The following is a 144,179-nucleotide window of genomic DNA, read 5'->3' as shown; positions in this document are numbered from 1 at the left end:
AAACAAGATTTATTCATTCTTTTTTTCTTCTCCAAAGGCATTTTAATCTCAAACTTTAGAATTTTGACACTTCAACGTAGTATGTTACCCTGTTCAGTTTGTCCATTTCTTTGTGCATAGGATGTTAAGAGATTTCCAAAGGTTGGTACCGTCTACTTCCCAGTAACAGGTTTACCACAAAACCCTCAATTAGAAACTTGCCCCAAGAGTTTAACACATTTCTTGACCAGATTAATTCAACATGGACAATGTAGATCTACTGTATCTATTTTTGTTAATGGCGGGAGCAGCCCTTCCTCAAGGAAACAAACAGTTCCCGACAAAAGCAGGAAGACTATTCCAGGTGGTGTATGAGATGAAGTATAACTATCTAAGACTGAAGGCCATTAAAACTTAACTTGTGATCGTAGGTGGTCCCCGTTCAGTGCAGTACTCAACCCCCTGGCCATACTCTTTAGGCCTATGTCCCACTCCTGTAAGACAAGTAAGGATTTTGGCAGTGCAGTTTGATCCTTCAAACCACAGTTTACACATTTTTCACCTCCTTGTTCCCTTTGAAGATATCGAATAAGATTCTAACCTTCTTGCTTTAAAAGACACAATATTCTATTATTCAGGCTGTCATTGAATACCACGTCAATTATGGTAATGCTCTTTCTGGGACTCTTGTTACGACTGAAGCTTCCCCATATGCCATCTTTTAAAGTTGCATTGCTGCTGTTCAAAAGCATTCTGTTTTGGGCCATCCCAAAAAGGAACATTGCACAAAAATGGGTAGTGGGGCAGTGCCTAGTATCAGAGATTGGGCAGTTGACATGAACAGGGCCATGATAGCTGAAAAAGATGTCTTCAAACACAGGGAATGTCCCAAAAAAGTGGGATCGAAAGTGGGCAGCGTGGAACAAATATGGAGGAGATATAGGTCTGTCTTCAACAGTGGAGCTGCGACGTCTTGAGGCGAGACTGTATGGCGAAACTGCTACCAGAGGGGCATCACCGGACTAGGGGTCAAGATGTTATTATTGCACTGTAAATCAATTTACACTGATCGTATAACTAATGTATGCTGTGGTTGAAAAGCATTGCTGTGCTGTTTGTTACATTCACCAATAAAACAGCTTATTAAAAAAAAGCATTCTGTTTAAGAGACGTTGCTTCAAAGAATTACACAATCAAATGCTCTCTTGTTTGTCAACTTTTTACCTAGTATACTCTAGTCCATGCTTTACGATCTGCTTCAGTGCGCTTATTAGTGGTGCCCAAGATCAGAAAGATACACCTTATTGCCGGGCTTTCTCTTATATTTGAAATTCTTTACCATTTTACTTACGATAAGCTACAAGCTATTTGGCATTCAGAAAAGCACTCTTTAAAATATCGTTTTGAGATAGTATTGAAGATTTCTTTGACAGGTTATCCGTTTCAGTACGCCTACAGTGCACAAGTAACCACACGCTTTGTAAAATGTATAAATAAAAATAGTGTATGAAACCCCAGAAGCCTCCTATTGCACTTCTTGCTGCAAAAATACCACATTTTAATTGCTCTCCTTTCACAAATGATCAGAAATTGGTGAAATATAGCATTAAGATTGCACTATTGGAGATCTTTCACTGTGTGTCAGTGGTTCGTATTTTTACATTTCTTCAGTGGGTGGGCATTGAGCTTTGTGGGATATATCACATCACAAAATACAAATCTAGCTATGCACGTATTTTTAATTAGTATTTTATTGAGTTTGTCCTGCAAGGAACTACATACACTGACCCTGTTCAGGGCACAAACAGACTTGCACTGGGCGTGATTCAAATCTTCAGAGAAGTATACATTGATACAGACAGATCCAGGTGTACGCGCCGCCCATGAGCTTTGTTTTAATTATTTAATAATTGCCCCTTGGCTGATCGCTATTCATGTCATATTTTCAGTGATCTTGTTGCAGAAGAGTTACAAAGTAAAACTATTTGGGGAGATCACAAGCAATTGATAAGGTCCCTGACATTTGTAGTCAACCACAAATAAGCTTCTCACAACAGCAGATGGTGACAGTCAAGAATTTGTATCCTAATATGCAGAACAAGGCTCAAATGAGAATTTGCTACCTTCCATCGAGCGCCTTTATTAACAAAGGTGATAATTTTCAGCAGTCCTGCTTCAGAATGAGCCTGATAGCAACAAAGAGGCAAAAAACGGTAGTTTGCATACGCACTTCATATCAGAATAGATATGGGAGGCTGCCTTGCTGAAGTTTACCTTTTATCCAGGTTAGAATACAGCACCAGAGATTTACATCGCTTAACCTGGCTGATCTTTACCAAATTCCTGTATAGACACCTAAGCACTGTCCCAGTTTGGGTGGACATTCTGAAAAAACACGAACAACCTCGCAAAGATGTTTTTTTCTCTCTCTCTCCCACCTACTTTCTCAGATTCGACTGTACATTATACATCCATTTTTACTGTGATACATCACTGGCTTTCTGTTCTGTTGATCTTCTACTGTGCAAGGGCAACCTTAAACACAGGAGCGGCTCCTCCACAATGGCGAAGGCGCGTCGCCCCACTGGCTCAAAGTCAGCAGCTGAAAAAGAAAACAATATTTTATAATCGTTTTAGTTTTTCAGCTGCTGGCTGAGCCAGCGTGTATAGGGAGGGGCAAGGCAGGGCTCGGCAATGGGAGGGGAAGGGGAGGGACAAGTGGTGTGCCCATGTCTGTTTGGCCGGCTGTCTTAGGCGAGCCAAACAGTCATGCCCAGTTAGGTTTCTCCAACCCAGCTGTATTGTACAGCTGGGTTGGAGAAAAAGCACAGACTCCCTGTGCCTGAGCGAGCGTTAATCCAGCCCGCTCAGGCCAATCCCCACGCTGCTCTCATGCTAGTGGTAATAGCATGAGAGCAGCGCGGGGATTGCGCAGGGAGTCTCTGATGCTGCCCCGTTCTGCTGGGACAAGGAAGCAGCATAACACAAGGTGCGAGGTGGCCGGCAGCTTCAGGTAAGTCATTAAAAATATATATTATTACCCCCAGTGCTGCCCCCCACCACTTTTTGCTTATGTCAGCCGCTGCTTCTTAAACATCCTGATAATCGCATCTTTCATACATTTTTCTGTTCTCACGTTTCAAATAATTTATGGCGTCACAGTCAATAAAGGACAAATGTCCCAGAAGAGTAACATGCTTTCACTCTATCTGTCAATCTTTGCAGATTCAATCATGCTCAAAAGCACTCAGCCATTCAAACATGTCAGAATCAATTGTATTGTCCCCCACAAGCTCCTTGAGGCAGAGACACCTTAAAGATTTGGGGGGCCCTGGGCCAAAGGTATTTGGGGGCCCCTGTTCGGAGAATCTTTGAATTTATGATCCAATTTCCACTCTTTCTTACCCTTGTCTGCTAGGTCACTCACAGTGCAGAAGCACACTAATCCAAATTCTAAATGTGTTTACATCTAATATTCAGGGATAGTGATGTGTGTTTTCGATATTATAACACAGCAGCAGCTCACCAATATTACTGCACCTCGAGACACCCTCCCATTTCGTATATGTCAGGTTTGGTTCTGATGTAAAAACAAACGTTTTTTAGGGATGTGTCATGAAACATAAACACAACATTTCTCTGCAAAATGTCTGTAATTCATTGCCACACAACACCCACATTAAAAATAAATTAAAGGAAAACTGTATTTAAGACAATCTGTTTAAGAATCATTTAAGGTCATTAGGACAAGCCTCCCCTGCAGAACAGAGGTGGTTCTATCATGGGGCCCCTGAAAGGCTGGGGCCCTGGGCCAGGGCCCACTTTGCCCAAGGCCTAAAACTTCTCTGCCTTGAGGCGAGGGGGTAAGCATGAACTGAAGCTACAATAAGGTGGACCACACATCCTATGCTCTATCTTCTGTAGGGGTACATCACTGTTAAACCTATTTGTATTTCACAGTATGTCTCCTCCCTTTCCCACTTTTCATTTGGTCACACTATCCAAGAGCTTCCTGTTCAAACTTCCTCTGGGTCATCTGCAATTAGAACTTTGTTGCTCTAAAACTAAAGCCATTAGCAGCTGAGATTAGGTTGATAATGACCATAGGTAGGTTAGTGAAAATGGTGGTTATAAGAGGGGTTGACTGGGAGGAGCAGGAGAGCGGGTGGAATTAGGCATATTGTTGCTTTGACCTGCACAGAGTACAATGTGCTAAAGCATGTGCTCTTCTCCTAACCTTATGTATTGATAGGGACCTGCCTACACAGTTAACCTAGTATCTGCCTTCTTTCTACTGTAACTGTACTAGCCTTGAGTACAATTTGAAATCCAAATCCGCACTGCTTGACTAACGGGGAATGGACGATCCCATGTGGCTGTTCTGTTCAACAACCTGTCATTTTCCTGCACCAATATAGTTTTTTTTTGTAACAGAGTTTTGTTAAGTTTGCAGTTTTGGTGAGAATCGCATTACATTTCAACTATACACTCAAATATTACTTATCACATACTTCTGGTAACGGCAAAAGTAACATGACAAATAATAGGATTACAATGACTGTATCTTCAAGGTATCTGTTTACATATATAGGTCATAGAAATGAGCAAAACAGAGAAGGAAAAATAAAATCGGATATGCATTATATATGTACAATCAATATGCTGAATACAGTCCTAACCGAACTGTCTGTCATCCCATCATTAAACAAGAGACCTGTGTCGAAGGTAAAGCAACAACAATAAAGAACTGTGCTACTAAAACACGAAGTGCCTGTTCCAATCTTCTGTGTATTTTGAAATGTTCTAGCAATGGCGCCCATTCCAAGGACATTGGTTTCTTCCTCAACCCTCTGTATTCTTCGCAGTGCAACGCCTCCCTCTCAGCAGTGGCCCACTTTATAACTTCCTTACGCGTGGTGCCCTATGTGAGTTCCATCGCTGTGTGATAAGTCTCTTGGCCAGCATTAAGACGAGGCTCGTGAAGAGGCAAAGTACTTTTGCCGTCTTGGGAAGGGGATAAGAGACCTAGGAGACAGGCCTCAGGAGTATTCCAAGAGGATCGCTCAGAGAGATTTGTGAGGCCCTGTATAGCCTCCGTCCAAAATTCCACAAGGGAGGGGCAAGTCCAAAGCATATGCATAAAATACGCCTCCTGGCTACCACATCTAGGACATTCAGATGAGGAATTGGGGTACATATGCTGTTATCACCCGAGGTGTGAGGTAGGCCCTGTGCAGTGCAAACGACGAATATAGTTTTGTTTAACTTGAATTGTAATGTTAAATAAAATTGTATTTTTGGGGGTTTTGCTGTTTTTATTTTAAATATATAAAATGTAAATTATAATTCAGAAGTGTCTTTGAGAAGATGTAGCATGCTTAAACATTTGCTTGCCTTCAATCTCGAAGTTTGAACCAAAAACTTGTAATGGTTCACTTTCTGGTGCATGAAAAAAAGTGTCCAAATTCATGGATGTATTTGCAAAGATTTGGGCCACAAAATCATGTTTTGTACTCGTGTGACGATCCATGTCACGAGAATATGTGACGTCACACTGTGGTCAGAGGTGTACCCATTAAGCGAAGGATTTGTATAAGAACTGCATCGGTCTAAACAGCATGAGTCTGTAGATGGTTGCGGATGTGTATCCTGTCTGTGTATGTGGGCTGTATGATCCAGAGAGTTACTTTTTGTTGAGGACTGCTGCAGACGACAGCATCCAAATGCTTGGTAGCGGCCTATTTGTGCATGGTTTTGTATTTAAGGCCATATCGGAGCCCCTTCAAGTGCACTGACTCCAGTTAAACCGGTTATCTGCCCAATTGGAATCACAAGCTCAATAGCTTCACTGCACACCCAGTATTTTCCTCCCAGATATTGTCTGTGCACAGCAGATGAGAGCTCCAGAAGGTAAACTGGAGGACAATGAGGGATTTCCGGGAGCGTTGGAAGCAGAATTGCAGATTCAATAGATATATCTCATTTTTCAGGGGACCCTAAGGATCCGATTCATAATCCTCATTAATTCCACTCCCTTAAAGTTACCGGTACCCATAAAATAGTTTGAGGGCTGATCATACATTGCATGCTAGGATTCAAAATCTTGGCATGTGATGAAAATTACCCCCATATGTGGTCTTCAACTACAACACTGCTTGCTAACCCACTTGTGTCCTGGTCGCAGTCATCTGATCTTGACACTGAATTGCAGAAGTAAATCAGGCTGCTGTGTCTGTGTTTTTAAGCATCTGTTCTGCATGTTATGTCACTGGAAGGCCTAGATACCTACCACTTCCAAATATTATTTGCAACATTAAAATGGTTTTCCATAGGATAACCATTACTTGTTTGAATAACCAGAGACAGTAGATTTTGGAATATTTCTTCTTTGGTAATAACTGGCTTTGACTGCAGCCTTGGTGTGTGGGATTAAAGCAACTTGTTTTTTAATCAATCAAAATAACTTATTTTAGGATAGTTCTAGAAAATCAGGGTACACATTTGCACAATGTGATTTCAATAAATAACTATTAAGAAATAGAGCACTATATATATCATGTCTATCACTTCACAATTAAAAAGATTGCTTCTCCACCAGAATAAGTTTGCAAAACAATTTAATATAAAAGGGATTTATCATGTATTCACTGTTTCAAAGAATAGTTGATTCAGTGGTCAAGAGGCAACTAGCAAAGCTCCAACCCAGCCCACTCTGCAATACTTACTTTATACTAATCAGGAAAATATGATAACCTATCACAGCAAAGATGAGCCTCTAAAGGCCCCTAGGTTTCAAAATTCAATTACTATATGCTGCATAGTTAACAACAACAGCTGCTTTACAATGTGAAATTAGTCACTTTTGTTGCGATAGCATGCTAGAACTTCGTTCAATGTAGTTCTACCACCAAGGATCCGCAAACAAGCACACCATTCGATATTCACATTCTATGACCCGTTGACGCTGGACTTGCTAAAGGACAGAATCGGTTCTTTTAGTGCTGACAGAGGGCCATGTATTTGGTTTTGCCCTTGTGGTTTGTCAAGTCACTTTCGATGTTTTAAAAAAAAAACTCTGTTCCAAAGGTGTGAAAGGTCCATAAGGGTTTTAGTTGTAGCAAAGTTATCAGCAACACAGAGTGATGACACACTCACCGCCTAATGAGGGTGCACCAGAAAGGGTGTAAGATATTCAGCGCCGGGGACAGAATATGATCTTTGTCGACACCACTATGAATGTATATTAAAAACAGTTAAACCTGCATGCCTTACACTTACATACAAGACAATTATTACATGTACACATCACATTTAAAATCATACATTTCTATCACTTGATAATAAATGTTAATGCTAACTAAACCTGCAAGACAACTGCAATCATATCACTTCACTTAGATCAAATCACTAATTATAAGTACATTTCATAGAGTTGTATTGCATTAAATGAATGTAATAAAAATGTTCCAGGATGCTAAGTTGACAAAGCCAGCCTGACAAAAATATGTACTGATGAAATGGTGAGAAAAAAACAAAGCTCCCTCCACATCCAGGACCAAAAACTGGACAAAACAAAATAGCATGGATTGTCACCTGTTGTCAAAGTCAATGAGGTTGTAATCATTTTAACCATAGGGCTTTGGCAGAAAATAGAATAGGTGCCAAATAAAGGATCCAACTAGACAGACCGGATCAGAATGCTTGAAAGCTTAAAATCACACACAATGTGCTACACAGGAATAGAACAAAGCCCCAGAGTTCTTGCTTCTCCGTAGCATCCCTACGGTGTCCTTTTGGTGCCGGTTGACCCAAAGGATGCCTCCTACAATTCAGTAAGTACATTTTGCCAGGAAATCATTAAGAAAAGCGAGAGCCCAAGGGAGGTCCTGCAGCTAAATTTCCCCATGCATTTTCCATAGACTTCTTTAGGCGACGCTACCACAAAAAGTGCTGAATGGAATGACACCAAATTTGGCACAAAGCTAGAACTTGGTCCAGAAAGCAAGCGTTTTGTGATTTGATGTAAATTGGTTCCGTATTTTGTGAGATATTAAACTTACAAAAATATTGTACATCTGGACGGTTGAGTTTGAGAGTGTTCCCTGGAGGTGGACGGCATACACGTGTTCTCTACCTGTCCATTGCTGAAAGAGTTCTGGGACAATGTGGGTAAGACCTTGTCAGATGTATTGGGCAAAGAAGTGGAGGTAAGCCCCCCTTTAATCCGGTTTGGTATTGTGAAGCCGTCTGAGGGTATGGATGGCTTCCCGGGGCTGCAGAGTAAACTTGTGTTTTATTTGATTCTCTTAGCAAAAAGAGAAATATGTAGGAACTGGCGCCAGGCGGCTCCCCCAATATGGAAGAGCTGGTAGAATTCTGAGAGATACTTCAGAGATTTAGATCAAAAGGTTAACTGCCACAGGATAAGAAATGAGCTTGGGTTATTTTGGAAGCTAACAGATTGAATAGTAGGCCGTAGTTGGAATAATGTGTCCAATGATTACACCTCTTGGTCTGCTCAGGATGTATAGTGCGGGCTGGGTCTCGCAAGAACATCAGCTGAGATCAGACCCCAAGATATAAGCAATTGGGATGGTTAAGACCGAGAGGATGCTTATTCCTTGGAGGTTATATGAGGACTAAAAAAAACAAAAAAACAAGATGTTCCTATTGGACCGGGCAGGGGCATAGCAAGAGAGGGGGGGTGTTCAGTGCGTCTGCCGCGGGACGGCAAATGTAGGGACCAGCATGGGCGGCAAAGTGTCTAACTACGCCACTGGCCCAGGGGGCGTTTCTTCCCCTTGGGCCAATGCGTTCCCATAGGAGACATGCTCCCGCTGGAACGAGCACTCCGATTAGCTAGCTGCAACATGAAGAAAAATGTTGCAGGCAGCCATTACAGGACTCGGAGTCTTAGTTCCCTGTCCTGTGCTTAATGTTTGAAAAAAACATAAAGGCCCTTTTTAAGGGAGGTCTCAGAGGGAGCCAGCGTCCGAAATGATATATATTTTTTTTCAACAAAAACATGAGCCCATTGCTCTTGCGGATTCGTGGCTTTTAAAAACAAACACCCATCTGCGTTTTTATTACAATGAATTTGACCCCGGGGAGGGCCAGGGGTCTTTACTTATATAATTTTGTAGGGGGTGGGAAGCGTTAGGCGGGCCCCCTTCCCTGAAACATTGAGGATGCTACTTTAGGGGGATGTGGGGCAAGCAGCCCACCCTCCCGAGCCAAAAATGGGCCCCTGGGGACCCCATCCACTGGAGCCATAAACAATATGACGGGGAGGCGGGACGCGTGTCCGCCTCCCAGTGCTGATATCGGCCCCTCGCCAAGCACAAGGTGCTTGTTGGCTGCCAACCCACTGCCGCATACAGTCGAAGTTATCTGGGAAACTATAACTTGTGCCTTAAGGTAACTATAACACACACCCCGCCATGAACAGCTAAATAACCCACACTTTACATCACTCATAACATGCTCTAGAACATCAATGATAACATCACTGCAACATTTGAAAAGGCAGCAATGTTGACAAGACTATGCATGGTGGGGGACCGAGTTATAGTTATCTTCGGGCACAAGTTGTAGTTACTAGAGAAAACTTAAATTAGTGAATTTCAGTGGTTTAATATACATACACATACATACAAGTATAGATGCTGAAAAACATAGTTTAATGTACTATTTATTACCATTGTTCATTGCCGGCAGAGGCTATGACTCACATGATGCGATGTCTCAAGTGGGTCATACTACCCCACCTTCCGTAATGGTAATGAACAGCACTTTTCTCTCTGCAATTCCTACATATGTCTCATGTCATGCTCTTCTTTCATGTGCGTTAGTTAGAGCAACATATATTTAAGTAAATTCAGAGCATGAAGATCAAGGGTCTGAGTGATGATCAAGATCCATCTCACCTTTATTATGGGTTTATGATTTGACCTTTGCACTGTAGCAGAACATGTTTGAATCTGTATTTGTTACTGTACATGCTCCATGTTTGTTTGGGCTACATTTATTTTCACAAGGAGAGAATTAAAATAATTTCTGGAACTAAAGTACCAACAGGCCATTGAATGCTTATTGCAAGCTAAGCAGGCTCTCAGATGTCTTGCTTTGCCCACAGTGAACGGTGGTGAGTCCAGAAGACCATGGAAATTCAAATGGAAGGTGTGCCTGAGGCCCGCGTCCAATCCAGACCACTTTCGTCTTATTGTCATTTAAAGAGGAACATGATGATAACATTAAAACTCAAAGTAACTTTATGGCTCATTCTTTTCCTCCACCTTCCAAGGGGACTTTTCTAGAATTGACAAAGTTTAATTCTAGGCAAAACTTAATTTCTACGATGAGTGTAAATCCTGCAAAAACATTGTGTCATCAAGGAGGTAGTCAGCTTGTGGATAAGCTCTTTGGGAAACAGATTTATACTGGTGAGCGCATTTCTTTATGCTCTTTCCTATTCACCCCTGCTCACCCTCACTCACAGGTGACATTAGGCAGGATAAAGGGAGGTCTCTTAATCAGCAACATGGTATCTTGAGATATGCACCTTTCCTCCCTAGAACCTCGGGTAGTAAAATTTAAAAAAAAGGTCCAGTGAGGTGAGACGGGTGGGGATGAGATTTTTTCTTATGCCAATGATCCTGATGTTACGTCATAGACATTCAAGACATGATATGCTCCTGGCACTCCACAATTGCTTATCTTTGTCCCAGGCTTTCCTCTAAATGAAGAGCAATGAGAATGTCACTGGAATGCAAGTGAGTGTGAAGCCCTGGCCTTGCGGTTAGGAGAGGCAGAGGTGATTAGGAGAAGAGGAAGAGAGAGGGACAGAGCGAGAGGGATAGATAAGAGGGTCAGATAAGAGGGTCAGCAAGAGTAGCACCTGGCTAAAGTACCTGTTGTGCAAAATAAACCATTTAAAAAACAAATATCGATAGCCATTTCAATGGCTTAAATGCAGCACAAAGGGGTGAAAGCTGTCGAGCACCCTCCCCAGAGGGCCCCGGAGCCGTTTAGGCGACATCCGATTGAGGGAGCAGCGAGGAAGAGCTGACGAGGTTGGGCGGTGCGGCTCTCGTAGAGCGTCGCTGGTAGAGTGGCCTTGGTCAGCCTGATCGTGCATGCTACCCCGCAAGACGCCAGAGAGACAGTGGCCCAGTTCAGCTTCTGTGTGGTGAGTAAAGCGAGCTGTACACGGCGATGGCCCGCGTGGACTGAGCGGCTGGGCCCAGCCGAAGCCAGATGGCTGCGTCAACCAGGGGCCGTGATTTGCGCCGCCAAGTGCGAGGCCTGCTAATCGGCTGGCGCCTCGGCGAGGAGGAGCTGCAGAACACACATTGGGCGCGCGTCCGGGGAAGGCTTGAGGATCAAGTGCCCCACACCACAGGGCCGCGCTTGGCCTGAGGCCCCACAAAATGCCTAGACAGAGGCCTTTCAAATTGGGGGCTAAGAGCAGGAGGGAGCCCGGGCGCAGTAGCGGCATAACAGGAGAGAAGTGCCCCTTGGAATCATCTTGTGGGCTCCGAGTGCGCCAGGCAGGGCCTCCATGGTTCCAACGTTGTGCCCCACGGACTCCCCCAGCAGAGGAGATCAACTAGTGGACCAATGGCAGCCTTGCACTAGCTCCCAAGAGGGAGACCCTGAGTGGGCACCTGTAACGAGGGACACCACTGAAGTGCCAGGAGCTTTTGGGAGCAGGAGCGGAGAATTGGTCAGAAGAGCAAGGCCTAGGCCCTCACACCCTAGATGTGGACAGCCCCCATAGCACTAGAAAGGTCGAATTCGCCTGGGGGGGTGGGGGTGGGGCACTCATGTCGCGCTTGTGCTCCCGGCGAATACACCAGGACACATCAATATGAGGCTCCTGGACAAGTGGGCGCCTGGGTCAGCTGGGACTGACAACGCACCGGGCAGTGCTGAAACACCCTATGGACAGTAACAACTGTCCGCAACAAATCTGACTATGCCCTCCACCCGGATAAAGAAGGAAAGAACACTTAAAAGACATGCTTCCCGCCGCTTGGGCGGCAGCATAATGGAGAGCCCAGACACAGGAGAAGCAGCCCGAGTACAGTCGGATGGTACAAGAGAGGAACCAGTGACGCGTGCATTTCTGGAGTCACTTTTCACTGTGCTCCATGAAGATCTACAGACGGTCAAGTGCGACCTAATCCTGTAGATCAAAGACATCAGGAGAGATGTATACGCGATCGGAGAGAGGGTGGCCTCACTGGAGGACAGAGGAGACAATAGAGACACCAAATTGGCGGCCTTACAACAAGAGGTCATCCACCTCCAAGACCAGCACGTAGACTTACAGGCGCATTTTGTGGACCTTGAAAACCGCTCCCACAGACACTATGTTCAGATTAGGGGGATGAAAACTAACGCAGACGGAAGCAACATTTTCGGCTTTTCAAGAGACTTAACAACATTCTTGGCAACCCCCCTAACACTGAGCTCAGGCTAGACAGAGCACACAGAGTGGGCCCGCCGCGCTCTTACAAAGCCCCCTTGGCAGACATATTAGTCTGTGTGCTGGACTATCAAACAAAAGAAAAAATCCTTCGCAAAGCCAGGTCTATGCACCCTATCACTTTTAGGGATCGAACTCCGACATTGTACCTGGACCTTGCCATGTTGACTCTGCAATAACGAAGGGACTTCACTGCACACCTTCACCAGCAAGCCATTCCATACTCTTGGGGCCACCCGTTCTGGCTCCTCTTTTGCTGGGACGGCAAACTTCACCAGCTGAGATCGCTCACCGAGGCAAGTCGGCTCCTGGGAGTGGAACTCCCTGAAGAGAATGAAGACGGGGAAACCCACCCCCTTGGCCCTGTAGAGCAATTTCCACGATGGCGGCGTCAAGGCCGCAGGTGACACCCGACAAGAACTGGCCAGGCGGAGATCACGAAAGGGCACCAAGAGGCGCTGGTGTCCATCCCGGCCGCTCTGGCAAAGTTACAGGCTTCGTGAGCACACAATTTGGGCATACACCCTTATCACTACATATGGACGGGCGGCAGGAGGGGTGGGGTGTGGACCCAGCACTTGGCCACACTATGGACCCCGTAATTATTTCCTGCCAGACACAAATGGCTGATGGACTATTCCTGAAAGTATTATTGTTTATTTGTATACATGTATTGTCAGTTTATGGGGTTATTTTCGGGGTTCCTCATTCACCGTATCACTGCATTGTAAGGCTATACAATGGGATACACGTGTCCTCTATGAGAGCCGGCAACAAACAAATGGGACAGCCTACTCTCAGGACAACCATTATAGGCCCTGCACTCACCCTTCCTGATGCTCCCCTCTGACCTTAAGATCCTCACACTTAGGTGCCGATTACGATCCGGTAAAAAAAAATCCCGTACGACTCGTATCCGGTCTTTTTACCGTACGAATCGTACAAGTGCCTTACGAACTGGCAATCACGATTCGCATGGTAAAAAGTCCATACGAACCGCATCAGGAATGATTTCCCACACGTCCTCGGGTCGGAAAATGTGTCCGACACGTCCTCGGACGATTTACCATACAAATGTGAAAGGTGAAGTCCGACCGAGGAATCACGATCCATCCCGTGCGTCCGATGTGACAACCGTATGGAAAAAACACCGTCCGCACCGAACTCCCATAGCAACCATGGAGACATGTGCCCGCATACGCGCCCAACACTCCCCCCCGCCCCCGTACGTCCGAGACGTACCCCCCGTGTATGTACACCCCTGTACGTTTGAGTCGAACCCCCACCCCTGTACGTGTCGTACCACCGTCTATGTACACCCCAGTACGTTCGAGTCAAACCCCCACCCCAGTACGTGTCCGACCCCCATGTATGTACACCCCAGTACGTTCGAGTCGAACCCCCACCCCTGTACGTGTCTGACCCCCATGTATGTACACCCCAGTACGTTCGAGTCGAACCCCCACCCCTGTATGTGTCGTACCACCGTCTATGTACACCCCAGTACGTTCCAGTCGAACCCCCACCCCAGTACGTGTCCGACCCCCATGTATGTACACCCCAGTACGTTCGAGTCAAACCCCCACCCCTGTACGTGTCGTACCACCGTCTATGTACACCCCAGTACGTTCCAGTCGAACCCCCACCCCAGTACATGTCCGACCCCCATGTATGTACACCCCAGTACGTTCGAGTCGAACCCCCACCCCTGTACGTGTCCGACCCCCATGTATGTACACCCCAGTACGTTCGAGTCGAACCCCCACCCCTGTACGTGTCGTACCACCGTCTATGTACACCCCAGTACGTTCCAGTCGAACCGGCAATCACGATTCGCATGGTAAAAAGTCCATACGAACCGCATCAGGAATGATTTCCCACACGTCCTCGGGTCGGAAAATGTGTCCGACACGTCCTCGGACGATTTACCATACAAATGTGAAAGGTGAAGTCCGACCGAGGAATCACGATCCATCCCGTGCGTCCGATGTGACAACCGTATGGAAAAAAACACCGTCCGCACCGAACTCCCATAGCAACCATGGAGACATGTGCCCGCATACGCGCCCAACACTCCCCCCCGCCCCCGTACGTCCGAGACGTACCCCCCGTGTATGTACACCCCTGTACGTTTGAGTCGAACCCCCACCCCTGTACGTGTCGTACCACCGTCTATGTACACCCCAGTACGTTCGAGTCAAACCCCCACCCCAGTACGTGTCCGACCCCCATGTATGTACACCCCAGTACGTTCGAGTCGAACCCCCACCCCTGTACGTGTCTGACCCCCATGTATGTACACCCCAGTACGTTCGAGTCGAACCCCCACCCCTGTATGTGTCGTACCACCGTCTATGTACACCCCAGTACGTTCCAGTCGAACCCCCACCCCAGTACGTGTCCGACCCCCATGTATGTACACCCCAGTACGTTCGAGTCAAACCCCCACCCCTGTACGTGTCGTACCACCGTCTATGTACACCCCAGTACGTTCCAGTCGAACCCCCACCCCAGTACATGTCCGACCCCCATGTATGTACACCCCAGTACGTTCGAGTCGAACCCCCACCCCTGTACGTGTCCGACCCCCATGTATGTACACCCCAGTACGTTCGAGTCGAACCCCCACCCCTGTACGTGTCGTACCACCGTCTATGTACACCCCAGTACGTTCCAGTCGAACCCCCACCCCTGTACGTGTCGTACCACCGTCTATGTACACCCCAGTACGTTCGAGTCGAACCCCCACCCCTGTACGTGTCGTACCAACGTCCATGTACACCCCAGTACGTTCGAGTCGAACCCCCACCCCTGTACGTGTCGTACCACCGTCTATGTACACCCCAGTACGTTCGAGTCGAACCCCCACCCCTGTACGTGTCCGACCCCCATGTATGTACACCCCAGTATGTTCGAGTCGAACCCCCACCCCTGTACGTGTCGTACCAACGTCCATGTACACCCCAGTACGTTCCCGTCGCACCCCCAACACAACCTCCTAAGTACGGAGCGCACCCCAGGCCCCAACATCACAACCGCATGTACGAGTCGTACCAAGCCACACACAAGGACAGCACTGTACAACCAAATGGGCCATGTACACACCGTACACACGCTAAAAACGCACGTACACAACCAGGACAAAACCAAACAACACAAGAATACACTATTCGAATGGCACAAAGCCACTAAACATGGCCCACAAACACAAAAAAAACACATCCACTGACCTGCAACTGCCAAAAACAAACAGAGGCCCAAAACACCACCACTCCTTATAACACACCCACCCAAACTTCAAACACAGCCACACCCACCCATGGACCAATAAAAAGGGCCCACATACACAAACCATGAGCCTTTGCAACAGACTCACTGCTGCCAGACACCACAGAACCATACTACAAGCCTCACCACACCTTACACTTGCAAACCTCCACACAACCACCTCCACAAACACCCCCTCATCACATTCACACACACACACCTGCACAACCACACCCACACACCCACAACCATCCACACACACACCCCCCACCATCCACACCCACACCCCTCACCATGCCCACCAACAAGAATCCAAAGTTCAGTAACCGAGAGTTGGAGGTCCTTGTTGATGAAATCCTCAGAGTCGAGCCACAGCTCTTTGGAACATTGGTCAGACAGACCAGCATTGCAGCAAAAACAGCCATGTGGCAGACCATCGTCGATGCTGTGAATGCTGTTGCGGACACCAGAAGGACCAGGCAGGAATGCCAAGCCAGGTGGTACGATCTGCGGAGGAGGGTCCGAGCCAAGATGCTGGAGGAACACAACCAGGCCAACGCCACCGGAGGAGGGCCCTCCCGCAGACCCGTACACTACCAGCCCTGGGAGGAGAGGGTGATGGCCATACAGCCGGTGGAGGCAGTCGAAGGATTAGGAGGACTCCGAGACCCGGGTGAGTACACGAACAACGCACCTCACATGGGGGGGACCTCACCCACAACCAAAATCACTAACATGCACGCAACCACCCCAACCTATCGCATGACTCAACCACACTCCATGAACATGCACATGCCACTGGCGCCACCATGCCCCATGCACCCAGCTGGACAATGTCAAGTCACAGGCCACAGAAGACACCAACACATGACACGGTAACCCGGATGGCGGGAGGGTGGGCCCCAAAAATCACATAGTGCAACTCAGAAGCAGACAACAATGCCCTCTGCCCATATGGCCCAGGTCACAGCCAGACAAACAGTGTGTCCCCACACAGGAAAGACTTGCCAGCAAATGGCGGACGCCTTGCATCAACACATGGGGGTTTTGCACATGACAGCAGCTAATGAACAGGCAACACTGTGAAAGAGTGGCAGCACACACAACCACAGCAGCAGCGCACACACAGACACTACACCCAATGGGTGCCTGGAGATCACAAACAAACTCACAGCAACAAGCCAAGGGCCATTCAAAGGACTGGAAAAAGTGTGTGTCTAAGAAGCTGGGCTGAGGTGACAGAGGGTGACACACAGAGGGAGGGAGAGGGGGACAGAGAGGGAGGGAGAGGGGGACAGAGAGGGAGGGAGAGGGGGACAGAGAGGGAGGGAGACACAGGGACACGGACAGAGGGAGGAGGGAGGAGGCAGACACACGGAGGGAGGGAGAGGGGGACAGAGAGGGAGGGAGACACAGGGACACGGACAGAGAGAGGAGGCAGACACACGGAGGGAGGGAGAGGGGGACAGAGAGGGAGGGAGAGGGGGACAGAGAGGGAGGGAGAGGGGGACAGAGAGGGAGGGAGAGGGGGACAGAGAGGGAGGGAGACACAGGAACACGGAGAGAGGGAGGAGGCTGACACACAGAGGGAGGGAGAGGGGGACAGAGAGGGAGGGAGACACAGGGACACGGACAGAGGGAGAAGGCAGACACACGGAGGGAGGGAGAGGGGGACAGAGAGGGAGGGAGAGGGGGACAGAGAGGGAGGGAGAGGGGGACAGAGAGGGAGGGAGACACAGGAACATGGAGAGAGGGAGGAGGCTGACACACAGAGGGAGGGAGAGGGGGACAGAGAGGGAGGGAGACACAGGGACACGGACAGAGGGAGGAGGCTGACACACGGAGGGAGGGAGAGGGGGACAGAGAGGGAGGGAGACACAGGGACACGGACAGAGGGAGGAGGCTGACACACGGAGGGAGGGAGAGGGGGACAGAGAGGGAGGGAGACACAGGGACATGGACAGAGGGAGGAGGCTGACACACGGAGGGAGGGAGAGGGGGACAGAGAGGGAGGGAGACACAGGGACACGGACAGAGGGAGGAGGCTGACACACGGAGGGAGGGAGAGGGGGACAGAGAGGGAGGGAGACACAGGGACACGGACAGAGGGAGGAGGCTGACACACGGAGGGAGGGAGAGGGGGACAGAGAGGGAGGGAGACACAGGGACACGGACAGAGGGAGGAGGCTGACACACAGAGGGAGGGAGAGGGGGACAGAGAGGGAGGGAGACACAGGGAGAGCAAATCAGCCGTGTGGTGTGTGGGAATGTCTGCTCGTCAGCAGGTAGACTGCGTGCATGTAGCCAAGGGTGGCCAGTGCCAGAACCCCCCCTCTTCACCATGGCAAAACACAGGCCCATGTCACAACCTGTTCACGAGCACAACGACAGCTACCTGCATTATATAGGTGTGTGGATCCACTCCATGTGCACATGTACAGTGCTACACGGAAGGTGCCAATGCATGGCTCGCCACACCTGCCCACTCCACTGCTGACTGCAGTTCACACTTGACGCAGCAAGTAAGACTGTGCCACACATATTTAAAGGGGCCAAAGGGGTGTCCAAGGGACACACCCATGCACAAGTGCACTGTGAGTGGAATGCAAGACAGATCCTAATTCCAAGAGGAAAAGTGCCAACTTTGAAACTGATGAAACATGGATGTTGCATGGACCAAAATTAACATTGTCTCTCTCACACACAGGTCAACGTCGTGGTTCACCCCCCAACACTGGGGGGGAAGACTCACAGGACCCGGATCTGCGGGAGCCCGATCCCACCGGCAGCGACGACTCTCACCACTCTGTGGACGACCCCGACCGACCTGGCCCCTCTGGTGTCCAACCACCTGCAGCACCTGCGTCAGGTACAACTGGGCCAACCGCCACCCCCACTCCTGCCACATCCCAGAAGACACCCCGGATCCCTGCCCCACCACCACAATGCAGCCAGGCTGGCCAGGAGGGACACGGTGTCCCGGGCACCCAGGAGGAGGCAGGCGACAACGCCAATGCCACCCCTCAGGGGTCCCGGAGACCCGATGTACCCACAAGGGCAGGCCAGGTGCAAGTGGGCAGGGGTGGTGGGAGTGGAGGACGGCGGAGGCGCGAGCCTGACCAGTTGGCTGGGGAACCGGTATTTTCCCATGTCCGTAACATCATGGACACATACCGGCAGGACACCACGGGCATGGCCCAGGTTGTGTCCACCCTCAATGAGATCAAGGGGATCCTCGATGAGATGAAGACCCAGCAGGCCCAGCAACATGCCTGTCTACTGCAACACCAACGGAGGATGGAGGACAGACAGGCTGAGCAAGTGACGGTGTTCCAGGGGATTCACGATACACTCCGTCGGATGGCCGACAACATGGCCGACCCTCCCTGTGCCAGAAGGCGGAGAACATCACCACCCACAGGGAGGGATCAGGAGGAGGAGGAGGAAACATCCGATGGAGCATCCCAGACGTCGTCACGGCCTGCTTCTGAGGGTCCCCGCAGGAGGGCGGGTCGTCCACGGAAAAGACCGTGAGGGTCGGCGCAACATCACCATCTCCCAGGACACCTGGCCTGGCACCTGGCCCACTGGAGCAACAGCATCACAGCATCAAGAGACATTCTCTGCCACATGGCCCTGCTGGACACTGTCTGACCAATGTTAACAAAGACTGTGGCATGGACTCTGAGGATTTCAAATGGCAAGGACACCAACTCCCCTACTGAACTTTGGATTCCAAACTCCCGGAAAGCCCCTCACTTTATCCCCCCCCCCCCAAAATAAAAATTCACACCATGAAGAGAAGATGCCTGCTGGTTGTATTATTACCTTACATGTGTGTTGTAAAGTCGAAACATGCCTGAGCTCCCTTTTGACTCCAACCATCCACACCCTGGGGCCTGAGTCTGGCACAGGACACACGGGTCACAGTGTATTAGGCAAGACAGACATGGAGCACCATACACACCCGTGATGGGCCCAACCAGCTGAGGGGGTGGCCTCACAGCCGTGCTGACAGACACATTGAGTACAGCAACAGTCATGCGCAGAGGTCAGGGATCATGTCCAGGGTCCTGGGGGGCACCCAGGTATGTGTAGACAGGTGGCAGAACCATGTCCTGCAAGCTTGAGTCCGGTGGATGCAGAGAATGGGGGCCTGGCCAACGTTGGATGCATGGGGATGGCACATGTCACAATACCCACACAGTCATGGACATCATGCCCAATACACAGTCTCAGCCCACACACACAGCTTGCATCTAGCTACTCGACACATCGACACATAGCCACCATCAGGGAGAACTATGCCAGACATGCTGGATGCACCGTGGCAACACACCAGCATTGACGGAGAAGAGGCACCTTGGAGGCATAGGGACACCTTTATCAGTCATGTATTCGGGATTGCAGAGGCAACTTGAAGTACACATGAACACATCTTGTGGAGTAACATGTGGGTCCAACACTGGCACCCCCCTTCTGCAGCACAAATGCGTGTTAGCCATGGAACTGGCACACAATTGTCGGCTAACAGCTAAACACCCACAGCTGCTCACGGAGAGCCTGCCATACACCATTGATCAGCTGATGTGGAAGTCCCACAGCATGTCAACCCAATGCTAACTGCATGTGTCCGAGGGCAGTGTTACACACATTGATGCCCTCATCACAATCCACTATCCCATTACAGATGACTGTCAACAAGTCTGACCATCTATTCAGGTGTACCCAGCTGCATGTCATGTGCACCATGGTGATGCGACATGTCTGCAGAGGAACCAAACATCGACAGGGGCAGTGTGCATACATCGTGAACAACTGCCACACCCAATACACCCCTGATGCATCCCTTACCCTATGGAGACTTCCAAACGTGTCCGTGCCTGTAACGCTGAGTCAGCCCACGATGACGTGTCCATGAGGAATAGCAGTGCCACAACAATGCAAGCAGCAGACGGCATGCGCAAGTACCTGGGGTAGAGAGACACACAAGAAGTCAGCCACAAAAAGCACAGCCACTTGCATGTGCATTTACTCGACACATGTATGGATGACAACATGCTAGGTCACAATTATGACTGGGGAAATACAACCATCACTGCCACCATCACTCCAGTGACACACCCACACACACCTCAGACTCACGTGCCATACATGCAGGTGGAGACACACATCACAACACATGCCACACGGGGACCAATGCGTGCACACTCAGACACTGGTACTCACCACTAAGCAAAGAAGTCGCGTATGAGCCGAGTCCGGATGTCCTCTTGCGGCTCCACATCCTCCACATCACTAGCCCCATTGCCAAGCCCTTCGTCCTCCACGGGTGGATGGTCCTCGTCATGTTGATCCAGGATGAGTGGCACAGCTCTCTCAACTGCCATGTTGTGCAGCATGCAGCAGACCATGAAGATTTTGCAGACCTTCGCAGGGGCATATGGGAGCGCGCCGCCGGTCTTGTGGAGGCACCGAAATCGGCTCTTCAGCAGGCCAAACGTCCTCTCTATCACTCGCCTTGTCCGGCCATGGGCGGTGTTGTAGCGGAGCTGGGCCGGCGTGATGGGGTTGCGGAGAGGTGTGAGCAGCCATGGCATGTTGGGATAGCCAGCGTCCCCTACATGGGAAGCACATTGACATCGTTAGAAGTGGTGCAGCGGTCGTGCTGGTAGGCTATGCAAAATACAGGACAGACAGACTGTACCCACCAACAACACATGCTCTTTCGTTGCGCAGCTGCATCATCATTTCAGGCATCCTGCTACGCCTCATGATGTAGGCATCGTGTGCTGATCCTGGAAAACGAGCACAGACATGTGAAATCACCATGTTGGACTGACACACCACAAGGGCATTGATGGAGTGGTAGTGCTTCCGATTGCGGTACGCCACCTCCCGTGCGTGTGGTGGTACCAAAGCTACATGTGTCCCATCTATGGACCCAATGACATGGGGCATCCCTCCCAGGGCATAGAATCCACGCTTGACCGCAGTCAACTGTTCAGGGGTTGGAAACTTGATGAAGTCATCCAGGTGAATCAACATGGCCTCTAAGAAATCATGCAGCACACGGCAGAACATGCTCTGGGACATGCCACCAACATGAGCTATGGTATATTGAAAGGTACCCGTGGCAAGAAAATGTAGGAATGTAGGGCAGCCATTACCTTCAGCTGGGGTGTCAGTGCCGTAGGATACCTGTGCTGCGGTTGCAGGTGTGGTGCCAGTCTCGCCGTCAACTCCAGAATCAACGGTTGGGGGAAGCGGTAGAGCCGGATGCTGTCATTCTCCCGCATGTCAGCCAAGTCCGGAATTGCTCGGGCAAGAGGCGGCGCTCTGCAGTAATTTGGAAGTGACAAGATAGAGTGAGTGCACTACGACAACAATTCATATGTACTGAGCACATGTTAATCTGTCAATACACATATGCTACATAGGGAGTCAGGTATGTGCTACATGCCCAGGACACGTATGGATGCAAGGTGACACCCCTACCAAGACCCAGCTACACACGGAGATTGAGAACCTCCCCATGCCATGCCATGGGAATAGCTGTGTCCCAGTGCAAGTGAACAGCCAGACGCAAGACAGGAGTGACATACGCCCACACATCAGCAGAAGTAGGATGCCGATTGCAGAGACTGGTAGCGGAACACTAGAGCCACAGGTCACATGACATTACACTAGGACAGCCCACACACCTTGCCATGAAGGTGCACATGTCATGACTCTCCACACATTCATTGTGAGGATGCAGACATGTCCTTGTCGCAGTACTCCGTGTCCCATGCATACATGTGCACCTCACATCCGCTACCACATGTGGCATGGTGTGCGGAACAGTGTGCAATGTCAATCTACACACAGACACATGTTGGTTGCTGCAACGGCTGCAGCTTTTGAGGGTGCTCCAACATCAACCTGATGGGAAGCCCCCACACATACATGCCATTGTCACATTGTGCACCGTGGGTAGTGACAAGTCAAGTGTGGTAACCCCTGTACCGGGCATCAGGGGACACTTCCGTGTGTTGGTGTCCGTGCCATGCCAGTGACGCTCACCCCAAGTGTGCAGTACGACATGCACACATGTCAAAGGAGTCAAGGGCATGCCTGGCACACATTGCACCATCACACAGTACATCTGTACACATCTCATCATACATCTGGTGCTTTCTCAACTCAGGAGTAATGTTCCACATCACAGGCCGTCACACCTGTGCCCCACACATGTAGTAATGCACAGACGATGCCTTGATGTCAATTAATGGACAAGTATGTCCATTCATGGACAAGTATGTCCATCCATGGACAAGTATGTCCATCCATGGACAAGTATGTCCGCCCTATCCCTACCTGTGTGCCGCCTGTCACCACTGTGATGTGTGAAAACCGCTGTACTGCTGCGAAGAGGGCCTGTGTACGTTCCCATATCACTATGGGAGTGCTGCCGTATGTGTACCCATCGTGATGGCGAGCGTACAGGCATGTGTACGGCCCGTACCACTACGAGTACGCATACGCAAGAACACCCATAGTGGTAGGGCCGTACGCACGCCTGTACGCTCCCTATCACTATGGGTGGCCTCGCGTATGCGTACTCGTAGTGGTACGGGCCGTACACACGCCTGTACGCTCCCTATCACTATGGGTGGCCTCGCGTATGCGTACTCGTAGTGGTACGGGCCGTACACACGCCTGTACGCTCCCTATCACTATGGGTGGCCTCGCGTATGCGTACTCGTAGTGGTACGGGCCGTACACACGCCTGTACGCTCCCTATCACAACGTGTACGCATACGCGAGAACACCCATAGTGATAGGGAGCGTACAGGCGTGTGTACGGCCCATACCACTACGAGTACGCATACGCGAGGCCACCCATAGTGATAGGGAGCGTACAGGCGTGTGTACGGCCCGTACCACTACGAGTACGCATACGCGAGGCCACCCATAGTGATAGTGAACGTAGGCACGCGTGTACGGGCCGTTGCAATGCATTTGGGGTGCCCTAGGGCCCCGGAACGCACCGTACCTGTGTGTGAAGCTCCAAATTACATAGGGGACACATGAGGGACAAGTATTAAGGCCTACATGCATGCTGGTTGTCATGGAGACCAAGTTCAAAATTTGAATTTGTTCTGGAAGGTGCACAGCAGAAGTCAGTTGGAATTAATCTACTTTGTTGCAATGTGTTTGTGGGGCTGACATCATGCAGGAGAATTAAACCGATAGAGAACACACAGACTGCTAGGTTTGAAGGGATTGGAGGAAACATAGGATGCAAATGTGAGTGACCAATCACTCTGTACTCCTGTGCATGAGATGGGCCAGCAAGGCAGATATAAGGCAGCCAGGTACCATGAGGGAGCACTTGCCTGCACATCTTTGTATTCCACGACCCAGCTGCTGCTACTGATTCCCTGGAACCATGTCAAGGGCTGTGGAGAGGTCACAGCCATTCACCCTGGAGGAGAACATGGCTTGGGTGGATGTGATCCTCCCACGGTACCCCATGCTGTATGGGCGACCAGGTTATCAGGTGAGTTCAGTGTCCACTGGCACAGACTGTGTCCTTTTTTGTGACTGTGACTTCTGCCATTGTGTCCAGGTGTGACACACATGCTATGTACTGTAGGGGGGACCCAGGGGGGGGAATGCCTGATGTCTCCCAGCAGTGCCCTGAGACAGGAGGGGTGGGGACTATCACTCCCAGCAGTGGCCTGAGACAGGAGGGGTGGGTGCAGAGTCCTCCCAGCAGTGCCCTGAGACAGGAGGGGTGGGGGCCTATCACTCCCAGCAGTGCCCTGAGACAGGAGGGGTGGGGGCCTATCACTCCCAGCAGTGCCCTGAGACAGGAGGGGTGGGTGCAGAGTCCTCCCAGCAGTGCCCTGAGACAGGAGGGGTGGGGGCCTATCACTCCCAGCAGTGCCCTGAGACAGGAGGGGTGGGGGCCTATCACTCCCAGCAGTGCCCTGAGACAGGAGGGGTGGGTGCAGAGTCCTCCCAGCAGTGCCCTGAGACAGGAGGGGTGGGTGCAGAGTCCTCCCAGCAGTGCCCTGAGACAGGAGGGGTGGGGGCCTATCACTCCCAGCAGTGCCCTGAGACAGGAGGGGTGGGGGCCTATCACTCCCAGCAGTGCCCTGAGACAGGAGGGGTGGGTGCAGAGTCCTCCCAGCAGTGCCCTGAGACAGGAGGGGTGGGTGCAGAGTCCTCCCAGCAGTGCCCTGAGACAGGAGGGGTGGGGGCCTATCACTCCCAGCAGTGCCCTGAGACAGGAGGGATGGGGGCCTATCACTCCCAGCAGTGCCCTGAGACAGGAGGGGTGGGTGCAGAGTCCTCCCAGCAGTGCCCTGAGACAGGAGGGGTGGGGGCCTATCACTCCCAGCAGTGCCCTGAGACAGGAGGGGTGGGGGCCTATCACTCCCAGCAGTGCCCTGAGACAGGAGGGGTGGGTGCAGAGTCCTCCCAGCAGTGCCCTGAGACAGGAGGGGTGGGTGCAGAGTCCTCCCAGCAGTGCCCTGAGACAGGAGGGGTGGGTGCAGAGTCCTCCCAGCAGTGCCCTGAGACAGGAGGGGTGGGGGCCTATCACTCTCAGCAGTGCCCTGAGACAGGAGGGGTGGGTGCAGAGTCCTCCCAGCAGTGCCCTGAGACAGGAGGGGTGGGGGCCTATCACTCCCAGCAGTGCCCTGAGACAGGAGGGGTGGGGGCCTATCGCTCCCAGCAGTGCCCTGAGACAGGAGGGGTGGGTGCAGAGTCCTCCCAGCAGTGCCCTGAGACAGGAGGGGTGGGGGCCTATCACTCCCAGCAGTGCCCTGAGACAGGAGGGGTGGGGGCCTATCACTCCCAGCAGTGCCCTGAGACAGGAGGGGTGGGTGCAGAGTCCTCCCAGCAGTGCCCTGAGACAGGAGGGGTGGGTGCAGAGTCCTCCCAGCAGTGCCCTGAGACAGGAGGGGTGGGTGCAGAGTCCTCCCAGTAGTGCCCTGAGACAGGAGGGGTGGGGGCCTATCACTCCCAGCAGTGCCCTGAGACAGGAGGGGTGGGGGCCTATCACTCCCAGCAGTGCCCTGAGACAGGAGGGGTGGGTGCAGAATCCTCCCAGCAGTGCCCTGAGACAGGAGGGGTGGGTGCAGAGTCCTCCCAGCAGTGCCCTGAGACAGGAGGGGTGGGGGCCTATCACTCCCAGCAGTGCCCTGAGACAGGAGGGGTGGGTGTGATGCACACTGTGAGCCTGGATCATTGATTGTGTAGTTGCCCTCATTCCACCTGTGTCCTTTCAATGGCACGTACTGTTTTTGGCCTTCCCCCACAGGATCATGTCCCTATGACAAAGGTGCAATGCGTTGGATGCATACTATGCCTTGTTGTAAACAGCAAATGTGTTCTAATCTGTGTCCCCGTGACTTGTGCAAGGTGTATTGATGTAGTGTCACTTGTTCATACTCACAGGTAGACGCCTCTGCCAAGGAGCAGATATGGCTGGACGCCGTCAGCGCCGTGAGGAGTGCGGATGGTAGGAGGCGGCACCTGTCCCAGGTGAGGAAACGCTGGCAGGATATCCGGTGCTGGACGCGGAGGATCGCACGGCTCCTGCTGGGGGACTCACCTGAGAGCCACAAGAACCGCGGGCGCCGCCGTCTCTCCCACATCCAGAAACGTGTGCTGGCGGTGGTCTTTCCTGACTTGGACAGGCGTCTACAGGCCATGCAGCAGCCGGAAGGGGGTAGGTACATGTGTGTGTTTGTTGTGTTTCACCAGCATTTGTAAGTGCACTGTTCCATGGATACACTTCCAGGGTTTATGGTGCTGTGCAGATCCTGTTACCCACAGTGTTGCAGGCCTCTCCTGCCTCCCTTCCCCACCTTGCAATGTGTTCCCTGGTCTCTGTGTAGTCACTCCATCACAAAGTTATGTAGCCTGACACCTTCTCCAAGTGTACAATGCCTGCAGCATCATGTGTGGGGGTGGTGTGTAACAGGTTTAGTGACCTTGCCTGTGCCCTGTCCAGTTCTGGACTTGTGGGTTCCATGTCAGTTGGCACTAATGCTGATTTCAGACATGGGAGTTAATCTCTTGAGTGCGAGGCCTTCCAGCAGGCATGTCCCATGTGGTGGCCTGTGACATGATGTGCATGAGTGTGCGTTACGCATAGTGCAGGGATGTTAGCGTGTGTTGCAGTCATTCCCATTCAGGAGCATGGAGTTGTGTGGCCACTACTGTCCCCAGGGGTATCTTTTCCTAGGTATCATGTGTGTAATCCGAGAATGTCGACAATCTCTGTGTCTACAGCATAGGTTGTGCTCTGTGCCATTGTCCCCTGGCACCATGTTTCTTGACGTGAGATGTATTACAAGTGTCCACTGTCCAGCCTGACCTGATTGTCCAAGTACATACTCACGGTGGCCATTGCCTGTGTGTCTTGTAGCAATCATCTGATGATGCCCATTTGTGCATGATTCTTTGGACAGGCGCACCTTGGGTATTTGGTGTGCAATCTTGAATTATTGCATCCCATGTGTATTTCACCCAGACTAAGAGAAGTAAGTGCTTCCTGTGTCTCCACAGATTTGTCTCATGTAGGGGGTGGGTGGGGCGGCCATGGCCTACATGTCAAAACCTGTCATCTCCTTGCTCGGACTGGCCAGTGTGTGATGTTTGTCTGGACATACACTCAAGGTGCAGTGTGCCAGTCAGGGTGGGCATGTTCTCAGTATTACCTATGCTGCATGTGCCTCTAGTTCCTGGATTTGGTCCCTGCTCATCCCAATTTCCTGCCAGTCAGAATAGCATGTCATCTCATTTGCTATTGTGTCATGCTCTCCATACTTTTTCCATGGCATGGTGGGTCACACAACTGTGTCTTGCAGGGCCTACGTATGTACCTTGTTTCGTAGTTGTAACTCATCCTTTGTTTCAGGCTATGCACTGTAACCTACGTAGATTGTACTCATGTGACATATGTATACAGGTGTATGATTACTTTCTGTCTCTTCACCCTGCCCACAGCATCGTCGGGGGACACGGAGGGAGACATGGACACAGACGGCGCGGAGGGACCGAGCACCAGTGCCAGCGGTGACATCGGGGCTGGCACTTCGAGTGGGACAGATGCGGAGGAGAGTGAACCCGGGGACCTGTCGACTGGCACAACAGAGTATGAAGCTGACGGGTCCGAGGATGATCTCTCCGAGTGGGCGGTGGCTGCACCACTATCTGACAGCAGCCCTACATCTGGCACCGCCCCCTCCATTGGCATCAGCCGCCTCCCACGCGCTCGTGTCCCTTCCCAACGTGCCCGGTCACCACATGTCTCCTTCCTGCCAGGCACCGCACCCCCTGCCCCTGTCTCCACTGCTGCCGCCAATGCTGAGTCTGTGGACATCCAGCGGCAGTTGCAGATTGGTCAGACTGCGATCCTTAATGTCCTCCATGGCCACAGCCAGGTCCTCAACAACATGGAGGCATACTTGGAGGGCATTCATTCATCGCAGGCTGACCAACGCAACTTGCTGAGGTCCATAGACTCCACACTGACTGCAGCAGTGGGTCTCCTGCAGCGCTACGTCCCACCCCCTACCCCTGCTCCTTCCACAATTCCCACTCCCATGCCTGTCCCACATACACCCAGACGTAAGCATGCACCCACCACAACAGACACAGGCACCACACCAGCAGGGAAGGTCCGCCGCACACCTCCTGACACGCACACACAGGGTGCAGTAGGCACACCCAGTGGGTCGGGGGGCAAACGTGTGACACGCAGCCAGAGTGGGAGTCCGCATTCCACACAATCCACTCCCTCCAAATCCCCTCCCCTCAGCTCTCCTGGCCACATCTCCCCCAAAGACTCCTTCATGGCCGCTCTGTCCCTGAGCCCCACAGTGACACCACCCCGCAAGCGGTCAAGGAGGTCCCCGGTCAGGGTGGTTGAGTCCCCCCCCCTGTCCACACCCTCCCCCAGTGGCGCTGCGACCCATCCCTCTGACCCCCCCCCCTCCTTGGGCCTGTGGTTCCTTCGGGTGCAGGGGAGTCCCTGGAGGACCTTGCCGAGGTGTGCAGCGCGCTCCTAGAATCCACCTTTGGCCCTGCCCCACCCCCTGTGGTGGAGTCCTCCATCCCTGCACCCACGACGCCTACCCTTCACCCTCCTGTCCCTGCGGTGCCTGTTTCTTCCCCCCCACATGATGCCCTGACCCCTGTGGAAGACAACGGATTGTAACTGTGCAGGCAAGCTAGGGTACACGCATCCCACTGTGTCCCCCATCCAGCTGGGACTCCTGGACTGCCCTGTGGCCTTTGTTAATCTTGGACTTACGTCATACTAGTTTTTTGCTCATGCTGAATAAAGCTATTTATTTTTTGGCCTTGGAACACTCCTGCATTGCTGGCATTGCTGTTGGTGGGGCTGCTACATGGTTGTGGGTGTTGGTCATGTGTTGGGTGTGTGGGTAATGTAGTGGTGTGCTGCTCATAGGGGGGACCCTGGGATCTGTGTGCCATCACACGGTGTTAGCTACCTTTCTCCATTCATGTAAGCAGTTGCTGCATGTTGCAATTGTCCCAAGGTGTATTCATTCCTCTGTGTACCCTGACTTCTTCCCTGCAGGGTGTCCCCTGACTTTAGCACAGAGCTGTGTGTCCATTAGCTGGGTGTGTGACGTAGTCCTTCACCTTTGCACATGCATGCTGAGAGATGTCTCCACCTGCATCATTCGTGGCATCCTTGGTAGTCATTGTACTTGTGTATGTGGCCTATTGACATGACTTCATGTGTACATGTTTTCTTTTCTGCGCTATGCATGCGTATACTCCCAGCCTCGCACACATGTGGTACATGTACTGCAGGGTCTTTGTGCACCTGACTGACATTTGTGGGCATGGTATCTGTGACTACTCCACCCTTTGCGTTCCATGGGCACTGCTGGGAGTGATAGGCCACCACCCCTCCTGTCTCAGGGCACTGCTGGGAGGACTCTGCACCCACCCCTCCTGTCTCAGGGCACTGCTGGGAGGACTCTGCACCCAACCCTCCTGTCTCAGGGCACTGCTGGGAGGACTCTGCACACTCCCCTCCTGTCTGTGGGCACTGCTGGGAGTGATAGGCACCCACCCCTCCTGTCTCAGGGCACTGCTGGGAGGACTCTGCACACACCCCTCCTGCGTCTGGGCACTGCTGGGAGTGATAGGCACCCACCCCTCCTGTCTCAGGGCACTGCTGGGAGGACTCTGCACCCACCCCTCCTGTCTCAGGGCACTGCTGGGAGGACTCTGCACACACCCCTCCTGCGTCTGGGCACTGCTGGGAGGACTCTGCACCCACCCCTCCTGTCTCAGGGCACTGCTGGGAGGACTCTGCACACTCCCCTCCTGTCTCAGGGCACTGCTGGGAGTGATAGGCCCCCACCCCTCCTGTCTCAGGGCACTGCTGGGAGGACTCTGCACCCACCCCTCCTGTCTCAGGGCACTGCTGGGAGTGATAGGCCCCCACCCCTCCTGTCTCAGGGCACTGCTGGGAGGACTCTGCACACACCCCTCCTGTGTCTGGGCACTGCTGGGAGTGATAGGCACCCACCCCTCCTGTCTCAGGGCGCTGCTGGGAGGACTCTGCACCCACCCCTCCTGTCTCAGGGCACTGCTGGGAGTGATAGGCCCCCACCCCTCCTGTCTCAGGGCACTGCTGGGAGTGATAGGCCCCCACCCCTCCTGTCTCAGGGCACTGCTGGGAGGACTCTGCACACTCCCCTCCTGTCTCTGGGCACTGCTGGGAGTGATAGGCACCCACCCCTCCTGTCTCAGGGCACTGCTGGGAGGACTCTGCACACACCCCTCCTGCGTCTGGGCACTGCTGGGAGGACTCTGCACCCACCCCTCCTGTCTCAGGGCACTGCTGGGAGGCCTCTGCACACACCCCTCCTGTGTCTGGGCACTGCTGGGAGTGATAGGCACCCACCCCTCCTGTCTCAGGGCACTGCTGGGAGGACTCTGCACACACCCCTCCTGTCTCAGGGCACTGCTGGGAGGACTCTGCACACTCCCCTCCTGTCTCAGGGCACTGCTGGGAGTGATAGGCCCCCACCCCTCCTGTCTCAGGGCACTGCTGGGAGTGATAGGCCCCCACCCCTCCTGTCTCAGGGCACTGCTGGGAGGACTCTGCACACACCCCTCCTGCGTGTGGGCACTGCTGGGAGGACTCTGCACACACCCCTCCTGCGTGTGGGCACTGCTGGGAGGACTCTGCACCCACCTCTCCAATTTCACAATATGTATGCTCATGACATACACGGATGTGGGTACGCTCCATGCATTCGAGGTGGGGGTACGTGTCATACTTACACTGTTGGGGTGGGGGTACGCTCCATACGTACGCGGGTGTGGGTACGGGTCGTACTTACACTGTTGGGGTGGGGGTACGCTGCATACGTACACGGGTGGGGGTACGGGTCGTACTTACACTGTTGGGGTGGGGGTACGCTCCATATGTACGCGGGTGTGGGTACGTGTCGTACTTACACTGTTGGGGTGGGGGTACGCTCCATACGTACGTGGGTGTGGGTGTGGGTACGGGTCGTACTTACACTGTTGGGGTGGGGGTACGCTCCATACCTACGCGGGTGTGGGTACGGTTCGTACTTACACTGTTGGGGTGGGGGTACGCTCCATACGTACGCGGGTGTGGGTACGGGTCGTACTTACACTGTTGGGGTGGGGGTATGCTGCATACGTACGCGGGTGGGGGTACGGGTCGTACTTACACTGTTGGGGTGGGGGTACGCTCCATACGTACGTGGGTGTGGGTACGGGTCGTACTTACTCTGTTGGGGTGGGGGTATGCTCCATATGTACACGGGTGTGGGTACGGGTCGTACTTACACTGTTGGGGTGGGGGTACGCTCCATACGTACGCGGGTGTGGGTACGGGTCGTACTTACACTGTTGGGGTGGGGGTACGCTCCATGCATACGGGGTGGGGGTAGGGTCCGTACATATCCGTCCCCACGCTATGTGATGCTTGTGCGGGCCGTACCCAGGCCTTTGCCACGTGGGTACGATCCGTCCCGCCATTGTTGGGGTGACGTGGGTGTGGGCGTGGTACGACTCGTACCCACGCTCTTTAGGCGTGGGTACGGGACGTACCTGTCTGGTTGTGTTGCCGGTTCGCGTCGTGACGGACTTCCGTTGTGGCGGTCGCTGGCTTGGCTGGACACGCCCCCACCCCCTCGTAGTGACCAGGGCATGGGAGTCAGGTATGTCCTGGGCATGTGTGCTGTGTGACTTTGGTGGGGGGTTTGTGGCCTGCCCTGGTCCTGCCACCCCCACCCCACCCCACTTTCCCCCCTCCCTTAGTTGTTCTGACCTTCTGCGGCGTCTGCGTCCGAACCTGTAGAGGAGGCCGGGATGACACGTAGGTTCGGGTCCATGTCTGTCCGTCGCGTACGGGTCCTCCTTGTTCGCGTCGTCCTGTCTGTCCGTCGCGTACTGGTCCTCCTTGATCGCGTCGTCCTGTCTGTCCGTCGCGTACTGGTACTCCTTGTTCGCGTCGTCCTGTCACGTACTGGTCCTCCTTGTTCGCGTCGTCCTGTCTGTCCGTCGCGTACTGGTGGTCCTTGTTCGCGTCGTCCTGATTTCCCGGCAGTTTTTGGCAGCCGGAAAATATTCACCGTGCGGGATGACGTCGGTGCGAATCGTAATTCCTGGTTCGTGAATGGCAGGCTGCGAGCGTCCCGACGTCAGGTCGGCGCTTTCCCGGATCGCATTTGTAGGTTTATTTTGTTCGGTCGGGCTTTTTTACGATTCGTACGGAAATGGTGTTCCCGTGCGAATCGTAATTCCATGTTTGTAAATTTTGACGACCGGGTACGCGTCGGACGGAGAATATGCTCCGTCCGACGGTTCGTACCCGGTTTTTGCCGGATCGTAATCGGCACCATTATGTGAGGGGTCTCAACAATCCAATAAAATGCATGGCGATATTATCTTACCTAGAAAGCACCAAGGCAGACAAATGTCTCCTACAGGAGACGCACCCCCCTTACCCGCGACTGCTATAGGCTTAATTCCTGTATGTTCCCCACACAGCTATTTTCATCTGGCCCTACCAAAGCTGCAGGGGTCGCTATCCTGGTGTCCCGGACCTTCCAAGGAAGGGTGGTTCAGAAAGAGGTCGCAATTAGAGGGAGGTTGTTGACTTACCAGTTTACAAGTGGGGGCCAAACATTGATAATTGTGTCGATTTATGCACCAAATGAGGGACAAGAGAAATATTTTCATGAGGCACTGACAGAGGCTACAGCCACGGACGAACGTAAAATACTTCTAGGGTGGGATCTCAATCTAGTACTCTACAATACCCTTGATAAATCAGCTCAGCGGTTTGGACAGACAGGAACCCTGTCGCTAGATAGGTTAAACAGGATGTGGGAGCTGAGCCAGATAGACCTCTGGAGATCCCAACACCCCCAACTCAGAGAATACTCCTTTTTTTCAAACGCTCACAAAACATACACCAGACTGGACTACTCGATAGCCTCTAGGGCTATCCATGACCTTACCACGGAGGTGGAAATACTTGTGGCGTCTCTGTCGGACTACACTCCGGTAATTGCCACATTGGTGCTTCCCCTATGCACCACCCCGCTAGGCAATGGCTCCTCAGGGACACACTTTTACAGCGCTCAGACACAGTCATACAACTCCAGCTAGCTATTGACGACTACCTCCTCCACAACGATACCCCAGATACACACAAGGCAACAAAATGGGAGGTAATTGATGGGGGGGCTAATCACGATATCGCCCACAAATAATGCTTCCTGCAGAAAGAAAAGAGAGGGCCTATCCCAGAAGATACGAAAGCTAGAGCAGATGCATCAGAGGACGGGGGCACCTAGATTTTGGCACCAATTTGGCATGGTCCGAGCACAACTGGCAGCCACTGACCAAGACCGGGCAGAATACGCTGCCTTACGGCTGCGCCACTCCTTCTATGTCAGAGGGGACAGATGCAGGCGCCTGCTGGCACATAAGCTATGCAAGAGTAGACAGATAAAAGGGGTTCTAGAGGTACGAGACTCGACAGGGAAGCTGGTGTAAGACTACGCTGCAATAGTAGGGGTCTTCCAGGAATTTTACACTCCTCTCTACTCAGGCCAGACGCTAGATAGCGCTGAAGGTGACCGTTACTTAACAAAGGCACAACTAACTGCACTAACATCAGGTCAAGCAGAGCACCTAGAGAAAGATATTCAGGTGGAGGAGGTTATTGCAGCATTTTCACGACTCAAATTGGCCAAATCTCCCAGGCCAGACGGCTACACAGAAGCATTCTACAAAACATTGTGCCTGGTATTAGCCCCTCTATTAGCCTGGCTTTTTAACACATTTTCAACTCCGGGCGCAATCCCGACCTCAAAGTTAGAAGTCGCAATTATAGTTGTCCCTAAACCTGGGAAAGACAAAACCAGCTGTGGCTCGTTCTGTCCCATCTCCCTCTTAAATATAGATTTGAATTTATACACAGGGATACTGGCTCACAGACTCAGCACATACATGCCCGGCTTGATCGAGCCCAACCAAGCGAGTTTCATACCCCAATAACAGACTAGTGATAATACTAAACGGGTCCTGCAGATCATTGAGAAGGCCACAAGGAACCCAGGAGAGTATATGCTCCTGACCATAGACGCTGAAAAGGCTTTTGACAGGGTCCATTGGCCATATCTCAAACAGGTGCTGACACTTTTTGGCCTGGGAGAGAAAGGGAGAGAATATGAGGACACACATTTTGAACTGCTATTGCTCCCCCACAGCGACTGTTAGACTCAATGGGCACACATCGACCCCCTTCCCCATAAGTAGAGGTACAAGACAGGGGTGTCCTCTTTCGCTCCTGCTTTTTGCAATGTACATGGAGCCAATAGCTCAAAGAGTGAGATCAAACCCGTACATCATGTCATGATTCTGCCAATCACGTGTCTTTTAGTATTTTCTATAGCTTTTACCAGTGCTTGTTTATTGGTTGTGCCAGTGCTTATTGTTTGCACTGTCGCTTGTTTGTACCAATGCTTGTTTTGCCAGTGCTTATTCTTTACACTGTCACTTGTTTGTACCAATGCTTGTTACAGACTGTTGCAGACTTCAATCTCATATTCTGCTGCCCAAGGTCTGTTGGCCCTTCTCAGCTCCAGTACTTTACCTGAGAGTTGTCATCTGGAAACTTCTTGAGAAACCCTTTAAATAGGAGCCACACCCTGTTCTCTTTGCTGGTTATTGAGAACTCGGAGTGTGAGCAGCAGCAGATCTCCGATTTTAGTGAGAAGATCTATGACGACTTAATGCAGGTTCTAGATCCTTCCCTTGACCACCATCACGTAGGACCGTTCCATTTTGTTTAGAGGAGCAACATTCTGATATTTGCATAATGACTCGAGCTCTCTTTGTCAAAGCGATTTATTGTGCATTTGTTTAATAGACTTTGGCACATCGCGCTGCAGCGCTTCTTTGGGCATTTGCATATTGAACATGGCACATCACGCTGGAGCGCTTCTTGGGCATTTGCTTATTGACTTTGGCACAACGCACTGAGGCGCTTTCTTGAACACTTGTATATTGAACAAGACACATTGCACTGAAGCGCTTTCTTGGGCATGTGCACAGATAATATTCACATTACAAGTTGAAACGAACCTTGCATTTGAAACCTGTTGTGCATTATAAAAATGCTTGTTGGAATTAGCGCTGTGATTCTTAACAGTGTTACATGTAAATCATAATTTAAGAAAGAGACAGTGTAACAGAAGCTAATAGACTCTCTTATATGAAAGTGTGACTTGCTCTGGAGCATAGTGTTTATGCAAGCACTCGATTAATCATAGTGTCTATATTGTTATATTTTGTTTTGAGGATTATAGGAACAGCAATTCCATTCCTTGTGAAGAAGGTATTAGAGTGACCACTGTTTCATAAGTAACCTGCTTTTCTTTACAGGTATGTTATTGTTACTTAACCATGCTAGTTTAGTTCAAGAGTTCACACGGTATATCAGGAAAGCCAAATAAGGACGTCTCGTTCCAGGTCTCTCTCCCTGCAGTACCCTTCCCAAATTCCTTCTAGCCACTTTGATCCTCAGTGCAATTAAGCTTGAGTCGAAGCTGCTGGAAGGTGGGCTTCTTGAGGGTACTGCTCCTGAGGAACCCAACGATATTTACCAGTTCTGACACATCACTGGAGTTCCATTCGGAGGAGACATTCACACTTTCAGCCTCTACGCTGATGACATACCGGTGACATTGTCCAACCCAGTTACTGCGTTGGGAGCTTTCTTTACGGAGCTGGACTCCTTTGCGAGGGCCTCAGGATTTAAGGTGAATATAGAGAAATCTGTTGCACTTAATCTCTCCCTCCTGCCCCAGGTAATGGAAGGTCTGCGGGCTCAACACACCATACAGTGGTCGAGTAGCACGGTTCCCTATTTGGGAATCCAATTGGCACCCACATTACAGGCTTCTGTTACGATTAATTATCGCACACTACATAACCAGATTCGTTCAGACATGCAAAGGTGAAAACACTATCCTATCTCATGGCTAGGGAGAAGAGCCGCAATTAAAATGACGCTTCTCCCCAAAATTCTGTACCCGTTTTAAACACTTCCCTTCTGGCCCCACCAGATGCAATCGGAGGTTCTGCACTTTATCTATTAAGGCTGCAGAATTTGTGTGCTAACATCACTTGTTGTGTTCAGTTGACTAATTGTTTATATAGCACATGTGGATTACTGATGGTTTCTTTGCCAATAGAACATCTTTGTATGGGTACTTTATAAGGTACTGTATTTCATTAGAGGTGCATTCCCTACCCCTTTTTTAATCACAACAACGTTAGTTGTTTGTGTGCACTCACTTTTTTGACTGGGGCACAATTTTTTAACTTAATTCAAACCAATTGTACATATATGATGCAAATGATTTGTATATATAGATTTGCAGTCTTGAGAAGGCTGCGGTGCTTGTGTCTATGATTGGAATAAAACAATATGACCTGATACATTATCTTCTGTGGATCATTTATTGGAAACTGCCACCAGAACTTCTTTTTTCTTCTTCGCTGAATTACTGATCGGGGATAAAAGGGACAGTGTTTTGGTGTGCTTTGGTGCATATGTTGAACAAGGCTGCAAACCGCGCATGTAAAAAACTATTGGCTTCCTGCCGTCCGGCGAGGGAGGAATAGGGATGGCTGATCTTCAGCTTTACTACTACGCAGCACAACTGAGGAACCTTGTGGAATGAGCTGTACCGAATCTGAGAAGCACTGGTTGTTTCAAGATTGGGTGGTGGCAGGCACGTCTCTCTAAAAGATTCTCTTTCTTAAAAATCTACATAGGCCCTCAAATCTGTATATGTACCACATAAATACAATACCCGCAGCATGGGACCAGACCAGCATCAAACACAACCTGACAACCTTTCCTTCCCCCCTTACCCCAGAATTCGGACCAGGGGTGGGTGAGACTACATTTACTCAATGGCGCTACTCGGAGTGTCGTGCCCTAGGACACCTCTTTGATGTAGAAGGTGTGCTTTCTTTTCTGCAGGTCAAATCAGACTACGCGATACCCGAGTCGGAGAAGTAACCTTATCTGCAACTCCGACACTGGGCATTACAACCACAAAACAGGTCCCACGTACAGACACACCTTACACAATACGAAAAGTGGCTCATAACCAGGACCTCGGACAAGATGCTAATCACTGATCTCTGCGGGATGTTAAACTCATGACATAAACACTCATATAATACGAGCCGCCCCCGCTGGGAGAAGGACTTAGGGAGGGAATTGAGCAATAAGGAATGGGAGCGAGTATATCACAGAGCAAGACACAAAGTGAGTAACATGGGGCTGACCGAAACTCTGACGAAAGTGGCAACCTACTGGTACTACACCCCAACGCGAATACACAAGGTTGATCCCAAACAAAGCGCAGACTGCTGGCGTGGCTGTGGGGAGCAGGGCACACTGGTACATATCCTGTGGGAATGCAAGCACCTACAACAGTACTGGTCTCAGATACTGGATGAGATCGACACAAACTTGGGTACTCAGTGGCACAGATTCCCAGCTTACATGCTCTTGGGGGTACCAAACTCATTAATGTATCCCCTAAAGTGTAGAAGAGGGCGCCAGATTGGGTTAGCTCTGGGAACAGCCATTCAAAACATCCTTACTCACTGGTGGACCCCCCCCAGATTCCCATTCACAACGGGTTGGCTCCAACGCTTATGGCACATATTAGGGATGGAGAAAATAACACTCACACTATCTGGAAAGGGTTCGGCCTTTGGGAAATTGTGGCAGCCTTTTTTGTCACTATTCACATCTAAATTTCATGAACTTACCTGCCCTAAATACTTAAGCTTATTACGCTTGCCAGAGACTGGAGCTTCTACCGCTCCGGATAAGGACTAACAGACACCATCACAACTTTAAGCCTACGAGAGACACAATACTATATGGTGAATTGAGGGAGGGGGGAGGTTGGAGAGGGGGGGGGGGGGAAGGGGAATGTGCCTTTTTGACTTTGGTTCAGATGCTACATATGCAGGGCTAAATGTAGTCCGTGGTAATGCAAAGTCTTTATTTGGCATTGTTTGATTGTTTTCAAAATTACAATTAAAAAGATTTAAACCTAATAAACAAATATCACTATGGGCCTAATTACGATGTCGGTCGGAGGACACCATAGCGCAAACGGGACCGCCCAACAAGCAGTCGGCGGTCCGGCTGCCATCATTACAATGCAACCGTTTTCACGGCAGCCGTAAAGTGCATGTTTTCTATTGCGGCTTGTGCTGTGGTAAACAGCATAAGCCACAATAGAAAAAATACACTTTCAAAACACTTTCCGCCTACCTTTTCCTGGTGTGTGGACCACCATGAAAGGGCAGGCAGAAACAAACATCGTAATCCTGACCACGGAGCCAAGACTGGCTCCATTGTCAGTTTGGGATTACTATTCCGAAGCCGCCGCGACAGATTCGGCTCTGTGAGCCCGTCAGAAGCGGAGCGGAATTCCCCCACGGGTTTTCCTACGACCGCTGTATCATAATACGGCAATCCGACGGAAACCTATGATGCCGGGCGGAAAACCTCCGACGAGCTATTGGATGGCTTTCTGCCGGACATCATAACTGGCCCCTACGTGACTACATTCATATGCATTTTTTAAAGACAATAATACAATTGTGCAGGCAGAATTTCCAGGAAATATCCACTAAAATAATTGTGAAAACCTTTACATCCTTTTGGGGGTTGGCTGTCGCCTCCAATTAGTGACGGATTTGTCACCTTAATTACATGTACATAATTTTAGAAAATGGCACAAAGCCATTCCTCCACTTTTGCAATAAAGTAGCATGGACGTTTCAATGTTCCAGGGAGCCTTTCTGTTCTTGGTAAAATGTTGCCAGGTAGAATGTTTCCGCAGACTCTTTTCTGCTGGCTTGAGGTTTCAGTGTCCTCACACTACTGAAGCACTGAACAAGTTTATTTCTGAGGATACTGCTTTCACTGCCATCCCACAACTTGCAGAGTAATGTCCCACCAGGACGCAGGATGCTTTGTGCGAGATCTACAAGGGTCATGCACATCCCAACAATCTTTCGATGGTCTAGGTCTCGAATCCCAGAAGCATTTGGTGCCATATCACTCAAGATGACATCTGCCATTCCCCCTGGAAGAATGTCTTTAATTTTGTCTTGGATGGCTGGATCGGTGATGTCAGCATTTGACAGAAAGAATGCTCCATCCAGTGGGGTAATACGTTGAAGATCCACACCAACTACAAAGCCAACACTAGCATTAGAGTCTGCAAGAAACAACATGAATGTATTTATTGATCAGGTACAAAAGAAAACTGGATTGAATTAAATGACTTTGGGTCAGGGTTGAGACAAAGGTTTACACATACAAAATTTATTTTATGAGCATCTACAGCCAAAACAGCCTTCTGCAACTTCTAAGAAGTGAATGGAACATCATAGGCACAAAGCGATGAACCAATATCACTTCAGGCATCCTTGAAAGCCACTATATCCACAAACTATGTATATACTGAAATTCAGAGCTGTATTGCAACATCGCCTTAAAATCTATATGGCCCTAACCATGACAAGTAAAAATAACTCTACACTAAGCATAAGCCTACGCTAACCCTAAATGTTTCACTATCTCGAAGTCTTTGCCTAATACCAACCCTCAACATAGCACTAGCGCTAACCCTTGTTACAAATGAAAAAGAAAACCCTGAGGATCTAGCAAAATACTTTAAAAAATAAATATATTTGCATGGATGGAAAAAGGTTAAAACATTTTTAACATGCATAGCAACTTTTTGATAAAATGTAAAATATACATTTTTTAAACATGTAAAGACAATTTTAATGTTATATAAATGACAGGCTGACAAATAACCATGTCGATGTGGTGGTGTTCAATGTACAGGCAGGGCTCGGTGCAGTGCCTTCTATTGAAGTATAAATAAAGTAACATATCTGATAAAGTTAAAGTACACCTTCAAGCAGTTCATAATAAACATCACAATGATTTTCTGCACTCTGTGCGCTACACTGACCCACTATAATGAGAATCAGGAGTCACCTGATGCTTATCCTCACTCTACATTGCTTGTTAAATGCAAATACTTACCCAATCCATCTGAGTTTACCCTCTGGATGGCCACCTGACTCCATGCCCCAGGGGCAGCTCCACAGTCCACGACAATGTGTCCTGGGTACAAAATCTGATGCTTCTTGTCTATTTCCAGAAGTTTAAAGGCACTACGGCAGCGATAGTTCTGTGCCTGTGCGGCTTTCACAAATGGGTCCTTTAGTTGTCTAGTTACCCAACGATGCTCCGCTCCCGTCTTTGCTTTTCCACATATTGCTGTTGTGTACAACATTCGCCAGTGGTTTAGTGCCTTCGCCATAACTGCTTGAAGAAAAGAAAACAATTACACTGATAATGAGACATTATAGACATCTGAATGAAAGTAGGACAAGGAAACAGTATTATGGCACAGGAACATTTGTATTATATGTTTTGGTGCTTGCACTAACTGCAGTGGTATAAAACCCCATATTTTACAGGAAACCGTGAAATTATTTCCCATATTTCAGTGTCATCATAAAGACAGCCCCCAAACAGCTCTGCAGTTTTTTGTGGCACTAGGTTTATGCAGTATAGATGAATAAATTATGGCACAATTTTATTGAAATTATGTGGTACATTTTATGACTTGAATAATTTCATCTGTTCAAGCTAGAAACAACTTTTTGTGAAATATGCAAATGATGCAATAAATTATGTGGCAAATGCAGTAAAGTCCTAATTAGGCGGGTAAGCAGCCACAAACTTCACATAAATCCAATGACCTTCACCAATAAGCATTGTTTTACCAACAATTTATTCATGAAAGGTAAATAAAACCTAAATAGCTCATTCTAATCAGTACACATGGTTAGCTGTACTTGAAAGAAAACTGCTTTTTTCAAGACAACTATTGAGAACATATGATAAAAAAAATATTTAATATGTTATACGATCCAGTATTGCCGTCTTTGGCCTCTGGTTTATATCACCAGAACCCCTCGATGACAACACGAGGGGATATTACATTGTTATCCATTATGTATCCTATATAATTGAAAGTGGAACTAATCAAGTTATAAGCGCCATGCGCTATAATGACCAATGCCGTATGAGTAAATACATGAATATGCAGCTAAGTCTAACAAATGTGCAAGAATTCTTGTGATATTTTTGTAAAGACAGTGGATGCTAAATTAATATGAAATCCCCTTTTTCTGACCTGTAACATTTGTGAGGTGGATCTTAATTTACATGAGGTGTTAGCCAGGATGAGCCTTGAATGTTTAAACAGCTGCATAAGGAGTGCCCCCATTTATGCACTACAATAAGAACACTACTAGATGCATTTGCTAAATACCCCAATGACAACTTTTAGTTCACTTATAACTTTAGACCCTCGTGCACCTTTGTGAGGTGCCACAGAGCCAACAATATTCATCTTTGTGATGGGTCCTGCCCCCTTTCGACATTGCCTATTTGAGCATGCATGCACAGGTATCTTTAGTTTGCGCTGAAATACCAAATGCTCAAGGAAATTTTTTAACCTGGGCAGTGACTGATGTTTTCTAACTACAATTAGAATTGAAACAATAATCAATTCATTTGAAGAATCTCTTAAGAAATATGTTTATGTGTTGGTTGTGGAACACGGTCTACAATCCCTACTTTATTTTCTTTTACATATGTATGCATTTTTTTTCAACATAGCAATGTGCAATAAATTGCGGGTGAGTCCACGTAGCTACTTATAACTCAGTAAGTTAGCCAGTTTTCTAGCATTTGCACATGCTTTTATTTTTAAGTTGTTCTAAATGTTTTTGCATTACAACCTGGCAATCATTTACCTTTCTGTGCTAGTCTAGCTTTCTTAATGTGGGTGTCATGGTATGGGGAGGACATACACTTACTCAATCTGCATTTTCAGGAAAGGTTTTATTCTATTCAATTCAATTCCATAGGCATGTCTATAGTGCAATTGGCATTTGTGCACTCAAACCAAAATCGAAAGAAACAGTTTAAAAGAGACAGGTTTTTAGCTTTCCTTAATGCCTGGTGACGCAGTGTTCTACGTTACAGTAAGGCTGTGCCACAAGGAGGACTCCTGGTATAAGAAATGCATTGGTCCATAATGTTTATGCCTATAAGGACCCGTAAGAACATATCCCTTGATCAGATCACAGTTATTGGGAAGGAATTTGCATACATTTCAGGCATGCCTGAGATTTTGCAAACAACGATTCAACAACCACAAAAGTTCCAATACTGACTGACTATTTGTACACACATTTTTCTTAATGAACACTCTATTTAATAATCACGATTATCATATATTATTTTTTGTTTTACTCATATCACTTTAAAATTCATCATACAAAGAAGCTTATTGCAAAGAAATCATACATAAAAAGTACATAAAACTCACCCAACATACGAGCACAAAAACTGTTACAAAGAATAATGAACAAAAATACAATTTAGTTTTAACAATACAAGTGAAAGCTTACAGTTCTGAATTATAATTGCCCAAACAGGAGGACTCTAAAGTTAACGTCAATTTTATTTACTTTTCTACTCCAAAATTAATGGGCCGAGCAATCTAACAATGCACTGCTCTAGTAACCAGGGGTTTGTGTATCAATCTAATTCATTGCTATTTCCCCGATTGCAATGCCACATTTATCTGCTTGTAGGTTGCACTGTTGTCAACGCATTTCGAACCCGTGGCTTTATTTATCGGTTCTCTTCAGGACTCAGTACTGATAAACACCAAACACAAAAAAACAAAAAGACACAATATCTCTGTCACTACTTGCAATTAATCCAGGTGGTCATAGATAATATATCTCCCAACATATGTTTACAACCAATTGTTTATCTTGGATTTATCAGTTTATCATGTGACCAGAAAAACCACCTTCACTTCTCCAATAACAAAATTTGGAAAGAGCAGACATGGGCTCCGATTGGTATGAGAACGCTTTATACCAGTAAATAATTCAATAGCTGATACTCTATGAATTATTGCTCACATAATTCACGAGGACCAGCCTACATACAACGACTTTCAAGACCCTCTATGCAACGATGACTTCAAACAAATGCTGTAACGGAAAATCAGTCATGTATAAGCCATTCCCGCATCGGTATGCATACACAGATTTCCAAATGATCCATAATACTACGGGCAAATTAGCAATATAATTGATAATTCGAAATTCACCACATAATTGGCTATTATTTCAAAGATGCATATCCAACACCAGTGGACAACGACATTTTTTACTAATCGAACCGTGTTAGTGTTCCCCACTGTTTATATCTAGAGATCTCAAGCGCGGACACACCCTCTGCGTGCAAGTCTCCCATTGACAGTCCTAGGCTTCAAACTTCCGTGTATCACAAATTTGGAGCTTTGGCTGGAGCCGGGTGTTGCTCAGTCACCCTCTCATGCTTCTGCTCAATGTCGGTCACACGCTTTTGTATTCACTCCACCTAACAGCATTCACATATAATTCCAACTTCTAGGAGAATTACAGGCACTATGGGAGATGTAGTTCAAAACTGAACCCGACAACTGAATGAAAAATCCAATGAAAATACTTTTATTTTTCACACCTCGACCCGTAAAGTTGTTTATAGTCCAAGGCATTATATGTACAGGAAACAAATGCTGAACTTTAGTCATTTCATTAAGGTCATGAGAGGCAGTTTTGAAATACAAAATACAGTGGCTTCTTTTTGGCTGAGTTTTAAGTCAACATCTTCTTCCCGAGGTTCAGATTTGATGACCATTAATACTGTCCAGCTCAAATCTGCTTCAGAATGTTTTTTATCAATCCAGTGTTGAACCAGTGGTGCAGCCACTACTTTTCTACACATTCTAGACTTGTGCTGTGTGATCCTTTGGCGGATTTCTTGATTCGTTTTGCCAATATACACTAATTCGCATGGACACATCATCACAAAGACCACATTTTTGGTTTTACAATTTGTAAATGTTATATGCGACCATTTCATATCTTTTTGTTGAAACACTGAATCTGCAATACTTTTGTTGCAACATGCACACGTACCACACTTGAAAATGTCCTTCCAGTGGACTCATGTTCCAAAATTGGCGCGAATTATTTTTAATTGGTAACGGTGGTGTGTAGGCTCGGACAAGTTGGCTACCAATAGTTCATTCTTTCTTTAGGGTAAACAGTGGTTTCATGAAGGATTCATCCAGTTTCTAAATCAGATGCCAATTTTGTCTGATAATCCTTTTAAATTGGTTTGTCTTAGGGCAAAATGTTGAAACATAAACCAGGCGGTCTGTCCTAGGTTTTTCTCTTTTTTCCAATAAGGTCTCTGTTAGGGTCCACCAAGCTCATTTCATTGAAATCCTTAACAATTTCTTAGGGTATCCTTGTTACGTTTATTCTTCAATGTACTGGAGTGAACAAACTATTGGCTTTTTTCAGAACAATTGTGCCTCACTCTAAGGAATTGCCCTAGGGCAAATTGTCACGAAGACACCGTGGGTGATGAATAATATAATGTAGAGCATTATTCGATCTGTAGGTTTTGAAAATAAAGTCATTGTCAATCGTCCATTGGTCTCCATAACCACAACATCCAAAAACATAATGGTGGATTTATTGCTCGTGATAGTGAACTTGATGTCAGCAGACCTATGATTTGGCCATATGAAAAATTGATTCAGGCTCTTGTCTTGGCCATTACACACATAGAAAATGTTATAGATTAATCTTAACTACCTCACGGAAAACAGATTCTTGTGTGTCACAGGCAGTACTATGAACTTAACCCTGGCCCTAAACAACAGCCATTTTAAGTCTTGGAAAATTATTGGTACCTGCATGATCTTGGAACATTAGTCATAATACATACCACTTGATTCTGTTTCAGGAATTCAGACGAGCCAGCCTATAGCAAGTTACTAGTCAAGTTTAACCATTCAAGAGCTCTAGCTTTGACTTCTAAATTGTTATGTACTTAAAAAGCTATATGTGATACAATGTTGTGCACATAGCAGAGTTGACTTGACAGCCAGGGTCAGACAGAAGCCAAATTAAACCTTAGAGTAGATGTGAATAGCAAGATTTAGAACAAGAACGCAATTCCCAATAAACTGCAAAATCACTTGAGTGTCATCAAAATGGGTCGGAAAAAGTGTGCCCAAATAACGCCTTAGCCCATATGTAATGGTGGCACATAGGTGTTAAACAATGGTGACAAAAGATATGTGCCTTCGAGGATCCCACATGCCAAAGCTCCCAAAAGAAACACAGCTAAGGCACTGTCAAGAATTCCAATGCCTTATCAGATATCTTTACTATTTTAAGCAGCTTATCTGACAGCACCTTATGAATGAAACAATGTCTTACTGGAGCCCTACTTAGTACTGGACCATTTTTTTAAATGTTGTTATTGTTTAAAACACTTTGAGGACTGTGTATCTCATTATTATTTTTAACACATGGAGCCCCTCATGGAGACTAATAAAGGTGGCTAAACTGGAATCCACTTCAAAGATCAAGCTAGCAGACCTGCAGGTCTGGTCGGTACTGATCTATGATGTGCCAATTGGCTATAATGGCTAGAGGGCAATTACCACCTCCTTGTAAAAGACCTTTAAGGGTGGACGTCTCTGCTCTGCAAATGTCCTGCTAGACTAGAACAGAAAATACGAGAATTGAATAACAGCTGGGGGCTCATTTCCTGGGATGCATTGACCTTGTTTTTAATATGTGTTCTTCGAACGAGCCAATTGACCAACAAGGCGATCTAGACCTATTCTGCCCAGTTCAGTAGATTGGCGATTCCAAAGGTTCCTGTCCGCAGGTACCGCTAGCAGTATGTCGCCAGAGCATGCCTCTCATTCTGTCGTTAGGCCCTTTCTCTGACAGAAATCATGCTGCTAATGACTAATAATGATGGCGACTTCTCCTGGGTTTGTAGATGGCAAAGCCTTCATTGATATGGGAGAGCTGCTCAGCAGTTAGTGATGGCAGCCTTTGGGGCTTTTTTCCAACTAAAACATATGAGCAACAATTCATGATATGCTTTTGGGATCTGCAAAAGTGAAACGTGACAACAGACTGCGTTGAGTTTTTGTACTTGCGAGTGTAGTATCAATAAAAGAGCAATTTTACTTCACAAGTGTGTTACTTGAATTGTTGATTCAAAACTGGGGACAGTGTGGAAGGCGGTGTTTCACTGTGTCGAATGCTGCACAGTGGCTTGGGTGTGTGGTGCAGTGTTCCGAGGGTGACGGTGGAGCGCACCCCAAGTTGTAGTGCGCTGTGCACAGAGTGGTGGAGCACTGTTCTGTGAGTGGTAGTACTCTCTGCTCTAACAACTTTATATTTCTCTCCCTCTTGTATTCTGGTACTACTGCCTATGAGGCAGAAGTTTAGCTGGAAGACCACGTTGCTCAACAGAGCACATGGTAAGATGGCATAATTGTGTGGCAACTGTTCCTATAGTCGACTGTCAAATTTTGCTTTGTGTACATATGTCTGCTAGTTTTTTAATTGTTAAAAAAAATCCAGTTACAAATGAATGTTAAGTCAATACTGCTATGTATACAAACAAAAGAACATAAACCTACTTTGACTTGTAAGTGTGCGGGCCATCTATTTACATACTTTTATATTATTCCTTGACCTACTAAGATGTGTCCATAAAACTGCATTCTGTCCTGAATTTTGACAGTCAATAACCGGAATTTGCCTCCATGTCAGCAGTTCAGCCTATTCCTTGGTGATACAGAGTCACCTGGTAACCTTAACGTGATGGCAACTCATTGGCTGCTTCTAGCTCAAGGCCATAAGCCTGCTACCGAGTCAGAAAATATACTTATGACATTATAGGACACAGACTGCAGCAAAGGTGTTAAAAGAGTTTCCACTGAGCTGTTTTTTTTTACTAGTATGGCCAGCATTTTCATGTCCAGATAGGCAATAAATATAGCAAAATCCGATAATGCCGGTATTTTTCCCTTTCTGTACATACGTAAAAAAGTGAATAGAATAAGAATCAATTTAAAAAGTGTTATTGGGCTGTCCAAATGATTCCTGAATGATAACTGAAATAAACAATGACATAAATGCCATTTGATGAATGAATACAAGGGATTTTACATAACGTCTAATTTAAATATCATGTCAACGCCCTTACAGAATCTTAAAACATGAAGACATGGTAAGTATTTTCTCATCAGAAAGAGGTCCATCCTACTCTTTAAGGTGACCCTCAACCAGACATTCCACATGTTAACCCTTCACCGCACCAACTTCTGCTGACACATTCGCCTCCTGCCCACTCACAGACTGAAGCTGTATTGCAATTGTGCCCCGAGCAGCTCTACATATGACAAGGATCCAACACCAAAATAATTTAAATGCAGCTGAAAAGCTTCTACGGTGAGTGTGTGGAGGGGGAGGGGGGCTCTATCTGGTCCCTTCCCATAGTTTACCCCTCAATGTTGAATCTCAATTGTACGGATTGGGAACTGCACTCATGTAAAGCTGTTCTTCCACTTACTCTCGATGTGAGTTGGTGCCTCTGGTGTACTCCTGGTGTTATTGTATGGTGCCTGTTCTAGTCCAAAGCGCTCGGATGGCTCCGAACATCAGAGCACTGTGTGAAATCACAAAAAGAAATAATTTTCCCCGCGTCATAACCACTTCCCTTGACACAGCCTTGCACCTCAAAGGCTAATGTACAGTTACTTAAAGAACCTCCTGCCCTAAACTGACAGATTCCCCGTGGCACTGCCTGTAGTCAGCTCTGACACCATCCCCGACACTGACCTGGCGCATGCCCAGGTACTCTCCAGGCGGTTCGCCGGTTGCTGTGGGGTTATCCACTCTTATATTTTCTCGTCTGCTGTCTTATTTCACCCGTAGTTGGAGTCTTCTCTGCCCTCACAAGTCAGTGCGATTAGCACCCCTCCAAAGCAGGCAGCTTGCCAAGGTCTCCAAGCGCCTAGGAAGTGGCAGGCACAGCCTGGAGGGCCGGCCCACCTGCGGCTGGACTAACATCTTCCGGAGCAGCAGCGTGAAAGGTTTTTCCCGGGAAACGTGGGTTATTCTTTTTCACCAATTGCGAGACTGAGAAAAACTGCAGCCGCAAAGCAACGACTGTCTCTCCGCATGAATCTTGAATTCCGGTTTTCTCTCGTTGGTTCAATTTAATTGAAGTTAGTTAAAGTTCAAAGCAAAGGTAATCGAATTTTAAATTTCTTCTGGCAGAGATAAGGTGCACATTCGGGAACCTACCTCTTGACTGTGGGATTACGGCGGGAGGTGGGACCGTGTATTTAGGCATTTCAGGCTTGCGAGCTTGGCGTATTAAGAAACTCTTATGAGCTGAGCGTATCCTGTAAGATTGAAGGGCATGATATATATTGTGTTTTAGTTAGTGGTTGAAACTGAATTCTAGGTGTAGGTACTCACTGTCCCAGAGTAGCTGTGTGCAAGGGAGTAGCCAGAAAGTTAAAATACCCCCATTTTGCGCTAATGCGCCGATGGCAGCAAGCAAGTGAGCCCCTCCCGCTCTGGAAGAGCCCCATTTTGCACTAATCTTCTGATGGCAGCAAGCAAGTGAGCCCCTCCCGCTCTGGAAGAGCCCCTTGTTTCTTCCATCCAAGCAATCTATCCATTTAGCCTTTCACTATTACATCAATCCCCTGATATCCACTATTTAACCTTTACATTCTGTCATCCGTTCATTCCTTCATCCATCATTCAATCTTTCCCTATTCCATCCACTCCACCATCCATCCACCCATTCTTCACACATCCATCCACTCTGCCCTCCACCCATCCACTCTGCCCGCCACCTATCCATCTGTTCACTCTGCTATCCTTTCTCTTATCCATCCACTCTGGCATCCGTTCACTTATCATTTCCACCATTCATTCTTTAACTCTACCATCCTTTCACCTGTCTTTTTACAATCCATTTTCTCTGCCACCCTTTCATCAATCCATCCACCTTTCCATTCACTCACCCATTCATTCATCACCCCTTTATTCTAGCATCAATTCACTCGTCCTTTCACTGTAATTCAATCACTGTCATTCATCCACCCACTCATCCATCTACCCACTCACCCATCCTTCCTTCATTCAATATTCCTTCCTGTAGGAGAGTAGGATCTGCTTCACATGGGTACCCCCACTTTTTGCTGGTGTTTCACTGTTTTTCGACCTTAGTCTGGCTGTGGCCCTGCTAATCAGGACCACAGCCTAGCTGATTCCTCTCTAAAATGGTTTCCATGTACATTAGGTACATATCTAATTGGATTCTGGAGTGCCTTATAAGCCCCTAGTATATGGTATACTATGTACCTAGGGCATAGGTACCTCAGAGGCCTACCAGGGGCTGAAGCATGTATTATGCCACCGCTGGGAAGCACTCCAAAATGGCACCACAGGTCTGCTACTGCAGCCTGGGTAAGGGTGTGCTTGCACTCCTCACCGTGGTATAGGCTACCCATATCCACCTATATATACAGACACATATAAACCTATAAGCCACTCCTATGGCAGGCCTTGACAATCCTGAAGGCAGAGTGCTTGGTTTTGTGTGAGAGGGTGCCCAAGCAAGAGCTGAGCCCCTCTGCAGCGTTCGGAAATCCTTCCTTATGGCTGTTCTGTGATACAGCCATACCATATACTCTTAAGTGCATTATAACCTCGCAGTAAATGCTAACTTTGGAATGGCTGCATCAAAACATGTCGTGTTTGGTGTCAAACGCTTTGGAATACTAGCCCCCGCCAGGTCTGGCGGCGGGGGTGGCATTCCACCCTTCTGGAAGAGAGACATGTTCGCACTGGTCTGGCCCGGTGGGACTTTCCTGGGCCCTGGCATCGCAGGGTGGATGCCTCTGCCATGGACGCGGGTCTGGCCTCCTGCTGCTGGCCGGGGCTCCGGCGGGGGAGGCCTGGACAGTGGGTTTCCTGTCGAGGGGAGGTGTGGCCACCTCCCCAGACGGGCAGATGTGTGTTGGGGCTGGGCGGGAGCACTCTCTGGTGCTTTGGGGTCCTGCACTGGTGGCACACTTGGTGTCCCTGTGCGTGGTCCGGTTCGGACCGGTTGCAGGGGCTGCCTGCCCCTGCTCTGGCGTGAGGCTGGATGGGGGAGGTGGGTGTGGCCGCCCCTCTTTCCGGGCCCTCCCAAGGGTGGGTCCCTGGAGTGTGTCCAACCCCCAGACTTGGTGTGGGCATGGGAACCCAGTCGTTGAGATTTTGGATTACCCTGACCGAAACTCTGCAACATATATCCTGGACCTTCGACGTTCTATCCTGTCTAGAAGACCGAAGAACTTTCCCTTGGGGTCAAGGAGTGACTCCCCAGCTTGGCAGGCACCAAAGAAGCAACTGACCGGTCTGCAACGCTGAAGCTCCCGCCGGACGCCAAAGTCTTTGCATCACCAGAGGTGGATTTCCAGACTTCCCCAAGGCTACCCTGAGTCCACAGCAAAGCTGAGGCCCGTGGGTGACGTGGAACCGTGACCCCTGGACACCGTGAACTTTTGCAGCAACACTATCTTCCTGGACCTCCTCGAAGTTGTGCTTTGGGCTCCGAGTAGCCCTAGCCTTGAGCACCTCCTGCACCGAAGATTGCTGGCCTCCACTCCACGAGTGACCCGTGGGCGAGTTTCAAGTGCGACCGCTCGAGGCTCCTTCGCGATCACTAGCCCGTTGGCTAGCAGGTCCCCATGAAGGCAACTCCTCTTCTGCTTGGGCTTTCCTGGTTGCTCCAGACGTGCCCTGACTTACCCTCACTGGGTGAGTCCCTCATACCTTGCTGGTCTGCACCGCAGTCCTTTCTCTGAATTCCAGTGACTTGCCTTTGCCAAGGCTTGTTGGGTCCATTCTGGTCGCCAACACCGCAACAATCAACAGACTTCGTGGGACAGCTCGAATCTGGCTCCTGGACTTCGTCGACGCCTCCTGGACCTCGTGGCTGAAGAGTCAAGACACCCATCAACTCACCTGAGGCACCGACCTTCTGTGGGCATTGGTCCATCCTGCCCTCGGTCACTGGCTAGTGACCCAGACTCTGTCCCCTCTGCTTTCAGGTTCCTTCCATCCTAGATCCAGGCTTGGATCTCTTCGGACAATTCTCCTCTTCACGGCAGTAGCAGTTGTTTGCAGGCTTCCATTGCAATCGACGATGCGACCCGACACCAAAAGACACCTATGCACCCAGCTTCCCTGGGTGAGGTAACTCGAGTACTCCGGTGCTCCCGTGAACTTCTTCAGTCCAAAAGGCTTTGGTCCTGACTCGATTCCAAGTGTCCCTAATCTTTAAATTTCCAACCACGACATTGCCCATAGAAGCTAACGGGAACCCACGGTTGTGTTTACACACTGCATACAGTCCCCGTGGGTCCCCTGTGTCACTACTTTGGGTGGTTCCTTGGGGTCCCAGCGATTCTACAGGCTCTAGGCATTGTGTCTACCTCAGTTGTGGTTCTTGTACCACTTTTTTGGTATATGGTTTGGTACGCTCCTAGGGCCCAAACGTGTATTTGTGCTATTACTGATAATTGCTAACTTGTAAACAAATTACTTCGAACTCCAGTCTCATAAAGAGACTAGAGGGGTGTGTTTTAAGTTAAATACATATATTGGTGTGGTTGTCCTTTCATTTGATCATTCAAGAGATTATAGACTGGTAAAACAAGCTGCTTTACATTCCTTCAAGACTTAGCCTGAAGGCTGCTCTCCATAGCTATCCCTAGGATAGCTTTCAATAAAGGTTGTCTTTAACCTATCACCATAAGGGGTTGTTTGGACTGATACAAGGTGCCCACTAGAACTAGTGGACAGCATAGATCAGGCCACTTTCTCACACTTCCATCCTTCTCTTTTCTATTTTCCCGTCTTTTGTTCTACCTTGCTATTCTATTGATGCTTAATTCTTTTTTTAATTAATTATGACCTTTTGTCTGCTGAGTAGCAGACAGAAGAAGCCCAAAAAGAACCCCACCCCTGCTGTTGCTGCTAAAGTGGGGGTTTCACAACGTCCCTGGCTGTGTGCTATTGAGAAGTGCAGGTACAATCTCATTAATAGTATTGGACGCCCACTGAGAAGTGCAGGTACTTTCCCTTTTCAAATGAAAGTAGCAGAGGTACTCAGTTTACCTGTGAGTATCTGCCCATTTAAAGCACTGGTTATATTCCTACCTCTCAGCCTTTCACAGCATCTTGGAGGGTGTGAGCTAATATCCATGCCCCTTGGCCCAGATGACATCACAGAATCTTTGACAACAACCCCCCTACCACCATTGCATTAAAGAAAGTGATATGCATTTGATGCTGTAACATCCCAGAATGACATCCCTTGCTCCTACAACACAATTCTATAATATAATGTGTTAAGCTAGTATTCAGCAGGAAATACATTTAAAGTAGATCCTTTAAAACACGTTGACCAATGCCCTCTTAAATCATCCCCTGGTGTATAAAGTCCCTTGACCGTATAGGTCCACAAATGCCATGCCTAGTTTGACCCCTTCCTGCTTGCACCTACTCTCCACCTCCGAACTTCCTGTGAAACAAACCTGAGTATATTTCTAAATCAAATGGATCAAATCCCCCATCAATCTGTTATATTATCCGCCTCACTGGTTGATGGACACCCTGATCGGTCGCCTACGTGCCGCGGTGGTGTCGGTGCTGTATTTATTTTTAAGCTGAAACATCTGGACGAGCAGTTATCTCCCTTTCCTTCCTTCTTTCACTTCATTTTCAATCTTTTCTCACATTTTTCTTCTTTCAGTTGCCAGTTTGTCCAATTTCCTCCCATTTCTCAACATTTTTTGTTCTTACTTTCCTTTCAGAGGCATGTGTATGTTTTAAAAGCCACAGGATCTCCCCAAGGTGCGCAATTTCCTTAAATTGCATTTCTGCTCCTCCTACATCTGTTTGGGATTCTGTATAATTAATACTTCCTGCTTGTTGTAAGCCCTCTTCCCACGGTGGGGAAATGAGCTAAATTTTCTTTACTCTTTCTGTTTATTAAAGAATCCTCCTTCAATAACTAATTAGCCAGTGTCCCCCTACTGAAGTAACCAATTAGCCCCCATTTCACATGCACTGCTCCCACTCCCCATCTTGGTGTTGTCCAGATTCAGGACTCTTACTATTCACCCTTCACTCCATCCCTCATAGAGGTCTGTTTGCTGTTGTCTTCTCATTTGCACAAGATAAGTGTGTGTGTGTGTGTGTGTGTGTGTATATATATATATATATATATATATATGTATCACCTACTGGCGGTTGCCAGCAGCTAGTTATAGTTGCGACCTCATAGCCAATAGGTCTCGCTTTTGGGACCTTGTTTGTATTTAGTTATGCATCAACTGTTGCAAGGCTAAACACTTATAAGGTCCCAAAGGCGAGACCTATTGGCTATGACAATGCTTGTTACAAAGAGACTGAGGAGGTTTGTCACAATAAAGACGCTCTCATCCACGATGTAAGCAGCACCTGAAACCCAGCAAGACCCCTGTTTCATATGTCTGCTTCATCCTGATGTCACCTCTCAATTTGGAGTACCGGGTTTGCACTAAGTTACAAGTAAATAGTGTGGGTTAGCTCATCCATAGGTTTATATTTCTGGATCTATCCAGATTCATAGTTAGGTCCTTCACTCATGAGATGTTCAAGTGCTTAATTGGAATCGTGTCTGACCTAGCCCTGAGTGTGCGTCGGCCCCGCAGCTACATCGAAAGCATAAAAGATCTTAGTGGAACTTTTTTTTTACATTACTGAGACAGCCTGGTTTAGGGGAGTATTAAACCAAAAACACTGTACATTTACCTAGATGTAGGGCATAAACAAATGAGAGGATATCTAACTCAATATATGTCCCTGGGTAGGAGAATCAGGCGGGGTGTTCTCTTTCACCCTCGTTCCTTTCCTCAGACACAGAGCCTTTAGAATCTTATAACCAAACATGGCACATGATCACAATTTGGTTAGACGCAGTGCACTTATCTGTATGTCAATACACAATTACCTGCTACCAGTGCTTTCTAATATAGAGGAATACGGGGTATACTTTCCCTGAGACTAAATTAATACAGCTTGTGATTTTTGCACCACATCTTCCCGGGACTGCATTGTGGAACCCTATTGTAGCACAAAGTTGAAATGGTGGCCTTTGTTCAGGATACAAATGAGCAAGGACAAAAACAGTCAATAGAAGGGGATGTACACAATGGCTTTTAATTCCATTGCACCCACATTTGAATAATTGATCTTTTCTTTAAATAATACAGCAATGATTTTTTCAATATTTTTAAAATACTTTTATGAATTAACATATTTTAAGATTTCCTATATTTGCCTCAGTTGTGTTTGTTGATGGTTGATTTTAACCTAGATAATTGAACTGAGTTTACCTGACAACTGGAACAGGCTGGCAATAACCTTAGCAAGCCATCCTACTCTTAATAACATGGTTAAACTTACTAAACAGTTTATACATCTTCAAGGATGTCTCTTTTGTCCCCCACATCCCATCAAAATGTTTTAATACACTGAAATACAGGTTGATCAAGCTCATCTGGGTTGGCTCACACAGGGAAGCCCTGGTGTCACCTTACAGTGCGTGGCAGTGGAGTTGCTGCTTGAACTGTATCACTGGATTTTTAGTACTCAGTAGCATTTTTTATGTTGGGTGGGTTTGCTGGATGGCATGCATCACTGGTAGCCAAGGTCATGGAAGAACATTGACACTGTCAAGTCAAGTAAAAAAAACCTTTATTTGGCTATTCCTAACCATAACGTGCATTTCATAAATTTTAAAATGTAAATGTTTTTCACTGTATAAAATGTTCACTTTCCAAAAGTTACAAAAAATATTTGGTTCGTCCTTAGCCTAAAATACTTTATAATATTTACATTTGCATTTGTGCCTTACATAAAATCACTCATCCCCAATTTACTAAATAATTCACTACAGTTCATTAGAATTAATAAACAAGTATCCACTGACACTGATGAACAGGTTATCTGCCAGGATGATAGTCCAGGACTACATTGAGATGTCCTCTCCATTGTGCTTTGATCTGGGGCCTTGGAAATTTCACTGCAGGAGCTCACACTTGATTGTAGTCTCCACAAATATAAAAAGATAAATTATGGTATACTGTGCAGTATGGCAATTACAAAATTGACACAGAGAGCTCAAATTATTAAAAAATAGTTTAATACCTCGGAATATAAAAAAATAATTAGAACATCACAATAATTTCCCAACAAAAAATTGAAGTCAAGACTATGATAAAATCCTTATTAAAGTAGTCATTATGTTGTAGGGAATGTTTCCAGGAAACACTGTCAGAGAATTACCCTGCTTCTCTCCCTTTTATTACTATCTCTTCCAAACAATATTTTTTTACCTGGTTTGTAATCTATTGCCAGTCTAAATTTCAGCCAATTTTCCCTGGCTTTTTATTTCCTTATATAAGTGGAGTAAAAATGCAGTCCGCATCTTTCGTTTTTTATAAGGCAACTGACAAAGGCTGTAAAACCTATGTATTTAGGCAGAGTGAATATTTCTTAACATGTTTTTCTACCCAGTAAATGGAATTGAGAGATGAACCCAGAACTTCGGCATCAGTGTTACGTTGTTTGTTTATTTTAACGTAGGAAGGGGTAACAATCGGCTATGAATTCATAGCGAAACAGCCAGCTATTAAGTCAGTGTGGCAAATCACACTGCATAATCTACTTCATGATTTAAAAATTGATCATGAAGTTCAGACTGTGTGGCTATGGTGGTCTTACAGTAATAGCACCCCATTACCTCTCCTTTGGGGTGATGGGCCAGAAAGAGTTTGGTATCCTGAGTGAGAGACTTGTATAGAAGGATGTAATGTTACCCAGGGGATTCGTTTAGAAGGGAATGCAGAAACTGTCCCCGAGTGGCAGGTTGGTGATTTCCCATCAGAACATACTTTGGTAAATAGATTGGTTCCCTTTTTCCACCTGTAGGAAATACAAATAAACAATAGTAGTACACAGCCAATCCAGTAGAGAGTAGATGACCTGGTTCAGGAGAAGAGTTGGGAACAGCAGGAGAACATCAACAGTGATTAGGAAGACGTAACATAACACTTCCTGTCCACATAAGAAAGTTTCAAAGATTGATAAATTCAAGATAATAGGCAGTTAAACACAGGTTATTGTAAGGTTATATTTTCTTGGCAGCTAGATAGGAAATTAATAAAGAAGAATCACATTTTGGTTATTGTTCTGGACCAGTAAAGTAATTTCTTATGGCCCACTTCTTTCAGGGTAAACTCTATAAGGAAATCTGTAAGTGTTAAAGAAACAACTTGCCCATAAGCCTTTTCAGTTTTGTATTTTAGAAAGTATTGTTACCCCAAATTCTTCTGAAGACGCTTAACCTCAGTGCACTAGAGCACAGAATTAACATGTTTACTGAGTTGGAAAACATAACACTTTCAAACACCCCCGTTTTGGCCTGTTGAATCTCTCACTCCTCTTCCTGATTTTGCTTTTTTCAGCCACAGACCTTGCATAGTGTTGTGACCTCTCAGCGTCTTGCGCTGTTCTTTGCCTCATAGACAAAAGTCTATGACCAGTCCACTGACCTCCAGTCACAGACCTCTCGCAAGTAGAAAACTCTGTCCACTGCTCTTGGTATCATAGTGAGTGGATTGTACATTACTCCTCGTAATTCTTTCCTTTAGCCTTTCTGTCACAGGCCTCTACCCTGCTCAAAGCCTTCCACAAATACAGGTTTTACCTTTGGATTACAGAGTGTGGTCAGGTTGATAAGCAAGGATTGTGTGTGGTGAAGGGGGGGGGGGGGGGAAGTGTTCTGAATTCATAGCCAGCAAATAATGCACTGGATCACATTTTCTCCTGTTGATAAGTTTTCACTTTCGACTAATTTGCGTATTAGTATTACGTAATTCTAGCATCTGGTGGCCTGGCACCCTGCAGCCATGACCCCAGGTCTTTGTTGTAACCAGAATGGATAGGAAGCAGCTGATTGTCAATGTACAAGAGGACATGTAACCTTTAATAAAATGGTTTTTTTTTTGTCTTAGCTGTTTGTAGAAGGATGAGCATATTTACCTCCAAGCTGTTTACACTGGTGCTGGTGGTACAGCCCAAGCAGGTTCTGTTGGGCATGAAGAAACGTGGATTTGGTGCTGGACGATGGAATGGCTTTGGTGGGAAGGTTCAAAAAGGGGAGACCATTGAAGAAGCGGCAAAGAGGTAACCATTGGAGTCAGTTCTGTTTGGAAAAGTAACGCTGTGTGCAGAATTAAGCATGCCCTCTTTGAAAGTTACACTGCTGTTTTGTGTGAAAGTTAAGGCGGAAGCAACTTTGACAGGTTCTTTAAAATGTGACATGCGCAGTTCTAGTAATAATTACTTTTATAGTCTGCTAATTTCTAATACTTCCTCGTACAGATCTGCTTTCATTGTGTTGGCTTGACCCTGAAAGTGAAAGGCCCTCTTGCGAGATGGGTATCCTTAACATTAAGGGGCTTTTTGTTTTGGTCATAGTTATACTGTGAATTTGATCTTTTTTTCAGTACGCTCTATGGAGAATCAATTATGCTTAGATACGTATGAGATTAATTTGGCTACAGAAATCAAGTATTTCTAAGCTTTTATGACAAAACCCAGTTGACTGACTAGTAAAGTGATGTTTGATGATGAAAGATTTCAATGATGAGATTTTGTTAGCCAAATTAAGTTACTGTTTTGTCACCATCTCCAGCTATCGAATATGTATCTAATGCTTATCCACTATGTTACTTACAACATTAACTGAAATTAAAAGTGTTTCCCGCTTTTATGAGGGAGGGTGTGGTTCTTTAATAGAGTGATGGCTGCTAATTAGTATGTCCTGCCAGTAACTGCTTTCGTCTATGTCAAGAATTCCTGTCATGCGAGGGGAGGAAAACGGTAACCAGCGAAAACGGACTACATCTCCCAGGATGCTTAGCGGTTGAGAGGTTATGTAAACAGGAGAGCTGTTACATAACTCAAGGAAAACACGCCCTTATGTAAACAGGAGAGCTGTTACATAACTCAAGGAAAACACGCCCTTATGTAAACAGGAGAGCTGTTACATAACTCAAGGAAAACACGCCCTATAAAGGGAGGAACCGGGAGGTACAACGCTGTCGGATATTGTGTTTACACCGACGTACCTGCTTAGTGAAGAGCAGTGTTCCGGAGTGGTGCTCCAGTAAGGCAAGAACGGAGGTAGGTCGAGTCGTTACTCCCTGGGCCGTGTCTTGCCCCATCGTCACCTGTGAAGGACCCGGAAGCTCTACCGGATAACCATTGAGCTTTGGTTTTTGACTCGGCTGAGTCAAAGCGCAGTGGCGCTTTTGCTGGTTGGAGTCGTAACTCCCAGCCCGACCAGAGATACAGGGACTGCCAGCTGTAACGCACACCAGGAGGTGTTTGCCGCGTTACAGACTCGGAAGTCCACAGGATCGATCGAGCGGCTGCTCTCGGTTCAGTCTTCTTTGCTTGTGATTGGGGTATCGGTGACGCTTCACCAGGAGGTGACTCCGCGTCCCGGTGCAGTCTGAGGAAGCGGTTGAGCGGCTGCTCCCTTCAGGTAGAGACCCCGGCTGGGTGTTTCCCTGACTCCTCGATTCTCCCCAACACTCTTCGTGCCCCTCACAGCCTATCGATTGGCATTGTCGGCCATTTCATTTCTGCCCTCTGTTGGCATATGCCGGGATCGGCGTATATGCAGAGGACGGCTAGGACCATCCGTGCTGTGGGCTGGTAACGTACTTAGCCTGGAGGATTCCAGTGACTATAACCTTTGTTTATTCCTTGTATTATTTTTGCCTTCATTAAAATAACTAAACCTTCACAAGTGGTTGCGTTCTCATTATCGTGTCTGTTAAACGATCCTGAGACGTTCAGGGCGTTACAAAATATCCGACCTTAATAACACTAACTGTCTCCCGGTCGATAACAGACATGGCAACACTTGATGATGTGCTGGCTGCTTTAGCGACCGTGCAAATTGAATTGGCTGCCTCCAGGCAAGAAACAGCCGATGTAAAAGCCAGACTGGATGCTATCCAATTGGACCCGCTCACGCCCAGCACCTCCCTCACGAACCAGACCCCTGCGGTAGTAGTGGAAATGCCGGTAGCCGTCCCCTTGGCAACACCAGAGAGGTACAGTGGGGATCCTAACACAGTGCAGGTGTTCCTCACACAAGTGGCGCTACATTTATCGTGCAAACCAAGGGCGTTCCCCACGAGTCAGGCTCGTGTGGCTTTCCTTATATCCTATTTGGCTGGAAACGCGGCACAATGGGCCGTACCTCTGGTGAGCAGGGACGACCCCATCTTATGTGATTGGGGTGCTTTTCGCGAGGAATTCCTGAAAGTCTTCGACAGAAGGGCTGACTCGTACACGGCGGACCGTGAAATGCTTGAGTTGAGACAGGGATCCAACGACCTGGTGCAGTATCTCAACGCGTTCCGAAGGCTGGTTGCGGAAACCAAGTGGCCTGTTGCTAAACAGACGGCGCTCTTCCATCACGGGCTGTGCGATGAGCTCAAGGACGCCGTGGCTCATATTGACCCACAACCCAAGACATGTGAGGGCCTTATCAACCTGGTATTATGGCTGGAACATAGGCTAAGTGAAAGAAAGGGGGATCATGGGAGAAAAAGAAACTCCCTTCCATCCTATGTGACAGTGGGAAGTCCTGAAACTTCCACCGCTTCCAAGGGAGAACCCATGGACATCGGCGTAATACGAGCGAGCCTCACAGCCACGGAGAAAGAGTCACGCCGTAAACAAGGATTGTGCCTATATTGTGGCAAAAAAGGCCACTACGTACGTGAATGCCCTGCCAAACCGAAGACGTCACGTTATCGGGCCAACCGGTCGGTAACAGCCGTGGTGGACGTACCGGCGGAAAACTAGAGGACTCCCAGACCAAAGAAGGGGCATCTCGGAGTCACTCATCCATCCCTTCACTTTCCAACTCGGTCACTAAGGGACAACGACACCTGTTTCTCACGGTGCACGTGGGAGTGCATGACCAGTGGATACCCGTTGTGGCCATGGTGGATTCAGGGGCCACTGGCATGTTTATGGACCACAACGAGGCATGCAGGCTAGGGCTAGTGCTTCTTCCCAAAGCTGTACCCGAAGACGTCTATGCTGTAGACGGAAGGCGATTGGTGACGGGGCCCATCGGGCAGCACACGGGGGTCCTTCCGATGAGATGTGGGAGGAACCATTTGGAACAAATCGATTTTAACATCATCCGAGCGCCCCAATATGGCGTCATATTGGGATTGCCGTGGCTACAGAATCACAACCCCTCTGTGGATTGGCCAACACATCGCATCGAACTGACGTCACCGTATTGCATCCTGCATTGTGGAATAAGAACGGAATCCCTTGACGCAGATGAGAGCGGGAGTCAGACGGTGGCTACAGCGGCAGAAAAAGATGTGGCTCTCCCCCAGGCTTATCACAGTTTTGAGGATGTATTTGATGAGGTGAAGGCGGAAGTGCTACCACCACATAGACAGTTTGACTGCCAGATCGACCTGGTGCCAGGGGCCAGCGTTCCCAGCGGCAGGCTGTATGCCCTGACGGAGCCTGAAAACGTGCATCTCCGGGGGTACCTGGATAAACTCCTCAAGCTAGGATTCATCCGCCCGTCCAAGTCTCCGGCCGCCTCGCCACTCTTCTTCATCCCGAAGGCTAATGGGGAGCTGAGAGCCTGTGTGGACTTTAGGGCATTGAATGCGATAACCGTAAAGAATCGGTACCCCTTGCCTCTCATCAGTGTACTTCTGGAACAGGTCAAGAAAGCTCGTATCTACACCAAGTTGGATTTGAAAGGGGCATACCATCTGGTGCGCATGAGGGACGGAGACGAGTGGAAGACCGCCTTTAAGACCAGGTTCGGCCTTTTTGAGTACCTCGTCATGCCGTTCGGTCTGTGCAACGCCCCGGCAGCCTTTCAGTACTTTTTGAATGAGGTATTCAGAGAGGAGTTGGATATCTACGTGGTCGTATATATCGACGACATCCTCATCTATTCGTCCAGTGTGGAGGAGCACGTACACCACGTCAAAGCTGTGCTCCAAAAGCTGAGGGAAAACATGCTGTTTTGTAAACTCAGCAAGTGTGACTTCCACGTCACATCCGTGGAATTCCTCGGAGTGATGCTGAGTCCAGAGGGACAGGAGATGGCAGAACGAAAGATCAAGGCGGTGAAAGAATGGCCGGTGCCCCAAAGCGTGAAGGACGTCCAAAGTTTCATTGGCTTCGCCAACTTTTACAGGCGGTTTATAGATGGATTTTCAGGATTGGTGGCCCCAATCACACAGCTACTGAGGAAGTCCAAGGAGTTTGTCTGGTCCCCTGAAGCGAACAAAGCCTTTGAGGCCCTGAAAAGCGCCTTTGGTAAGGCGCCGGTGTTGGCTCACCCCGATCCGGATCTCCCCTACGTGGTGGAAGCGGACGCATCGGATGTGGCGCTGGGGGCTATCTTGTCCCAACGCAACCACGACACAGGGGTGCTTCATCCCGTTGCGTACATGTCCCGCAAACTCAACGACGCCGAACGCAACTACCATATTGCGGAGAAGGAGCTTCTCGCAATCAAGGACGCCTTCACCGAATGGAGGCATTGGTTGATGGGGGCAAGACATGTGGTATCGGTGTACACGGACCATCGGAACCTACAGTTCATGACGGCCACAAGACACCTTTCTCCCAGACAGCTGCGGTGGATGATCTTCTTTGCGGGGTTCAACTTCCGCATCACATATCGGCCGGGGACGGAAAACCGGAAGGCGGACGCCCTGTCCCGTCAATCTGCAGTTAAGGAACCATTGCCTGCGACCGAGCATTCCATCATTTCCCCGAGGATGGTATTGGGGGTTATCCAACCGGATACTTTCCTGAGGGGAATAAAGAGAGGGATCAGGTCATTCGCATGGCGGAGGTGGCTCCTCAGTCACAGAGAATGGCAGCTGAAGGACGGGATACCCCTGAAGGGCAGGTGCCTATTGATACCCACGCCTAGGCTAAGGAAACAAGCATTCATTTGGTGCCATGACACTCCATGCGCAGGTCATTTGGGCTTTGAAAAAACGGTGGCTAGCATGGGACGGCATTTCTGGTGGCCAACCATGAGAGTGGATGTCAGGAGGTGGGGACAGGAGTGTCCTACGTGTGCTACCATGAAGGCCGACCATGGCCGAACCCAAGGGCTCTTACATCCACTTCCGACCCCGGATAGACCATGGGATAGCATATCACTGGACTTCGTGGTGGGCCTACCGGTAGACCAGGGGATGACGGCAATACTGGTGGTGGTGGATTACTTGACGAAAATGGGGCACTTCATCCCCTGCAAGAGAGTCCCTACGGCCGGGGAATTGGCGTCACTACTCCTAAAGAATGTGGTACGACTGCATGGATTACCTGGGGTGATCGTGTCGGACCGGGGGTCGCAGTTTACTGCGCAATTCTGGAAGACTTGGTGCACTGCGCTGCATGTTAAGACCGCCCTGTCCACCAGCTACCACCCTCAAACGGACGGTCAAACCGAGCGCCTGAACCAAACGCTCAAACAGTATCTGCGATGTTTTGTGGACCAGGGCAGGGAAGAATGGGTCGACTTGCTATGGGTTGCAGAGATAGCCTATAACAACGCCACTCACAGCTCCACACAAGCATCTCCGTTCTATAGCAACTATGGCCAACATCCCAGGTTCTTGCCATTTCTACATCCGTTCAGAGAGGACAGGATTCCCGCCACAGCGGACAGGGTGGCACACATAAAAGACACGTTGATGCGCTCAAGGGCTGTCCTAATAGAGGCCAAGAGAAGATACAAGGCTGCGGCAGACAGGAAGAGAAGGCCCGGGCCACTGTACCGCACTGGAGACTACGTCTGGATATCCACAAGAAACATGAGGTTTCGAAAGAACAGTGTGTTCCATCCCAAGTACATGGGCCCCTATCGAATTACCAAGTGTATGGGTCCCGTGAACGTGAAGGTGTGCTTGCCCCAGTCATTGCAGATACACCCTGTCTTTCATGTATCATTGCTCAAACCAGCGCCCTCCAAGCCGTCTGGGACACCTAGGCCGGTATGCGTGGAGTCGGAGGTGGAGTATGAAGTGTCGGGCATACGGGCGTCCAAATGGCGCAGGGGGAAGCTGTGGTACCTGGTTGCATGGAAAGGCTATGGCCCGGAGGAGCAGTCATGGGAACCGGCTGAAGGGGTTCATGCTCCGCGCTTGGTCTCCTTGTTCCATCGGCGTTTTCCTGCCAGCGCTGGACCCGTGGGGAGCCGCTGAGAGGGAGGATGTACTGTCAAGAATTCCTGTCATGCGAGGGGAGGAAAACGGTAACCAGCGAAAACGGACTACATCTCCCAGGATGCTTAGCGGTTGAGAGGTTATGTAAACAGGAGAGCTGTTACATAACTCAAGGAAAACACGCCCTTATGTAAACAGGAGAGCTGTTACATAACTCAAGGAAAACGCCCTTATGTAAACAGGAGAGCTGTTACATAACTCAAGGAAAACACGCCCTATAAAGGGAGGAACCGGGAGGTACAACGCTGTCGGATATTGTGTTTACACCGACGTACCTGCTTAGTGAAGAGCAGTGTTCCGGAGTGGTGCTCCAGTAAGGCAAGAACGGAGGTAGGTCGAGTCGTTACTCCCTGGGCCGTGTCTTGCCCCATCGTCACCTGTGAAGGACCCGGAAGCTCTACCGGATAACCATTGAGCTTTGGTTTTTGACTCTGCTGAGTCAAAGCGCAGTGGCGCTTTTGCTGGTTGGAGTCGTAACTCCCAGCCCGACCAGAGATACAGGGACTGCCAGCTGTAACGCACACCAGGAGGTGTTTGCCGCGTTACAGACTCGGAAGTCCACAGGATCGATCGAGCGGCTGCTCTCGGTTCAGTCTTCTTTGCTTGTGATTGGGGTATCGGTGACGCTTCACCAGGAGGTGACTCCGCGTCCCGGTGCAGTCTGAGGAAGCGGTTGAGCGGCTGCTCCCTTCAGGTAGAGACCCCGGCTGGGTGTTTCCCTGACTCCTCGATTCTCCCCAACACTCTTCGTGCCCCTCACAGCCTATCGATTGGCATTGTCGGCCATTTCATTTCTGCCCTCTGTTGGCATACGCCGGGATCGGCGTATATGCAGAGGACGGCTAGGACCATCCGTGCTGTGGGCTGGTAACGTACTTAGCCTGGAGGATTCCAGTGACTATAACCTTTGTTTATTCCTTGTATTATTTTTGCCTTCATTAAAATAACTAAACCTTCACAAGTGGTTGCGTTCTCATTATCGTGTCTGTTAAACGATCCTGAGACGTTCAGGGCGTTACAGTCTATGTGCTATTGTGGTATTTCATTTTCAGTAAAATGGTTTTTTAAATAAAAAAAATAAAAAAAGATTCTAGCTATCAATCACTAGGGGCCTTATGTAGGTGGGCTTGCATTTACCACTTCATAAATACCGAATCATACCGATTCGGTATTTATGAAGTGGTAAATGCAATGTAGGTAATGAGTCGGTAAATATTACCGATTCGGAAAAATACGGTAATTACCGAATCGGTATTTACCGATTCGGTAATGAGGCATACCTTCCCATTGATGGGAAGGTATGCCTCATTACCGAATCGGTAAATACCGATTCGGTAATGGGGGAGCACATGCAAGGGTGGCAGGGTGTCACATTGACACCCTGTTGCACCCCTGATTCGGCCATGTGTGCACATGTGGTGCACATACATGCCCTAAGGGCATGTATGTCTGCCACATTGCACACTTAAACGTGCACAAAAATGCTTTTTGTCACCTATTCGTCATTTACCACCAACCTTTAGTTGGTGGTAAATAACGAATCCCCACACCCACCACACACTCCCCCTACATCTCATTTCATGATTCGGTATTTACCGAATCGGTAAATTTACCGAATCGGTAATATTATTACCGAATCGGTAATATTATTACCGATTCGGTAATTTTACCGATTCGGTAAATACCGAATCATGAAATTCTCCCCCTACATCTCAAAAGCCAAAATACCGGTCGGTAACGGTATAATTACCGAAAATCGGCCGTTACCGACCGGTATTTGGCTTCCTACATGAGGCCCTAGAAGTGCAAAATCCAACCAAATGGATGTTAGTGGAGACCTTAAAGTATTTGTCCATCTAGTTGTGTCTTCAAGCTACCTTGTAAGATGAATATTGACCTCTTAGAGGTTCCACAAAATGGGCCCTTTAACCAAAAGAATTTTTCAAGGTCTCCATTTCTGATCAGGAATAAAGTGTCCTAAAGTACAAATTCTCAAATCTGCATCAATCACCCTACTTAAAATTGCGGAAAACATTCTGAAGTGCTGATAAATGGATTATTCCTATTTTGAGAATGCAACAATTCCAATGGTGGTTTGTACCAACTGAACTGAAATCATGTAAGAAAAAAACTGAAGTGTACATTTGGTCCATGAAAAACTAAATCAGACTTTTATTGCCATTTTGTTTGCTGTACATGGCCATGTCATTGTTTAGACTTTTGACTCTACTGTCTCTAGAGGTCCCTGGTGCACATTTAAGCAACTTCAACCAACTTATTAATAATTACTGTCTGCTTTTTCAGACAGCAGTAAAGAAAGGGGGGCTGTTAATATGGGATTTTCATTAGTGTAGGAGCTTTATACGGAAGGAAGTGAAAAAAAAGCCACCATGAGAAAACAGATAGATCTTAAATCCTGATCAGAAATCCCTTTATTAGTGTTTCCACCTTAATGTGCTCACAGCAGGCTTGCTCCAAACGTTCCTTTTTTGCAGAACCATTAGGGATTTCTGACCGCTCTATTCCCATCAGGTAAACATCCATAGGTTCAAGATACATTGTACCACCTCGTCTTTACAAAATTCAGAAAACCATAAACATGTTAAAGGCATCAATAAAGTTGTAATCCACCACAGATAAGCTACAGCCTTTTTATACTTTACCTGGGACTCTAAAGCGCTTCTTCATCTCTAGTCGGTCATCAAAAGTAATGTCTTGAGGCACATGATAAATATGAGCAGGAAATCTGGACTTCTGTCTGGGTGGATGAGGTGATGGGAGCAATCTTGTGGATACACCGACTTGTCCATATTCTCCATTTTATTGCTATTATATACTTGATAACTAATTGCAAAGTGTCAACTGAGTGTCCTCCCCTCTGTACTGTGGAATTCTGTTTCAGTTTAGATCACCATTCACTTGTTCCTGAAAACATGTGCCTGGAAACTTCTTCATGGTTGTTAAGTAAAATTGACTACTAGTGACAGAGCTTTCGGCATTCCCCCTCTGCACTAGGTTAGCTTTGAGTCTCGTGGACAAACCATGTTCTCACTTTAGTTGTCTGCTTGCAGGGAACTGTTGGAGGAGAGTGGCCTGACAGTGGATGAGCTACACAAGATTGGAAACATCAAGTTTGAATTTGTTGGCAGCACTGAGCTGATGGATGTCCACATTTTTCGAGCAGATAACTATTCTGGTGAACCGACAGAAAGTGAAGGTACAGTGTGTTGATCATGGAATACTATAAATTCACAGTGGAAAGCTTATTGAAATCATTGTTGTAGACATTTAGGAAGCATGAGTACTCCATGAGTGATCTAGGATCAGTGACCCATAATCACAAAGGTGGTTTGTGCTGTTGTTAATTCTGCATTACAGAAAGGGCTGCAGCTATTTTGCAGGCTCTTTCATTAAAATAATTTCATGGACACAAATCTAGCACACAGACGTTAATAGTCATTCTGCATTTTCATGCAGATGCAACTCCATACCAATGAAGAAATTCTTTATTCTCACAGTATACTTTATACTGTTGAATTAGGTGAGGTGGCAAAAGGGTACTTGGAAAAAAAACTAAATGTGTGCCACACATTCAATGTGCCCATCTGGTTGCCTTTGGAAGGTGCGCAAGAGTATTCTGTGAACATTCCCCTTCCTCCCCAACCATTGTTTTGTTCACAGTATTACTGCATCCATGTTAAAGATAGAACACATGGCACATGCACTTGACCTCACTCAAACTGGTACCGTGTGCACCTTGCATTTCTGTTTGAGAGATTTAATTAAATAAGTAAATAATACAAGTTGTCCGTTTTGAAGCAATATGTTAATACAAGCTGGATAAAACAGTAATTATATTTTGTTAGTGATTAAGATAACTGAAAAAGAAGACGCCCATTAACATTCAAATCTGAATAAATTACATGAAAAAGAATTAGGAGACGAGTGAAAATAGGGCTAGGGAAAAGGAGGTTACTGTGCTCATGATGCGTAATGTTGATATACATTAAAGCTACTAAATAACAAATATGTTTTCCTAATCAATGCAAATCAAGATCAATAAAGTATTTTCTCGATAATTAGCTTGAATAATGCTTTGCCCAATATACTGGAAGGATCATAAGCAACAATAAATATCCATCAGTCAAAGGGGTTTTACACCTTCCTGTCCTCTTTCAAATTATTGATCATTATTATAAGGGCCTTCGACATAGATAATATATTCATGGAGGCCATAACATAGCCGTTTTACTTGCTAAATGTAGGAGCAAATATTTCATCTGTTTAAGTTCGAATTAAAGCAAATACTGTTTCAAAAGTGTAATATAAGAGACTTTTGCATTATCTTTCTAGTTTCTAGTTAGTTGTTGAACAATCACAGCAGTGAATATATCAACGATGTTACCTTTTGATGGAAGAATCTTTCAGTATTGAATCAGACTCCCACATGAGGAGTGAACTTTAGAGTTCACAATAGCATTGATTTATCCTCCAAAAGTGAATCCAAAATAGATGGTCTAAACAACATAAAAAATCATAGGTTCTAGACTTCAAATATGAGGGGAACACAGCCTGCATTGTTCAGATATAGAGACGTTCATTTTATGAAGGGTTCATGCAGTATGAACTCTTCAATCGTATAGTGGTTGTGATTGTAGCAGCTCAGGAAGTAGATGTGTTTCCAAATATGTTTACACATGTTAAAGCAACATACCACTATATATTTTTCCCATTCTAATTGGATTTGTGTTGTCCCTATTAATATTCACTGTATTGAGGAAACTTTAAATATTGGAAAGCATTGGGTGTATATCTGATTACCAGATTAATAATACTGATAGTATGTACACAAGACCAACAAAAATAACCCCCAAACCATTTGTTACATTATTATATTGTATAGAGAAATTTTATCCTGCAGGTAGTATATAAACTATTGTCTTCAAATATATGTGCCCAGGAAATACCATTGTGAATCTGTTTTATCCTTTTTCAGACTATCACTATGTTTTATTAATTTAATACATTTATTATACCAATTGGGAGAGCAGATAAAACCATCTCTGTTTATAGAGAAACGCAAAACATCTGATAAGGGAAGGTTACACATTTTCTTCAAAATAGAGAGGAAAAGAAGTTGGTATCTAAGATAAGCAAAATCATACATTACAAGAAAATGGGAAAATAAGATTTGTACTTTTTTACAAATTAGCCCAGTTTGGGATTTTATAGTTGCAGGTGATCATAAACAGTTCCAAGCTTGTCTAAGACAAGCAGTTATATAATATGGGGAGAAGTTAGGAAACCATATTCCACCCTCTTCTTTAGATGCACTTGATCTGTACTAAGAAATGTGCACCTCCTTTATTATTCTGAAGAAAAATGATACAATATTCGATCTACATATTTGAAAAATAATGTCGGTAAATTAACTCACACCATTTAAACAGAGTAAAGGACTGCGGGGGCAAGTACCATCTTTACGGAAGGTGAGAGACCTCCTGAGGACATATTAAGAGGAGCCCTATTCTTAAAGACTGAAACTTTTCTTTGACCTATTAAAAAATTGAATCTAATAGGGTCTAAAGCAGTGCTGGAAAACCACACTCCGAATATTTAATGTTTTTACTATTCTCAATTAAATTATCTGTCTTCCCTCGGAGAACACCGGGAATTAAATCCTATTCACCTGTATAATTCTATATATTGATAATATACAAAGACAATGTTGTTTGAAAATACAGAATACTTTATTTCATGGTTTTCAAATCCTATAATGTGTGTCTTCAATTTTAGTCAAGAAAGATTCTAAGGAAAGAATGTCGCCTGCTCTCCCCTTCTTTTTCTCTTTCTCACACACTCTTTCTGCTCCTCTGTCTGGAATTCATTCACCACTTCCAGCACAAACTACCTATCCCTCTTTCTTCCTTTCTATCTATTCTTTGCAGCCCTCACCCCATCTATTCACCATGCAACATAATTCCACTACACAAATCCACTCCACACAATTCCACCCCCACACAATTCCAATACAACCCTCATAATTCCACTTCACACCACATAAACCCACTACACTCCAAACCAAAACACATAGGCAAAATACATTGCGTTTTACAACAACAATAGCTCTAACTCTTCCAAATGCGAGACATATTGTGTTGCAAATGCTTGTATAATATAGTTTAAAGTTTTAGCAAGTTAGGTCCAATGCCATCCTTTTTTAAGCCATTTTCCATAAAACTTCTAGCGAACAATTGCTTTCTCGGTATATAAAGCACAAGCTGCATAGGAGACTCCAAGTGATGGAGCTTTGCCAGTCATCTATATAAAACAGCTCTTGCATTGATGACAATCTCCCTTTAACAAATGAAAATTGTTCATTTTGACCTAATTGCAGTACGAAAAATTCCATTCCTATAGCTAGAATCTTTGCAGAGATTTAACAGGAATATCATTTTCCAATAAAGACAGACCAAGGGATTCATAATGATTTCTGGGAATATCTTTGAAACAAATAGTAATGTATTCAAGTAAAGAAGAGAACTGTTGAGTATATATATTTTAACCAATTGCCAGTTTCAGAATGAGCAGCTTTTACATTGTCATTTTCACCAAGAATGGATTTAATAAATGATCTTACTTTATTCTTGAGTAGTAGGCTAAAAGTTTTCCCATTGCATTTCTTCCTCCAAAGCAAGTTGGCTTTTGCTTTATGTGTCAATTAACAAGGTGATTTAAAGGTGGCATACGCCTGTTTTAAGGATTTATTCATTGCCAAATATTGTAGCTATTTTCTCATACACTTTCTTTCGTCTACTAGCCCAATCAATACCTTTTGTCGCAGCTTGATAAGAGTCCCACTTATTGGACACTAATGTATCAGAAGATGTTTTACATTTAAGATAAAAAATATGCATTGAAGAATTGAAATTTGGCATTGAACTGTTTGGCTACCTTTCAGAGAAGAGGTGTTGAATCTCTATCTATTATTGCCTTTTCTAGAAGGAACCAGGTTAGAGACTGATATCACTGGTGCATGGTCAGTTTTTCTTATCTAGAGCAGGAGAAGCAGAAACCTCTCCAGACCAATGTTTCTAAATCTTGCTAACTAAAACGTCTGACAGATTAACCACTGAAGCACAGCAAGGTTTGCTGTTAAATTGAATAAGTGGGAAAGAACTCTGTGCCTCTTAATATGATAGCGAATTTCCTTGACCACCTACAAAAGTATTTGTAGCATACTACCCAGAGTATATGTGCAATAGTTAACCGCTCTCTAGGGCATAAAACGTTTGAAATAGACACCCAAAAATAGGGAAGTAAAAATGATCTCAAACGTTACACAGCTTCGACTTTGTTGCCTAATTTTGACAACATGCCTTTGTTAAGAAATACAACGAAAGTACCTTCTCCTTTACGGGTAACATCATAGGACCCATACGGTGTCGCGTGTCGTACATTTAAAATATGAATATATGGTCAGATCATGAAACTCTTCTGAGCTATAAAAAAAACTGACGAAAAGGAAAAACATTACTTAAGCAGAGAGATGTACATATATTCACTGATTGCCTAGGTACTATCTTCTGTAAACAGTAGATGTTTCCCAGCAAAAACAACTGACTTATAGTGCAATGGTCAAATATTTCACTTCCTCCTATATACCACAAACAGCAAGAATAGATAGCCTCTTTCTTCAGAAAAAGTTATGCATTTTTATAACTGAAAATATGTGAACAATAAAATGGCCGTCATATTCACGATGCAGCTAAAGTCACTAAATTCCGTTTACATATATTCATATTTTATTGCTTGTACATATATACTCTGTCCATGGAAATACATTTTAGAGCTCTGCTGGTTATATGAGGCCTTGCATGTTTATAACGTTTACTGTAATCCATTCATTTCAGATTGAAGTAAACCACACTGATGGTTCTCAAGCTGGCGACTTTGTTCCAAAGCATGTAACGTTTTCGAAATTCCACTAGATGTCAGTATAGCCATGTATCCAAAAACGCCTTCTTTTGTTCACAAGCCACACATTTATAATATATTTCACTCCGAACTAGTCAAAAGCATCACACACGAGCGACGAGATGATAATAGCGCAAGTTGAAAATGTCCTGTAGAAACAGGACGAGAGGGTACAGCAAAATACAGTTTGTTTCCAGGATGGATAATGCATCTCATACAGGGCAGCTGGTTCCGACAGGCAGAATGCTTGCTTTCCAGTCCATAGCAATTAATGTACTAGTAGTGTCGGGTCAATAACGTGATTCGTGGCTCCCCGGCCCTTCGGCGTTTGTAAAGGCCTAACATGCTACCAGCCACGCAGCTTGGGTCAGGACGGCCTGCGACTCTGGTGAGGGTGTCCATGACCCCCGACCAAAGATGCGGGCCACCGGAAAACTCCAGAGTCCAGAGCATGGGCAATGTGTCCGCTCCAGCTGCGTGACAGCGCGGCCATTCCGACGATGCCTCTGGGTAGATTTTGTTTAGTTTGGCCGGGGTGAGGTACGCACTGTGTAGGATGCTGTGTTGTATGTATTGGAAGTGAACGCTGCGAGAGACCCCTGGGTGCAGCACTATTATATCCCATACCTTCTAGGTCAATGTGCGGCCTTTGTCACCCCTCCCAATTACGTTTGAGTGGCTCCAGGGGACCCTGCAGTGTGTGAGAAATTACTAAGTCACCCAGGTAATCATCCTACGACCGGCACCCATTTTGTGCATCGCTTGTATTCATGGATGTGGGTCAGGTTTCATGGCCAAGTCAAGTCAAGTCGAGGCTTTATTTCGACAAAGAGCATGTCTTAAAAAGCGATACATATACACACATTTTGTTAAAAAAAAATAAAAGTAGCCAATTCATAGCAAAAAATGCATACAATTCATAATATGAAGGCGCCAATAAATTACATAAAAAGATGCATTATAAAACCAGAATTAAACAAGATACAAAAGCCTATTTGCTCTGATCAGCCATGCCCAGCTTAAAAACTTCGCCAAGCCACAGGCAAAAAGGGGCCGCGAATCCATTTGCAAAATGCGCAAGGCCTCCCTATGGTGTCTGGTGCCTAACTCTCTACAAAGGGGTTTCAACCACCTACGACGTGGAGCTTCATAAGCAGGGCATTCGAATAGGAGGTGGGGAACTGACTCTATCCTTCTCATACAATGCGGACAAAAAGGAATCGTCTGGGCCGGGGCCTTCCACCTAGCAGTTAGTTCACCGACGGGAAGTGTTCCTACTCTAAATTTAAAATACAATGCCCTGTCTCTGGGTTTTGATATAATATCAAGGTAGGGCTCGCAAAATGGGACCTCCTTCACTAAAAGAAATTCAGCAGTGGACCTACATTGCTTGGGATTAGTGTTTCGCCCGTCTAACACCCATCTCCAGTACAGTTTTTTCAAAACAGACTTGGGGGGGGGGGGGGCAGTCCTTAGCTGCCAAGCTTCTACTAGACCCAATTCTACCAGTAGTCGCTTGACTTCCCTCAGCCAGCTTATTTTGGGCCAACGAGGCATCGATAGGACCTCTTTCAAACCATCTGCGTATCTAGCCAGCTCAGGGACTCTCCAAATGCGAGCCCAAAGAAGGAGAGGACGCAACCGTGCCTGATCGCTGATAGGACAACTGCCCATGTCAAGCAGTAATGATAAGGTTGGAGTACTGTATGGAAGCCTCATTAAGTCCTTAAGAAATTTATTTTCTGAACAAGACAACTGGTCCACATTCTGCGCACCCCAAAGTTCCGCCCCATAAAGCGCCGCACTCACGCCTCTTGCCCTATAAATATCAAGTACCGGAGAAATTGGTTTAAGGGAGGAGGCCCGTTGTTCTTTTAGTAGTGCCCCCGCCACCCTCTTATGGCTCAACAGCATCTTGTGGAGGTGGCAATTCCATCTCATGGTGTCACAGAGGCGAATTCCTAAATAATCAAATTCTTTGACCCTTTCTAGGGGGACTGATTTTAGTGTGGGTGGCCTACCAGTCTTCTTTGGGGGATTCAGGACCAAATACTTGGTCTTTCCAGTATTAATTTCCAATCCCCTCGAATCACAGAAAAACTGGAAGCTAGTTAAAAGGCTCTGTAGCCCTGCCGGGGTCTTGGAAATCAGGAGGGTATCGTCTGCAAAGAGAAGGGTGGGTACCCTCCTGCCTGCCAACGATGGGGCATCTGAGGGGATTTGTAAAAGGTGATCCACCACTCCGTTGACATACAATGAAAACAGAGTGGGGGCTAAAACGCATCCCTGACGGACGCCTCTGTTTACAGGTATTCGTGATGTCTTTTGACCCTGGTTTCCCCACCTGATCAGCGCAACATTTTCAGCGTGCAACTTGATTAATAGGGACAATAAATATGGGGGCAAACCCAGCCCAGATAACACCCTCCAGAGGTGACTACGGGGGACCAGGTCAAAGGCAGTCCGCAAATCTATAAATGCAAGGTACAGACTGCCTTTGCCCAGTACAACCACTTTCCAGTAGAGCATCATCAACCGGAATGTTTGCTCAATGGTCCCAGTACCTGTCCTGAAACCTGCCTGAAAATCGGACAGGATACCCTTCTCCTCTGCCCACTGCAAGACCCTCCCCAGGACCACCTTTCCTGCCACCTTCTGTTTGGAGTCTAATAAACTTATAGGGCGATAATTTGCTGGGTCGTCCCGACACCCTTTCTTGAAAATCGGGACGACCTCAGCACCCCTCCAGGATTCTGGAAGAGCTGCGTCTGCAAAACTAGCATTTAATAATGATGCAATAAGTTTCCCCCATTCTATCGGGTTGATGCATAACAGGTCCCCTGGTAGGCCATCCAGCCCCGCAGCTTTGTTGGGGACAAGACACTTAATTGCGTCCACCACTTCCTTAACCGTAAACAAAGAGTCTATACTCAGCTCAAGGTGGTCTAAAAAAGGGGCGTCAATGGAAACTTCCCCGTTACCACATTATATAGATGGGAAAAGTGGTCGAACCACACGGCCTCAGGAATGTTGCATGTTATGAGCGAGTCCACTGGTTTGTCTCTAGCCCTAATCAGTTCCCAAAAGCCCTTCGAGTCCCTAGCGGAGCTTGCCAGTTTCAGATCACACCAAAACTGGTTCTCCCACTCTAGCTTTGCCCTAAAGATGGCACCTCTATAACTTTTCCTAGCAGTACTAATCAAACCACGTCCTTAAGTTTAACAGCATTAATTAGGTCCCTTTTGGCGTTACGACAGGCAGGCGAGTACCAACCAGGATTGCCCTTAGGGCAACATCTGTTGTTGGCCCTGGTGCTTGCATTGCGAACTGAAAAGAGATCGTCTAGGGCTTTAGTAGTTTGGACAAACAACGTGGAGATCTCGAGGGCGCTAATTGTGGTAAGGTCCAAACTGGACAGAACGTTTGCCATGGTTGATCTTACTTCCAGCATCTTGTCCTCGTTGCCAACAATATTCCTCCATTTTAGCCGCCTCCCACAATTTGAAGGACATACTTCGCGTGTTAACTTCCAATCATGTGGAATATGTTCATTAGTCCCTGCCGTCCACAAAGGGGACAATGACAAGGACAGGGGATTGTGGTCACTATCAGTAGAGGGGAGAACCACCATATCCAACAAGTGACCCCAAAGTTTATAGTTCAGCAGGATATAATCAATTCTAGAGGATTGACCTATCCTGTTGAACGTATGTGCCCCGCAAGAATCTGAGTTTGTCCTGCCATTTACAGCCCTTACTCCGTGTTCCAAGGAGAGGGCATTAAGATCAATGGCGCTTTGAGTCCATCTCTTAATTGGTGATACTGAGAGATGGGGGATGCCTCTCCTAGCGTCGTCCTCCTGGGTACCCAGTATATCTTCCGCTGCTAGGGGTTCGAAGGTACAGTTAAAATCCCCAGCGAGCATGACAAACGAGTCCGCACCACAAGATCTAAGCTCGTCTTCAACGCCCGTAAGGGACAATGTCGGCATACCACCCCTAGTACCTCTAACATAAATGTTAAGAATCTCAAGCACCCTCCCCCCACGTGGCCCTCCAACTATTAGTCTCTGCAAGTCCAAGGACTTAGTATCTATGCACCGAATGGAATAGCCCGAGGAGATGTTTACCCAGATTAGTAGGCCACCTGAGGGGCGACCTCTCCCTCCGGGCGATAGAATAGTCGGTACAAAGTAACTAGTATAGCCCACTTTGTGTCTGGGCTCCAAGTACCAGGTTTCCTGGAACATACATATCCCGAATGATTCAATAAATGAGTTCCATTCGGGTATGTCGATGTTACGTGCCAAACCAGCTATGTTCCAGCTGACAACCTTCAAGGCCATGTTGCCATCTACGGCCTGCCCCGGTGAAGACCCTTTTACAAAGGAGCTATCCCGAGGGCCAGAGTTAGATGTCACTCCTGTAACTAGGCCCTCCCCGCTAGGGACTACCAAGATGGGCGTAGAAGGCTCAAGATGTTCAATACACTCCCATTCTGAAAGGCCAACATTAGTAACAGGAGGTTAAAGATGGTAAGTAAATGGCCTCACTCCTTCCAATCTTGTGGCTAGACTACCGCAATCGTCCTCCCCAAGCACTGCGATTGGCTTCGCTGTTGGCAGACAGCGTGTCAGTAACCATGCCATGGCCAATTGGGCGGTGGACATGGATTTTTACGAAACAGGCTAAATTGTGACAGGTTTTGGTGGGCTAGCCTACCGGCCCATCCCTCCCAAATGGGGGTTTTAACTGGCCTAGCAAAGGTTTTTCGGGGATTAAAGTAGCTTAGGTCATATATGCCAATGCCTCCAATTAAGCTGCCCTCTCTAGTGGAAAAACTACGCACATAGCTGGCAACCCTAGGATCGTCAAAGTTAATTATAATACAACCCCCCCTTATATCTTTCGGCCTAGTGCCAATCCAGCTGACCCTCCTTACATGGATGACCTGGCCACCCATTGGACTAGGCAAGGGTCTATTTTCCTTTAGCCAGAAAACGTTGTTGTTTTTAAGTTCGGCATAAGTCTCATATTTACCTGGCTTAAGGACTGGCACCCCAGTAAGAATTGCCACAAAAGGCTGGCAGTCAAGGGGGACATTGACAGTAAGGGCCGACCCTGCGTCAGAATCCATTCCTGGCTGTAGGGTAGGGACATTACTATTTTCAGAATTCTTTGAATTGGCTGGACAACTGCTACCAGAGTCCTTTGGCCGTGCGGTCCTTTTAATAGGGATGGTACTAGCCTTAGGTGTCTTGGGTCGCACTATGCCACCCGTTTTGGCCAACCCTGACTTCCAGGCAGCCCCAGAGGAAGCCACAGGATGTACAACGGGGGCATTTGTCACGACCACCCCGGGTACTGGTGCAGCTACAGTGGTGGGGCTTTGTGGGGATATAAATTTCGCCCGGGGTACGGATTTCCCCCCTAGACCATCTTCCCTAATTCTTGAATGTAGTTTTATAAGGAATTTTATAGAGAAAAAATTATCCAGGGTTACCTGTTCAAACCTATCAAACCGCTCTGTGAGCCCCTTAACTCTCTCCAGGACCGGAATCAATAATGAATTCATCATTTTCTTTAAGTTGGCAATGGATAGAGATTCGTAAGATGGAGCCTCAATAGAACCAGCCGTCAGGTCAACACAGGTATTCTCAACTATAACACCTTGGGGTTCCTCCCCCTTCTCCCCCTGGGGGCAACTACCACCCTGCCCTACTCTCTTATGGGACCCTCCCCCCCCTAGCACCTGACCTCCTAGGCTTCTTATAGGGTTTGGCATGACTTCCTTTGCATGGGCTAGCAGTTCTTTTTCTTTTACTAAGGGCTGGATTGTTTACTGCCAGCGATGCCAATACTGGCTGAGGGAGGGAAATCCCATTGCTGGAAGGAATGACAAGAGGGAGCATGGGGACTAGGGTCTCACTAGAGAGTTGGTCTGATGCAGCATTAACATCGTTAAGCTGTACTATAGCTGTTAAATTCTCCAGCCTGTCCAAACTGGCCCTTAGGGCTGCAACCCGTGGGTGATCTAAAGGGGGCGAAGCAGCCACCAAGGGATCAAGTGGACGTACTGGGGATGACACTAGAGCCAGCGGACCCAGCGATGACCGCTTGTCAGCAAGATGTTCCTGAGAAAGACGCCGCTCTGTCATGGCGATTTCCTTCTCGATAACTGTGACAACACGGGTAATAAACTGGTCCATGGTACCCGTAACAGAACCAGGGCCTCCCCCACCACCCCCTCTCAAACTCTTACCCGAGCGGGTAGACATTAGCTTGGCCACTCTAAGCAGTATGTATGAGAAGTGCCTATAGTAAGAACCTTCTAGCTAGAAAACAACAAAGCACAGAAAATCACTAACTGAACATACAACCGCAGACAACTTATCAGGGGGGTGGCTCAGCCCAGCCTTGGCCAGCTCCGGATGGCCACAGACGGCCCGCCCTTTGCCCGGGCTTAGCCCGGCATCGCCCGCGCGCGTCCCGCTACGCGGAGGGAGCCTGTTCGAATTTAGCGCCTCCGGGCGCGGAAGTGGGTGTGTAAGGGGGCGGTGACACTGCCAGGGATTGTGGGAGTTGGAGTCTGCTCCCTCCACACAGCGACCGCAAAGGACTCCTGTAGCGGCGGCGGGAGGAAGCGGCAAGCTCTGGCACTGGCGTTCACCCCACACGTCCTGCCAACAACCCAAGTGTCTCTGGAAATGTCCCAGGTCAGCAAAATACACTCGTTCTGAGAAATGAGGCTCCCGCTCCACCGAGGGAGCCTGTTCGAATTTAGCGCCTCCGGGCGCGGAAGTGGGTGTGTAAGGGGGCGGTGACACTGCCAGGGATTGTGGGAGTTGGAGTCTGCTCCCTCCACACAGCGACCGCAAAGGACTCCTGTAGCGGCGGCGGGAGGGAGCGGCAAGCTCTAGCACTGGCGTTCACCCCACACATCCTGCCAACAACCCAAGTGTCTCTGGAAATGTCCCAGGTCAGCAAAATACACTCGTTCTGAGAAATGAGGCTACTATATCCCATAATCGCTCCAGTTCTCCTGCCAGCTGCCCGTAACAGGGGCGTAACACAGGCCCCCTGCAGCCCCCGCGGTGGGGGGGGCCCCAAGCTCCAGGGGGCCCCCTCGGTACTGCACTCTGTCCATAAAGCTCCTTATTGAGCCTGGAGGGAGCCCCTCTTCGTACCGTGCAGGGAGGCCTCCTCAATTTTCGTTACGCCAGTGGCCCGTAGGCCAGGAAGTGGTCACCGGGAGGCCCGCATTGTCCGCCAGTTGGTTGAAGGTGGGGAGGCCCCCATCCTGGAACAGGTCGCCTAGGGTGCTCACACCCGCCGATTCCCAGAGCTCCACTCCCTCCCAGCCGATCTATTCTGAGTACCCACATGGAGCTCAAGCGGACTCCAGGGGCATGCTGGCATTCCTGGCATGAGACGGTACAAAAGGGGGTGGTGATGGACGGAGCATTAGAACCAATCAAACACTCACACCCAGTCAACAGATCTGGGTTTGATCCATCACCGTTCTTTAGCCCACTCTGCCACCCCAGTTCAGACATGGCCATATGCAAATCAGTCTGACCCTGCTTTGTTCGCCATAAGTTGGCAGGTATGCTCAGACCTCACTGTTGTGGCACATAGGGTGGTTCCTCACCGCCTCATGCCATAAGCCAGCACGCCATGCTCCCAGGCGTATGCGGGAGGGGGGGTGGGGAAGTGGACACCACCAGTCAAGAAAGTACAGGGAGACGCCGATGTCTACTTCTTGGCGGGCTCACACTGCTGAAGATGGACTGGGAACTCGGTATGCTGAGCCAGTTGGCGCCACTGCCGTGCAGCTAGCAACGGGGGTCAGGTGATCTGCGCCGCACCCTCCACTCACCGACAGTCCATGGGAGCGGGCTAGGCAGCGCGCAGGCCTCAGAGGCTGCAGCTTCCTTTCAAGCTGTCCCTGGGGAGCTCATGCAGACTCCCGCTAGCCCCATGCAGCCTCCCGGTCCTGAGCAGCTCTTCTCTAGTGGCCCCTATCCTGTGGTGCGGGCTCACTCCATGTTTTCGCCCTGATGGGTCAGCATCTTAGGTCTCCTGGCAGAGCAGTACTAGAGAACGTCCGCCATTGTTTCGTGGCCAGCCATGTCCCTTGTCAGTATTTATGATGGAGGTAATTGCATTCCTTGGTGGGCTAGATAATTTGGCCCTCTAAAGCTCTCAGTCTGAGTCAGTGATACATACCTGGGATTACAAAATCAGAGTGCAGTAATTTCAGGGTGTTACTACAGCACCATTCCTAGTTTTCTCCTACGGGTGGGAAAATATCACAGAAATCTGTGTATCCACACTGATTTCCTCCGGTAATTCCGAATTTCTGGGTAGTTTTTCATGGAACCTATTTTCCAGGGTATGTAAAGCAAATATCTTCAGAAAACTCTCAAAGTACGACATCAACATTACAATATGCGTTTGATTCTTTTTCAAATCTAACAAATGTAGTCCCTTTTTTCCTCACAAATCCATCCCTCTGGGCACCTAAGTTTATGTGAAGAACCCCCTAATATTAAAAAATACAGTTGTACCCTTCCTATCATCAAAATCTTGATTGACAAACAGATTCTTTAAAATTTACTCTATGGGGGAGGAGGGGGGGTAGTATTTATTTAACGCAAAAGAACAACTGAGTGCTGGAATTACGTGCCATTGTGTTCAGGATACAAATAGATGTTAACGAAAGCTCAGGCGGAGTGAATTCATTAAAATGTAAATCATTTTCACTTTGAGATGATGGCATTTCAGCAAAAAAATTCCAAAGTGTCCAAATATCAGCTGTTCAAAACACAAGCATCTACTACAACGTAACAACCACTGATGAACTCTTTAACATTTCTGAAGTATCTAAGCAAGGCTTAAAATGTAAACGTATCAACTTTACTGGGTACTGCGAGACACAGAGATGAATTTACTTATGTCACAAGATTGAACGAGATGTGATGTAGCGGCTAAATTGCTGTCCTTCCAACCTGGAGACAATGGTTGTAATCGAAGGTTTGCCGCTTAATACAAAACATTTGTTCCATGTAGGGGAGACACTTTAAATTATCACTGTGTGTCATATAATGCAAATACGTGAAATGTACACTTTGAATGTAAAAGTAAGCTTATCTGTGTCATAACTAGTACTGCCCCAATAACAAGTTCCCATTCTGTCTCAATCACATCTTGATATAACCATCTGGCTTCACCTAGACCTTACACACCATGGTCTTTTCTGTATAGCACTTCATATTTGAGATTGGCCTGGTGCAAAAAGCATTCTCTGTGAAGCATTCCTTTGCCTGTCTGAACTGTACTAAACACCTAAGATAAAGAAAGTAAATAATGTGGTGCTATATGAAAGAGCCCATAAACGTGTTTGAAATTAATTGTAATTATTAAGATTTTGATAATGTTTTGGAGGAGTTGGTGTTTCTTTTTTTTAATAATACATGCATTATTTTATCTTTCAGTAGTTCACAAAGATGATACAAAAGCTCCTAGGTTTTAGATTGACCTTCTTAATGTTGTTATTCTTTTAAGGCCAGTGTCATTAGATTAACTGGAGTGTACATCAATCCCGGACCCCTGGAAATATGAACGTTTTTATTCTCATTACAATAAATTCAAAATATTGGTGACCGATCCAAATTTTGTACCAAGTACGCTCTTGCATTTCAATTCTGTGCATCCTCGAAACCCTAACCTGTGATCCCTAATTGAGGTTCACAGTATATTTGATAGTAAATGTGTTGAAAGGTGATCATTGGTCCCATGTCTCCTATCAGATAGCAATGGCACCGTTATAATAATCTCTTAAAAGCAAGAACTAATAGATTTGAGGACTATGGAATTCATCTTTCACATGATCCAGACCACCCAGCATTTTCCAAAATAAACTCCACTTGTTGTGATCGAAAACCATTGTTTCAGTTTTTGAGCCGGTTAATTGTATCAAAAACAAGCAATTATTCAGCACCTTGTAACCCCGTATGCCACTGTGAGTCAATAACAGCAATACCCACATCCCCGTAACCAGTTGAGTCTGGAAAATACAGCAGGATTTACCTTTGATAGTATTGATCGGATATATGTCAGTGCAGATATTTCCTTAAATGTTGCTATTGATTTAAAATACCTTTAAAAGTTGTTTTAGAAAGTTTCAATTCTATTAGGGCAATGGAGGTAAGGATTATGTACTATTCTCTGCTGTTCCAGCATTCAGAAGTTTTTAACAAGCTCATACAACTATGCAAGAAACTACATTTCCCAGAAACGGGAAATTAAGTCATCCACTAAACAACCATCATTCACAAGTCTTAGCCCATAGAATCAGGCTCTTCTGCTCTTGTACCCCCTCTTTTCTTAATGCAATCAGCTCCAAATATAAGACCTAGAATGTCACTTTACATTTGATCCACTCCGGTCAAACAGAAGGCAGGTATAACCACCATGCCAACTAAAAACTAACCATCTCATCACAGTTCAAATCCTAAATTACAACCGCAAAGAACTCAAACTGGCAGACCAATAAACTGTAACTCAGTCTAAAATTTGATACATTAGAACAATACATAGAGTGCATGCCATATCAAATCAGAAATACTTATTCCTTAAGAAACAGTTCTAGTCCAAGGATGGGTCAAAGCACTTCTTAACGCTGTGTGCGAAAATACTCTCCACCATGTCAATAAAAAAAATTGAAACTTTCCATCACAAAAGCAATTATATTTTATATTCAAGGTCAGGACCAGAGAAAAGGATTATGTGTGTTTGAAGCATACGAATTACCAGAGAAACCACTGCCAAATACCGGCTTAGAACCAAACTTTGTAAAGGTAGACTCTGCGGACAATTCTGCCACTCCTATAATGCCGTCTGGTCTACTTCCTAGGAAAAAAGCCTTGGAAGGCATTGCCCCTCGAGCCAAATGAGCACCAAACCATTGAGTTTTTAAAGCTGGCCTCGGTCATAATCGAACACCCCTTTGGGCCGTTGGTATAGAAATTGCTCCAAAGAGCTTTTAAATGCATATTGGAAGCTGCTGGCCCCGGTGGGCACCATTCTGGAGTCATGTTTTTATAGGCCCCAAGGCTAAGCAGCACAGAGCTAGTGAGGATCATGAAAAGGCAGATATGAAATGGTCCAGGGGTGGATTTGGTTGTTCTGGCAATGGTAAATATTACCTCATCTTGCCTGACGGATCCAGTATCTGAAAGTCTCCTGCAAGTTGTGAGGCATAGTTGGATCACTAACTTTGCTGGAATTCCATTCCTTCTGGTATAAAATCTTGCTTGGTACCCAGTACAGAGAGAGAGGTTGGGGATCAAGTTCACAACCCCGAGGAACGAATACTTAAGGTCCAGAGGTCTGAACAGCCTTATCCATCTCCACAATGTGCAGACCAAAGTGTACTTACCAACTTAGGACCCTTCGACAGGAAGGAGAAAGCCCCTTATCTCTTTATGCCTTAGAGTAGGGCTGAAACATGTTGGTCTAAGTATAGGGTCATAGGACCATAACAGTCCACATTACCCACAAATTATTGTTTTAGTCTAACGACCATCTCCAAAAATAAAGGGATACCTAGGAGAAGGTTGGGGATGTTTAATCCCTAGTTAAGCCCCCTGGTCACCCTTCTAACAAGTGCTCCCTGAAATACGGTCAAGCCCACCCGGACCTTTAGGAGTCAGGGTGAAGCCAATGATGAAGCATGACACTATTTGAGTGTGTGAGGGTTGTATATAAAAAAGGATTTTTTTCCTTCCCCACACAAGCCCTGCGGAGCTAGCATTCCCACTAAGGGTGACTAACCATTATATCCTGTGTCCCGTGCAGCATTTAGAACCATCCCCAAGACCTCTGATGGGATACTTTTTGGTAGAACGTAATTATCATTATTACACAATTCTAATCCCTTTACAAACTTCTGTAGCACAGAGATCAAAACTGAACCTCCAGCTCCTAAATGGAGCCCTAGACGTTGGTTATGAGCGGGCACCAATCCGGTAAACCCGCTAACGGGCATTACTGAGCCCATCGCTGTTAGGAGCTGGGTGGGCCAATGGAGATTTCGGATGCAAGCAGCTCAAATCTCTGTTGTGAGCACGGATCGATTGGGGTGGAAGGACATGCAGAAACTGGTACATAAATTCCTGCATTTAATTCACCCAAAAGCTTGTAAAATCCATTAATTCCCCACCACCAGATTTACCTGCCCTGCCCCTCCCCCTCGAGTGATGGTAATTCTTGGATGTGGAAATAACTAGGATTACTCTGGTGCACTCGTTATTAAGACCTGAGAGCTGTACTTAAGATGTTACCACTACCCAGTTTCTCCCAGAATGCTCTTAACAACTCTTACAAGATATTTGTATTATGAGTAGGAGGAGCTTGAATTGCTTACACCTTAGCACATTAGTACAAACTCATTACTTTCATTCTGCTTACAGGCATTGAAATTGTTATTATTGACACTTTGAACTGATTATTGAAGTATATGGTTATCAATGCATTCAAAGTTCATCACTATTGGTGTTTAGGCAGCAGATCATTCAGCATTAATTTTCTGTGGTTCACTTGCTCACCAAGGTATTAAAGTGTAGCTAGTTGCTCTCGTTTAATTTTCAGTATGCCTGTGTTTTCCCCTTCTCACTCTTTACGCATTTACAGGTTTTTTTTTTGTGAGCAGCAACTGACAATTTTTTGTTTGTCATGTAGTTTGAATGTACAGTATTACTGGCAGCAACGGGACACAGTTAACCAAGTGTTGATTTTGCTTCTTTTTTAGAAATGCGCCCTCAATGGTTTGAGCTGGAGGACGTTCCCTTTGTGCAGATGTGGCCGGACGATGTATACTGGTTTCCAATTATGCTTGAAAAAAAGAAGTTCCTCGGTTATTTCAAATTTCAGGGACATGACACGATCCTGGATTATAGACTAGAAGAAGTGGACGAAATCAAGGAAAACCATCTTATCCTATAGGTCACCTAAGACAACGAAAATTAAAGGACGCAATACACATATGCCTTGAGGCCTTAACGTGAAAAGTTGTGAAACTACTGTACGGTCAATACTGGCTTTTATGTTTTTCAGTTTCTCCTTGAAATAGGTTAATTGTTCAGAGTTATCAAAATCTTCTTTTTGGATCCTGTGCTTCAACTTTATGTTTCAGAACCAATACCAGAGCCAAGGTGACTTTTTCTTTTATTGTATGTACAGAGAAAATGTGGAATCAAACCACATGCCACCTAAACCTGAAAACACGGACTTGCTGTCATAATTATGTATTTTTTTTTTTTTTAGGAAACTGGGATTTTTTTGCTTGTGAAGTTGAAATCATATTATATAACACATAACAATTTCAAGTGTATGCATTTCATTTGGGTCCAAAAATATGAGCACTTTGTCTTTGATCGTTGCGATTTAAAAATTGTGGTGCTATATTTTACTAAGTGTTAGGTTGCTTTAGAAGTTCAATTTTATCCTTGGTTAGTTGAAGATTTGAAAAGTCCTCTAATATACTTCTGCTGAGTTTGCTCTTTTATTTTCAATTGTATTACAATTTACTGATATGAATATGTCTAAAATCGATGTAAATAATTCATAGTAAGACATTGGTCAATTGAGAGCAATTTGCAGGTATTCATATAACCACCAGACATGTTGATTATTTTATATACGTTACATTCTAGGCACTGACTAGCCCACCCTATCAAGCAGCGGCCTTTTCCTAGTTCCAAGTAGTTTAGTCGTGTTTTAGTCCAATGTGCAACAGTCAGATTATTACAGTGGGATGAGTCACTCTTATCTGTACAATAATATTGGTTGGAAAGCAGGCAGTCACTACTGCCCCTGAAACATAGTGGCAAGTAATAGTAGGCTCACTTTCAGGAGTAAATAGATGTAAACGACAGACCTGGTTTATCTATACTGTCTCGCTGTGAATATAGCACAGCAGTGCTATGAATAGATCTCAAGATGGCCACCGTTCCTAGGGATGGTGCTCGTAGTCGTAATGTCTTCTAAACTGAGTTGAATTCGAGAGAGTAGACTATGTAGATCACCAGTGGTGATTCTTGTGTTCTCCCAGAAGACTGATGGACTTGTACTGAGGGTGCAGGCTGGAAGGCGAAGATATCAGATAAACAGTGGAAGCTAGAAGTACACCAAACCTGAGAATGCCACAAATTTGCACTTGAATAATAAGGAGAGAAAATTTACTGGAGCAATTTACACCCTGGCTGTGAGAGAATGGAACCAGGAACTGCCCGCGGTAGCGCTCAGGAGCCTCAAGTGGCTCCTCATCTACTACTATGCCTGTGGTTCCTCCACTAAGCTGGCCTTTGGATTGCCTCCAAGATCTTCGTAAGTCCTACACTGCTTCATCAATTTGTGTCTCTATTTGCCAAGCTCTTAAGGGATGTCTTGTATGTGCTACACGCATGAGATCCAGCTGGGCTTGAGGTCTGATGGAAACACTGACTTGGCGCATAGTAACTTTCGGACCTAAATCATGGCAGTTCACTAATGGATGGGTCACAACGGTCTGAAATTAAATACAGCCAAATCTGAGGTGGTGCTATGGTGAGGTCCTCCTTCTATCTGCCTTGTGACTGACTTAACTCTCTCAAACTATTAAACAAAAATAGGATTTTACTTTAGCGACAAATTATTATTTATACATTTGCTGGCGAAGGACTCCAAATCATGCTTCTTCCTTCTGAAAGTTTTGAATAAAAGTGCTCAGTCCCTGCCTCATTCTAAAACCCAAGGGAAATATAAGATTTACAAAAATTGCTTTATCTCTGAATTGAAGGATCCCAGGATGTCCTACCAGAAAAATGTGCCCACCACCCAAAGCTGAGGTCTAAGCACTCCTACGTCTTACAGCATTACCTAGCTCACACTGCTGAGGTTTCTATTTCAATATACAAGCAGAGATGCTGAAAACAGTGGATATTCATAAACCAAATTCTACAGTGAAGATCACTGTTAGAGAATTCTATATTCTTTATATTAAATGTTTATTTTGAGTCAGTCAGCTTGAAAAGGGTGCAGTTAATAATAGGCACTGATTGGAATTAGGATGCTTAGGTTGTAAATACATTTCTTGGTTAGATTTTATGCTTCACTTTTCTTGAATACATTGCTGTTAAAATATTACGTCATGGTTAGAATCAATGGATTTGGGTAATTCTGTGACTGCAGCATTTACTGTGTAGCTATGGATCTACTACATGTCCTATAATTTGCCACACAAATTGCAGAGTTTGCATATTTTACCCAACATTTTTTCATTGCATATTATTAAAATTAATACTGATAGAGAATGTGTCCTATAATTTGTATTTTCCCCTCATAATTGACATAACATTGATGCATAATGTGGTCCTCTATGCCACATATTCCTGGAAGCTCTGGCAATTTAAAGCTCTGCAGAGTAGTTTGGGGGCTGTCATTATGATGATAAAATCCGTATTTCCTACATACACAGTTGTCAGAACTACACTGCAAGATCTGAAACACAATTGAGGGGCTGCTAACTACATTCCCTTCCTCTTCACATCCCTTATGGAAATGCTGAACTGAAATTCAGAAAATTAGGACATTAGTTATAAATGGAAAAAGTGTGGATTTCACAAAGCGGGTGATCTCTTTCACAAAGACATACATTTTACCAGATGGAATGGGATTATAACCTCTATTAGAAGAAATATGTTCGGCCCTTTTAAAATTTACTGCAGGGAAATGCAGATTCTATGTCAGGACTGGAGGCGAGGATTATGCCTTCTTTCTCCACTTTATTCATACAGCAGCACAGAAAGAACAACAAAGACTACATTTCCCATGAACCATAGGGAAAAAAAGTAGTCAACAACATTGTGTCAACAACCAATCAAAAGAGAGAAAAATGTCCAATCAGAGTCTCTCCAGTTACTGATAGTCCCTTGTTAGTGTCCAGATCTCCTCTTTCTTCGCGTCCCCTCAGGGTTTCTACTGTTTGGGGGGGCTTTGTTATGTGCTTTTATGACTGCTTTGTGTCTTTTGATGCTATATTCTGCTCTATCAGGGCTTATTGCTTGAATCTATTGTCTTGTGACAAGGTTTGTTAGATTTTTTATTGAATTATAGCGGAGCCGATCGTTAGTCTGACACGTCGCTGTGGTAATTTTCTTTGATTGCTTTGCTGGTATAGCGTTTGCTTTCCTTTCTTTTTTCCCCCGTTTGAGAGTTTGAGGGGGTTTTGTCGGTAAAAATTTGGTTTTTTTCCTCACCGCGGGACCGAAAGTAGTCTCTCGCTCCTACGCGGTGGTGCTGGCGCGCTCTGGTCCTCCCGCCGCCTGGGGGCGTGAGAGGCGGTGTTTGAACGCGACGCGTCTCTGGTTTTGATCAGTTTCCAGAGACGCGCGCGCGTTCGACTGCCACCGGAGCCTGGGCTGAGAGAGACACCGAGTTTTTCGGTCTGTACCGGCCCGCGAGCTCGTTTCTTCGCTCACGGGCCTAATTTGCATACCTGACGCTTGTATCCCGGTGCTATAAAGGGGATTCGAGTCTTGTATTTGCATGAGTGTGCTGACGCCTCCCTGGAGGTTGTATTCTTGCCGTTCGGCTTGCTTTGGGGGACATTATCCAGCCCAGTTATCTGCATAAATTTAAATTGGTGTCTGCCAGCCTCTTTGTGTCCCCTCAGGGCTAGTCACCCTGCACAAAATTGTGGTTTTGCCACGTGTAAAAATCTCAAACTGACACCCAGTTGTAACAACTTACTTGCGAGTGCAGCGCAAAAGTCTTCTTGCCCTTCCACCTGTAATGGATTTTTACGGGGATTATCAGGATGAAGAGGAGGATCCTCTGGCGGATATGCCATGGGGCGATGCTTTCTATGAAGCAGTGGATACCTCTATTTATAGGGCAGTGGACCAGGCCATTTCTCCTTTGGAGGACAGGCTGACACAAAAAAATAGAGCAGGCATTTTTACGCCTTGAACGCAAAAATTCTCTATCATCCAATGTCCAGGACCTTTCGGGTCCTCCCCCTCCTAAACGCCCCTGTGCCCCGGGGGTGGAGGTGGACGCTTTTGAGCGGCTCAAACAGGCCTTTATTGATAGCCATCCTATGGGAGGTACTGGCGACTCGCTAGCTCTTAACCTCGCCCCTGCACTTCCAGGTCCTTCAGGGGATCCGGATGCCAGCCCGTCTAGGCCTTGGCTTCCGACCCGACCCTCACAGGTCCCTTTGGCGCCTTCTGACTTACAGCCACCTCCTACACCTTCTGACATGTTGGACCCTAATGACATTGTCCATCCTCGCTCCTCAGACTGGGTTTTAGCGGACAAGGTGGCGACTTACGTCGCAGAGCATATCCGGCGCCCGCTCGAAAAGGAGGCCCGCAACTGTCTCCGAGCGGAGTGTCCTCGCCCTTCTCTGGAGGGCAAAGTTTCCCTGACCCCGGATATTGACCCGAGAATGCTAACGTTCCTGCAGAAATTTATTCGAGACCCCAAAAAGGGCATCGATAGGTCGTGGCGGGCGTGCCAAGATAAGCTCTTGGACGCCCTGGGGCCCGCCACAAAAATTCTTGATATGGCGGAAGAAGCGAAGGCTTCAGGATCGATGATTTCTCCCGAAACTCTTTCAGGCTGGGCTCAGCGGGTAGTGGTCTTCCTAGGCAACGCCAACTGTGCCCTCTCCACCGAGCGGCGGAGATCCCTTCTAATCAAAATTGACCCAAAACTGGGTGACCTGGCGGATTCCGAAGCAGGGGCGATTGCCCAAGGGGGCCTTTTTGGTGAGCCCTTCATCAAGGAACTGGGCAAGTTTGTAAACACCTTTACGTCATTGGACAGGGCGCAGTCCACCATTAAAAAAGTGTTCCCTCGGGTTTTTCGAGGGGCCGGTCGAGGAAGGGGCCACTCGACCGGTCGACAAAACCATCAGGTCAATCAGAGAGGCTCCGGTCAATATCAAGACCAATCGAAATTTGGAAATTTCTACCCCAAAGAGGACGCCGTGGCAAAGGCAGAGGTCACAGGGGAGGAGCGTCTAATGCAAACTGGTGAGTGTTACCCTTTCTTCCCCACAAAGCATAGGGGGACGCCTGGCAAGCTGTTACGGGGCATGGTCATCCCTCACTCGCGATGCATGGGTTCTTCAGACGATAAGGGGGTTTCACATAGAATATTGCGGAAATCCTGTTCAAAAGACTCCCCCGCGCCCTATGCAATTTTCACTTCACGACGCACTCCTGGTGGACGAGGAGGTCGATTCCTTGCTTCGCAAGGGCGCTATATCTCTCGCAACACTCCACCCAAGGGGTTTCCTCAGCAATCTCTTTTTAGTGGACAAGTCCGATGGCGGCAAGCGTCCGGTTATAAACCTCAGCGAGTCCAACGAGTGGTTGGTTTACCGCCATTTCAAAATGGAGGGTATTCACCTCTTGCGGGATGTTCTTCGTCCTCACGACTGGATGGTACGTTTGGACTTGAAGGACGCTTATCTGGTGATTCCTATCTTTCGGCCTCACCGCCGTTTCCTTCAATTCGAGTGGCGCCACCCGATTTACGAGTTCACTTCCCTCCCTTTCGGGCTGTCTTCCGCACCCTGGTGCTTCACAAAGGTGCTCAAACCAGTGGTGGAATTCCTGAGAGTTCGTGGGGTCAGGCTGATCGTCTACTTAGACGATCTCCTCCTGATGGCTTCCTGCCCCAACCTTTTAGCCGATCAGCTACAGATGACAGTGTCCTTGCTCCAGGACCTCGGGTTTGTGATCAATGGAAAGAAGTCCCTTCTCCAGCCGGCTCAGTCCGTTACCTTTTTGGGATTCGTCATCGACTCCAGGGCCTCTACTCAAAGCCTGCCGTCCAGGAAACTTGCGAAGATTCGCCACGAGTTGCGTCGCGTTTTAGCTCAACAGTGCGTCTCACTGCGCCAGCTGGCCCGGGTTGTAGGTCTTCTATCTGCCTCTATCCAGGCGATTTTTCCGGGTTCGCTCCACTACAGGGCCCTACAGCGTCTCAAGGCGTACTTCCTGCGGAAAGGGTATTCGTACTCCCACAAGATCCGTCTATCCGACGAAGCTCAGAGCGAAATCCAGTGGTGGTTAACACACATGGAGGCATGGAACGGCAGAGCAATCTTCGGTTCCGTTCCAGATTTGATCATCGAATCAGACGCCAGCAGGCTTGGGTGGGGCGCCCGCTGCGGGGATCTTTCCACGGGAGGCTTGTGGTCTCCCGACGAACAAAAATTACATATCAACTGTCTCGAGCTTCTGGCCGGCTCGTTTGCAGTCAAATGTTGGACCAGAGACTCAGTACAGTCTTGCGTACTTCTGAAAATGGACAACGTGTCGGCTGTCCGTTATATCAACCACCTCGGAGGCACCAAGTCGAAAGCCCTCTCCGATCTGGCGGCGAGCTTCTGGCAGTATTGCCTGGACAGTCAGGTATCGGTCACAGCAGAGTATCTTCCGGGCCGAGACAACGTGGAGGCCGATTATCAATCACGCCACTTCCGCGACTCCAGCCTCAGGAAGTTGGATCATTTGGTGTTTGCCTCCCTCAGCCAGCTTTGGGGTCCGTTCATGGTGGATCTATTTGCATCTCGCCTGGACCACCAGCTTCCGAGATTTTTTTAGCTGGAAGCCCGACCCTCGGGCAGCAGCCACGGATGCGTTTCTCCAAGAATGGAGCGTGGATCGGGGTTATGCGTTCCCTCCGTTCGCTATGATTACCCGGACAACGGCTCAAGTCCGCAGGCAGAAGGCAGACTTAGTACTCATCACGCCTCTGTGGAGGTCTCAAGTGAGGTTTCCAGTTCTTCTGGAACTTTCCTGGGATTTTCCGATCCTACTCCCCCGGTTTCCAGATCTCCTCAAGGATCCGTACGGCAATCCTCATCCTCTAGTGTCAGCGAACTCGCTGTGGCTCATGGCGTGGAGGATTTCCGGGGTAGATGGCAAGCCCCGGGCCTTTCGCGATCAGCTGAGGAGCTCCTTTCTAAAGCCTGGGCGGATAGCACCATTAAACGATACAAATCTGCGTGGGGCAGATGGTCCCGTTGGTGTTTGCGACGGAGTTTCGATCCCGTGGTCACGGATGTGGTCCACGTTGTAAACTTTCTGGCGCATTTGGCTTCTAATGGCTTGGCATATGGGTCCATTAACACTTTCAGGTCAGCCATTTCCTCGGGTCACGTCCCGGTTGGTGGTTCGGCGGTGGGCGAACACCCTTTGATCTGCAGGCTCCTTCGGGGCATTCGACTTTCCCTACCTCCAGAACCGCAGTATTCGGCCCTGTGGGATGTTAATCAGGTGTTAAATCTCTTCCTGTCTTGGCAACCAAATAGGTTTCTATCCCGTAAGGAGTTATCGGCGAAGCTGGCAATGCTGCTCTGCTTGACCTCTTGTCGTAGAGTGTCGGATGTGCGCGCACTCGATATCTCGGGTCGCATGTTCACTCCGGATGGGGTGACGTTTACCCTTTCTCGCCGGACAAAGTGCAATACAAGAGTTGTCTCTTACCCGGCCTTCGCGGATTCTCCAAAGCTCTGTGTGGTCAGTTGCCTCAAGGCCTACGAGGAGATGACGGAGGAGTATCGCCCTCCGGGGGAGCGTCAGCTGCTCATCGCGCTCCGGAAACCCTTTAAGGCTGTTTCCTCCCCAACCATCGCCCGTTGGGTGCGTTGGGTGATGCAAGAGGCGGGTATTAGCCTCCGGCATTTTGGGGCGCATTCCGCGAGAGGGGCTATGGCCTCGAAGGCGTTTGGTCTGGGTGCCCGCTTGGAGGATATCCTCAATGCGGCGTACTGGTCCTCTGATTCCACCTTCGAGAAGTTTTACTTCAAGCCAATTCTCAATATGGCTCAACTGGTTGTGGGCAAGCTTTAAACAAGCATAATCCTCGCCTCCAGTCCTGACATAGAATGAAAATTTTCCTAGCTATCGTAACGGAAAGTTTCAATTCTATTAAGGACTCGGAGGCGAGGATTATCCCGCCCGGTGTTCTCAGAGGAAACCCCTCCTCGTATTGCAGTAAGTAATTTTTTCCTTCATGTTTATGCCGAAGGAAGCAGTGCTTGATGATATGTTCTAACTACCTTTACATTGGTTTTCTTTACTGGTTTGCTACCTAGGGTGGTGTAATACTGCCTTGTTTATTGCAGGTTCGGATACCCACAAACAGGACTCCTGAAGTTGAGTGCTGGGCTGTCTTCGCGCTCCGAAAGAGGAGATCTGGACACTAACAAGGGACTATCAGTAACTGGAGAGACTCTGATTGGACATTTTTCTCTCTTTTGATTGGTTGTTGACACAATGTTGTTGCCTACTTTTTTTCCCTATGGTTCATGGGAAATGTAGTCTTTGTTGTTCTTTCTGTGCTGCTGTATGAATAAAGTGGAGAAAGAAGGCATAATCCTCGCCTCCGAGTCCTTAATAGAATTGAAACTTTCTGTTACGATAGCTAGGAAAATTTTCATTCTACACAGACTGATACAGCCAGAGTTCCTGCAAAACAGTATACTTTGACCATCCCAGAAACAGCCCAACTGGAGTCTGTAGTTTTTAAGGAAAGAGGAATTTGAAATCTTTCCTGATGAAAAGCAGTGAGGAGAAATATCTTAAAGGGCTAACAGTTATTCAAATATGCCAAACTAAGTGAAACTATTTTAAAAGGATTTTATAGCAGTGGCATTGTACACAAAATGAATAACAAATGTCAGAATCCCTACAATTTAATTTGAATTTGTTATTCTGAGATAAAAGCAAATCATAAAAAAAGAATTGCTATGTTTTTATGATTTGATTTCTGTCAGAAAAACAAATAAAAATGTTTGCAAATTAAATCGCAGCGAATCCTCCAGCTCCTTAATGGTTGTAATGTTTTCCTTTCAACATTCTCATGTTTGAGAAGGCGAAAACAATTTTTTTCTTCTCAGAAATTATTGCCAAATTGAGAGAATCTGTGGGGAAACATGGATTTACCACCAAGTGGTATTCTGACCATATTCGCAACAGAAAAACAGGGTCTGCAATAGCAGAAACAAAAATGACAGACTAGAACCTTAAATTTCAAAACCTGTCAGAATTTGTCTAAGGTACTATGTATAGGATAAAATATGCAGACTAAAACATAATAAATATTGCACAAAATACATTTATGTGAGGAAACCAGATGGGATATGGAGCTCTGTTTTTTCAGGAATCCTTCTGGTATAGTTCCGATTATCTGAAAGATAGAAAAACAAGATCTCTAATGGTAGAAAAAAACAACGACGGGAAGATTTATTTGAAGCTGCAAACCCCTGGAAACAATTAAAAAATAAGCAATTTGAGCAGCAAAGCTGTCACAGGTGCTTTAACATTATTTTTATTTTCACATGGGATTTTTGTTATGCAACTGACTTAAAAGAAAAAAACATATTGCTTTTAGAAAATATATATATATTTTTTTTTTCTCAAAGATATGTTTATTACATTTTTACAACATACAATCTGAGACAATGCCTCCACGACATCCCACGCAGGGGAAGTGGATTAATTCAGCTCAAGTAGGCAGAGTGAGAAAGATGCATTATTCAATACACTCAAGTTCCGTCCGAAGAGAATGGCCCATTTACCAGATACAGTGTCGAAATGTAAGGGAGCTTGGTGTCTGTCCTTGCTGGTCCAATTTGAGAGTGAGCATTGTTACAAGGGTGTCAACCTCCTACTGCGACAATAAATGCTCCATGTCATCTGAGTGAAATGTGTTATGTGAAATGACGCCCCCCCGGAGCCCACCCCCACCCTCCCCTTGGTGGCGGCAACAATCATAGAATGATGGAATCACATGACACAAGAACTCTAATCAGAATTGAAAGAGTTGAAGGGACCTTATGGTGGAAGGACAGACAGCCGCCGGAAGGCGACTAGGGGGCCCCATTTGAATTCAAAATTCTTATAGTCATCTCCGAAGATGTCAGACATACGCTCTAAGCTAAGCAATTTCCATAGGCGCACGTGCCAACGGTAAATAGACGGAGCCTCCTTCCTCTTCCAGGCGGCAGCCAAGGTGATCTTAGCTGCTCCAAAACAAAGCCACATGATCTTCTTATCCGCCCAAGTCTGGTGTTCTAGGGAAGTCACAAAGCCCCAAAAGGACACCTGCCATGGTATGGGGGATGGGGTATCCCAACATATCTTTTATGTGTGCTAGTATTTCCTCCCAGAAGGGCGGAATAGTTGGCCAATCCCACCATATGTGTGAAAAGTCTCCAAGGAGCCCGCATCTCCTCCAACATCTGTCAGAGGCGGCGGGGAAAATCAGTCTTAGTTTGGAAGGGTGCAGGTACCAGTCCATCATGGTCTTCAAGTGCGCCTCCCTGAGTTCTACGGAGTGGTTAAAATGTGTAATATCGGACCACACGTGTGTCCATTCTTCATCTGAATTGGGATGGTGAATCAAGTCTTCCCACATGGACATATAACGCGGGGCTAGAGCAGTTTTAAGCAGGAAGCTATATAAAAAGGAAATGACCCCTTTCATAGAGGATGTCTTAGTGAGGAAGGCTTCAAATTTTGTGAGGGGTCGAGTGGCAGCCTCCTGTACTTGAGGGATAAGGGCCCAATGCATCAGTTGAGTATAGTGGAAGTGTACTGTAGGCCCTACTCCATAGTCCTGTTTACAGCTGTCAAAAGTGAGAGGGTCGAAGTTATGAAACAGGTGTGTCAGAGCTAAACAACCTCCCTTTCTCCAGGCATCAAAGGGTCCCTCATGCAGGGCTGGGGGGAATGCCGGATTAAAGTGGAGCGGTGTAAATGGGGAGGGGAACGAAGTCCACCGGGCATCGCCCGAGACAGAATCCCACACTTTTAGGGTGGTACGTGTGGGAGTGCTAACATATGTATTTTTGGGTCTGTCCTGTCTGGGGCGCCACACTAGATCCCAAATTGTCCTCCCAGTCACGCTCCTGTCCATGTGTAGCCCATGTTTTTCGGATTCCTCTTTCGACCATTCTACCAGGACTCTCAGCTGCGCCGCTTTGTAATATGTAATACAATTGAATATCTGGGAGTCCAACTCCCCCTTCCAGATGAGAGCAACGCAGAAGAGAGTAAGAGAAGCGAGCACGTTCTCCCTGCCAAATAAAGCGCAGGATCATGGCCTTCACTTTCCGGAAAAAGTCACACTATCTCAATAGGCAGGGCCTGAAATAAGTAGAGGAGCTTGGGCAGAAGGGTCATTTTAACGGCGTGAATTCGACCCAGCCAGGACAGGAAAAGAGGCTTCCATTTCGTGAGATTCGCTTGGATACTTGCAAGAATGGGGGGGAGGGAAATTGCCGGCATAGAGCCCGAGAGATGTATGTCGATACATTGCGCACCATTCCATCGCGTGCATTTACCACGCGTTTATTACATCGCAAAGTCCACAACATCGTCAACTATAACATTGCACGTTGTTGCAACGCCAATGCGTTGATTGCTATTGGCCAGTACATAACTTCGCAGACCACGAAATCGCACGTCCTGACAACGCGTTCTTTGTGGCCTACCACAGTTTTTGCATTCTTTTGGCCGAATGCCTTTCAAGGACGTGCCTTTCAGAGGCATACAGCTGACAATTTGTAAACTTGGTAGATTTGTGAAGTTCACCGTACACGTTCCTCCGACGATTTTCTCCGAATAGGTAAGTGTTTCCAATGCGAGTAATGTAACCCAAATACATCCCGAAGTGATTTAAGTTTAATTCCGTCCTGCCTATTATGGCATCAACAGTTTAAGTTACTAAACTCTGTGGGGAGGGGGGGGGGGGTGCAATTGGAGGTGATTTTTTTCAATGTATATGAGATTAATATCCCTTTTGTCGTTTTGTTTCGCTCTGTTTCATGTATGAACTGCTCTTTTATCCTACTGAAATAAAAATGTTATCAAAAAGACAATAATAAATATCCCATGTCGGTGCGTATTTAGCCAGCCTCGCACTTCCCAGAGTGTGCTTGCTACCCGTTGGATAAGGCACCTAGACGCCACCCAATGCAGTACGAAGCGCTATATAAATACCATTACTGTTCGGGATAGTCTGGTCCGCTGTGTATAAAATGAGAATGGCTTTATAATCGGATTTCTAAAGTGCATTTTTTATTTTCAGCAGTGTACGTTTCTTTTTCTGCCAATTACATTTTTGCGGCACAGTGTTTTCTATGGGAACTCAAAATTTCGACCTGATTCTTTTACTCCTTCTGTGACGTGAACCCGTGTTCTGCTCTGGGTGCTAGTTTTTCGTATGAAACCGAGTTCATGTACATAATGAAACGACAGAGGTATTTACATTGATTACAGCTGGCAGTGCAGTGTGGGAGTCCCAGCTCGCTCCTCCCTTTATATGAACTAATAAAGAACATTAGGGGCCATATTATACATGGGGCGCAAACGCCCGCTGCGCCACAGGGGCATCAGTGTAGGACGTCCCCAGTTATCCATCTGTCTATAGTCAAATGGTGTGATGCTTGCATCTTCAACCATTCAGGTAAAATTCAGGGGCAGTTCCACGCCAGAGCAAAGCCCAATCCTGTGTGCATAAACTGAGATAAAAATACAATCCTAACACTATTAAAGGAAAGGTCTTGGCTTTTAAATAAAACGCAGCCAATCCTGTATTTCTCCACATTAATAATGGTGAGCAGTAAATGTCCATAAATATTTATGCAACTTATTCTGATAGCCGTCTACAAAAGGCCCTGAAAAGATTATGCCTGCAATTCTGATAAATGTGTCAGGTACGGTGTTAATCGACTGCGTGACTCGCTTTTATCTTTATCAGCACATTTATCATTTTCGGACAGTTGCAGAACTAACTGCTTTCAGTTCATGACCAAACGTAGCCGTTTTGAGAATAGTTTGACCTTTAGAGGCAATCTAATTCTATTAAAGTCGAGAACTAAATACTATTGTCTTTGCCGGGCAAGCAAAACGTTTGTAGTTATCGCACATAGTGAAGTGGTTACCGTTATGTTAACTAGCTGTATCACGCATAGATGGGGTATTTAGCTAACCCGCATAAAGTGTGTTATTTCAGAAACCTACAATGTGTGTCGTGCAAAAACTTACTGAGACTAGACAGCACAGTGCAGGTGAGGTGCAGGTGAAATATTTTAAAACTGTCAAAACAAATTAATTCACTTGATGATGCCATTTTCGTTCATTAACGCTTGTGATCAGTAAAACCGTATGTATGTGCAAGCCATCCTTCATCCATCCACCCTTTCATCCATCCATCATTCATCCACCCACCTTTTCACACTACCATCCATCCACCCATCACTCATCGCTCATCCACCCACCCTTTCATCCATCCCCCCTTCACCCTTCCATCCATCCATCCAGCCTTTCATCCATCTACCCATCCTTCACCCACCCTTTCATCCATCCATTCATCCACCCTGTCTAAAGTCATCAAACGTCCATAATTGTGAAGCCCACCGTACGTTCGCCAGCACATCTCGTACAGTCCTCCAATAATTCTCATTGTGTGTGACATTTCTTTAATTCCCTCTTTTGCTCATTATTCCTATTGAAGTATCTAATGTTAATGAACACTTTCCTTGTCTTTTAGTAAAGGTCTGCAATTCTCGTAGATTTCATTCCATGCCATCTGTAAAATGCAGGCTTCTTTCTGACAAAACATTTCTTGCGAATGAGAAGGAGTCATTATGATCAGAGAAATGTCACTCGCAATTTACTTTTTTCATGCTGTAACTGTAAAAAGAAATCTCTGCAATGACCAAACCTAATTATGGTAAATTCGGCGCCCTTTGCAATGTGCTTGGTACATCAAGGGAAACTCGTGTATTTGTTTTTCATTCTTGTACAATATTTATGCAACATTGTCACATTTTTGATATATCTGCCCAGCTTCCATAATCCCGCGATGTAAATGCCTATGCGCATTACTAGCATGTCTTCTAAAAGCGTTTATGCGTTGTCCGATGTAAATGCTAGCGATGTAAATGCCTATGCGCATTACTAGCATGCGTTGTAAAAGCATGCGATGTCAAGCCTCCTGCGATGTGAAAGTCGCGTTGCGATGGCAGCGCGTGAAAACAGAGTCGTTGTGATCAGTGTTTCCCCATAGAGCCCCTCAATCCTTGGCGTTAGTTGGACACCCAAGTATTGGATGGAGGAGGTAGCCCACGACAGCGGAGTAAGAGACTGGATTTTGAGAACCTCTGCTGGCGGAAGGGTGAGGTTGAGTATGAACGATTTGGTCAAATTTATTGCCTGACACCGTTTCAAAGCGTTCAAGTTCCGACTGTAAGTGAGGGAGTGATGTAGCAGGCTCAGAAAGGGAGAGCAGGACATCATCCGCAAATAGGGAAATTTTATGGGACTCACCAGTGAACGGCAATCCCAAAATTCCAGGGTTGGACCTAATCGCTAGTACTAAGGGTTCAATGCGGAGGGCAAAAAGTAAGGGTGAGAGTGGACACCCCTGTCTGATGCCTCTAGAGTGGTGAAAGGAGGATGATTGCACCCCGTTCACTACCACCTTGGAGTGAGGGTGGAGGTAATTAGCTCTAATCATGGTGAGAAGTTTAGGGGAAAAAGCCGAATGCCGTAAGTGTGTGGAAAAGTTAAGGCCAGTCAACCCTATCATAGGCTTTCTCAGCGTCCAATCCAACTAGCACTGCAGGGATGTGGCGTCTGTTAGCTTTTTCTATCAGGTGAATAATTTGACGGGTATTATCGCGTGTTTGACGACCTTTTATGAAGCCCGATTGGTCGGGGTGGATAAGAATGGGCACGAGGTCGTTCAGGCGTTTGGCTAAAATCGAAGAATATAGTTTGGCGTCCAAATTTAGAAGGGCAATCGGCCTATAAGAAGCACAGTGTTGGGGGGTCCTTCCCTGGTTTGGGTAACACCGAGATTACGGCCTCTGACATGGTAACGGAGGTTGTGCCTTCTGCCATAGCGTTAAAAAGACAAGAAAGATGAGAGCTAAGGTCTGGGGCAAATGTCTTATAAAAAAGTGCAGTGAAACCGTCCGGCCCAGGAGCCTCGTGGGGCTTCAAGGGTTTAATGGCCGCGGTGACATCTTCCACTGTTATAGGAGCAGTGAGCATGTCATTCCACTCAGTATATACCCGGGGCAGAGGCAATGATTGGAGGTAATCCCGCTGAGCGGACGAGTTCAAGGTGTCCCCAGTATAAAGGCGTTCATAGAAATAACCAAAGAGCTCAGTTTTGTCCTCATCTTTGTGCATAAGTTCCCCCACTGGACCCCTGATTCCACCTATATAGTCTCTCTCTCGCTTATCTTTCAACTGCCTGGCAAGGTGTTTACCAATTTTATTGGCCTGGGTATATGAAAGATGTCGTAGTTTGAGAAGTGTGAATTTGGTTCTGTTAATATATATAGCCCTGAGTTTGCCTCGAAGTGCAGTGAGGTGTTGTAGCGTTTGTCTAGTGGGGTTTAATTTGTGGGTGCATTCAGTAGAGACCAGCTCCGTTTCTAATATCTCTCTTTCGCGAGCTCGCTGCCTATTCAATGCCGCGTTGAGGCCAATACACTCCCCCCTAATAACGGCTTTAAAGGTATCCCAGGTGACAAAGTCAGATGTGTCCTCCGGTCTATTAATAGCGAAAAAATCAGTAATGGTTTTCCGCAGTTTGGTACAGGACTCCCTATCTCGAAGAAGTGACGGTGGAAAGTACCATCTAGGAGTAGTCGGGGCGGTCCCGCACCAAGTGAGACTTATAGAGACTAAGCTATGGTCCGATACCGATAGGGGGAAGATCTTGGCATCCTGTAGGGCACCTTGCAGGGATTGATTAATAAAGATATAATCAAGGCGAGAATATGTACGATGTACATGTGAGTAGAATGTATAATCGCGTGCCTGCAGGAAAAGCGCGCGCCAAGCGTCTAAGAGGCCCAGATCCTGGAAGCGCTGTTGCGTTTCCCCTGAGAAAGAGCCCCTGTCAGAACGCTGTGCGTGCGTGCTGTCTAGGTCTTTCTGCCATATCAAATTAAAATCCCCCATAAGGATTAAAGGGCCCTCTACAAAATCTGTCAATTTCCCCAGAAACGTGTGTAGAAAAAACGTCTGACCAGTATTGGGAGTGTATACTACTGCGAAAGTGCAGAGTTTCCCTCTCAAGCGCCCTTTTAATCATGAGCCAGCGGCCATCTTTATCACTCTGAACTCCTAACGGTTGAAATTGCACGGAGGAGCGAAACATGAGAGCCACCCCCCTATGTTTCGTATGGGCTGAGGACCTATAAATTATTGGGAAATGTTTGTGTTTGAGGCGCGTGTCTTCAGCTCTAGCTAAGTGCGTCTCCTGTAATGCCACAATGTCGAGGTGATGGTCAATAATATATTTCCATACTTTGTGGCGTTTTTGGGGAGAATTAAGTCCCTTAACATTCCAAGTACCAATAAAAAAAAATCGGCATTATGTCAAGAATAAAGAACTACCGCGTTCGTCAGGCGTCGAAAGCCCTCCCAGGGCATCGGCCCCAAACCGTCTGCCGAGCGGCATGTCAGACCAGGTCACGCCAAGTGTACCCTTCCAAAAGTCAGATAGACCCTCAGGTGCAATTGGTAAAAAGCCACCACCACTACCCTCCCACCCCCACCTAATGATCCCCAGAAAAATAAAAACAAACATGAACAATACAAACACTACCGTTGGTCCCCCGTGGGGTTAAACAGATCCTTCGGGGATCAGGGAGGACAACAGGTCCGAGGACCCCATCCACGTTTTCCCGGTAAATAGTTCAATGAAAAGCATATTTGTGTGGCTACCTGAACAAGTGAGAAAAGGCAAGTCGTACTATAGGCTCATGCGGAGGCGAACACCTCGGTACGCTTTCTGCATTGATGAAGAAAACATAAAGCCTCAGTGTGAGCAACAGCTCGTACTGAGAAACAGAACTATCCTCTCCCAACAAACATACCGTAATATAGAGAAAAGAGAAAGGAGGCAACATTTGTCTTAAGTATAAAGTCCACAATGCCCACGATCTCTTCTCATCCTGCACCTGTGGCAGAAGCCACAAGGGCAGGAGCAGCAGCGGGGCTCAAAAGCGGAGCAGACTCAGCATAGCCGGAAGGAGCCGGCCCCAGCCACGAGATACCAGAATCTCTAAAGACGTTGGTCGTTCCGGCAATCGTACAGGGGATTGAAAGGTTCAGACCGTGGGGTAGACTGAGAAGTGATCATCGATGTCCCCTGCGTGACCCAGCCAACCATGCGCAAGTCGACGTAGAACCTCGGGAGGGTACTCCAGTCTTACTCCGTGAGGGGGCATCCTCCTCAGGGGGGAGGCCCAGAAGATCCAGTCCTTCCTGCAGATCGTTTGTTTTGAAATTCAAGGGAGAGACCAAATGGGTAAGTCCATCTGTACATAATCTTGTCGTCGCGGAGTTTAGTGGTAATTGGCCTGATAAGTTGTCTCTGTGCAAGAGTAGCTGGTGCTACATCTTGATAACGGTGCAGGGATGGCTTTGAAATGAGATGAAGTCCTTTGTCCTAGCGGCCTGAAGAACTGCTTCTTTGACTTTTTATGAATGAAATTTTGCAAGGATGTCGCGGGGCGTTTCTTCTCACCATGTTGCAAAGCCCCCACTCGATGCACTCTGTCTAATTTTATTTTAAGAGTCTTTGGAGCCAGGATTTCTGAGAAGAGACCTACCATAAAGGCCTCCAAGTCAGGCCCTTCCACGCCCTCCTCCAGGTCTCTGACCCGTATATTCTCCCGCCATGCCCTATTCTCGAGGTCTTCCGCCTTAAGCTGCGCTTGCTGTAGTTGATCCTTAAGTGAGCGAACCTCATCTTGACGCTCAGAGGAGAGTTGCGCTTGTTCCTGTTGTTGCGTCTCGAGGTCAAGGACCCTAGTGCCCACAGAATCCACATCCTGTTGCAGGGAGGATAAGAGTTCTATGAAGTCCGATCGCAGCTGGTCGATGGAGGATTTGATGTCTTGACTGATGTCGCTGCGTAGTTCCGACTTGAAGTCCTTAAACATGGTTAGGAGATCTGCTTTCGTGAGGGCCATTGTTGTAGAGCTGGCATCCCCGCGCAACGTTGATCGCTTGTCTGAAGTCACAAAGAAGTCTGAGACCTTGCTCAGTGTCTTGCTTGTCGTCTTCTTAGGCGGTATATGGCTTAGACCCCTGTGGCGTGCAGGTGGAGCAGAGGTAGAGTGAGTATGCAGGTGCCCCGTGGAAATGCGACATGAAGAGGGGCTTTAAATGGTGACCCCGGCACTATGAGCACTCATCCCAGAAGACTGATGAGGCTGCCCCTTCGGGAATATGTCGATGCAAGCCACTGGTGTGACCCCGTTAGAGTGGCACAGGCAGGTTTGCGCAAATGCTCCAAGGGGTAGAGGAAGCCTTGCAGAGACACTCATCCAGCCTGAAGCGATCCGGCCGAGGAGCCTCCAATGGGTACTTCAGGCTCCTAAGCAGGATCTGAGCTGCCGGAGCGGGGCCAGTTATTGAGGAGAAGCTCTGCGAGAGGAGTCCTTGTGGAACGGGGGAAGGGCGAGCGCCAAGCCAATCTCAGCAAGGAGCAGGGTTCCAGGAGAACAAGGCATTCACATTACGGCGCCCACTCTGGGTAAACAGCAGAGGTACCGCTCCAACTACAATCTTAGAGGTACTCCCCACCGGGGTGGCAGCGCCGAGCACGAAAACACCTGTGCCAGCGGGAACCGCCATGAAAGGAAGTCAGGCAGGCGCGGCGTTATGTAAGCTCAGCCCCGTCCGATAACAAAAATCGCCGCCGCGATCGCCCCCGCTGCCACCGCTATTTCAAAGAAGGGTCCGCACCTCACATATGGGGCTCTGCCGCCTCTCCGTCAGCTGGAACTCCGGAAAGGCTCCGGGCGCCGCACTACTCAGTCCGCCATTTTAGCTGCCACGTACTCCTCTCTACACGGCAGCTCGAAGCCCAATCGCACAGTCCTCAGGCAGATCAGAGCACTCAAACGGCTCTCGCGAACGCCTCACATCTTCCCACGTTAGCCAGTTCTATTTGCGGCGTGTCCAGAGGTCTGTAACAGCGTCCTTGCCCACCAAGCCAGCGTGTGGACCGGGAGCCGAGTCGGTCTACGTCAGCTCGGCCACGCCCCCAATAAATAATTTTTTATTTTAGGGAGAGATTTTATTTTCTCTCTGTAAAACTGTTATCCAGAAAGTTGGCATAGATACGGTCTTGTTTAACCTCTTCAGTGCCCATGACGAGATAGTCTCGTCATGGAGCACGGTCGCGCTGTGCCCATGACGAGACTATCTCGTCATGAACCCCACCCACTAATAAAACGCCCGGCACAGGAGGGGGAAAGGGCGTGGCACAGAAGGGGTTAAGAATATTAGTTAATGGAAACTGTATTACATTTAAATGAGTGAACTAGTTAAGAGAAAAACATTGTTCATCATGAGGGACTGGGTAAAGAGAACAATCAATAAGGATTCTAAAGTGTTGCTTTGATGACGTCAGCTACGGTTTTAAAGCTCTGTTGTGATATCATTCACTGGATGGCTCCGTTAAAATAGATGTAGCAATTTGATTTTGTTACAGTTCAATGAGACACAAAACAGTTCATTAACATCATGGACGACAACGATTCATTTTTTAAAAATTGAGCCAAATAAAAAGCATTCTGACTTGAAACAGTCATATTGATTTACATGTGGGAGTACACTTCTACACTTATTTATCCATACATTCCTGACCCTTTGAGCACCAGCGCACAAGTAAAACGACACACAAAATCCACAATTCAAGGCTGTTTATTATACAGGAGTTTTACTCTTATACTTTATATATATTTATCTATATATATTTGTATATACTGGTTTTTAACATTGATTTGAATACGTTTTGGCAATACCACTTTTTGGAATGCAATAGAGTTTGTAAACATTAGAATCTACAGCATGTGGTAGAATAAATTCTCTAAATTTAGGAGGCAAATAAAGTGCTTCATATGAACTAAAAAAGCTAAGCAGAAACAGCATGTAATTCAGTAAAGAAGCGCAGCAGGCTCAAATTATGCTGAGGAACATGTCATTTAAATTCAGTTTCACATACAGATATTTTTTAGCAAGGAGGATTGATTGGGATACCTTAAAAACATCACCTGCTTAAAGCTGTCCTGCCTGGGAGATGAGCACTGCTGCCCTGCATTAGGGCTCGCCACAAAAGGCAGCATTATTAACTGGACAATTTATTGTTTACTCTTATTGGGTACTTGTTGACCGAATTTGGTTTGAGAAGTACAGACATACACGTTTAGTTTAATTTTCCATTCGGTCAGGAGTAGCAAATGAAAAGAGTTATCACAATGAATTTGGTACTTTTAGTATAAGACACAACCTAATGGGCAAGATCTCAAAACCTTGCACCAGGGATCTTTCAATGTCTTTTCCCTATTTCTAAACCAACATAAACCCCAAGTACCAGTATTCGGTACTAGTGAGCTCAAACAGAAGCTATACCAGTGGGGAATTAGTCCAGAATCCATATAAAATTTGAAACCAGTAGGAGTGTTGAGACTAACAGAAATAAACAGATAGGACTGTCTGAGCAGCTGTTGTGAACGGAAGTAGACCCGCAAAGGAGCCTCTGCCTCCACTCATTCAATTGGTGCAGTGCTCCAACATGGAGTTATATCAAATGGTATAAAGGCAATGGGTGCAAACTTCCATGTGCTGAATCGGATGAGAAACGTAGTCAATTACTTTCTACTCGTGTTGGGCAGTGTGCTTAAAGCCTTCTTGTTCTGCCTTTGAACAGAAGGATTTCTGTGACATGGAATATGCTCAACATCTGAGATTTCCTTTGCCAGCCAGAAAAGCTAGGGCAATGCCCTATCTTTGCGTAAATTAACAACATTTCCATTATGTTGTTGGTGGCCAAAAAATTATTATTCCAGGGGTCAAATGATCCTTTATGCTCTAGGCTCTTAGGCTAATATTAGAAACCTTGCCCTCCCCAACCCAAAAAACTCTAAAGACAACATTTTTGATAAAAACTAAAAATGAAGAACAATGAAAGAAAGTGATTTAAGTTTGCGCTACTCTATCACAACAGAAGTTAACTGAAATGCAATTCTTTTTTAAGGATTCACATTTAGGAGTCACTGTGAGGGGACAGAGATGTGTGTCTTTTACAGAGTGTGGTTTGTGGAACAACACTGACACAATATGCCATTAACCAAAAGGGCTTTTTGGACTCAAGCAACTGCTGTTTTGTTGCCTTTTAAAGTGGGTGATGAACTCCCTGTTAGGTAATATGGCCAGCGGAGACGGGAAGGTTGCATATCAGCTGTTTCTATGAACACCAATAACCCAATGCTTTTGAAGGAGCCGCGATACCCACTGTTTAAGCGGTCATAAAGATAGGTACAGAGTAAGGTAGTTTTTAATGTCTGTAGAGTAAGATGTTCGTTAACTCTGAGGAGGCGTTGGGTGTCCATAACATTGAATCATTTTGACAATAGTAAAATATAGAAGAATAACTCCCCCCTCCCCCTCCATCCAGAGTTGTTTCCGAGTCACATGGATAAACTACAAGTCTCAAAAGGTCTGGAGGAATTCCAGTAAAACCTTTTCCAGAACAATTAGGACTCTAAAGGAAAGCTAATCAGGAACCCCAAATTGTTTGGGCACATTGACGGAAGACACTGGATACTTCAATGCTCCTTTCTACAAGACTCAACCCTAGGCTAGAGTATCTCGGTAAGACACTCTGCTTTGTACTGTATTCAAATGTTGCAAAACAACTGCTGTCACTGAAGACTACATAATCTTCTCCAGTGAAAATGAGACACTAGTCCTTACATTTCAGGGGATAGAGTTTTGTAAAATGTAAAGTAAAGTTACCTGCAGCCCGCAGAATCACAGAGAGCTTGTTAACAGAAAAGAACGGCAGTCCTTCCCAGTACACAGATTCCCAATCAGTCTTACATATGGGACCTATTCTTTATTCTTTACTGTGAATGAGAACACCGAGCAGACTTCAAGGAAAAGAAGCATAGTTACCTCACTAGTTAAAGGTAGCCATTGAGCTAGAGTAGTCAGTCTTGGATCAGTACTGGTATATCAAAACTCACCATCTTTCAAAGCAGGCACAGGATGAAGGAATAACACATCTATGGTTCATGTCCATCATGGGTTACAGCCCAGAGAGGAGCAGATCCATTTGCCTCCAAGTTGCAAAACAGATGTAGCTGCACTCTCAAATATCTTCAGACAGCCACATGGATTACTCTTCCCCACTCTGCTCTCATAATCCACATCAACAGTAGCGAAAAAGTGCAGCCTTTTATAAAACCCTAAAGGATACACTGTGCTTGCAACAATTAGGCAGAATCACTACGTTTTATCAAAGCTGTACTAATTAAATTGTAAAAGGTTTATATATGTAGGCAGTCCATGGGGTATCCATGAAATACAATAGATTGACTGACTGAACGTATCCACAGATCCTTTAACTGGAACCATAAGGGAAGTTAACATTAGAACTAATTTCTTCTGCTGGAAGGAGTTTAAGCAAGGCCATAAAAAAAGGAAGCTGTAAAAATGTGTAAAGGAATAAAACAAAATACAAAAATAGTGTTAGCAACTCCCTGGGTCGCAGGTGCCACCCATTTGCATCATCAGTGCTCAGTCCCCAGTTAAGCCTCTCTTCAAGAGAATGGATAACCATCTCACGTGGAACAGTGATGAGCATTTCTTCCATCAGCATTGTTTTGTTTTAGTGGTTTGTAATACATTTACAATATTTTAGAGCCCTCGCAAAGTATTCTTTTAATGTCTTCTTAAACAAATTAAAGTATAAATATTTGCTGTCATAAGTTTTTTTGTAGTTGTTCGCTCTTACAAATTATATTGTTATCTGTAGTAAAAGAACTGGCATCGTGGAACTTCACTGTGTCTGAAAACAGGATTATTGTGCATTCTTCTGTTTATCCAGAGAGGATGTTTGCACTTCTTTTTCCGGTCTTGTCATGAACCACATGTGCAGTTAGCCACTGCTATCAAGTTGGTAAGCATTTAAGGAGTTCAAACAAATACAGTTTATTAAAGCCCACCCTCAATCAGTGAAGGAGGCAACAAGCGTATTTGAAAAGTTGCAAAAATGTGTCTACCACTGCTCGCAATCTGTCTTGGCAGAGGTTTGTTTTTTTCACAAAACCCAAAAAATATAGATTTTATGTGTTTTTTTACTTTTACCAAAAAAGAGGTATTTTGAAGAACATCTCGAAACAAGTGCTTCAGTTATCTTTAGCTTACTGGTGCTGTTGCAGGCATGGCGTTCTCAAAAGGCACAGAAGTAGGGCTGGATACTAACAGCTGTATACTTAATACTCTTACTGCTTCTTCCATTATTGGTCTTTATTTGGGAACTCATTCGACAAGATTCCAGCCACTGGCATTGTCCAAATTTCGGCCATTCATTTGTAAATTATCTGTACTGCTGTTTAGGTCTAGTTAATTTAAGCTCACAAGTTTTGAGCCTGTCGATAGCTGTTGTCCCAAAAACATTTCCGCATTGTCTGTCTTGAAGATGTTCATTGTGCTTTGCCATGGTCTCCAATGCCATACAAACTTAAGATGTAATCCCCAAGCAGGTACTTTCAGCGAAGGAGTACACGTGATTGTCTGCGGAGTGCTAAAATGGTGACTGTCCTTCTCCCATTTCATCCTTTTGCACATGACACACTAGTCATGAGGGTTAAGTCGAAAAGAAGTTTCCTTCTTGGGGCGAAAGAGGTGGAGTGGACATACTTCCTGTTCCCATAAAGAGGCAATTCAACTTTGGCTTAAGTTCGTTCCATACATGACTCATCTACATGATAGAAAATAAAACAACACCGTTGGTCAGGATTGCAGTACAGCAAAGAGAGCAATATACCCAAACCACATTGGTTACTATTGGGTCACTGGTCTTTTCAAACAGAAATGGTAATGCTATCACATAAAATGAGTGTAGAAGACAAAAGGTGGGAGTCAAAGAGAAGTAAGACCTAACAAAATAAGAAATGCTTACCTCCTTGTGGCCCTGGATCTGAGAGTTCACAAACGCTCCCAAGATGTGAGACGTCAGAGGTAAGTAAATGTGTATCAACTGTGTCTCCTGGTGCAAGCAGAAGAGAGAAAAGTAGTTCCTTAGCTCCATGGTGAGGATGGCATTTTCTTGCTAAGAAAAGATAAGCATGATAAATGTAAGAACATATTGCTGTTGAGCCAGGACAACTCATTGTTAAGGTTGCAGCACAAGGGTCAATTCTGCAATAAAAGCCTTGCTGCCCATAAGTGCTAACTGCTATTGTTGCAGTTCAACAAAAGCTTATGTGCTACACAATGTAATAAGTGTATCTGAACGAACTAAACCTTTAAGAACCATCTGTTCTTGAATATGTAGAAAATGATCTCTGAACGATTTTTTTAGATTTCCTAAAAGCAGCCACGTCCAATTAACCCACATGCAGGCATTTACTTTGATAAGATTAAAGGAACTACTTTGATGTAAAAAAAAGAAAATTCACTCAAAGTAATAAATAGTTTCAAGAAATATTTGCATAAAATCATGAGTGCAACCTGACCAACAGCCCTGGATGAAGGAACAATAGCCTTTTTCTATTTCCGAGTCAAGATAATATGGGATAGTAAGCTGGACATTTTGATGACAAGGCAAAATAAACTACTGTCATAACCATATTTTCATATCCTGGGGTTACTATCAGTTGAGGTGACCAGCCTTTAAAACCTGGATTGTAAATGGTATTTAAGACAACTTCCTAATATTTGGCTGAGTTATAATTTACAGTAAAGTCATGAACCAGATCTGCGTTATTTTGCCCACACACATACACCAATTTCGAATTGAAGTTCTTTTTTCAGAGGAACTATACATTAAAAAATGTTATTCTATGGTAATAGCAGATATTCTGTACTCAAGTCATAACAAATTGCAAGGCTAATCAATTCTTCTATATCAGAAAAGGGGGCATATGCGCCTTCCATGTTATTGGGTCAATTTCTCCAATCTCTTTTTGTCTCCTCTTCAGTGGCAAGTATACCTTTGTATAAATTTCCAATATTAATATCGGCCTGGTCCCTTAATATATCTTCGAAAATTTGAAAAGGTGGTCACTAATTAACCACAAGTTGCTTAACCAAAGAGCCTGCGGCCAGGGTCTCTCCAGCAAATGGTACCGGATTTACTTTTTTGCTTTTCGTGGCACTGTCCAATGTCAGAGCGAGAAGCTTACCATGGTTGTTTGAAGAATACATGTAACTAAGGGCATTGCTGGTATTTTGCGTTCTATCTCCTTATGGATCAGCTTTTGGGTTTCTCCATTTGTGACATGATGGAATACCACACGGTTGTCTAAGGATGAAATGTGCTGTGGATGTGTTCTGGAGCTACAGCCGGACCCTTCAGGACCTGGGACCTAGAACATCAAGGACAATGAGGTAAGCCTCAGTGCCATGAGCCTGACGTGCCCCACCCCTTGGCCTTTCCATAGCTTGAGGGACCTTTTTAGAAGCATGACCTGCACTGTTCTTAATAGAGGAGATGTGGCGCCTTCTTTTGGGGGGTGAGTCTTCCAGATATTCCTCCATATAGTGCAGTGCATGTTCCCTTGGGGTATCAGGAGCTGCAGCTCATAATGCTAAATTCCATCTTCTGGTGCTGTTGCTGACAGGATAAAACTAATCTGCTCATACGAGCTCCCTAACACAGGTGGTCTTGGAGGGATCTGAAGGACTATATTCCTCCTGGTACCTAAACAAAGAACACTGGACACAGCAGCGATAACATAGTGACATATGAGACCTTCATGCTGAATAGCGTCTCAGAAGCTGAGCAAGAAAAAGTGAAAACCTCAAATTCAGGAGTATGGAATTCCTTTCACTCGACACCCAGCACATGTTGTTTGGTGTTAAGAACAGAAAGTCTGAATGTTTATTTGACCCACAGAATAAGTAGGCTCAAAACACAGCAGCGCAAACCTTACGACTGCCAGCTTATGGTACGGCGGGGAGATAATACTGCCCACAGCTAAGGCAAGATATGCATACATGTGTAGAATATGTTTAAAATTGCATATATGGTTCATTAATACAAAGTCTTTTCTGTTATGGGGAGCGTTCAAAGGAAATACAATAAGCTGCAAGCTCAGGCAGCATTAATAAATAGTGGCTCGAATATAAAAAAGTGTACATTGGCTTGCAAAATGTAACACGTTTTGGCTCTAGAAATCTCCTTTATTTTATGGAAATACATACATGATGGTAGCCAGAGTGGGGATTTTATTTTGAAAGCAAACAATGTACCCAACAATATTTGCAACATGATAAAGCAGACTTATGTTACAGTTTACTAAACTAATCTGCAATTTGTATACTTGTAAAATAAAATGTATTGAATAAATATTTGCATCATGAAACGAACATATGCAAAGTTGTGATCAGCCTTTTGGCTTTTTCAATGCTTGTTTTGCCATGGTTTCTGTAAAACTTTGTCAAGAGAAATGCCAAGACTGTATCAGTCTAAAAAACGCACTGACTAAAATCAAGCATATTAACTTGTTTGTTAAAAGCACACATTGCCATAGCAGTCCTTAACACCTATGAGAACTACTTTGTGTGTGAATGTGCTCCTTGTCAAAGGACAGAATGCCATCACTCACAGGGAAGTTTGGCAGTAGCTGAAGTGGGCCGACTCACTGCCCCATGCTCTAGTGCGCAGAAAAAAATGGAAATAACGTAATAATAGACCAATGAATGAAGAGGGTTGGCAGAAAGCTCCTATAAGTAGGTATATTATACAAATAATTTTAGTAAAATCAAAATGTCTTGGCTTACACCAGACCTAACAAAAAAGAGAGGCAGCAGATTGCTATACTACAGCGCTGTTTTAATAGACAGTTTTAAATACCATTACTCTAAAGCTTTAATTAATTAAACATATTTGATGTGTGACAATATTTAAAAAAAACAAGTCTAATCAATGTAAAACCAATAGGCCAGTGTAAAAGCAACAGGCCAGTGTATAACCAACAAGCCAATGTAAAACCAATAAGGGCCTTCGTCTTAAAGAAAGTCACATAGGTGCCCCCACAGGTCTATGGTTTATGGCTTTCAGGAATTCACAAGAATTTACAAAAGTAGATCTGGATACCTGCAACAGTTGCAGGTTTTTAGGCGCCCTATCAGCAAACCTTTGTAAATTTCATATACAACCTATATACATGTGTAATGCAAAGCAACGATAATTCACTTGTTAAACCACCAATTAATTTTTTCTCCAGAACGAAAATATATTTTCCCTCGAAGAAACTGCCATCTGCACTGGAAAAAGTACTATCAGGATCAGACGCCGCTGAGGTCCTGGCGGCGCAGGTAGCGGTCAGAAATGCCATCACCTGCGTGGCCGGGCGGGACCATCGATGGACGCATGGCACCCGCAGCGTCTCTCGCACAGTGAGCAGAACATACTGCGGAGGCGCCTGAATTCGTTGTGGCAAGAACAAAAGCGGCGCAAAGAGGGATGCACCCGCGGGTGCATCAAGACGCTGCAGCAGCAGTGAAGACGGCACTTCAATAACAGCAAGGAGGTGAGCGGTGGAAAGCCCTGGGGCGCTGCGAGACCCGATCAGCAATAACTGTATGACTGTGGTGGCGGCACAGCAACGCAGGGCTTATTACGACCAGCGGGAGGGATCTGTAAAGAACGAGGCAGGCACAGTCTGGCGCTCTCTGTCCTGCACATACCGGCTGCACCGAGACCCAATCCAGGGCCTCCTGGCATCTTGAGGTCCAGACATGGTTGAGGCTTGCTACCACCAGACCTGTGGCCCCGTGGGGTGCCCAAAAGACACCATCTCTGCTTTTTGTGCCCGGACACTGCCTGAATAAAAGCGGGAGAAGGAGGACAGGAAAACCGAAAGGCCGCGCGTGGCTGCAACTCACGTGGCAGGCAGCGGTGACTACTGCCCCCCCGTGTACTTGGTGGACCCCCCCATATTAGGGACAATATGGGAGGCCTGGGCCAGAGGGGTCTACACACTGGCAAGCTGGGGAAATATGCCTATACTAAGGACACCCCAGACAAACCGCCCTTGGCCACTGTACCAACAGAAGCCGCCGCATCCCCTCGACATGCTGAGGTCACGCTGGTAGATATTATGGCGGCCTTACAAAATGTTCAGACCTCCATTGGGTCCATTTCCACCGATATCTCAATGATCCGAGCTGACTTCTCAAAAATGACTGCGAGAATATCGACAGTCGAAACCACCACATCGGCGCTTTCAACGGATACAGTTGCCCTACAACAGCAGATATGCAAATTGGAAGCGGACAAGATAATCCTGGCTAAACTGGATGACCAAGAAGGTAGTTCACGACGCAACAATATAAGTGTCGTTGGTGTGCCGGAATCCGCGGGGGGCCAGCTTTAGACCTTTTTGTGGAGGACTTCGTCAAGAACCGGCTACATCCGCGAGGACTCTCTAACTTCTTCTCTGTGGAACGGCACATCGAGTCCCGGGCGCTAGGGCCCGGCCGGGGACTCCCCCCCCCCCCCCCCCAGACCCATACTGGCACATATATTTAACTTCCGAGATCGAGATGTGATCTTGCAGGTGGCGAGGATAGCCCCCCTATCCGTCTCGAAAACAGCACCATCACCCTTTACCCCGATTACACGACCGCGGTAACTAAACAACGCCGCAGCTTTCTAGAAATAAAGAAGGAGCCCAGGACAAGAGAGCTCAAATATTCGATGATCTTTCTGGAACCTGTAAGAGAGACTGTCCAGAAGGCTGTTAGGATGCACGCTAAATAACTCATGATGTTCATATCGCAGTGGCGGGGAATACCGCCCCTGCAGCCATGGACGAAGGGCCACCACACGTGTTTAAGACCGCAATAACATTTCTATCAAGGGAATGACCAGCCGGGATGGCTAGGAGACTCTCCCCCTCACGGAAGTACAAGTTATGGGACAGAACCACTCTGCTCAATGGGGGTGGCGGGTAGTTCTAGGTCCGGCGGGCAGGGAGGCGGGGTGGGGGATGGGTTTCTGTTTAAGGTTATTAGTTTGTTGGTTCTCTTTCAGGTACACAAAAGGTTGAGGTATGATTTATACTGTTCTAGACGGGCACTTTTGGCACGGAACACACGGCACTTGATTACAGACGATGATACCTATGCAACAAATGACACCTAAAATTGACGACACTGACACAGCTCGCAACGCCTCCTGCACTGGGCCCCCCCTTACCATTCTATCTTGGAATGTTAATGGACTGGGCGACAAGATCAAAAGGGGTCTGGTCCTACAATACCTTAAACGTAAGGCCCCCAGCGGTGGCTTTGCTGCAAGAGACGCACTTGGTGGGCTCGACCTGCAGGGATTTGGATAGGTGGGGCTTTAAAATGGTGACACACACTGCCTTCACCTCTGGCTCCCGCGGGACAGGAATACTGATCCAAAAAAGTTTCACCCTAATCATAACTTGGTCGTGGACGGATGACCAGGGTTGTTTTGCAGCAATCTCATGTCGAGGGGAGATCCTATAATTTTGTGTTGGTCTACATCCCACCCGCATTTCACCAAACAGCCTTTCCGGCCTTAGGTAGATTTCTGTTGACATTACAACAGGAAGAATTGATTATAGGAGGGGATTTCAATGCTGCGGGGCTTGAGAGGGTCCTGGAGATAGCACACTTGCCTCGGGGTATTTCTGACCACTCACCGGTTCAGATCAAGTTTATATCGCAGGTTCAGGGACGGAAGAGAGTCTTTCCGCTTTACCTCGGCTACCTTAAAATCCCCAAGATACGCAGGGGTCTGACTAGGGCCACGGGACAATACTTTCTGGAAAATGAACATTCGGTTGCCTTTCCAACTATTCTTTGGGAAGCATACAAAACGGTGATAAGGGGACAAGCAATATTGTTAATTACCAGACATAAACTGGAACAGCGACAACACCTAGACACTCTAGAACAGGAAGTATCCCGCACTGAGCGCGAGCACGCTGCGAACACTACTGACGACACGGCACACAACGTGACTCTGGCGCAGCAGGAATTACGGGCTTACGCTTGGGAGGCGGAGAGGATAAAACACACCGCAACACTACATACAATTTACGAGGTGGGGGACAAGACGGGTAGGCTTCTTGCATGGTTGGAGAGACGAGAGAGAGCCAGCCGCTGGGTTTCACAACTGCAGCTAGCGAACGGTACTGTTATTACGGACCCACAGAAGATTGCAAACACCCTCTGACACTATGAAAAGGTGTACACCCCTGCGGCTACAGCCACGATTGCGGATAATATAGCCTTCCTCCGTGACATTCTGTTGGAAGTGTTGACGCCCGAGATTGTGCAAGATATGGAGGCCGATCTGACCCCAGACGAGTTAGCACTAGCACTGGGAACACTGCACACGGGAAAGGCGATGGGGCCTACTGGTATACCAATAGAATTATACAAAAAGGAGGCCACCTCCCTCATGCCCCACTTGCTATATGTACTGTGATAGTTTAGATAGGGGAGTATTACCTAAAGACCAGCGACTGGCGACGATTGTCGCAATTCACAAACCGGGTAAAGCACCGGAGGACTTTGGCGATGCAAATGCAGCCGCATCTCACGACGTTGATTCACCCGGACCAATCCGGGTTCATGCCAGGCCGTAGTACGGCGCTCAATTTGAGGCGCTTATGCGGAGTCATGGCGCGTATATCTACAATACAGGAGGACGCTGTCATTCTCTTTTTGGATGCCCGCATGGCATTTGACCTTGTCGAATGGCCCTTCCTTTTTGCAGTCCTGCAGCGTATGGGTTTTGGCCCTAAATTTTGAGCATGGGTCCAACTACTATATAATAAACCCCTAGCACAAGTGGTAGTGAAGGGCCGTATATCAGATGAATTTCCATTGGGGAGAGGTACCAGACAGGGCTGTCCTCTATCGCCGCTCCTGTTTGCATTGGTATTGAAGCTGCTAGCGGCATGGATAAGGCAGGACCTGGTTATCCGAGGAATGAGGTGGGCTGTGGGATGGGAGGACCGTATCTCACTTTACACAGACGACGTACTACTATACTTGACATCCCCGGCGCGATCCATTATCAGCCTGTTAGATATCTGTGCATCTTACGGGAAAGTCTCGGGATACACTATAAACTGGGCAAAATCGCTCCTGTACGTATTACATGGCCCCCCACCACGACTCCCGTTGGGTTGTGACCTCCAATTAGCAACCGAAGGTTTTAGATATCTTGGCATACACATAACACCTCAGTCCACACACTTTATTGAAGAGAATCTCATGGGTCCACTCAAGAAATTCCGTCGAGATGTGAAACATTGGAGATTGCTACCATTGACATTGTTCGGGAGGGCCGCCCTGTTTAAAATGATGGTTTTGCCCAGATTTCTATACGCCCTACAATATACCCCATTCCAGGTCCCCGCCAATTATTTTAAAGCAATTGACGCTGAGGTCACCACACTTCTAAGGGATGGAAAGCCTGCCCGCATAGCAATGCACAAATTACTGAGGAGCTGGTACGACGGGGGTATCGCCTTGCCCAACATCAAACTGTATTATTGGGCCTCGCAGTTCATGGTCATTAATCAGTGGCTGCACGCCTCGCAGGACGAACCAGCTTTCCGTATGGACAGATATGTCCTCCCAACTGATCAGGTTATGAGTGCACTCTATAACACCCCTCAGGAATGCGGTCTTACGGCCCACACGGTCCGACTATGGCACAGTGCGCAGCGGGCGTTGGGATTGGAGGGAGTATTGACGCATAATACACCACTCTGGGACACCCAACGGCTAGGCAATCTGCGACATACTAAAGGATTCAAACAGTGGGACCTCATAGGTATATCTAAAATAGGAGACCTGTGGAAGAAAGGGGAGGTCGTGGCTTTTGCTCACCTAAGGGACACGTACGGTATGGCACCAACAGAAACATTCAGATACCTGCAAATCAGGTACGCACTCATGGGAGCTATCCCACCAGGAACACAGCTACCAGACACATCCCCTTTGGAGGACAGGCTCCTTACTGATCATATGTGTAAAAAGGCCATCACTCAGATGTATCGTAAGTTAGTTAACAATCAAACAGACCCCCACACTGACTGAGGGACCGGTGGCAAACTGAGGTTGGAGAGGTTGATGACTCAGAATGGCAGGAGGCACTTGCGTCACCACGAGAAGTTGCAATCTCTTCCAAACTCAAATTGGTGCAGCTAAAAATTCTTCACCGCATTTACTACACCCGTACCACACTACACAAACTGGGTAGATCGCCCACTCCTCTCTGTTTACGGGAATGTGGTCTGCTGGGCACGTTTTATCATACCACCTGGGAGTGCCCGCGGATAGCATCCTATTGGGCGTCAGTCATGGGCACGATCTCGCGGATGGGGGGAGCCACTGTCTCTCCAGAACCAAAAATGTGTCTTCGCAATATATGGGAGCCCACCGACCTCAGCCTGAGGATGCAGGACTGGGCAGCCCTAGGAATGATGATTGCCAAGCGGAATATAGCCCAGAATTGGGGAATAGGGTGGACTCCCACTTATAGACAATGGGGATGTGATATGGACAGTGCAATGGTGGCGGAGCGAGCAGTTTATATGCACAGAGGTTGCCCCAGGAAATGGTCCAAGATCTGGGGTAAATGGAACGAATTCCGAGGCAATATATGTGAACCCCCGAGGGACGATTCAATATCTGATGTCAGTGACTGAATAGATAGATATAAGATCTAGCTATGCTAGATTCGACTTTGTTTTGTGATGTGCTGCGAATGATAAGCCAGCTTTTCTATGATAAAGATAACAAATGTGCCTTTCTCAGCTTACAGTGTCTGAAAGATATGAACCTCAAGTGTACCGTTGTTATTGATTATGATGAGTATTGTGCATATTGTAATGCTAAAAGACCAATGGAAAGTTTTTATAAAAAATAAAAAATAAAAGACTTTGCCAAGTTGATCAAGCGGTAAAATGTGTATATCCATTCACTGATACAGTACTTAGTATGTCTTCACTATTAGGGTAAACAAGGGAACGCGGGCACAGAAGGAAAAAGGGGTCTGCCCACAAAATGTGGTCTAGTGGAGTGTGTCAGACTAAGGACAATCAAAGCACTGGGCCGCAGGCAGACTCTGAACTTATTTACTGCACCCACTTGTGAAATGAAAGCAACTATTAAAAGTATATTGGCCAAAGCAATACACTATACACTTCCTAAGGAATCAAAAAAAAAAAAAAAAGAAGAAAGAGGATTGCTATATAATGAACACAACGAAAATCAGATATCCAGCATAGTAAAGTTCTCAGGAAGCAAGGCTACATAGAGCCTCTGCATACGAGTAGCATCTGAATAACAAAAGTTACTTACCTGTAATCTGTGGTTCTCCGATATTGGTATCTTTCATAGATTCACATGCCTGAATCATTCCCTGTCGTCAGATTGGGACTCCCACGGTACATAAAAATAGCAATATACATGCATATAGAAACAATGTCATAGGTAACCTAGAACCAGGAAGTAAAGTAGCCAGAAATCAAAAGGAAAAAAGTTCTCCACTTTCATGACTCGTCCAAGTCATTATATATAGTCCAAACTACAGCCAATCAGGCGACAGCACCCTCTAGAATGTTCTCCTTTCTAGCACAAGTGTGATCCAGAGTGAAAAGAGCATCGAAGAGCCTCTGTGGGGAGGTTGGTGGGTTGCATGTGAATCTATGAAAGATACCAATACTGGAGAACCACAGATTACAGGTAAGTAACTTTTGTTCTTCTCCAGTATTGGGGTATCTTTCATGGATTCACATGCCTGAATCAGAGTAGAGAGCAGTAACTCCATAACAATACTAGTGATATTATCATCACAACATAAACGTATGCATAACACAGGCAATATGTAATCATAGATATAGACCTTTCTATACCTATATACTCTCATATAGATATATATCTACGCATATATATACATGAACAATCATAGAAGATCTGTATGTCAGAAAATAGCAAAGAGGAGGAGGGAACAACAGAGGCTCACCTTATATAAAAAGATTACGGAGAACCGCCTGTCCCACAGACGTGTCGGCATCGCTGGGAGCTTCCAGACAGTAGTGCTTGGTAAAGGTGTGCCTGCTGGACCACGTAGCAGCTCTGCAGATTTGATGAAGAGGCACACCACAGGGCTCGAAAAATCCACTCGACCGCTCGCATATGCGAGCTAAATTTAACGAGGGCGAGCTGTTTTTAGGTCCTACTCGCCCTATCTGGCGAGTAGGAAGACAAACTACCTTTTGTCCTCTGTCTGTAAAAACGGAGTAAATGTGACAAGATAACAAGATTTAAAGGCATTTTTATTGCTCACAAAGTTAATGAGCAATAAAGATGCCTTTAAATCGTGTCACATTTACTCCGCTTTCAGAGACGGAGGTCAAGTAGGTTGCAGTTAGGTCGAGGAGATTTTTCAAGGTACTAGTCCTGCAGGACTAGTACAATATTTTGGATTTTTCGAGCCCTGCACCAGCAAAGAGAGCGGTAGAGGAAGAGATTGCTCTAGTAGAATGTGCTCTCGAAGTTGTTTGTAATGGTCTGCCTGCGTGCTGATGACGGAAACAAATTGCAGCCGAAATCCAACGAGAAATGGACTGTTTGGATATTGGGTGTCCTGTTCGCATTTTTCCATAAGCTATAAATAGCTGATCAGATTTCCGTATTGAAGATGTCCTCTGTAAATAGAATTTTAGACACCTCTTGACATCAAGAGTATGCAAAGCCCTTTCCGCAGGTGATTGAGGATTAGGAAAGAAAGTCTTTAAAATGACCGGTTCGTTGAGATGGAAGTCCGAAGGTACTTTAGGCATAAAAATGGGGTTAGTGCGTAGCACTACTGAGTTCTTGGTGAATTGAAGGAAAGGCGGTATAATAGTGAAGGCTTGAATATCACTGACCCACTTAGCTGATGTGAGAGCCAACAGCAGCGACACTTTCCATGAAAGAAACTTCAAATCTGTCCTATGAATAGGTTCAAAGGGGTGTTGCATGAGTTGTGAAAGCACAACATTAAGATGCCAGGATGGAGGTGGACGGCGGATGGGAGGAAACATGCGAAACAATCCTTTGAAGAACTGCTGAATGACTCTAGAGGAGTAAAGAGAGTTGGAACCATCCTGCCGGAATCTTGAAATAGCCGCTAAGAATACTTTAAGAGTAGAATGGGAAAGGCCTGATCTTGCCAAATGTAAAAAAAAAAAAGGCAACATTTGTTCCGGTTTTGCATGGATTGGATGAATGCTGACGGCTTGACACCACATGCAAAATCATTTCCATTTGAGCCTGTATGTCTTTATTGTGGAAGGCGCTCTAGCATTGGCCAAGACTTCCCTACAGTCCGAAGGAATGTTTAAGTGAGCGAATTCAAGGTGTTCAGGCGTCAGGCCGCTAAGCGCAGAGATGCAGGATCCGGGTGGCAGATCTGTCTGTTCTGAATGGCTAGAAGGTTCGGTATTGGTTGCAACTGAATGGGATCGCATTCGGAGAGAAGGAGAAGTTCGGTGAACCAGATCTGGCAAGGCCACTTGGGAGATATGAGTATTAGACGACAAGGCTCCTTCTTCATTTTCCGGAGAACCCTGGGAACCAACAGGATCGGTGGAAAAGCGTAGGCATAAATCCGCGACCAGTTAATCAAAAACGCATTCCCACACGATCCTTTGTGGGGAAGCCAGCTTGCGAAGTATGGGCATTTGTAGTTCTGACTGGCCGCGCACAAGTCCAGATCAGATCTTCCCCACTTCTGAAAAATACGATCCAAAGTTGGTTGATGGAGCTCCCACTTGTGATTGGAAACTATAAACCTGCTGAGGGAAGCCGCCAGGATGTTGGAAGCTCCCAGGACATGGATTGCTGTTAGACTTATCCGATGTCGGATCGCCCAATCCCAAATTTGCTGGGCTTGCGGCGACAGTAAAACGGATCTTGTCCCTCCTTGTTTGTTCAAGTAGTGCATACTTGTCGTGTTGCTTCTCGAATCCGAGAATTGATGTGGATGTGGTCGTTGAAGGATCGCAAAACCTGTAACTACTGTTTGTTGAGCTCCTCTTGCAGAGTTCTCATCTTGAGACGGCAGTTGGGGATCAGGGGAATGCAGGATGAAAGCATCCCCAGAAGTAACTTGAACTGCCGGAGTGAAACGCACTTTCTTGATTGCAACAGTTGGGCAAGTTTGCAAAGTTTCAGGCTCCCAAGAACGTTCTCCTTTGTGATGGGCCGAGGTGAGACTTTTCGAAATTGACAGAGAGGCCGAGAGATTGGAAAAGAGACAGACATCTCTGAGTATGGACGTTTGCGATTGTGAAAGAATTCGCCTTGATAAGGCAATCGTCTAAATAAGGAAAGATTTGAATTCCCTCCAGTCGAAGGTGTGCTGCCACCGGTGCTAAGACCTCGGTAAAGACACGGGGCACGGAACGTAGTCCGAAAGGAAGGACTTTGAACTGGAAGTCCCCGCCCGCCACTCTGAACCTCAAGAACTTTCTGTGTCTGGGGAGAATTGGTATATGAAAGTAAGTGTCTTGGAGGTCAAGGGTGGTCATGTAATCCTCCGCAGTGACGAGTTGAAGGATTTCTTGAAGAGTCAGCATCCGGAAGGATAACTTTTTTAGATATTTGTTGAGGGAGCGAAGATCTAAAATGGGGCGCCATTCTCCCGATTTCTTCTTTATTAGAAAAAATCTGGAATAGAAACCGGTTGCTCTTTGCAACCGAGGAACTACTTTGATCGCTCCTTTTCATAACAACAAATTTATTTGGGGAAAAAAGCTCTGTGAGGTGAGCTGGAGGTGGTCCTTTTGGAGGAGAATTCGGAGTAAGTTTTACAAATTCTAGAACATGGCCTCTGGTCACCATGTCCAAGACCCATTTGTCTGATATAGCTTCCAGTTTGAGTTAAAATGGGAGATTCTTCCTACAACTTTTAAAGGGGTAAGCAGTAGAGCGGGTGGCAGTTGCCACTGCTTCTTAGACGTATCACGTCCGCGGTAGGAAGACTTCCTTCTGTTTTGTGAATAAGAGGTAGTTGGTTGTTGCCTGAAGTTGACGCTGAGAAGAGTAACGTTGGTTACTCTGATAGGACTGGTATTGTCTTTGCTGATTATAGCCTCCTCGACCAGAGAAGGATCCACGGTCTCTAGCGCCACGAAAAGGCAGTTTCTGAAATTGAAGAGTGCCGAGAGATCTTGCTGTCTCTGTATTCTTTTTAATGGCCTGGAGGGCTTCGTCAACATGCTGACCAAAAAGAGACTCGCCGTCAAAGGGCATATCAATTATTTTAGCCTGAACCTCCAGACAAAATGATGTAGCGTTTAGCCAGCTCTGTAGCCGCAGGACTGCGGCACCTGCAAGTTGTCGAAAACCCGTAGATGCAACATCCACAGCCGACTCCATAATCTCAGCCGAGATTCGTTCCCCCTCCTGAAGAATTTTGAGCGCCGCAGACTTAGAGGGCTCAGGCAACATGTCGATGTAGGGAGAAATGTCCAACCACATCTGTCTATCATATCGACCTAGAATGGCCAGTGAATTAGCTGCACGGACGGTTGTTGCTGCCATGGTCGAAACTTTCTTCCCAATAGCGTCCAGACGTCTCCCATCCCGATCAAGAGAAGCTGACAACGGAGAGGAGGGATTCCACGCTCGTCGTTGAGCTGCTTGGGCGATAACGGAATCTGCCTTTGGCTGACCTACCAGACATGCTGGCGAATTGTCTGGTGCCTTATGTTTCTTCTCGAGGCGGGGCAAAACTGCAGGAATAGAAGCTGGAGCTTTCATAACCTTTAGTACTTCCTGCCAAATAAAGTCAATAATAGGAATCGACCGTATCTGCTTCCTCGGTTGATCTTTAAAATCGTAAAGGAAACAATCATCCTTCTTTGTTTCCATAGGAAGCAGGAATCAATGTGTTGCCCTCTCCATGAGAAGGTGAAAACCTCCGATGTCAACTGGAGGAGAGTCAACCGGAGCAGGAGTAGATGGAGACTGAGTTTGTATCTGGTAGTCGTCCCATTCTGTAAGGAGTGATCTCTCATCCAGTTCTCCTTCCTCCCTATCGTCATCCGTGATGTGAGCGTCCTGAGTGTGATGCGAATGGTACCGGAGAATATGGTCGGGGCGACCTCAATGCTGATGAAGATTGAGGAACAGGTGTAGGTGGTATAGAAGAAGCCGATTCAGATGGACGGAAACTGCGATAATAATCGTCCAACATGTATTGTAAGTTATTTAGAAGAGCCAAATGCATTTGGCCCATAGGAACTGGATCTGGAGCTGAAGGAACAGTCTCCTGGCAGGAATCATCTTCTTGATCCACATCTTGATATTTAATGAAGAGCTCGGAAGGGCTCCTGGCAGTACGAAAACCTATTGCCCTCATCCGATTCTTCATCATCCTCTTCATAATCCAGCAAATGCTCAGATAACACAAGAGGAACCTTAGAAGGGGAGGTGTGAATTGGAGAGAGAACCTCCAAGGAAGCTCCACATCTTTGTAGCAACGAGGCGTTGCTGTCGACGGAGGCAACTGTGTAGACGGTGCCCCAGACGATGTAGACTATGTTGTGGGCGTAGACGAAGACCAAACCTGAAGAGCCGTGCATGAAGACAGCTGTAGCGTGGACGAGGTAGCCGTGGACAAGGTAGTCGTTGACGAGGCGGACGACGATGAAGTGATCGTCGACGAAACAACCCTCGTCGATGGCAGCCGTCGATGGCAGCCGTCGACGAGGCAGCCGTCGACAAGGCAGCCGTCGGCGAGACAATCGTTGACGAGAGTCTTTTAACTTTCGTCGTCGAAGGAAGGTCGACAGTAGATCTCACCTCCTTCGTCGACGAGACTGGCTTCACGGAGACGGATACCAGTGTCGACGGCGATGATGGCGACGACATTATCATCTGCGGCTTCGGCAACGAGAAGGTAGCAGTCAACGTTGTCGTCACGCCGACAGAAGGCTTCGTCGACGAAGACATCGTCGTCAAGCTCGTTGACGAGGGACCTCGTTTCTGAGGTGAATCTCTGTCAGAAACTTGTTTTGAAGCCTGAGACTTCACAGTCTTTCTCGGGGGCGTAAAAGGAAGAGTTTTGCTCTTAGAAGGTGGAGGAGCCTTTTTAGGTCTCACTCAGCTATTGCGTTTACGCAATCGCTATGCGAGACTCTAGTAAGAGGGGCATTTCAAAGTGCTCCCAAAAGTGGATTGCATGGCGAGCACGCGCACAATCACGTGCATCGTGCCGCCATGCAATCCGTTTGGGGAAGCGCTTCAGCCAACTGGCGCCCTCGGCATCATACTTCAAAGGATCCGATCCCCCGCCTGGAATGCGCTCCCCCGCCCCCAAGCGCGCGCGCGCCACGCTCCACCGCGTCTCGCCGTGACAAATTTGCTTTCACTTTCGCGTGGCGGGCGCTCGCTCGCGTCCGGAGCACTTTGGAAGCCGGGCTTGTCTTGTTTTCTCCGTAATACGCATTTGTTCTCTACCTGGCTCCCCTCCTTTTCCTAGGCCTCTGTCTCTCTTACGACCCCATTCCCTTTCGCTTATGTCCGTATTTACAGCTCTCTCTCTCTCTTTGCTTATGTCTGAATTTACTGCTCTTTGTCTCTCCTGCTCTCCCCCTTCTATCCTGCTCTCTCTCATGAGCCTTCCATCATTTCCTATCTCTAACCTGTGATCCCCGTCTACCTCGCGCCCTCTCCCCTCTTTGTGCCCACTCCCTTTCTAGCGTCGCCACCTCTTCTATCATTGTACCTCGCTGTCCCTGTCTAACCTGCAGTCCCCGTCTACCTCGCGCACTCTCCCCTCTTTGTGCCCACTCCGTCGCCACCACTTCCATCATTGTACCTCGCTGTCCCTGTCTTTCTCGCACCCCCTCCCTTCCAGATCTCTGTGTCGCTGTGTCTCCTTCCCTGTCAGGCCTCTTCTTTCCTCCCGGTGTCTGACATTTGAGGGTCGCTAATGAGCGCCTCCGCAGGCCGGCTCTCACTGATCCCTCTGAGGCTGCCGGGGGTATGGGATCCTTTCCCTGCAAATAATTAATTTAGCTACGTGTGGCGTAAGAGTCTAAAAGGCTTTTTGCTGCTACCATGCTGCTCGGCGGCCATTAATATTATATCAGGGCCGGTGCTGTTGCTGTAGTGCAGTTTAATTAAAAATGTGATCTGTAGCTTTAAACATGCAGCTTTCCATGCAGAATTACGCCAAGTAATTCTTGGTCTGCAAACTCGTAATTGCATACAGAGATTCCCGTTGGTACCGGAAATTCTGAACACCTGGAACGGCTGCATATAGTTCCTCAATACTTTGTCCATTTCTACTAATTGTGTTTCATCAGCTATTAAGAGTAGCGTTCGGGCCACTCCTCCCCCCCCCCCCCCCCCTATCTAGTCTCCTTCTAGGCCACTTTTTCCACATTTTGCTTGGACATTTGATCCTCGTCTTTTGGCTGCCTCTTTCTCTTCTTGATAATTATACTATAATATAATACTTGGATTTGTATAGCGCCGCTAATAACCCGTGAGGGTCTGTAGGCGCTGTCCGTAGGCAGGGGGAAGTGATTTGCCCAGAATCACAGGATGTTGAGCACACAACGAGACTTAAACCTGGATCTCTCAGCGCCCAAGTCGGCTGCACTGGCTGTTAAGCCACACCCTCCCCCTTCTGAACGTAGCATTTGGACCACTTCTTTGTCATTGACTCGACTCTGGAACACATCCAGGGCCGGACTGGTAATTTAAAACAGCCCAGTCAAAAAGTATAAACTTAGACCCCATGTGCACCAAGTGAGTAACCCCCAGCACATTGCTCAGTAGGATTTTATGTAGGATAATTTTGGAAAAGTGAAACCAAAAGGTGCATGTTAACTGCTCAATTTTTCAATTATATTTGGCACTTTTACTGACTGCTCCGAAAGGGATTCAAATAAAGATTCCAGTACATTAGTGTTTACCACAGTACCGCGAAGCGCTATTTCTACACAGCTTCTAATCATGCATGCCATGTGCCTGGTGAGAAAAAGGACCTATTTGTTGGTACAGTTATGAGAGGTTTTCTTTTAATGCTTCCATTCAAAAGTCTTTGAAGCTCATCTTACAAGCATTGAAAATGCAACAGGTCTCGCGTTTACGCGAGGAAGCTATTGGCATTGTAAATGACAATGCCTTTTATTTTATGTTTTAAAAAACCAAAACATAAATAAAAGGCATTGTCATTTACAATGCCAATAGCTCAAACTCCCGTAAATGCGATACCTATTGCATTGCAAATGCTTGTTTGAAGTAGAAGGCAGCTCAGCACTCTTAGAAGTGTGCTGTTTTTTCGACACCTTGGCCCCAGGAAAAGATAAATCTGTGTCAGCTGTCCTCTTGCTAGAGGAAGTAGTCTTGACAGAGGCAATACTCCCAACTTCAGATAAGGGATTGTCCTGATCTTTAATCTTCTGTAGCCACAGACGTAGACGCCCTTCTCTGTCCCTCAGAGTCTTTTGTGGGAAAGTTCTGCAGGTCTTGCAGTCTCTCACCTGGTAGTCAGGATACAAGCAGTAAATGCACTTCTTGTGGGGATCTTCTAAAAACAGCCGGAACTTCCCACAAGATTCTCAAGGTCAAAAGAGAGATTTCTTTGAAGAAGACATCATAAAATGAAGAATTCCTGAAGAAACCAGAGAAATACTGAGCAGAGCTCAGGGAGACTCCCTTCACACGACGTGCGGTAGAAAATATGAGAGCCTGAGCCTCTGAGGAGAACTTTCTGGAGGGTGCTGTCGCCTGATTTGCTGTAGTTTAGAATATATATAATGACTTGGATGAGTCATATAAGTGGAGAACTTTTTCCTTTTGATTTCTGGCTACTTTACTTCCTGGTTCTAGGTTACCTATGATATGGTTTCTATATGCATGTATATTGCTATTTGTATGTACCGTGGGACTCCCACTCCGACGTCAGGGAATGATTCAGGCATGTGAATCTATGAAAGATACCCCAATACTGGAGAAGGTTCAAAGATCTGAGAGAAACAGAGCACTGGTACGTACAAGGTCTGGAATAATCATAAAGGTGTGTGATCACAGCCAGGCTATGATCTAATCTTTGACATACCACTGGTTCTGGATTATTTAGAGACACTATTCTCAGAGCTCTGTTATAACAAGGCTGCTGTTTTATCACATTGCATCGCACCAAATGAGTCAATTGGATTATTTTTTATAAAACAAGTAGATTTCTGAAGCATCTTGTCCCTTGGGAAAGTATACATTTTATTAAATTCCACACCCCTCCAACAAATGCTCAACAAACAAAGAAATCACTTTAGTGGTAAGTTCCATGGTAGAGAAAAACACCCCTCCCCGCGCATGAGCTAGAACGGGACCTCAACATAGGAGGATCTTTATTTTTCAGGAGAGTACTTTGCGCTGAAGTGGTGTCTCATCTTCCTTTAGCCTCCCGAAATGACATCTTCTGGCAAAAATGTACAAATATTAATGGAGTGAGATTCTGCTAGGCCACCTACACAAACGGTGAATTTCCAGGACTTGTGTTTTACCTCTTAAAGACATTGGGGAAGCCAAACATTCTCTATAGATATAACATCTAAACATCATTATAAGCCTGAAAAAGTAGTTGTCTGTTCAAGGACATGTACTCGTAAGAGCGAAGAAATAATCTAGCTAACTCACCCTTTTAAGCATGATGGGACAATTCAGCTTCTGGACTCTTTAAAGGAAAAGGGGCAACTATTCTGCATCTGACAAGCAACACCTATGCAGCAATACATGCTTATCCACTATGAGAACAGTTTGGAAAAAGCGTTTCTCTGCCAAATATAATTTGTAGTGTAGATTTTCAAATTACAATTAGATTAATAAAAAAAACCACCCCTTTATGCATTTTTTTCTTTACAAAACGATTTTATTACAAAATGTTGTACATTAACAAATATTCTACAGACTATGAATCCCAAATAAACATCCAATGATTTGAGAACAGACATTGCCAGTAATTCTACCAAGCGCAATGTTCATATGCTCTAGATCGGCTAGAAAAAGCTTTAAAATCTTTTAATTTTGGTTGAAACACCACTAACAACTATCAGATTTTTCAGAAACCATGTAGGAGAACAAAATCCAGCTGAACGGAAAGCTTACTTGTAATCATAATTCCCCATCATGGGAATCTTCACTGAAGTAAAACAAGAGAAAATATCAAGATATAATTCAAGAGATAATATACGACTTAAACTAACGTTTTATTTCCGCCAATATATCTGCAGGCTAAAGCAATAGGATTTAGTTTAGATAGAAGCTGTACGTTGTTTAACTAGTTCTCTACACTCAGCTTCACTTAATTGCCCATCCTGCCTCCACTGTGGCTTCCGGGAAACGGCCTTCATAACGCGGGCTGAGCCACCCGTGCTGTTTCCGCGCAAGCACAACCAAGCGTGCCTTAACAACGCATATGCCTTAAACCCGCATATGCGTGGTGAGGGCATTGCGCAGTCTAGATGCTGGGATGGGCAGGCACAAAAAAAGGAGGAATCGGGGGAGGATGCTGTCTGGTAAGTGGCGCTGGAGCTGGGTTTTCGGATGGAAGGGTTATTTTTAAGGGTTTAGAAGTCGTTTTTAGGGCTCAGGGGGGGGGGGGGGAAGAGGGTTGTTTTTAGGGCTGGGGGGTCTAGGAATGTTTTTAGGGTGCGGGGTCAGTGTAGTTTCTAGGGCTCAGGGGAGATCAGGTAGTTTTTAGGCCTCAGGGTAGGGTTTGTGGGTTCAGAGTAGTTTTTAAGGCTGGGGGGAGTGGGGGGTCAGGGTTTAAGGCTCGGGGTTGCGCTAGTTTTTAGGGCTCAGGGCAGGGGGACTGGGGTGTGATCGTTACCAAACATCACTTTACCAGTCATGCCTTTACCACGAAATTGCGTGGTAAAGGAATGTGTTGTTCAGATGCATTAGTTGTTCGGACAGCGTTGTAGAGGCACACATGGTTTAGCCTTGCGTGCCTCTATCTTACAACCTTGGCTTCCTTGCCAACAACCAAGGCAAGGCTAAGCAGCAATAGTCAGGGATGCAGGATCACTTTGATATTCTAACCCTATACTGTAAAATATCTGCCTGTACTGTTTGTTTTGTGTATTGTCCCTCTTGTCAACCATGGGGTCCTTTCAGGTTTCTTTTAGCGACTATCATGTTATCCTTCCACAAATATGCTCTGGCACCTTGTTGGGATTAAGGCGCTCTACATTAATACAACTACAATATATTTATAAAGAAGCCAATCAAAGACAAAGAAGGCAATGGGATATATTTAAGAAGCTAGGGACCCCTTTTGTGGAATATTGGGGGGAAAAACCTGTAAAAATCATAAATTTAGCTAGTCGGCTCGCAACTTCATATAGCTGAAAATTGACACTGCTCCTTTATCGAAGCCATGAGCCACACTATTCTATCAGGTTACCCCGCCCTCCACCCCCTTCGTCATTTCTATTTTCCAGGTCCAGTAATCAGGATCCTCAAGCATTAGGCTCCACCTTTTTCAAATGGATCACATTATTTTTTAGGATTTAAAATATGCTTTTTTCATTTCTTTGCCAAATTTCTCAAAGGAATGCTCTTTTTCTGTGGAAGGAAGAATGCTTGTTGAGGTGAAGACTCCTAACCCTTTCACTTAACTCCTATCTGTGACCTTTCAAGAGGCAGATCTGAGATGATGCCCATCAACACAAATATCATTCCAACAGTCGTCAATGCGAATAAGGATGCTGGCAACATGTTTTCAGTCAATAACAAGATATAGCCCTGACACCCAAGGAAGACTTTGCACACATTAAGGATGGCTTTGATAATGAAACATTAGACATCAAGGTCTAACAATGACTCTGCAAGAGATGCAGAAAAACATGGTATTTCTATTAAAGCTTCCAACACTCAAACCCTGGCTATCTTCAAAGCCCTTCATCACTGAGCATCTTGCTACAGTACCATCCGACACACTTGTGAAAACTGAATCCTCTGAATAGCTCGACATTTAAAAGGAAAAATACTCAGTAAATTTAATCACTGCAGATAAGCACATCAATATTTTTTTTTAAAGGAAAATACTTTCCTAAGAGTGACAGTAACATTTGTAGAAGTGCAACAGAATGCTACCAAATGGCTTGACTATTCTGATTAGGACTATCAATGAGGAGGCTTTAAAAGAGAAACGTTGATGTCACCATCTTTGCTTTAAATGTGGCCCACAATGTTCAATAAAAACCTATCAAATCAATAGGATCTATTTTCCCATTTAATTGTAAGCAGTCAATAACTTTATTAACAGATAGTCAATTGACTGCATAATGGAAACTGTAGTTGACAGTTCTGGACAGTGTGGTACATGTGTTAGGAAGTAGCAATGCAAAACAATGTTAACTATCAAACCATTTTGGCAGGATATTGGGTTCTATTCATTGTTTGGCGTCTAACTGTAATTGCCAACTTCCAGGATGTACTGAACAAAGTCTTTTTAAGCCATACTGCCAGGAGATTTGAGCATGCTTCAACCTCATTTTCTGATCCTGTCACACTAGTACTGGTATTTAAATGGTGCATAAACTAGATGGGAAGCAACTGACAAATGCACAAGAGGGTGGGAAATGCCTGGAATTGATAATGCCAGACAAAAGGTTAGGATACAGAAGGTGTAGGCGTGGGTGGCCTATCTGCTGGGGTCGGTATTAATGTTGGATAGGCTAATCATTTAAGTAGATTTTGTATGTATGTCAATGTATGTTGCTTTTATATAGTAGAAATCTAGCTAGCCCTTTCACTTTGCAAGCCCACAGAAGCATGATAGATCGGCTCTCAACATTTCCAAGGGTGCATACACTTACCGCTACAATTCGCGACTCCAACTGTTCCACAGATTCTGGCTCCTTATTCTGTACAGTGGCACTAATCATTTGTTTCTTCATGATGCTGTATGTGTGCAATGCCTTCTGATGCTTGTGCAGAACACCCTTTTCATGCCTCTCGCATAGGTCCTTTGATCAGCAGTAAGTGAAATCAAGACAGAAAGGGAGTCTTAATGCACAAAGATTTGATTAAAGGTTCATCCACATGGCAAATAACACATAGCATACACCATAAAACAGCAACAACATTGCAGTTTTCAGCTACATAAACCCCTTGCTGAAAAGATTTAAAAAAAATAAATAATTAAAAACTGAGAGAAACCCTAAAAAATAGCAAAATCATACAACTACATGAAGGCAATATTTCCAGTATTTCATTGTGCAGTGCAAATGTATACAACATTTATCATACACCTCTTTTAAAAGAGACACAAATTAAATTGTTTCCATAGGTGGCAGCCTCACGCAAATCAAAAACTGAACTAACATCCTAGGCAGCCATGGACCTACACAATCCCAGCATGCAGTACAGTGAAAGGCATTAATTTCATATAGCGAGACCAAATACTTCCCCTTTCTAATGCCTCCTTCTAGGGGGAGGGTGGATTGTTTATTAAGTTAATGAAAATAACTAAGATAAAGATAAATAATGTTCCCTTCCCTACCATAGGATCTTCCTTAATATTCATTACCTGTGGAAAGAAGAGCAGGCACATCGCTCCCTAAAGGAGATGTTAGTGGAAGAAGCAAGAGAAAACCTTGCTCTATGGCCAGAGCACCTGAGATATATGAATTTTAAGAAGGCTGAGGTGTTTTAGTGGCAGACCTGTAGCAGAGATTGTGAAGGAGACAGTACCTTTACTATTCAAACTGCAATTCTAACCTCTTGACTAAGGGCCTGATTCAGATTTTGGGGGTACTACCGCCGTCCTGTCACGGCGGCAGTCCCAAGTACTCGGTCAAGCTGATGGTGGTCCGCCAGCTGTATTTAGATGTTGCTGCAATAGACAGGAGACTGCCGCAGCGGTGGTCTTCTTTGCTGGGTAACAGTACTCCATCGCCGTCATGCCAGCAGGATTCCGCGAAGCAGATTTAGATGTTCCCGTTGTGAGGCCATGGTGGTGTGGAGACAGGCAAGTACTAATTATCAGCTCAATACACATATCTTGTGAATCCGTCAATATGTACATGTAGGTAATGTGTACTGCATATATTTTTATATATAGCATTGCACACCAACAACATACACACACTATTTAATGTACACCCATTCCCAACACAAAAGCCTACCTCAGATCCCGGCAATAGAGTAGCTGAGCATCGTGGTCAAGTAGCAGCACAGAATAGACTTGGACAATGGCTTTCAAAACAGAATCGGTGGTGGGACCCAGAAAAAAGGTGGCTTTTCATCTCTTTTTCTTCCATTCTCCCAACTCCAGTTTAGAGGTTTCCCCGCCAAGGATGCCTCCACGGAAAGGCACATTGTATTCAGGATGGAGGCAATCTTGGTGGGACTACCTCCGACAGCAGCTTCCGCCTCTGACGCCGTCAACATGGGAGAAAGATTCTGGCAGGGCGGCAGTCTTCCCACCAGTGAACAGCCAACATCTAAATCGAGCAGTCAAACTGCCAAGGTAGCGGGCGGGAAAACTGCCGAAAAAGCGACGGCGGGACCAGTCATGCCAAGATCTAAATCAGGCCCCGATTCATTACAACAGACAAATAACCTTTTTCGGACAATTTAGGGACTAATAACTTTTGAGTATTACAATGTTGCTTTGTCTCGATAACAAGTCATGTTAACCCTTCAATGGCACATGGAAAAGTAGTATAAGCTTTATAACATCTCTTCGGATTGAATGGTTCTACCCCCACTTAAATCATAGCCCGTATTATTTCTCCACTGCAAGAGAACTGGGAAAATGTTCTATCAAAAAGAAAAAACGCCCTGGAACAAGCTGTAAGGAATAACTTATGACGAAACAAGAATGTAAGCAGAATGGGGCAAAAAGGAAGTTCATAGGCAACCATGAATCCATTTTCCAATGAATAACTAGTTGCATTTTTTGTTTAGAGTTTAGTCTCAATACAATTTTTGGATTGCTGATCAAAAAGTCTGGAAAAAGAGAATTATGCCAGAACTTACACTTCCCAGAGCTACTGGACATTGATGAGCACAGCACAAACTCACTGGAATTCGACGTCTGAAAACTATATTTCACTCTTCATTTAACCGTAGCCCCACACCTAGCATTCTCTTCAATCTCAGCATCAGAGAGTTCTGCACATTAATTAACCCACTTTTCAAACTACCACTAGCCAAGTAGTTACTAATTAAACTACATATTTATTGTAGTTGATTTTTCATCATTACACAATTCAATAACACATGGAATTGCCTTCATACAAATCAACTTATTAAAACAAAATATGACTTAAAAGTAGCATTGAAAATATCATGTTGCAGTAGCTTTCATTCAGAATTTATAAAATCTAATCCACTCAGGATGCAGTCAATAATCTAAAGCGACTACCTATTCTTTGTAAGCAGAGCTCTAAGGACATAAGAGGATGTTGTAAATATGCTAATGAGTCGGCTCCTCAGCACAAGTAATTAGGTAGATGGTCTAGTGCATGTGTTAACTGCACTAGACATATATGGTTTTAAGGCAGACACATGGATGTGAAACAAGTCATATTTGCATGAAATTAGTTCATGTTTGTGAACCATGTTAATAGAGGGATCATTCATGCACAATTGTTACTAGCTGAAGTGGCTTTCTGTGATAGCAGTAAATGTTATAATAGTATGTTTTTTTAGTCGCTATCGCACTCTTAAATAGGTTTTTTTTTCCTACGATTTTCTTATAGTCAACTCGCCATGCCATATAATGCTTTTATGCTGCAGAATTTTTACCAGGCTTTAACTGCTGAAGGATCATTTGAACACAGTGGTTTGGTGCAAGGGCAAGTAGAGCACAAGAGGAGTTAAAGACGGATGTATCACCATGGTGGGGATCCACTATCATAGCTGAAATACCTCTGTCGGCTACCGTATTTTGAAATTTACATAGGGATGGTGATGAAGTACAGCCTGGATGGGGCTTGGCACTGAAAAGCTTCAAAGAACATGCTGTTATTCCTGAGTGTGTGCAAGCAGCTGCAGTGCTTCAGTGCAGGGGCTGTGTAAGTGTGGGGGATTGGCTCAAATACTGCACTGGGCTATCACAGCAGAGCAACAGAGTGTAAGCTGTCATGAAGGACTTCTCTGTTCCTATTCCTAATGCAGACTCCTATGTGAGCAAGCTAAATGCTCTCACTAACAATGCTTGGCACTGCAAGCACCCGATATTTATCAAATGGGTAGGCCTAAAATGTTTAAGACAGCCAAGTTCCCCATTTTAGTGAGTTAATCCAAAATGTTCATGATACTTCAATAAAGCAATAACTGAAGAGTGAAGGCCTCAACATTTTTTAATGTATTATTTATGTATGGATTAGATAGAATATGTTCACAATGAATGGTGCAAATGCAATTATATGTCTAACTTAAAAATGGTTTGCTCTCAAAGCTTCAGCTGTATTAAAATATAGACAGAAACAATCCTGCAGGGTTTTTGAAACACTTCATTGTTGAATACAGAGAATATCAAAGATAGCTGTATGATCTGTTGCCCAAAATGCTAGGGTTCATAACAGCAGAGCAGGTTTTGGAACCTGCCGTGTGACTGGGAAATAAAAGTAAAAATGGCTCCTGAAAAACCTAGTAAGAAGATTACTTTGCCACGTGGATGCAGGAAACTGGGCTGCTTTGCTGATACTCTCTCTTATAGTTTATTAAAATCAAATAGGTTAATAAGCTATGTTCACATCATTACATGGGTAAACCAAATTTCATGGACCGCACGGACATAGTATAAAATGTAATTCGTGGCAGAAAAATAATCCAAGGGGAATATCCGCTTGAAAATAAATTTTACACTTTTATACAGCTTTCCTAGATCCAACTGCTGAGACCACAATTGAGAAGAGGCCATCACTGAATCCAGACTGAACGGTGTATTTTTCGCTACAGCATGATGCATAAGTGAATGAGGAGATGAAAACAATCAATGTGGAATACATGTATCACGCAATGGGGTTCTAGCTGCAGAATAGCGGGAAAGGGTTCTTGGCTGTTATAAGGCGCCTCCAACCCTCAAATCTTCCCTGACAATCCATGAAATTAGTAGAAGAAGCTTGAAATCATTGGGGTATATTAGCTCTTTAATGGTTTTAAGTACTAATTTTCCTTTTGAAAAAACTTGTTTGAAGCAAATGTAAGCTTTGATTAGTACAACTCAAAACATAACAAATACATTTTGGCTTTTGCTCCATATGAAAAGAAAGCCCCTCTCTATTTCCAGGGAATTGCCTATTTACATCTCTTTAAATATTCAGAAACGAACACTGTTTAAACATGAGGTGAATCTGGGCCGACCCCCAGAGTTGCACACCTCATACAGACCGATCTCTTTACTCAATGTAGAGGTCAAAATCCTGGGTAAAATCATTGCTAACCGCATTGTCCGTATATTACCACACTGGTCCATCACGTTCAAGCGGGCTTTATGCCCAATCGTGCCACTCGACACAATATTCGTCGTGCACACAACGCGATTGCCTCGGTTGACTGGCTGAATGAACCATCTGCACTCCTTGCCGATATGGATAAGGCTTTTGATTCCCTTAGTTGGACCTATCTGTTCGCACTCCTGGACCGCCTGAACATTAACCCTTGACTTCTTAAATACATTTGCGTCCTATACACAGATATCACTGCCTCGGTACGGATCGCTGACTCAATCTTGCGGCCGTTCCACACCAGGAGAGGCACTAGGCACGGATGCCCTCTTTCCCCCTATCTGTTTGCACATGCCATGGAACCACTCGCAGCATGGGTGCGAATCGACGCCCAGATATATGGCTTTGAGTAGTCACGCGAGGTATCCGATCGTATACCGCTATACGCCGACGATGTGTTATTCTTTAATATCTTGGGGTGTTCTTGTAGTCGTCTCAACCTGGATCCTGGACTAAAAATCTGGCCCCTCTGCTGCCTCAGATTAAACAACAGGTGAGCTCCTGATCGCATTGGCCCCTGACGCTATTTGGCTGGTCGGCCATCGTTAACTAGGTTTTGTTACCCTATCTACTCTACTAACTTCAAAACCATCCCTATCCAATACCACATTCATGGTTTCGGCAATTAAATCCGGTTCTCAGTCACTACCTCAAGGGGGGAGGGGGGGGGGGGGGGAACTCCGTGCGGGTCACCCTACAAACGTGCTTTCAGTCCACGTACTGTGGGGGTCTTGCGACCCCAGATATTCGGGTGTACCATGCAGCGTCCCATCTCCTCATCTTAAACGTTTGGTGGTATGGCGATTGAAGCGACCCTGCCTATGCGCTCAAGCGTTTGTTAATTGAATCTAAATCACTACACATGATTCTACATTCTAACATGACACTCATCTAGCTTCCGCCTGCAACCCGGACCGTCTTCGTGATCTGGCGCCAGGCTCTGTGCAGGATCGGGTGGTGGGGCAGACTTACTAAGAAGACCCCCCTTTGGCGTAATGGCCTCCTACCGCAACTGCTCGAACTTCCCGGGTTTGCAGGCTGGGACGCTATTGGAATCTCAACGATTGGGGATATTCTTCAAGGTCGGACCCTTAAGTCCTTCCAACAACTGCAATCTGACTTCCAAATGCCCCAATCCCAATTTTACAAATATCTTCATTTTCGCCACGCATTTTCTCATTACCTTACGCAACAAGACACCATCCCAGATTTCAACCCCATTGAGGCCAACGTGTTTCTTGGTGAGATGGGTGCACACAAAATCACAGCGCTATACCACACTTTGGTCACTAATAGTCATACAAAACCAGGGAGGCCTGGCAGGAAGACCTGGGTCCACTTGATAAGGACGACTGGACAGAGGCTCTTGAATCCCCACGCAATGCGGCCATTGCAGCGTGCCTACGACTTATACAATTCAAATAACTCCACAGGGTTTATTTTACTCGTTACAGACTTTGCCGCGCTGGGATGATTGTGTCTCCCCTGTGACTGCGCTGCGGATTGGCGGGAGGTACCTTCCTCCACACGATATGGGACTGTACCGCCCTGTTGCAGTTTTGGCGTGGAGTGCTGGCCTGCCTCTCCGAGGTCTTGGGGTGAGATGATCCAATGTCTCCGCGCCTAACTATGCTTCACATTACCAGAGGTAATTGATACAAAAGACACCTGCTATTTCTGGGGCTTACCTTAGCTAAGCGCGACACTGCCATGGCCTGGAAGGCGACTTCCCCGCCCTCAGTTGGGACATGGAAGCGAGGCCTTGATTTCTCCATGGGGCTGGAAATTCCAATCTTTAAGGCACGGGGGTGCCCCCCAAAACACCCAAAAATATGGAAGCGATGGGCCAACTATCGAGGTCTATATCTTAAACCTATCCCCCCGGCGCTCTGTACCGATGATCTGCCTTGACGATCCAGAGTTGGGTATGTGCATTGTGATCCATTGTACATATACTGGTTTATCGCACTTGGAGTCATTATCCTATATTGCTTACATGTACGCTAGACACTGCTGTTCTTTGTTTATGATGTTTATTTTCATTTGATACAGTCCTATGTATCCGCATTCTTTCAATTAACCTATTGTAAAATGTTGACATCTTTACCAGTGTCATATCATGTATATGATGTATTGCCCTGGACTTTCCGGGGCTCATTGTGTCCGTCAACAATAAAAATTTGTTGTGGAAAAAAAAACATGAGGTGAACCATGTAGATTGTGGTCTACACAGAGTTTCTGGAAGAAGAACAAGTTACCTGCAAATTCCTCTCTTCTTGAATCACTCCAGGCACCAGGCCGGATCCCAAACAATAGAAGGAGCTCTCCTCCACTGCTCAACTATGTCTTGATGCCGGCACAATACTGGGCATGACATCACTGAAGTCATATAAGAGCCATGCCTGCACACCAACATGAGTTCTGTGTCTGTTTTTTCAATATCCAAATGTCCAAAGATGGAGTGATAAGGTCAAGTAAACTGACAATCAATGAAGTGCACCAACACTAAAATGGGACAATAAATGGGACCCAATTAGGTGACTTAAACCATTCATTAAAATAGGGAGGTGGGTTGAATTGGTGTAGAATCTGAAGGTAGATAGAGTATCCAAAAGAAAGATCATTACCGATGGTAAGTAACTTCTTATTCGTCTGCAGAATATTTCTACCTGCACTTCTTGAATCCATACCAGAGCTGAATGTCCAAGGTGGCGGGTCTGACAAAACGGTCAAACCAAGAAGGCCTGCAAAACAGATCTGAAAAAGTGGCCATCTATGTGGACTGCAAAGTCAAGGCAGTAATGCCTGGTGAAAATGTGACCCAAAACCCATGTTAAAACCCAACATATGTCCAGAATAGTAACACCACTGGACATTGCCGAAGATGAAGCCTTTGTCCTCGTGGAACAGGCCCAAATGCCTTGGAAGAGCATAGCAGATCTTAAAGCAAAACACAATCCAGCTAGAATGGCCCTGCTCTGTTAGTCACCAGCAAATCCAATGAACAACTGGTCATCAATCTGTATTTCTTAAGTCCTGTCCACGTAGAAGCTCATAGCCCTGCAAGGATACAAATTGCGGAGCCTTGATGAGAGGAGTAGGCTGATGAAAGGCAGGTAGGGTGACAGACTAGCCCACATGGAACGGGTCATCACTTTTGGAAAAAAAGATTAAAGCTATTGTTGGCCATGATCATTCCTGGATTCGCCGTATCCCCTGCACTAGCCCAGGAACTGATTTATCTACTGTACAAGCTACGAGGACAGACTATGCTGAAAAGGCGCTCATCTGCAGAACCTGCAAAACTTGCAGTATTCCCTGTAAACTGGCAGACAAGAGAGGTCAGCCCCTGCTTGAAACATCAAGTAGACCGTCTTTCTAATCAGACAGGCAAATAGTGGCATGCCCATCAAATCAAGAAAACAATACCTGCTGTCCTGTGGGGGCTCATTGGCGTTTTTTGAATACCATTAAAAAAGGTGCTAAAATGGGTTGTGCAATGTCACTGAGAAACAATTTTACAAGGATATTCGTCCTAAAAATCCCTAAACAACAAATCCACAATATTACCTTAGTCACATTATGGCAAAGCTCCTTCACAGGCTGACGACCTTCGGAAGGTGTGTAATAATGTGCATAACTCTTGTAGGTATTGTTATCTTTAAGTAGACCTTAATTGTCATCCAAGTCTAAAAATAAGAATAAGCTGTAAAGACCGTGCCTTATGCAGTAATGATATGTAAGGAAGTAAGGACATTCATTGGATTGCTAATTACCCAAGCTATTTTTCGGATCTGGAATTCCTGCAAAACTGATCTGCCACCCTTAATACTTGCCCTTATGCTAAGAGATGGCTTCAGTGAGAGATATCAATCAAATAGGGGCTTAGAGCATAAAAGTCATTTTGTCCTGGTAGAGGTTTGATGAGTCTCTAAGGGAACCGACTCGACAAATAGTCTCCTCCTATTACATATGAAATATTAGGAAATAAGGCTGGGCCCCCATTCCAAAACTTTAGTGTCAGGAAGAGAGGAAGGGGCTCATTAAGTCACCAACATTTGAGTATTCAAATTGGTTTGAACAAATCTATGCAAGAAGAAAACGCAATATTTTTCTTTCCCCCTTCTACTCCCTAGGCAATGGCATAGCGGCCGTGTAAAGAGCTTTCAAGTTTCCCTAAGACATGTACCATTCATTCCAGACTTCTTTTACTTGCATTCTGGGTTCCATAGTTCTAATTTGATAAGGTAATACATGAGAAACATGAGGAAGTAACTTGATCTGGATTACCTACTCATGCACTGACATGAGTAAACTTGTGAGCCATGCCCCCCTGACACTGTAAAAAAACACATGAGACCTGCCCCTCACTGCCTATCCTGGCCCATAGCTTAGAGACTCAGAGGAGGCAGGGAGGCTCTGCATACAAGCTTTAATGCTAGTCGATCAGGGTGTGGGACTCTTCACCTCTCCTATACTCTGACTCACCTGCCCTTGTAAACAAAGCCAGCCTCGAAACATATCAAAGAAGGCTGTGTTTCTTGCACTTCCAGGCTTTTTTTTAGTTGCACAGGCACACCATGTTTCAGAAGAAACAGCGCCCCATCCTGGAGATGCAACAAAGATTCAACAGGGTATACTCCACTCCTATAAAAACATTGCATCAGATGCTATTAAATCTCAAGGTCACTGATGGCCATATTTGCAGGTAGTCCATGTTCTGAAAAATGTCTTGTTTGAACTGTGTGGGTTTGCATCATGAGACAACTGTCGTCATCTGGTGCCTGCATGTGCCTTCGAATATCTTGACCGCCTGCTGTCTTTGAATTTAAACATGCCCTGGTTTCCAGTTCTGACTCACTGGACTTCACCAAGTATTACAAAAAGAATACTGTAAAACTTTGAAGCAACAGGCGTACACTAGCATATGTAACATTTAGCATAGAGAGCTGTGGATGTGCAGACTTTAGCTGCCTATTTTCCCAAGAATTTGAGAACGCTTACCCCTGAACTTGCAATGCTTACCTCCCATTGTAAAATATCAGCCTTGAGACAGCAAGACACATTTTGCTATTGTTAATATAGTTCTTGTGAAGTGCCTGCAAGGGGCCAGAATCCAAGTTGCTCAGTTGTGCAGCAAATTACTAGGTCTTTTGTATTTATGCCTCTGGAAGTGCCATCCTGTCGAGATACAGCTTGATAGTGACCCCAAAGTGTCTCCTTCTGGTAACATCTTAATTTGTGTGTTTGATCTCCTGACAGCCTTTGTAGAGACAGGGAACACAAGCAGTGTAAAAGGGGAGAAGACCGCCCTAGGCAACATTGTCTTGTGTTATTCTTTGGTTTTGAACTATTTACTTCACCTTTGGCACAAGTCCCTTTTATTATATTGTATGGTAAAGTTGTGTACAGGTCATACACCCTCTGTTGTTCATTCACTTTCTGATATCCCGTAATTGAAGCCTGATTTTACACCATGAATCCTTCAAAACTCTGTGTATATGGCAAATGTCTGTCACTTTCTCATCTTATGAGGCAGCCATTGGTCTTGCCTGTGCAAAGCTCTTAAGAGAAGGAAACCCCTTGGATTTACAGGAAATGTTCTTGAATTAAAGAGCCTCCACCTGACTTCTTGAATCTCCTTTTGGGGACCTCTGGAAATGCCATGCAATTCAATCTCTGGTCAGGCACTGATTTCACACTAAGGGACTCACAAAATGGTGGAAAAGCCGCTCCGAAACCTGTTTGAGCTATCAAATAGGGGATCAGAAGGACACAGGTAGGAGTATAGCTATTCTACGACCCCCTACACCTAACAGTGGGAAAACCAGACAACTATGAAGGGCAATGGCAGTTAGGCCCAGGAATGGTTATAAATTTTTTTCCTTCAGCTGGCTCATATCCTTGGTGAAAAAACAGCATGTTAGATAACAAAATATGCCAAAGCAAGAAATCAGTGTAGTAATCTATATATTCACAACCAAGTCTCACTCTGATAGCAACCCTGCAGAAAACTCTGGTCTCCGCTAGCAGAGAAAATTAGGTAAAAACAAGTTCAACTCCAGCACCTAACTATCATAACATCATATAATAGTCTAAACAGTAAAAATATAAAGAATGGCACACAAAAATGTATGTGAGAAAAGAGATGAAAGCACAGAGCTCGGTGTTCTAGTTTACAATCTGATACAGAGTTCCTGCTTAAAGAGATGTAAAAATAAAAAACATATGATCTTACTGTCACTGCACTTCATGCGGGGATTGTGAGTGTCCAAGCCTGCTTGAGGTGGAAAGAAATGTTACCTTTATAGAGACATTGTTTGTTTTGCTTTATTTAGAGAGATTTGTTTCTTTCTGTTTGGAGAGTGTAAAGGGAATTGGCACCCATTCAGACATATGTAGCATTTAGAAAGTTTAAGAAAGCAGTCCACTTTAGGAAAGCAAACATACTTATAGAAAAAGGGTGTAATTTGAACAAAGGCAATACTACATTTACTACCACTGACACAACAGTGTTATAAGCTGCTGTTTGCTTTTTTGAGGGATAAAACTCACTTTATATGACTGCAGAAGGTCCAGGAAAAGATTTAATTTGTCCACCACATCATTCTCTTCCTGTTTACCCTAGAAAATAAGTGGCAGGTCAAGTACATAATGTAGAACCTCAGTGCGACCAAATCATATCCTACACCCCTTTTCAGACAGTTAAATAAACCTACCCTTCCACTGTAGATGTTGAAGTAGTCCATATACATTTTGCTGCATTAGAAATCTAATCTTAAAATCGTTAAAATAATATGAAAAAAAATTTAACTATGAAAATGAAATGCAAAACTAGAAAAATGAAATATACAGAGGATATAGGATAAAAAGACAACAGCCTACAGGTAAAGCTTGAAGGGGAGCTCTATTACCACAAAGAGTTATTTTTCTTTCTTACATTGTGGAATAGAAGGGGAGCTAAACCCACTTAGGATTCAGTGGAAGGAATGGTTTCTTACCTGTAACTTTTCTCTCACAGGGGTATTTCCATGATAGTCATAAGCAATGAATAATGCGGGGACCCCGGAGCAGATATATATATCTTCTTAAGTGTAGATTTTTGCCTTTCATCAGGAAGGGCTGCAAAGACACTTAGGAAAATGAGACTGATTATGCAGCCTATTTACCTAGGCTACACTGGCCAAGTTCTTCATCTTGAAGAGAAAAAAGGGGGCAGAATTAGCAAATTTTAGATAATTTTAGTGTCAGTATAAATATCTCTCACAAACCCTTTTTTATGATAGAGATGAAAGGAGCAGGACAGAGTAGCCTCATAGGCTGTCATATGTTTAAAAAAAGAACACTGTGCCTTTAAGGAGCCAGGCACCACCCTTATCCCATCATGCATAGCAGGGGGCAGTTACTTCAGTTCTTTTTGGAGGTTTCTGATAATATATATGTAATAAAGCAATTACCCTGTCTAATCCGCCAGGAAGGAAGGGAGGGTCGCTTATGACTATCATGGAAATACCCCTGCGAGAGAAAAGAAGTTACAGGTAGGAAACCATTCCTTCTCTCACAGGTGATTTCCATGTATAGTCATAAGTGTTAAACAGAATAGCAAGCCTATCCCCTAATAACACTGCAAACCAGACAGAGGATAATGTAAAGAACCTAAGAAAAGAGATTTCTGAGTGAAGCCTGCCCTACTTGAGCGTCTGCTCTAGCGTCAGAATCTAGGCAGTAACGCTTTGTAAATGTGTGTACTGGCCTCCAGGTAGCTGCTTTACAGATCTATTTATTGTGCAATAAAGCCATAGTGGCTGCCTTCCTTCTAGTGGAATGAGCCTTAGGTTTGGCTGAGAGACTTTTGTTAGCTTTCTGATAGCATAATAGAATGCATCGAATAATCTCGAAATGGGTTGTTTAGAAGTAGCTAGCCCTGGACGGACTGGAACATAGTTGACAAATAATTGTTGTGACTGGCAAATGTTCTTAGTTTTAACTAGATAAAACTTAAGAACTCTCTTTACATCCAGGCAATGAAGGGTTATTTCTGCTGGAGTAGAGGGATTCTGGAAGAATGTTGGAAGAGATATTATATAATGGACATGAAAGTCCGATACCTTTTTGGGGAGGAACTTAGGGTGAGTTCTCATAACTACTTTGTTCGAATGAAAGACAGTAAAAGGTTCATCAGAACAAAGAGCTTGGATTTCACTAACCCTGCAGGCTGAAGTGATCACCACAAGGATAACCGTTTTCCAAGATAAATGTTGGAGACATGCCCTGTGTATGGGTTCGAAAGGATCCTGCATAAGGCGTGAAAGTACTATATTAAGCTCCCATAGAGGAGAAGGGTGTATAATGGAAGGAACTACCTTTTTTAAGCTCTCTAAGAAATCCTTAATTACAGGGATTAAAAAAAAATAGGTTTGTGAGGGACATTTTCTATAGGCAGTCAAGGCTGCCAGGTGAACTTTTATTGAGGAAATTTGTAAACCAGATTTTGCTAACTGGAGTAAGTATGGAAGAGTAACCTCTTCCTGGCAAGTGGTAGGGTCCTTGTTGTTGGATGAGCACCATCTGCAGAATCTCTTCCACTTGAAAGCATATGCTTAACGTGTTGAAGGCCGCTTAGCTTATTTGAGAATTTCCATGCAGCCCTGAGATAAGACTCAGGTGTCCATATTGTATCAGCTCAGGAGCCATGGTGTCAAATTCAAAGAGGAGAGATTGTGGTGCACTATCTGCCCTCCAAATTTAAT

The 144,179-nt window shown here is 46.2% G+C and overlaps 3 protein-coding genes across 9 annotated transcripts in view; 1 reads left to right on the top strand and 2 right to left on the bottom strand.

Annotated features, from left to right (window-relative positions):
- Window positions 1-38,352: 38,352 nt before the first annotated feature.
- On the bottom strand, window positions 38,353-48,446 carry MRM2 (mitochondrial rRNA methyltransferase 2). Of its 3 annotated transcripts, none has more exons than XM_085629229.1 (3): window positions 48,206-48,446; window positions 40,443-40,724; window positions 38,353-39,603 (listed from the first exon to the last, which is right to left on the bottom strand). In XM_085629229.1, exons 2-3 carry the CDS (start codon window positions 40,720-40,722, stop codon window positions 39,161-39,163), a joined length of 723 nt encoding a protein of 240 aa, XP_085485355.1. In that variant the 5' UTR covers window positions 40,723-40,724; window positions 48,206-48,446; the 3' UTR covers window positions 38,353-39,160. The 3 variants fall into 3 exon arrangements, with proteins under 3 accessions (XP_085485355.1, XP_085485356.1, XP_085485358.1); XM_085629230.1 differs by having other exon boundaries at window positions 40,443-40,727; window positions 48,206-48,431; XM_085629232.1 differs by lacking the exon at window positions 48,206-48,446 and adding an exon at window positions 47,937-48,019 and having other exon boundaries at window positions 40,443-40,727.
- NUDT1 (nudix hydrolase 1) lies at window positions 48,442-87,128 on the top strand. Its single transcript, XM_085629233.1, has 4 exons — window positions 48,442-48,617; window positions 57,499-57,670; window positions 66,873-67,018; window positions 84,592-87,128. Exons 2-4 carry the CDS (start codon window positions 57,513-57,515, stop codon window positions 84,783-84,785), a joined length of 498 nt encoding a protein of 165 aa, XP_085485359.1. The 5' UTR covers window positions 48,442-48,617; window positions 57,499-57,512; the 3' UTR covers window positions 84,786-87,128.
- A 20,538-nt stretch (window positions 87,129-107,666) lies between these two features.
- SNX8 (sorting nexin 8) overlaps window positions 107,667-144,179 on the bottom strand; it is a 370,575-nt gene continuing 334,062 nt past the window's right edge. For all 5 annotated transcript variants that reach the window (XM_085629225.1, XM_085629228.1, XM_085629224.1 and 2 more), the window contains exons 8-11: window positions 141,985-142,053; window positions 130,786-130,935; window positions 108,855-109,004; window positions 107,667-108,653 (exon numbers count right to left, since the gene is read on the bottom strand). In XM_085629225.1, coding sequence (XP_085485351.1) covers window positions 108,540-108,653; window positions 108,855-109,004; window positions 130,786-130,935; window positions 141,985-142,053 — 483 coding nt within the window. In that variant the 3' untranslated portion in view covers window positions 107,667-108,539. The remainder of the gene's footprint in view (window positions 108,654-108,854; window positions 109,005-130,785; window positions 130,936-141,984; window positions 142,054-144,179) is intronic.

This window comes from Triturus cristatus, chromosome 10, assembly GCF_964204655.1.
Source record: "Triturus cristatus chromosome 10, aTriCri1.1, whole genome shotgun sequence".
Taxonomy (NCBI): domain Eukaryota; kingdom Metazoa; phylum Chordata; class Amphibia; order Caudata; family Salamandridae; genus Triturus; species Triturus cristatus.
Note: the sequence above shows the minus strand (reverse complement) of the source record. Positions and strands in the feature narration are given on the sequence as shown.

Excerpts from the sequence above, each read along its gene's own strand:
- MRM2 (XM_085629229.1), bottom strand. The coding sequence starts at position 40,722 with ATGGCGAAGGCACTAAACCACTGGCGAATGTTGTACACAACAGCAATA. Across the intron at positions 39,604-40,442 it reads GGTAAACTCAGATGGATTGG|ACTCTAATGCTAGTGTTGGC; the intron begins GTAAGTATTTGC and ends TGTTTCTTGCAG.
- NUDT1 (XM_085629233.1), top strand. The coding sequence starts at position 57,513 with ATGAGCATATTTACCTCCAAGCTGTTTACACTGGTGCTGGTGGTACAG. Across the intron at positions 57,671-66,872 it reads ATTGAAGAAGCGGCAAAGAG|GGAACTGTTGGAGGAGAGTG; the intron begins GTAACCATTGGA and ends GTCTGCTTGCAG. Across the intron at positions 67,019-84,591 it reads TGAACCGACAGAAAGTGAAG|AAATGCGCCCTCAATGGTTT; the intron begins GTACAGTGTGTT and ends CTTCTTTTTTAG.